General features: G+C 43.6%; 3 protein-coding genes across 5 annotated transcripts in view; 2 read left to right on the forward strand and 1 right to left on the reverse strand.

The window, feature by feature from the left end:
- Window positions 1-30,331: 30,331 nt before the first annotated feature.
- Window positions 30,332-71,423, forward strand: LOC139367854 (egl nine homolog 1-like). 3 transcript variants are annotated; one of them, XR_011626888.1, is made up of 6 exons: window positions 30,332-31,520; window positions 61,850-61,969; window positions 64,297-64,433; window positions 68,889-68,956; window positions 69,999-71,198; window positions 71,339-71,423. XR_011626888.1 is itself a non-coding variant. In XM_071106186.1 (5 exons), the coding sequence occupies exons 1-5, from the start codon at window positions 30,765-30,767 to the stop codon at window positions 70,052-70,054; spliced, it is 1,137 nt and encodes a 378-aa protein (XP_070962287.1). In that variant the 5' UTR covers window positions 30,332-30,764; the 3' UTR covers window positions 70,055-71,423. The 3 variants fall into 3 exon arrangements, 1 of the variants encoding a protein (XP_070962287.1); XR_011626889.1 differs by having other exon boundaries at window positions 71,374-71,423; XM_071106186.1 differs by having other exon boundaries at window positions 69,999-71,423.
- An 11,589-nt stretch (window positions 71,424-83,012) lies between these two features.
- LOC139367399 (G protein-coupled receptor 137Ba) lies at window positions 83,013-104,903 on the reverse strand. Its single transcript, XM_071105597.1, has 7 exons — window positions 103,942-104,903; window positions 98,066-98,115; window positions 95,973-96,195; window positions 94,927-95,076; window positions 90,503-90,631; window positions 89,054-89,175; window positions 83,013-85,292 (listed from the first exon to the last, which is right to left on the reverse strand). Exons 1-7 carry the CDS (start codon window positions 104,329-104,331, stop codon window positions 85,223-85,225), a joined length of 1,134 nt encoding a protein of 377 aa, XP_070961698.1. The 5' UTR covers window positions 104,332-104,903; the 3' UTR covers window positions 83,013-85,222.
- A 24,904-nt stretch (window positions 104,904-129,807) lies between these two features.
- The window catches only part of LOC139367855 (nidogen 1a), a 74,705-nt gene continuing 60,333 nt past the window's right edge, over window positions 129,808-144,179 (forward strand). The window contains exons 1-4 of the mRNA XM_071106188.1: window positions 129,808-130,156; window positions 141,939-142,154; window positions 142,331-142,423; window positions 142,617-142,846. Of these exons, the coding sequence (XP_070962289.1) occupies window positions 129,950-130,156; window positions 141,939-142,154; window positions 142,331-142,423; window positions 142,617-142,846 (746 nt within the window). The 5' untranslated portion in view covers window positions 129,808-129,949. The remainder of the gene's footprint in view (window positions 130,157-141,938; window positions 142,155-142,330; window positions 142,424-142,616; window positions 142,847-144,179) is intronic.

Consider the following 144,179-nt stretch of genomic DNA (forward strand, 5'->3'; position numbering starts at 1 on the left):
GGGAGGTGGCAGGGTGGATTTAGTCTCCAGACCGGTAATGCGGAGGGAGGAGGGAGGGTGGATTTGAACATGTTTGACCAGGTGTGTTTGTAATATGTTTTTTCCAATTGTGTAGAGGTGCAGTTTGAGGCGTGTCAAGACTGTGACCGGTTTCTCCTATATAAATGTTGAGGCATAATGTGCATGTTATGGCATAGACAATATTGGTGCTTTGAATGGTCATGAGTTGTGAGATAGGACTAGAGGTTGTGGGTTTTGAATGTGTGAAAGTTGTCTATAATATCGTTGTTCAATGGGTAGTTTAGGAGTGGGTTTATTGGAAAATTTAGCAAAAATTAAGAGATCCCTTAAGCTGATATGGGTCTGAATTCCTGAAGTGGGGGGAATGCTGATATGGGTCTGAATTCCTGAAGTGGGGGGAAAGCTGATATGGGTCTGAATTCCTGAAGTGGGGGGAAAGCTGATATGGGTCTGAATTCCTGAAGTGGGGGGAATGTGCGTTGTGTTTGGGTGAAAGAGACTTTGAGTCTGGAATGAAGGAGTCTGTTTATGTCTGAGAAGGTGCTGATAATGGGTATAATCTGGGGTTCTGTGTCTGTTGGGGGAATAGGAACAGGGGAAGGTCTGAGGGTTAGGATGGGGGGGATTGGGATACGGACACAGGATCGGGAAAGGGATAAGGATAGGTGTGGGCTGTTTGCCAAGGTCAGGAGTCAGTACCTGGTCCAGAGTTCTACCTGGAGAGTTATGGAGGTTAAGGTAAGGGTTAAGGTTAAGGTTAAGGTTAGGGTTAAGGTTAAGGTTAAGGTTACGATTAGGGTTAAGGTTAGGGTTAGGGTTAAGGTTAAGGTTAGGGTTAAGGTTAAGGTTAGGGTTAAGGTTAGGGTTAAGGTTAGGGTTATGTTTCTGTTTATGCTGGTATCAAACCTTGGGTTGCACAAGCCTATTGCAACTTCCTGCCCTGTTTTATGATAAGGAGCTAGGTTTAGGGTTAGAGATTAAAGTTAGATTAGTGGGTTATGGTTAGGGTTAAGTTTAGGGTTAGGAGTTAAGGAAAATAGGATTTTGAATGGGACTGAATTGTATGTCCCCACAAGGTTAGCTGCCCAAGACCGTGTGTTTGTGTGTGTGATTGTGTGTGTCTGTGTGTGTTTGTGTGTAGGACTTATACTAGCAGGGGACAAAGAGGACTTATACTAGCAGGGGACAAAGAGGACTTATACTAGCAGGGGACAAAGAGGACGTATACTAGCAGGGGACAAAGAGGACTTATACTAGCAGGGGACAAAGAGGACTTATACTAGCAGGGGACAAAGAGGACTTATACTAGCAGGGGACAAAGAGGACTTATACTAGCAGGGGACAAAGAGGACTTATACTAGCAGGGGACAAAGAGGATTTATACTAGCAGGGGACAAAGAGGACTTATACTAGCAGGGGACAAAGAAAATTTATACTAGCAGGGGACAAAGAGGACTTATACTAGCAGGGGACAAAGAGGACTTATACTAGCAGGGGACAAAGAGGACTTATACTAGCAGGGGACAAAGAGGATTTATACTAGCAGGGGACAAAGAGGACTTATACTAGCAGGGGACAAAGAGGACTTATACTAGCAGGGGACAAAGAGGACTTATACTAGCAGGGGACAAAGAGGACTTATACTAGCAGGGGACAAAGAGGACTTATACTAGCAGGGGACAAAGAGGACTTATACTAGCAGGGGACAAAGAGGATTTATACTAGCAGGGGACAAAGAGGACTTATACTAGCAGGGGACAAAGAGGATTTATACTAGCAGGGGACAAAGAGGATTTATATTAGCAGGGGACAAAGAGGATTTATACTAGCAGGGGACAAAGAGGACTTATACTCGCAGGGGACAAAGAGGATTTATACTAGCAGGGGACAAAGCCAACAACCTTGCTTTGTATTACAGTAGGTCCATGAGACTGTCACCATTATACTGAAGGCTTCTATTCTTCACAACGACTGCTCTGTCTTTGTAGTAACTAACTCAGTGACGACGCCTGTGTTTCCCAATGATCCCCTCCTGCCTTCTGTCTGTCTGTTTCTATCATCTATTATAAACTCCTGTCTGTCTGTTTCTATCATCTATTTTAAACTCCTGTCTGTCTATTAATATTATCTATTATTCAGCGTGGCATTTCAACAGAAAAGGACCATTTCTCCTTGTTCCATCAAAGCAGTGTGTTATATCAGAAGTCAGTACAGCAGCAGCAGCTTTCTCTGTCAGAACAGAGGCCATTAGACATGTGTGTGACCAGAGACGAAAGCACTATATGCTTCTACCAGAAGCCAGAATAGCAGCAGGATACCAGAGTGGGATTGGTTTTAAATGTCACTATTTGACAGTAGAAGAATGGGACTCTGAGTAAAAGGTTAAGAACACAACAGGTGTCTGTGGAAAGAGACTCCAAAGAGAGATTTAGTCCCAAATGGCACCCTATTCCATAGTAGTTCTCTACTTTAGACCAGGGCCTATAGGGTAGTAGTGCACTACTTTAGACCAGGGTTGTGATCAAGAGTCCACTTCATAGGGAATAGGGTGCCATTTGGGACCAGCCTAGTATTCCTGTAGAACCTCTGAGAAAGCGTTTGATAATAACCAGACTGAACCAAATCTAAACGAATCAGCCCATTTCACAAGCAAGAATACGTTTCTTCTTAAATAACTACTATAATACAAAACCTCTCTTTCACGTGTCATGTGCCCCGTGTGGTGACTGTGTACTGCAGCTGTCAGACAGAGAAGGCTCTCTAGCATCCCCATGTGGTGACTGTGTGTACTGCAGCTGTCAGACAGAGAAGGCTCTCTAGCATCCCCATGTGGTGACTGTGTGTACTGCAGCTGTCAGACAGAGAAGGCTCTCTAGCAGCCCCATGTGGTGACTGTGTGTACTGCAGCTGTCAGACAGAGAAGGCTCTCTAGCAGCCCCATGTGGTGACTGTGTGTACTGCAGCTGTCAGACAGAGAAGGGAGAAGGCAGTGGGCAGAAGAGGTGGAAATAGTGTATAGCAAAGCGTGGCGCAGAATCACTAAACTTCCTCATGCCTCCAGTTACACAGATACTGCTGTTAGAGCCAATTTGGACATATTTGTGTAAAAGACAGAACATACTGAGCTCCATGTACGTTTGTGTAAATATATTAAATATTAATGTATATGATGAAATATTAGGTACCTTTATGATTTATATTTATCTACCTCTACCAGGTAGGCCTGGTATCTCTACGCCCCTCTACCAGGTAGGCCTGGTATCTCTACGCCCCTCTACCAGGTAGGCCTGGTATCTCTACGCCCCTCTACCAGGTAGGCCTGGTATCTCTACGCCCCTCTACCAGGTAGGCCTGGTATCTCTACGCCCCTCTACCAGGTAGACCTGGTATCTCTACGCCCCTCTACCAGGTAGACCTGGTATTTCTACGCCCCTCTACCAGGTAGGCCTGGTATCTCTACGCCCCTCTACCAGGTAGACCTGGTATCTCTACGCCCCTCTACCAGGTAGGCCTGGTATCTCTACGCCCCTCTACCAGGTAGGCCTGGTATCTCTACGCCCCTCTACCAGGTAGGCCTGGTATCTCTACGCCCCTCTACCAGGTAGACCTGGTATCTCTACGCCCCTCTACCAGGTAGGCCTGGTATCTCTACGCCCCTCTACCAGGTAGACCTGGTATCTCTACGCCCCTCTACCAGGTAGACCTGGTATCTCTACGCCCCTCTACCAGGTAGACCTGGTATCTCTACGCCCCTCTACCAGGTAGACCTGGTATCTCTACGCCCTTCTACCAGGTAGACCTGGTATCTCTACGCCCCTCTACCAGGTAGACCTGGTATCTCTACGCCCCTCTACCAGGTAGACCTGGTATCTCTACGCCCCTCTACCAGGTAGACCTGGTATCTCTACGCCCCTCTACCAGGTAGACCTGGTATCTCTACGCCCTTCTACCAGGTAGACCTGGTATCTCTACGCCCCTCTACCAGGTAGACCTGGTATCTCTACGCCCCTCTACCAGGTAGACCTGGTATCTCTACGCCCCTCTACCAGGTAGACCTGGTATCTCTACGTAAGTTTCGCCTGCAGCAGACGCTCTTTCCTTTGCAGTGGACCTGGAAGGTTTCCTTCCCTCTGTCACTCTTCACAACATCCCTGTAACAGGACAAAAACATAAGATATAAAAGAGAATTATGTTATGTTAGGATCCTGGCAGCGCTGTTCAGTTATTCAGCTAAACTGTCATCCTGGCAGCGCTGTTCAGTTATTCAGCTAAACTGTCATCCTGGCAGCGCTGTTCAGTTATTCAGCTAAACTGTCATCCTGGCAGCGCTGTTCAGTTATTCAGCTAAACTGTCATCCTGGCAGCGCTGTTCAGTTATTCAGCTAAACTGTCATCCTGGCAGCGCTGTTCAGTTATTCAGCTAAACTGTCATCCTGGAGGTCTGTGTTATTCAGCTAAACTGTCATCCTGGCAGCGCTGTTCAGTTATTCAGCTAAACTGTCATCCTGGCAGCGCTGTTCAGTTATTCAGCTAAACTGTCATCCTGTAGGTCTGTGTTATTCAGCTAAACTGTCATCCTGGCAGCGCTGTTCAGTTATTCAGCTAAACTGTCATCCTGTAGGTCTGTGTTATTCAGCTAAACTGTCATCCTGGAGGTCTGCGTTATTCAGCTAAACTGTCATCCTGTAGGTCTGTGTTATTCAGCTAAACTGTCATCCTGGCAGCGCTGTTCAGTTATTCAGCTAAACTGTCATCCTGTAGGTCTGTGTTATTCAGCTAAACTGTCATCCTGGCAGCGCTGTTCAGTTATTCAGCTAAACTGTCATCCTGTAGGTCTGTGTTATTCAGCTAAACTGTCATCCTGGCAGCGCTGTTCAGTTATTCAGCTAAACTGTCATCCTGGCAGCGCTGTTCAGTTATTCAGCTAAACTGTCATCCTGGAGGTCTGCGTTATTCAGCTAAACTGTCATCCTGGAGGTCTGCGTTATTCAGCTAAACTGTCATCCTGGCAGCGCTGTTCAGTTATTCAGCTAAACTGTCATCCTGGAGGTCTGTGTTATTCAGCTAAACTGTCATCCTGCAGCGCTGTTCAGTTATTCAGCTAAACTGTCATCCTGGAGGTCTGCGTTATTCAGCTAAACTGTCATCCTGCAGGTCTGTGTTATTCAGCTAAACTGTTATCCTGGAGGTCTGTGTTATTCAGCTAAACTGTCATCCTGTAGGTCTGTGTTATTCAGCTAAACTGTCATCCTGGAGGTCTGTGTTATTCAGCTAAACTGTCATCCTGGAGGTCTGCGTTATTCAGCTAAACTGTTATCCTGGAGGTCTGTGTTATTCAGCAAAACTGTCATCCTGTAGGTCTGTGTTATTCAGCTAAACTGTCATCCTGGAGGTCTGTGTTATTCAGCTAAACTGTCATCCTGGAGGTCTGCGTTATTCAGCTAAACTGTCATCCTGCAGGTCTGTGTTATTCAGCTAAACTGTTATCCTGGAGGTCTGTGTTATTCAGCTAAACTGTCATCCTGCAGGTCTGTGTTATTCAGCTAAACTGTCATCCTGCAGGTCTGTGTTATTCAGCTAAACTGTTATCCTGGAGGTCTGTGTTATTCAGCTAAACTGTCATCCTGGAGGTCTGTGTTATTCAGCTAAACTGTCATCCTGGAGGTCTGTGTTATTCAACTAATCTGTCATCCTGGAGGTCTGCGTTATTCAGCTAAACTGTCACCCTGGAGGTCTGTGTTATTCAGCTAAACTGTCATCCTGGAGGTCTGTGTTATTCAGCTAAACTGTCATCCTGGATATCTGTGTTATTCAGCTAAACTGTCATCCCGGAGGTCTGTGTTATTCAGCTAAACTGTCATCCTGTAGGTCTGTGTTATTCAGCAAAACTGTCATCCTGTAGGTCTGTGTTATTCAGCTAAACTGTCATCCTGGAGGTCTGCGTTATTCAGCTAAACTGTCATCCTGGAGGTCTGCGTTATTCAGCTAAACTGTCCTCCTGGTGGTCTGTGTTATTCAGCTAAACTGTCATCCTGGAGGTCTGTGTTATTCAGCTAAACTGTCATCCTGGAGATCTGTGTTATTCAGCTAAACTGTCATCCTGGAGGTCTGTGTTATTCAGCTAAACTGTCATCCTGGAGGTCTGAGTTATTCAGCTAAACTGTCATCCTGGAGGTCTGCGTTATTCAGCTAAACTGTCATCCTGTAGGTCTGTGTTATTCAGCTAAACTGTCATCCTGGTGGTCTGTGTTATTCAGCTAAACTGTCATCCTGGAGGTCTGAGTTATTCAGCTAAACTGTCATCCTGGAGGTCTGCGTTATTCAGCTAAACCCTTCCAGTAGGAATACACAGGGTTTCAGCCCCACCTGACTAACTTCCTGTTATTACAACAAGATCTCAAGGTTTGACTTCAGTATTAAACATTTGGGGGGATAAACATCAAATTTTGGTAGTTAAGTTAAGACATTAATTCTGAATGGTTTAGGTAAGGGTTAAGTTAAGACATTAATTCTGAATGGTTTAGGTTAGGGTTAAGTTAAGACATTATTCTGAATAGGTTAGGTAAGGGTTAGGTTAGGGTTAAGTTAAGACATTATTCTGAATGGGTTAGGTAAGGGTTAAGTTAAGATATTAATTCTGAATGGTTTAGGTAAGGGTTAAGTTAAGACATTCATTCTGAATGGTTTAGGTAAGGGTTAAGTTAGTTAAGACATTCATTCTGAATGGTTTAGGTAAGGGTTAAGTTAGTTAAGACATTCATTCTGAATGGTTTAGGTAAGGGTTAAGTTAAGACATTCATTCTGAATGGTTTAGGTAAGGGTTATGTTAAGACATTAATTCTGAATGGTTAAGGTAAGGGTTAAGGTTTGGGATACGGTTTCAATAAAAACAACTTGACTACCTAGACTCTTTCCTCCTGCTAAGCACTACATGAGTCTGGATCGGAGTACCTTCCCAATCCTTTACCGAATGAGAACACATTCAGGGCCCTCTGATTGGTCCAGAAACCGATGGGTTAGTCCAGAGCCAGGACACACGTGGGTTAAAGCGGCGGTTTGAAAATGAATCATTGGCGTTGATTGGTTAGATGACGATCCAATCACTGACGACTTTGTTTTGTACAACAGCTCTCGTTCCCCTCGTCACCATAAACCACTTCAGTGATGGCAGTCTCAGACTGAAGTGTGTAGCGAAAGACAGAGCAGCTGCAGAATGTAGTGTGATTCGTCAGGCTATCTAGCACTGGGATTGAACATGTGACCCTCAGAGCCAGAGATTGCAGTTTTGAAGGCATCTCCCGGCTTGGAGTGAACTGGCTGGTTATTATGGCTATTTCTGACAGTAAGTACTATAGTATTCTACAGTAAACTGTGGTCTTTTTTTCATGTTGGAGGGCTATTCAAATCATACTCTGCGAGGCCCAGACTACTGCAATGTTTTTGTTCTACCTGATAATTAATTTCACGCACCTTGTTTTCCAGGTCTAAATCAGTCCCACATTTATGAATGTGTTATTCAGTGTGTTTCTATGGGCTACTATAGCAAAGGCCAAACTAAATATGTATCATAATAATATCTGATTCCTGGCCATGATTGAATCTGATGTATTTGCACTCAAGTGGTTTTTAGACTATTGGTTGACATATCTTGTTGCTTGATAGTTGACAGTTTGACTACCACAGGTGGTAGCCAACTATCTTGTTAATTGTTTACAACTGAGTGAATGTTCTAAAAAGATAAACAGCTACCTATCTAGCTAGTAGCCAACTGTACATGTAGGTAGGGTTGTCAAAGTGACTATGCATAGTTAATAACAGAAAGTAGCAGCTGTGTTCCAGAGGGGGGGGGGGGGGGGGGCAATGTATATAGTCTGGGTAGCCATTTGATTAGATGTTCAGGAGTCTTATGGCTTGGGGGTAGAAGCTGTTTAGAAGCCTCTTGGACCTAGACTTGGTGCTCCGGTACAGCTTGCCGTGTGGTAGCAGGGAGAACAGTCTATGACTAGGGTGGCTGGACAATTTTTAGGGCCTTCCTATAACAGCGCCTGGTATATAGGTACTGGAAGGCAGGAAGCTTGGCCCCGGTGAAGTACTGGGCGTACACACTACCCACTGTAGTGCCTTGCGGTCGGAGGCCGAGCAGTTGCCATACCAGGGAGTGATGCAACCCATCATGATGCTCTCGATGGTGCAGCTCTAAAACCTGTTGAGGAGTTGAGGACCCCCATGCCAAAACTTTTCATTCTCCTAAGGGGGAATAGCTTTTGTCACACCACTGACACGACTGTCTTGGTCTGGTTGGACCATGTTAGTTTGTTGGTGATGTGGACGCCAAGGAACTTGAAGCTGCTCCACTACAGCACCGTTGATGAGAATGGGGGCGTGCTCGGCCTCCCTTTTCCTGTAGTCCACAATCATATCCTTTGTCTTGATCACGTTGAGGGAGAGGTTGTTGTACTTGCACCACACAGTCAGGTCTCTGACCTCCTCCCTATAGGCTGTCTCGTCGTTGTTGGTGATCAGGCCTACCACTGTTGTGTCATCGGCAAACTTAATGATGGTGTTGGAGTCATGTCTGGCCGTGCAGTCATGAATGAACAGGGAGTACAGGAGGGGACTGAGCGTGCACCCCTGAGGGGCCCCCTTGTTGAGGACCAGCCTGACGGATGTGTTGTTACCTACCCTAGTCCCATGGTTCTTAGCTTATTGATGAGATTTGAGGGCACTATGGTGTTGAACGCTGAGCTGTAGTAAATGAATAGCATTCTCACATAGGTGTTCCTTTTGTCCAGGTGGGAAAGGGCAGTGTGGAGTGCAATAGAGCATCTGTTGTGGCGGTATGCAAATTGGAGTGGATCTGGGATTCTGGGATAATGGTGTTGATGTGAGCCATGACCAGTCTTTCAAAGCATTTCATGGCTATAGACGTGAGTGCTACGGGTTGGTAGTCATTCAGGCAGGCTACCTTAGTGTTCTTGGGCACAGGGACTATGGTGGTCTGCTTGAAACATGTTGGTATTACAGACACAGACAGGGAGAGGTTGAAAATGTCAGTGAAGACACTTGCTCGGAGTACATGTCCTGGTAATCCGTCTGGCCCTGCGGCCTTGTGAATGTTGACCTGTTTAAAGGTCTTACTCACATCGGCTTCCGAGAGCTTTATCCCACAGACTTCCGGAACAACTGTTGCTCTCATGCATGTTTCAGTGTCACTTGCCTCGAAGCGAGCACATTATTTAGCTCGTCTGGTAGGCTCTTGTCACTGGGCAGCTCTTAGCTGTGCTTCACTTTGTAGTCTGTAATTGTTTGCAAGCCCTGCCACATCCGACGAGTGTTGGAGCCGGTGTAGTACAATTCAATCTTAGTCCTGTATTGATGCTTTGCCTGTTTGATGGTTCATCGGAGGGCATAATGGGATGTCTTATAAGCTTCCGGGTCAGAGTAACGCTCCTTGAAAGCGGCAGCTCTACCCTTTAGCTTAGTGAGAATGTTGCCTGTAATCCATGGCTTCTGGTTGGGGTATCAGGAGGACATAATTATGTTCAGATTTGCCAAATGGAGGGGGAGAGGGAGAGCTTTATGCGTCTCTGTAGAGTGAAGGTGGTCTAGAGTTTTTTTCCTCTCTGGTTGCACATTTAACATGCTGGTAGAAATGAGGTAAAACTGATTTAAGTTTCCCTGCATTAAAGTCCCCGGCCACTAGGAGCGCCGCCTCTGGATGAGCATTTTCCTGTTTGCTTATTGCCTTATACAGCTCGTTGAGTGAGGTTTAGTGCCAGCATGTAGTGGCTGTGGTGGTATGTAGACAGCTACAAAAAATACAGATGAAAACTTTCTTGGTAGATAGTGTGGTCTACAGCTTATCATGAGATACTCTACCTCAGGTGAGCAAAACCTTGAGACTTAATTTGACATCATGCACTAGCTGTTGTTTAGAAATATACATAGACTGCCACCCCTTGTCTTACCAAGGCTGCTGTTCTATCCTGCCGATAGAGTGTATGTTATTAATGTCGTCGTTCAGTCCCGGTGAAACATAAGATATTACAGTTTTTAGTGTCCTGTTGGTAGGATATATGTGCTTTCAGTTCGTCCCATTTATTTTCCAGCGATTTGAGCGTTAAGTAACAGTACGGATGGCAAAAGCAGATTAGCCACTCGTCGCCTGATCCACACAAGGCAATCTCTTTCCGCGAAATTGCTGTTTGTTTCTCCAGCGAATGACGGGGATGAGGGCCTGTTCGGGTGTTTGGAGTATATCCTTCCCGTCCAACTCATTAAAGAAAAATGATTTGTCCAGTTCAATGTGAGTGATCACTGTTCTGATGTCCAGAAGCTCTTTCCGGTGAAAAGAGACAGTAGCAGCAACATTATGTACTAAATAAGTTACAAACAATGTGAAAAAAAATATCAAATAGCACAGTTGGTTAAGAGCCAATGAAACAGTGGCGATCCTCTCCGGTGCAATCTTCTAATGCCAAGAGTGTGCCAAGATGTTATCAAGGCAAACTTTGGCTACTTTAAAGAATCTCAAATAAAAATTGGATTTTGAGTTGTTTAACACTTCTTTGGTTACTACAGCCATACATCCACATCCATATGTGTTATTTCATAGTTTTGATGTCTTCACTATTATTCTACAATGTGGAAAATAGTAAAAAATAAAGAAAAACCCTGGAATGAGTAGGAGTATTTTTTCACCTTTATTTAACCAGGTAGGCCAGCTGACAACAAGTTCTCATTTACAACTGCGACCTGGCCAAGATAAAGCAAAGAGGTGCGACACAAACACAGAGTTACACATGGAGTAAACAAAAGTACAGTCAATAACAATAGAAACATCTATATACAGTGTGTGCAAATGGAGTAAGGAGGTAAGACAATAAATAGACCATAGAGGCAAAATAATTACAATTTAGCATTAACACTGGAGTGATAGATGTGCAGATGATGATGTGCAAGTAGAGATACTGGGGTGCAAAAGAGCAAGAAGATAAATAGCAGTATGGGGATGAGGTAGTTGGATGGGCTATTTACAGAAGAGCTATGTACAGCAGCAGAGAACTGTAAGGAAAGGCGGCCAAAGTGGGTGTTGGCTTTGGGAGTGACCAGTGAGATATACCTGCTGGAGCACGTGCTACGGGTGGGTGTTGTTATGGTGACCAGTGAACTGAGATAAGGCAGAGCTTTACCTAGCAAAGACTTATAGATGACCTGGAGCCAGTGGGTTTGGCGACGAGTATGAAGCGAGGGCCAGCCAACGAGAGCATACATGGGGCTTCGGTGACAAAACAGATGGCACTGTGATAGACTGGATCCAGTTTGTTGAGTAGAGGGTTGGAGGTTATTTTGTAAATGGCATCGCTGAAATCGAGGATAGGTAGGATAGTCAGTTTTACGAGGGTATGTTTGGCAGCATGAGTGAAGGAGGCTTTGTTGCGAAATAGGAAGCCGATTCAATTCAGATTTAATTTTGGATTGGAGATGCTTAATGTGAGTCTGGAAGGAAAGTTTACAGTCTAGCCAGACACCTAGGTATTTGTCGTTGTCCACATATTCTAAGTCAGAACCGACCAGAGTAGTGATGCTCGTCGGGCGGGCGGGTGTGGGCAGCGATTGATTGAGGAGCATGCATTTAGTTTTACCAGCATTTAAGAGCAGTTGGAGGCCACGGAATGGGTGTTGTATGGCATTGAAGCTCGTTTGGAGGTTAGTTAACACAGTGTCCAAAGAAGGGCCAGATGTATACAGAATGGTGTCGTCTGCATAGAGGTGGATCAAGGAATCACCCGCAGCAAGAGCGGCATCATTGATATAGTATATACAGAGAAAAAAGTCGGCCCGAGAATTGAACCCTGTGGTACCCCCATAGAGACTGCCAGAGTTCCGGACTGTTACTGTAGATCAGGGGTGTCAAAGTCAAATGGACGGAGGGCCAAATAAAAAAATCAGCTACAAGACGAGGGCCGGACTGTTCGAATGTTCATTGAAAAATTTTTAAATGACGCATATAGTCTAGTGAACCTAATTGAACCTACTGAAAACCTAACAAATATATTACAATATGATCAGATAAATAAAGCAATATTTTCTTATGGCTCTGTCAGTAATCTTTAATTTTCAACAGACACAAAAGACAAATTTCCTTTATATAAATATCCCCATAACATGAACATTAAATGAAAGAAACCGGTATTCAAGGCACCATCAGTAGACTATATTTTCTATTTTAGCAAAAGTGGGCTAAATTTACTTCAAAGAAAAAACAATAATAGCAATTTTCTATCATCCACTCAACTGAAATATTTTTAAAATATAATTGGATTGAAATACAAAAAAATAAAGTGCAAAAATCTATTAATCAAAAACAACACTTTGTTTAAGGAGAAGTAACATGCAGTGAAAACAAATATTAAATTTTAACTTTTAAACTTGAACTGAGTAAAAACTCTAAATATGTGATTGCACAGTAATGTTCACTTGTTTGAGGTTGAGGGTGATACTTGGTGGTGTCCCATCTTTTCCACAAGTTCATCAATGTTCGGGGTAAGGCTCTGAGCTGAAGAAATCCTCAGAATTGAGTGGAGGTGTTCAGCAGTAAGTCGACTTCTGTGTGATGTTTTGTTCAGGTTCATCAAAGAAAACAGTTGTTCACACAGGTATGTGCTGCCAAACATAGACAACGTTTGAGCAGCCTGGATGTGCAGCTGGGGCATTGTGCCGGGGAGGAAACGGGCGAACTCCGCAGCACCCACTGCCGCATATTTTGCCCTCAGTGCATCATTGCATTGGAGGTCAATCAACTCCATTTGGAGGTTTGGTGGTGAGCTTTCCACGTCAACAGCAAATGGGTTACCGAGCAGTTCCAACCTGCTTTTTTGTGCTTCAAAGTCAGCAAATCGGCGTCGAAAGTCAGCGGCAAGCATACCTATTTTATCAGCCAACTGTGTGCTCGGGAACGCACTGGTAGAGAGCTTCTCTTTCATGGTCTGGCAGCTGGGAAAGTGGCTCAAATTTTCTTTCCGCATCTGCGTCTCCCACAGAGTCAGTTTGGTTTTAAATGCCTTCACTGTACTGTACATATCAGAGATGACACGATCCCGACCCTGCAGCTGCAAGTTTATTGCATTCAGATGACTCGTAATGTCACACAGAAAAGCCATTTCACACAGAAACATTTCGTCTCGGAGTTGTGTTGTGTCTTTCCCTTTGCTGTCCAAGAACAGACAAATCTCCTCACGAAGCTCGAAACATCTTTGAAGCACCTTTCCCTGGCTTAGCCATCGCACCTCTGTGTGATAAGGCAAATCACCATGCTCCGTTTCTAACTCCGTCAGAAATGCCTTGAACTGGCGGTGATTCAAACCTTTGGCTCTGATAAAGTTAACTGTGCGCGTGATGATGCTCATTACATGCTCCATTTTCAAGGCTTTACCGCACAACGCTTCCTGGTGTATGATACAATGATAAGCTGTCAGCTCACCTGTCGCGTTTTCCTCTTGCATCTTTTCCCGTATCTTCGCCACCAGTCCGCTCCTGTGTCCACACATCGCAGGTGCTCCGTCGGTTGTCAAACCCACGAGTTTTTCCCAAGGCAGCTCCATCTCATTTACACATCTTGACACCTCTTCATACAAATCATGCCCCGTAGTTGTGCCATGCATAGGACGTAAAGCCAAAAACTCCTCTGTCACGCTTAGGTTGGAGTCCACTCCGCGGATGAAAATTGACAACTGGGCAATGTCAGAAATGTCGGTGCTCTCATCCACAGCCAAGGAATATGCAATAAAATCTTTTCCCTTTTTCACAAGCTGCTCTTTTAGATTGATGGACAACTGGTCTACTCTCTCGGCAATGGTGTTTCTGCTCAGACTCACATTTAAAAAGAGTTGCCTTTTTTCTGGGCAAACTTCGTCACAAACTTTAATCATGCAGTTTTTGATGAAATCCCCCTCCGTAAATGGCCGGGCTGATTTAGCGATCTCTTCTGCCAAAATAAAACTGGCCTTGACAGCAGCCTGGCCTTGTGATTTGGCTTTTTTGAACAGAGCCTGTCGAGATTTGAGGCCTCGTTTTAATTCCTCTGCCTTTTGTAGCCTTTGTTCCATGTCCATATTCTTGTTTTTGTCCGCGTGTTTCGTTTCATAATGTCGTCTCAGATTATACTCTTTCAGTACCGCCACACTTTCTCCACACAGAAGACACACAGGTTTTCCAGCTACCTTCGTGAACATATACTCCGACTCCCACCTTGTTTGAAACCCCCGGTTCTCAGTATCCACCTTCCGTTTTGCCATTTTTGATGGGTATCTGAAAGTTAATTTTACTGTGATGCTGACGACTGCTGTGCCAATAAATATTGAAATGAAGCAGCCTACTGCTCGGTGCGTCACCTTTGCATTGTGGGAAATGTAGTATTGGTGCGTGTAAAAGATCTGCGGGCTGCCGGCTTGCTGCGGGCCGGTTCTAATAATAAATCAAGATCATCCCAGGGGCCGTAAAAAACCTTCTTGCGGGCCGGATGTGGCCCGCGGGCCTTGACTCTGACATATGTGCTGTAGATGATATTTAACACTGCATTTGATTCAGTATGAAGTGAACGACTATTGTTTGAGATTACATTTCTCTGATACAGACTTTTACCTTTCTGCTGAGGACCCCCTAAGGACCCTGGCAGACCCATTTTGGTCATCCCTGGTCATTATTGTAGTTTATATAATTTACCTGGTGACTCTGTGCTGTAGATTGATGGTCCTCTTGCTTTCAATGGTGAAGTCTCTCCTGAGTTTGACCAGGTGCTCATGCTTGTCATGTTTGGTGTCTAGCTCCTGCTGGAACACTGGCATGGTAGAAATATCTGATTAGTAGGCTGCATCTCTCTCTCTACCTACCACAACTACAATGTTATGATTAGTAGGCTGCATCTCTCTCTCTACCTACCACAACTACAATGTCATGATTAGTAGGCTGCATCTCTCTCTCTCCTAATTGCGAAATTAGGAATCGTCTGCAGTTTATGCCCCGCATCAAATCCAAACCATAGCGAAATTACACATCATACTGTTAAGAATTCATGTGTTTACCTTCAAGCTCAGAACTTCTATATTATAATATTATCGGACAGGAATGTTGAACAAAAATAACATTGAGTTATTGAGTCATAAAATATATTTTCAGAAGCACAGAAGGCTACAAGAAGATTCCTCAATAACCTTATGTTACATTCCCCAGTTTCTGTGTTGTTGTGGGGTTTGTATGTGTGTATTTCAGGATAACTTCCTGGATTCTAAGCAGCTGATTGGTCAACCCCATCACTGATTGGCGCTCTGACCCCTCCCTCTCGTCAGGGGATACAGCTTGTCTCTGCAATTACTGTCACGCCCTGACCTTAGAGAGCTTTTTATGTCTCTATTTTGGTTTGGTCAGGGTGTGATTTGGGTGGGCATTCTATGTTAATTTTTCTATGTTTTGTATTTCTTTGTTTTGGCCGGGTACGGTTCTCAATCAGGGATCTATCGTTGTCTCTGATTGGGAACCATACTTAGGCAGCCCTTTTTCCACCTGTCTTGGTGGGTAGGTGACTTTGTTTATGGCACATAGCCCTTAGCTTCACGGTTGGTTTTGTAATGTTTATTGTTTTTGTTCGGCGTCTTTTCATTCTAATAAATAAAATGTACGCTCACCACGCTGCACCTTGGTCCAGTTCTTTCAACGGCCGTGACAATTACCAACTCCTTCTCCAGCTTGATAAAAGCCAGTGTTCCTTCCCCAGGCGAGAGAGCTTCCTGTTATGTCCTGTGTTGATTGTTGCGGCGGTCAGTAAAGTTTTGTGGAAATAATTTTGTAGCCGCTTCTTCAGAGGGAGGTGTATGCCCATAGGACTTAGTGTTTTGGGTTATTGAATTTGTTCATATAAGTATTGGTAAATTATTCTGTTTAATTTGTTCCCGGGGGGGGAATGCACCTTGGGAGTGTTTAGGCAAGTGGCCTGCGGGCATACATTACCCGTAGTATTTACTGTCTCTGCACACTAGGTAAGACCTGGGCGGACCACCCCCTGTATTTTGGTTAGGGCGCCAGGTGGTGCTAAAGGTTAGGTAAGTAGTGGGAAGGTAGGAGAGGGTAGGTTAGGTAAGTAGTGGGAAGGTAGGAGAGGGTAGGTTAGGTAAGTAGTGGGAAGGTAGGAGAGGGTAGGTTAGGTAAGTAGTGGGAAGGTAGGAGAGGGTAGGTTAGATAAGTAGTGGGAAGGTAGGAGAGGGTAGGTTAGGTAAGTAGTGGGAAGGCAGGAAAGGGTAGGTTAGGTAAGTAGTGGGAAGGTCGGAGAGGGTAGGTTAGGTAAGTAGTGGGAAGGTAGGAGAGGGTAGGTTAGGTAAGTAGTGGGAAGGTAGGAGAGGGTAGGTTAGGTAAGTAGTGGGAAGGTAGGAGAGGGTAGGTTAGGTAAGTAGTGGGAAGGTAGGAGAGGGTAGGTTAGGTAAGTAGTGGGAAGGTAGGAGAGGGTAGGTTAGGTAAGTAGTGGGAAGGTAGGAGAAGGTAGGTTAGGTAAGTAGTGGGAAGGTAGGAGAGGGTAGGTTAGGTAAGTAGTGGGAAGGTAGGAGAGGGTAGTTTAGGTAAGTAGTGGGAAGGTAGGAGAGGGTAGGTTAGGTAAGTAGTGGGAAGGTAGGAGAGGGTAGGTTAGGTAAGTAGTGGGAAGGTAGGAGAGGGTAGGTTAGGTAAGTAGTGGGAAGGTAGGAGAGGGTAGGTTAGATAAGTAGTGGGAAGGTAGGAGAGGGTAGGTTAGGTAAGTAGTGGGAAGGCAGGAAAGGGTAGGTTAGGTAAGTAGTGGGAAGGTCGGAGAGGGTAGGTTAGGTAAGTAGTGGGAAGGTAGGAGAGGGTAGGTTAGGTAAGTAGTGGGAAGGTAGGAGAGGGTAGGTTAGGTAAGTAGTGGGAAGGTAGGAGAGGGTAGGTTAGGTAAGTAGTGGGAAGGTAGGAGAGGGTAGGTTAGGTAAGTAGTGGGAAGGTAGGAGAGGGTAGGTTAGGTAAGTAGTGGGAAGGTAGGAGAAGGTAGGTTAGGTAAGTAGTGGGAAGGTAGGAGAGGGTAGGTTAGGTAAGTAGTGGGAAGGTAGGAGAGGGTAGTTTAGGTAAGTAGTGGGAAGGTAGGAGAGGGTAGGTTAGGTAAGTAGTGGGAAGGTAGGAAAGGGTAGATTAGGTAAGTAGTGGAAAGGCAGGAGAGGGTAGGTTAGGTAAGTAGTGGGAAGGTAGGAGAGGGTAGGTTAGGTAAGTAGTGGGAAGGCAGGAGAGGGTAGGTTAGGTAAGTAGTGGGAAGGTAGGAGAGGGTAGGTTAGGTAAGTAGTGGGAAGGTAGGAGAGGGTAGATTAGGTAAGTAGTGGAAAGGCAGGAGAGGGTAGGTTAGGTAAGTAGTGGGAAGGTAGGAGAGGGTAGGTTAGGTAAGTAGTGGGAAGGTAGGAGAGGGTAGGTTAGGTAAGTAGTGGGAAGGTAGGAGAGGGTAGGTTAGGTAAGTAGTGGGAAGGTAGGAGAGGGTAGGTTAGGTAAGTAGTGGGAAGGTAGGAGAGGGTAGGTTAGGTAAGTAGTGGGAAGGTAGGAGAGGGTAGGTTAGGTAAGTAGTGGGAAGGTAGGAGAGGGTAGGTTAGGTAAGTAGTGGGAAGGTAGGAGAGGGTAGGTTAGGTAAGTAGTGGGAAGGTAGGAGAGGGTAGGTTAGGTAAGTAGTGGGAAGGTAGGAGAGGGTAGGTTAGGTAAGTAGTGGGAAGGTAGGAGAGGGTAGGTTAGGTAAGTAGTGGGAAGGTAGGAGAGGGTAGGTTAGGTAAGTAGTGGGAAGGTAGGAGAGGGTAGGTTAGGTAAGTAGTGGGAAGGTAGGAGAGGGTAGGTTAGGTAAGTAGTGGGAAGGTAGGAGAGGGTAGGTTAGGTAAGTAGTGGGAAGGTAGGAGAGGGTAGGTTAGGTAAGTAGTGGGAAGGTAGGAGATGGTAGGTTAGGTAAGTAGTGGGAAGGTAGGAGAGAGTAGGTTAGGTAAGTAGTGGGACGACAGGAGAAGGTAGGTTAGGTAAGTAGTGGGAAGGTAGGAGAGGGTAGGTTAGGTAAGTAGTGGGAAGGTAGGAAAGGGTAGATTAGGTAAGTAGTGGAAAGGCAGGAGAGGGTAGGTTAGGTAAGTAGTGGGAAGGTAGGAGAGGGTAGGTTAGGTAAGTAGTGGGAAGGCAGGAGAGGGTAGGTTAGGTAAGTAGTGGGAAGGTAGGAGAGGGTAGGTTAGGTAAGTAGTGGGAAGGTAGGAGAGGGTAGGTTAGGTAAGTAGTGGGAAGGTAGGAGAGGGTAGGTTAGGTAAGTAGTGGGAAGGTAGGAGAGGGTAGGTTAGGTAAGTAGTGGGAAGGTAGGAGAGGGTAGGTTAGGTAAGTAGTGGGAAGGTAGGAGAGGGTAGGTTAGGTAAGTAGTGGGAAGGTAGGAGAGGGTAGGTTAGGTAAGTAGTGGGAAGGTAGGAGAGGGTAGGTTAGGTAAGTAGTGGGAAGGTAGGAGAGGGTAGGTTAGGTAAGTAGTGGGAAGGTAGGAGAGGGTAGGTTAGGTAAGTAGTGGGAAGGTAGGAGAGGGTAGGTTAGGTAAGTAGTGGGAAGGTAGGAGAGGGTAGTTTAGGTAAGTAGTGGGAAGGTAGGAGAGGGTAGGTTAGGTAAGTAGTGGGAAGGTAGGAAAGGGTAGATTAGGTAAGTAGTGGAAAGGCAGGAGAGGGTAGGTTAGGTAAGTAGTGGGAAGGTAGGAGAGGGTAGGTTAGGTAAGTAGTGGGAAGGTAGGAGAGGGTAGGTTAGGTAAGTAGTGGGAAGGTAGGAGAGGGTAGGTTAGGTAAGTAGTGGGAAGGTAGGAGAGGGGACTCTAACTTTTACTTTCTTTGCTTTGGTTCCGTCCAGCCCCTTTTACCTTACCTGCGTGTAGGAATAATAAATTCCCTGTAAAAGGTATTTTTCTTTGCTTCTGTCGTCCTTCCCCGCACCTACGATCACATACCTTTTTTCACTCCACGGGGAGTTGAGCAATGTAGCTAACTCCTCAGTAAGGAAAGTAGCTATTGGCTGTCCTAAAAGTCGCTACATGACGGCATCACCTAATTTGCATAATTGGCCATGTGCATGTAATTGTGATGGACGCTGTTGGAGAGAGGAATAACGTCGTGGGAGAGACAAAAAGTGAGGAAAAAAAACACCATAGATATGTTTAGAACTACAAATGAACTTTCTGTCGATTCTTGGTTTTTTTTACCTCACAATTCCAACCCTCCTCATTTATCCGGGCTTGGGTCCGGCAAAAGTGACCCAAAAGAGACACTCGGGCAGAGCTACTTCGTTTTTTATTTAATTTTTTAGTTTTTACATTTTCATCCTGCCTTGAATGTAAGCCAGGGCGGGATCAGCCAGCGGTGGCTTCCCGCATGCGCGATTCATTTGCAGTCTGGACACGGAGGGGTGAAGATCTCCTGCTCTGACTGCTGTGTGAGGACTTGGTCGCCTGTGAGTGCTTTGGGACGGGCTGCTCGTTGAGAAGAGTAAAAACGATACGTGCTTTCACGTCAGAGTCTCCAATAACACCAGAAAAGGTCGCTAGTCGCTTTTTTAAAAAATGTGTTAATAGAGGGGTCTAAATACTCGCTAAATATAGCGACAAAGTCGCTAAATTGGCAACACTGAAGTTGAGATGTAGTGGGGTGGGGCGTTCCCCCCTCCAAGAGGCGTATGTAACACCTTCATACAATGTGTATAGTATTGCAATGAAACAGGCAGGGAGCAGGTCTCGAACCCTCGACCTTCTAGCCCGGGGTCCGGAGCGCTATCGACTCTGCCGCATTTCGATTTCCACGCTGAACCCAGGGTCGTTACAGTATTATATAATATCGAATAGTAAACAAGAAGCTTTGGTGTATTCTAATTTTCCGGCATTCCTAGGGGCAACCCGTTCTTTTGGGGCTTTTGTACAACTTACATACATACATACATAGATGCATTTTGGGGAAAGTAGTTTTGGTACAATAGAAATTGTCAGGTTTGATAAGATTTATAATTGTGATAAACATTAAAATAATTAATTATATGTTTATAGTTGTTAAGTTTATGGTGTATATCCTGGTGTCCAATGAAAAATGTATCTGGCAACTTTTGGTGACTTTCAAAATAGATTACAAAAGTATCAGTGACTATATTTCACCTATATAATAAAATATCTGTTCACCTATATAACCTATATAATAAAACCTCTGTTCAGACGACTGAGCACCAACATTACAGGTTGACTACAGAGCACCAACATTACAGGTTGACTACAGAGCACCAACATTACAGGTTGACTACAGAGCACCAACATTACAGGTTGACTACAGAGCACCAACATTACAGATTGACTACAGAGCACCAACATTACAGGTTGACTACAGAGCACCAATATTACAGGTTGACTACAGAACACCAGCATTACAGGTTGACTACAGAGCACCAACATTACAGGTTGACTACAGAGCACCAACATTACAGGTTGACTACAGAACACCAACATTACAGGTTGACTACAGAGCACCAACATTACAGGTTGACTACAGAGCACCAACATTACAGGTTGACTACAGAGCACCAACATTAAAGGTTGACTACAGAACACCAACATTACAGGTTGACTACAGAGCACCAACATTACAGGTTGACTACAGAGCATTACAGGTTGACTACAGAACACCAACATTACAGGTTGACTACAGAACACCAACATTACAGGTTGACTACAGAACACCAACATTACAGGTTGACTACAGAACACCAACATTACAGGTTGACTACAGAGCACCAACATTACAGGTTGACTACAGAGCACCAACATTACAGGTTGACTACAGAACACCAACATTACAGGTTGACTACAGAACACCAACATTACAGGTTGACTACAGAGCACCGACATTACAGGTTGACTACAGAGCACCAACATTACAAGTTGACTACAGAGCACCAACATTACAGGTTGACTACAAAACACCAACATTACAGGTTGAGTACAGAACACCAACATTACAGGTTGACGACAGAGACCAACATTACAGGTTGACTACAGAGCATTACAGGTTGACTACAGAGCACCAACATTACAGGTTGACTACAGAGCACCAACATTACAGGTTGACTACAGAACACCAACATTAAAGGTTGACTACAGAGCATCAACATTACAGGTTGACTACAGAACACCAACATTACAGGTTGACTACAGAACACCAACATTACAGGTTGACTACAGAGCACCAACATTACAGGTTGACTACAGAGCACCAACATTACAGGTTGACTACAGAGCACCAACATTACAGGTTGACTACAGAGCACCAACATTACAGGTTGACTACCACACACCAACATTACAGATTGACTAGAGAGCACCAAAATTACAGGTTGACTACAGAGCATTACAGGTTGACTACAGAGCACCAACATTACAGGTTGACTACCTCACACCAACATTACAATTCTAATATATATATATTTTATTAACAACAAATCAATACAGAACACAAGTATATATAGATTATAAACAATGGACAATCGAGCTAGGGGGTACAATATCACATTACAATTACACAAGGACCTTTAGGGACATGACTTACAATTCTAACAGTTGTTTTGTTAGTAGAGTATTTAACTGTCTTAAAATACAGTTCAATTTCTTTTTGTAGGGTAAGAAAATGTATTTTTTTGTTTGTAAATTTACATTTGTGTATATGAAATTTGGCCAAAAGAATAATGAAATTAATTACATAATGTTTCAGCTTATTTATATCGTAGGTAAATAATCCAAGCAGTACATCTCTCCACAATTGTAACGGTTTTCTTCTGGGGAAAGAGGCGGACCAAAATGCAGCGTGGTTATTTTTGTACATCTTTAATAAAGATGAAAATACAACAATCTACAAAACAAGAACCGTGAAAAAAAACCAAAACAGTCCTATCTGGTGCCACAAACACAAAGACAGGAACAATCACCCACAAAACCACACACAAAACAGGCTACCTAAATATGGTTCCCAATCAGAGACAATGACTAACACCTGCCTCTGATTGAGAACCATATCAGGCCAAACATAGAAATAGACAAACCAGACACACAACATAGAATGCCCACCCAGCTCACGTCCTGACCAACACTAAAACAAGGAAAACACACACGAACGATGGTCAGAACGTGACAACAATAGTGTAAATCTTCATAAATGTGTTCAATTATAAATCTGATATCTTGTCACAGTTTTCTTACATGAATACGTTGTCAAAAAAGACAGTTTCTGGCTGGTCATTACAAAAGGAGCAATTTGAGTTGATGTTTTCCTTAAACTTCTTCATATAGTGGTTGGCAGGATAATATTGATGAATAATTTTAAAGGGAACTTCCTTAATTTTGTTAACAAGTAGGTATGTGTGTGGCAACATCCAAACTTCTTTCCAACATATATTGTCAATAAATCCATTCCAATAAGGCATGACATAAGGTATAGATTCAACATCCTGCTGAAACAAGGTTCGTATCGCTCTGTTGTTGAATGGACCAAAAGAGAAACAAATCTTTCCTACTGATGAGTCAACAGGGTCAATGGAAGGTAGGCTCTGAGGGTCAGGTCTTGACCCGTTCCAGAATAACAGAGCAACACCTGAGGGAATGGCATCTAAAACAATGGCAACATCTTTAGGTGTTACAGGGACCTTGTAAAGGGATAAGAATTCTTTATAACTGAGTAAAAGACCCTCTGCATTTACCAGTTGGCACCAATAGGATATTATTTCGGAACCAATATTCTAAAAACATAGAAGTATTTTTATACAATATGTCCCGATTATTCCATTCATAATATCTGTGTGGAGAAAAATTGTGTTTATAAATTAAGGTCCATGACAAGAAAACCTACTGATGAAAAGCAGAAAGTTTCACTGGAACATTGTCAATATTCAATATATCTGTAGCCATTGATTTAGCTTCTTCTGGGTATTTTTAATAAGAGGGTTAAAATGTAGTAAGCCTCTAGACTTTTGATCCTTTGTAATGGTTATGCCTAAATATGTAAGTTCTTCTTTTACTGGGATACCATAATATGAAGGTGTCACACAATCTTTGACAGCTATGAGTTCACATTTATTAATGCTAAGATACAGACCAGACACTTTGGAAAAGGATTGTATCACATTGATTGATATGGGAATTTGGTTAGCGTCTTTCAGAAAAAGTGTAGTATCATCAGCCAGCTGGCTTATAATAATTTCTCTACCAGCTATGAAAATACCTTGTACAGGACTATTATTTAAAGAATTTGCAAGAAGTTGGGTGATTAATAAAAACAGGTAAGGAGAGATAGGACAACCTTGCCTAATTCCTCTCTTTTACTCAAATCTAGGTGAGCTGCCATATTTCAATTTGATAGACCATTTGCATAGAGAGTCTTAATTGCCTTACAGACAAAATCCCCAAAGCCAAGTCTCTCAAGGGAGTGGAAGAGAAACTGATGCTCTACTGTGTCAAATGCTTTATAAAAATCTAAAAATAATATGAAGCTATCCTCAGTCCTAGGTCTGAGTAGTCAAGTACGTCTAATACTAGTCTGACATTGTTAGAAATATGTCTGTTCCTCATGAAGCCAGACTGCGTTTCATCAATGATTTCATCCAGGACTTCTTTAATTATTTTTGCAAGTATTAAGGTTAATATCTTATAGTCATTATTAAGAAGACAAATTGGACACCAGTTATCGATGAGCAGCACTTCTTTTTTAGGCTTAGGTATCAGTGTTATTAACCCCTGGGTCATTGTCGGAGGGAGAACATTGTTTTTAATACTCTCTAAAAAAAAGACTTAAAATAGGAAAGGAGCTACTTGTTCAGAAAATAATTTGTAAAATTCTGATGTAATTCCATCAACACCTGGTGATTTATTGTTATTTAGATATTTGATAGACTCTAAAATCTCTTCAACTTTGATGGGTTCATCACACTGTTTAGATTCTGTATCACTGATAGTGAACATTATTCAGGGAGTTCAGTGAGTTAAAAAACATATCTGTGGATTCTGACAGTACGTTGAGCTATACAATTTTCTTTAAAAATTGCTACAGTATTTAGTGATTAATTTTTGGTCATCTGTAATAACACCATCAATGTTTAACTTATGGATAGTGTTATTTGTAGAGTGGAATTTCTCAAGTCTAAAGAAATAGGATGAATTCTGTTCTCCCTCCTCAATCCATTTTTTCCCAAATCTAATAAAGGCTCCTTCTGCTTTTAATTTATATATATTATCCAGTTTATTTTGTAACTCAATTAGTTCCATCTTCTCCTCCCCCGAGAGGTCGGCTGGGGACCTCTGAGAAAGGGAAGTTATCTTAATGATCACCTTTTCCTCCTCAGCTCTTCTGGTCTTAGCAAGATTACTACCATATTTTCTAAGGTATTTGGACACCTCAAATTTCAATATTTAATAATGAGCTATTTAGCTTCCAGTAGGATGCTCTACCAAGGTTAGTATCAGGGGTAAATATTTTGATATCAATGTAAATGGCCCTAATATGTGTAGTAACACACTCACTATCAAGACATTTGGATATGAGCCCAATATCTATTCTCGATTGTCTGGAACCTGTTTTGTTACTCCAAGTGAATGATCTGTTGGCCAGAAACCTCTCTCTCCATATATCAAGCTTTTCCATGAAAAGTATTAAACCCAAATTCTGATTGGTTGGCCTACCTGGGGGCCATCTATCAGTTGAATTATCTATAGTGATGTTCAAGTCCCCTCCTATCAATAATAACTAATTCAGAAATGTAGATAACCAGATTCAAGCAACTCATCATTCACATCATTCTCCCCTACCCTGGGGTGGCAGGGTAGCCTAGTGGTTAGAGTGTAGGGGTGACAGGGTAGCCTAGTGGTTAGAGTGTAGGGGTGGCAGGGTAGCCTAGTGGTTAGAGTGTTGGGGTGGCAGGGTAGCCTAGTGGTTAGAGCGTTGGACTAGTAACCGGAAGTTTGCAAGTTCCCGAGCTGACAAGGTACAATTCTGTCATTCTGCCCCTGAACAGGCAGTTAACCCACTGTTCCTAGGCCGTCATTGAAAATAAGATTTTTTTTAACTTAACTTAACTGACTTGCCTGGTTAAATAAAGGTCAAATAAAATACATAAAAAATGTTTGGTATTGTACCTGTAGAAGTTTACAGTAATGAGTGTAATATCATTGTAACTGATCATTCTCATGTTTGGTATTGTACCCGTAGAAGTTTACAGTAATGAGTGTAATATCATTGTAACTGATCATTCTCATGTTTGGTATTGTACCCGTAGAAGTTTACAGTAATGAGTGTAATATCATTGTAACTGATCATTCTCATGTTTGGTATTGTACCTGTAGAAGTTTACAGTAATGAGTGTAATATCATTGTAACTGATCATTCTCATGTTTGGTATTGTACCCGTAGAAGTTTACAGTAATGAGTGTAATGTCATTGTAACTGATCATTCTCATGTTTGGTATTGTACCTGTAGAAGTTTACAGTAATGAGTGTAATGTCATTGTAGCTGATCATTCTCATGTTTGGTATTGTACCCGTAGAAGTTTACAGTAATGAGTGTAATGTCATTGTAACTGATCATTCTCATGTTTGGTATTGTACCCGTAGAAGTTTACAGTAATGAGTGTAATGTCATTGTAGCTGATCATTCTCATGTTTGGTATTGTACCCGTAGAAGTTTACAGTAATGAGTGTAATATTATTGTAACTGATCATTCTCATGTTTGGTGTTGTACCTGTAGAAGTTTACAGTAATGAGTGTAATGTCATTGTAACTGATCACAAGACAAATAAAGTGACCAAAGGGGTCACATTATGAGTGTAGAAAATTACCACCAAAGGGGTCACAGAGTGTAGAATATTACCACCAAAGGGGTCACAGAGTGTAGACTATTACCACCAAAGGGGTCACAGAGTGTAGAATATTACCACCAAAGGGGTCACAGAGTGTAGAATATTACCACCAAAGGGGTCACAGAGTGTAGAATATTACCACCAAAGGGGTCACAGAGTGTAGAATATTACCACCAAAGGGGTCACAGAGTGTAGAATATTACCACCAAAGGGGTCACAGAGTGTAGAATATTACCACCAAAGGGGTCACAGAGTGTAGAATATTACCACCAAAGGGGTCACAGAGTGTAGAATATTACCACCAGAGGGGTCACAGAGTGTAGAATATAAGCACCAAAGGGGTCACAGAGTGTAGAATATTACCACCAAAGGGGTCACAGTGTAGAATATTACCACCAAAGGGGTCACAGAGTGTAGAATATTACCACCAAAGGGGTCACAGAGTGTAGAATATTACCACCAAAGGGGTCACAGAGTGTAGAATATTACCACCAAAGGGGTCACAGAGTGTAGAATATTACCACCAAAGGGGTCACAGAATGTAGAATATTACCACCAAAGGGATCACAGAGTGTATAATATTACCACCAAAGGGGTCACAGAGTGTAGAATATTACCACCAAAGGGGTCACAGAGTGTAGAATATTACCACCAAAGGGGTCACAGAGTGTAGAATATTACCACCAAAGGGGTCACATTCCGAATGTAGAATATTACCACCAAAGGGGTCACATTCCGAGTGTAGAATATTACCACCAAAGGGGTCACATTCCGAGTGTAGAATATTACCACCAAAGGGGTCACAGAGTGTAGAATATTACCACCAAAGGGGTCACAGAGTGTAGAATATTACCACAAAAGGGGTCACAGAGTGTAGAATATTACCACCAAAGGGGTCACAGAGTGTAGAATATTACCACAAAAGGGGTCACAGAGTGTAGAATATTACCACCAAAGGGGTCACAGAGTGTAGAATATTACCACCAAAGGGGTCACAGAGTGTAGAATATTACCACCAGAGGGGTCACAGAGTGTAGAATATTACCACCAATGATGATGATACAGAGTGGTCTTGAATCGTTTTGTTGTTGCTTCTTGCCGAGGCGATGCACAACGTCGATGGTATCACCAACTTTGTTCTTCTCTGCAGGCAAAACTTCTTGGCAGAAACGGATAGCCTCTCCTCGCACATCTTCATTCTCCACCTCTGGCAAGCCGTAGAGTCTCAGGTTCCATCTTCATTCTCCACCTCTGGCAAGCCGTAGTCTCAGGTTCCATCTTCATTCTCCACCTCTGGCAAGCCGTAGAGTCTCAGGTTCCATCTTCATTCTCCACCTCTGGCAAGCCGTAGAGTCTCAGGTTCCATCTTCATTCTCCACCTCTGGCAAGCCGTAGAGTCTCAGGTTCCATCTTCATTCTCCACCTCTGGCAAGCCGTAGAGCCTCAGGTTCCATCTTCATTCTCCACCTCTGGCAAGCCGTAGAGTCTCAGGTTCCATCTTCATTCTCCACCTCTGGCAAGCCGTAGAGTCTCAGGTTCCATCTTCATTCTCCACCTCTGGCAAGCCGTAGAGTCTCAGGTTCCATCTTCATTCTCCACCTCTGGCAAGCCGTAGAGTCTCAGGTTCCATCTTCATTCTCCACCTCTGGCAAGCCGTAGAGTCTCAGGTTCCATCTTCATTCTCCACCTCTGGCAAGCCGTAGAGCCTCAGGTTCCATCTTCATTCTCCACCTCTGGCAAGCCGTAGAGTCTCAGGTTCCATCTTCATTCTCCACCTCTGGCAAGCCGTAGAGTCTCAGGTTCCATCTTCATTCTCCACCTCTGGCAAGCCGTAGAGTCTCAGGTTCCATCTTCATTCTCCACCTCTGGCAAGCCGTAGAGTCTCAGGTTCCATCTTCATTCTCCACCTCTGGCAAGCCGTAGTCTCAGGTTCCATCTTCATTCTCCACCTCTGGCAAGCCGTAGAGTCTCAGGTTCCATCTTCATTCTCCACCTCTGGCAAGCCGTAGTCTCAGGTTCCATCTTCATTCTCCACCTCTGGCAAGCCGTAGAGTCTCAGGTTCCATCTTCATTCTCCACCTCTGGCAAGCCATAGTCTCAGGTTCCATCTTCATTCTCCACCTCTGGCAAGCCGTAGAGTCTCAGGTTCCATCTTCATTCTCCACCTCTGGCAAGCCGTAGAGTCTCAGGTTCCATCTTCATTCTCCACCTCTGGCAAGCCGTAGAGTCTCAGGTTCCATCTTCATTCTCCAACTCTGGCAAGCCGTAGAGTCTCAGGTTCCATCTTCATTCTCCACCTCTGGCAAGCCGTAGAGTCTCAGGTTCCATCTTCATTCTCCACCTCTGGCAAGCCGTAGAGTCTCAGGTTCCATCTTCATTCTCCACCTCTGGCAAGCCGTAGTCTCAGGTTCCATCTTCATTCTCCACCTCTGGCAAGCCGTAGAGTCTCAGGTTCCATCTTCATTCTCCACCTCTGGCAAGCCGTAGAGTCTCAGGTTCCATCTTCATTCTCCACCTCTGGCAAGCCATAGAGTCTCAGGTTCCATCTTCATTCTCCACCTTTGGCAAGCCGTAGAGTCTCAGGTTCCATCTTCATTCTCCACCTCTGGCAAGCCGTAGTCTCAGGTTCCATCTTCATTCTCCACCTCTGGCAAGCCGTAGAGTCTCAGGTTCCATCTTCATTCTCCACCTCTGGCAAGCCGTAGAGTCTCAGGTTCCATCTTCATTCTCCACCTCTGGCAAGCCGTAGAGTCTCAGGTTCCATCTTCATTCTCCACCTCTGGCAAGCCGTAGGGTCTCAGGTTCCATCTTCATTCTCCACCTCTGGCAAGCCGTAGAGTCTCAGGTTCCATCTTCATTCTCCACCTCTGGCAAGCCGTAGTCTCAGGTTCCATCTTCATTCTCCACCTCTGGCAAGCCGTAGAGTCTCAGGTTCCATCTTCATTCTCCACCTCTGGCAAGCCATAGTCTCAGGTTCCATCTTCATTCTCCACCTCTGGCAAGCCGTAGTCTCAGGTTCCATCTTCATTCTCCACCTCTGGCATGCCGTAGAGTCTCAGGTTCCATCTTCATTCTCCACCTCTGGCAAGCCGTAGAGTCTCAGGTTCCATCTTCATTCTCCATCTCTGGCAAGCCGTAGAGTCTCAGGTTCCATCTTCATTCTCCACCTCTGGCAAGCCGTAGAGTCTCAGGTTCCATCTTCATTCTACAACTCTGGCAAGCCGTAGAGTCTCAGGTTCCATCTTCATTCTCCACCTCTGGCAAGCCGTAGAGTCTCAGGTTCCATCTTCATTCTCCACCTCTGGCAAGCCGTAGCGTCTCAGGTTCCATTTTCTTGTGTATTGTTCCAGATCAGTGAGACGTCTATGGTAGACATTGTCATTCTTTTCCACCTTTTCCACACTTTTTTCAACTTTTGCCACTCTCGTTTTCACATCCTTGATTTCACCACATGCAAACTCCACAGTCTTTTTCAAGCCTTCGATAACCATGGTGTTCGCGCCTACCATTTTCTCAATGGCGTCACACCTGGAGTTGATGAGTAAGGAGAGGGTAGCCACTATGTCAGAGTTCATGTTGGGTTTTTTGGAGGGTGGAGGTTTGCACGGAGTAACCGGTAAAGAGGGGAATTCGTCATCTTCAGCATTCGAAAGCATGCTATTATCCATAGGCCAAGCGTAGTTATGGCAGTTGTCTATAAGCACGTTTCTCTCGTTGATTAGCAATAGAACGGCTAACTTCTTCCTTTCTTCTTTTGTCATGACTTTGCATAGACATGCTGAAATAAATGATCCAATTATTATTCCAGTAACAGGAAAGGTCTTATATCTTGAACAAATAAAAATAGTAATGACTGTAAACTTGTTTTATTCACAATCTTTCTGAAGTTTGGTAAACTATGCAAAAACGAAACTTAAGAAATGGAATTATAGAAATAGAGCACATAGAACAAATACACCGCTTCTTAGACTTGCTTTCATTGAATGACACATCTGTAACTCCCATTTCTATGTGAATTTGGTCGTCTCCCAAAAAGTTCCACATTGCGGTTTTAAATGGGGGAGGACCAGCTACTGACATTGGACCAGCGGGCAGGTTTCGTTGTTGACATCATGGGTGTGTTCAGTTCGCTTGAACGTTTGCTACGTTGTGCAACTGTTTGTATTTAACAACGTTTCTCCAAAACGTTCTTGTACGTTCTTGAACATACTTTGAGGTAGGTTTGCTGCCATTTGGTGGGTGTGGCGAGGCGTGACTTGAAGCAAGGAGTAACGTATTTAAAGGGAAGTGGCGATGTCGACTGTGTTCCCCGACCCTTTTTTCAACTGGTCGTTCAGTACAGCACCGTTTCAGAACGTAAAAACATACGAAACGCAGCCCAGAGGCGTAATCGTTATCATTCGGATTTGCAACTAAAACTAGAGTTTCTATTGGACAAATGCCGGTATATCCCGCCCCGTTTTGTTCGCTTCCGTTTAAGAAAGGTTTTGTAACAGAATCTGCGTAAATAATACGCTCCGAGAGAGATAAGGCGTCGTAACACTGACGGCGTTATGCGACACAGTCTGGTCGATGGCTCCGTGCTACAAAACGTCCCGAACACTGGAATTATCCAAATGTTGGGCTCGAACGCACCTAAACTCTTATTACCGTGTAAAATAAAGTAAACAACGGAATACGTGTGATGAAATTATCCGTTTCACTCGGTGTGGCGTGGCAGGCTGGGCTCGATCTGTGTGTGGATCACTTCCAAACTAAATCAGTAACAGGACGCGTGTAAATGATTGGATTTAAAGACTGTAACACACAGGTTAGCTAACGTTACTTCTAACTGCAAACATGGAGACTAAACTTAAGACTGCAGCTCAGACTGCTCTGGACTTGGAGCGAGAAAGACAGTATTGTGAACTTTGTGGGAAAATGGAGAATCTCCTGAAGTGCGGCCGGTGTCGAAACTCGTTTTACTGCAGCAAGGAGCACCAGAAGCAGCACTGGAAAATGCACAAGGTGAATTGTAAAGAATCCGAGGTAAAACCACAGGTTTCAAAACAGAAGTCTGCTGAACCTCAGGCACCGTCCGGGGGGATAGAGGGACAGACACTACCGTCACCACAACTAAAGACACGCGTCCAACCCGACAACACCGCATCTCCGAGCGGAGAGACAAGAATGAAAGGTTTTATAACTAACGCAGAGTGCGCTGGCTCCTCGGTCGGGAAACCGGGCGGGTCGAACACCAAACCCAACGGACAGACCACCACCCGGTCCACGCCTCAGAATCTCGCCATTGAGTACATCGTCCCGTGTATGATAAAGCATGGGATATGTGTTGTTGACAACTTCCTCGGCGGTGAAACGGGGCTGGCCATCTTGGAAGACGTCAAATTGTTGCATAAAACCGGGAAGTTTACCGACGGTCAATTGGTCAGTCAGAAAACGGACTCCACTAAAGACATTAGGGGAGATAAGATCACATGGATCGAGGGCCGAGAGACCGGATGTGAGAAGATCTGCTTCCTCATGAGCCGGATGGATGATCTGGTCAGACATTGTAATGGTCAGCTGGGAACCTTTACAATAAATGGAAGGACTAAAGTAAGTAGCCAGGTTAAGTTAAAGCTGCACTATGAAACGTTTTGTCAAACCCGATCAAATTCACATTGACAGATCTATAGCTTACAAGTCTTTCTCATTGAAAGCAAGTTTAAGATGCTGTAGCTCTGTTTATGTGTGTGTAATTTCTATGCACACCATTACGTGTAGTTTTTGTGTCTTCTACTTTCAGTTTTGTACCCCACCGACAAAACAGCTGAAAATATGTTTTTGCATATGTTCAATTTATTTCACAGTGGTTTTGTTTAGATGGTACAATGATTATCTTCCCTATACTTGCTTGTTTTGTCACACAAACTGAAATTAGTCGAAATATTAGAATTTTAACAACCAGGAAATGGCAGAGTGATTTCAAACCTGGGTATTTATAATCGTTATCTTGGCCCATATGTCATGCAATAGTCGAGGCTGTTTCCCAAATGGCACTCTGGCCCTTTACATTATAATGGTTATCGTTAGCAGATGCTCTTATCCATTACCAATTAGGTTTAGGTACCTTGGTCATGGGCACATCGGCAGATTTTTCACCTAGTCCAGTAAGGGATTCGAACCATCAACTGGCCCAACGCTCTTACCTGCTATGCTCCCTGCCGCCGTAGAGCCCTATAGACCCTGGTCAAATGTAATCCACAATATGGGGTGCCGTTTGGTATGCACAAACGGTGTGGTTACAATAGAATGACCATTTGGTATGCACACAGTGTGGTTACAATAGCAGATATGACCTGGTCTATTAAACCGCTCAGTGAATATGACCTGGTCTATTAAACCCCTCAGTGGATATGACCTGGTCTATTAAACCCCTCAGTGGATATGAATATGACCTGGTCTATTAAACCACTCAGTGAATATGACCTGGTCTATTAAACCACTCAGTGGATATGACCTGGTCTATTAAACCACTCAGTGGATATGACCTGGTCTATTAAACCGCTCAGTGGATATGACCTGGTCTATTAAACCCCTCAGTGGATATGACCTGGTCTATTAAACCCCTCAGTGGATATGAATATGACCTGGTCTATTAAACCCCTCAGTGGATATGACTATGACCTGGTCTATTAAACCACTCAGTGGATATGAATATGACCTGGTCTATTAAACCACTCAGTGAATATGACCTGGTCTATTAAACCCCTCAGTGGATATGACCTGGTCTATTAAACCCCTCAGTGGATATGAATATGACCTGGTCTATTAAACCACTCAGTGGATATGACCTGGTCTATTAAACCCCTCAGTGGATATGACCTGGTCTATTAAACCACTCAGTGGATATGAATATGACCTGGTCTATTAAACCCCTCAGTGGATATGAATATGACCTGGTCTATTAAACCACTCAGTGGATATGAATATGACCTGGTCTATTAAACCCCTCAGTGGATATGAATATGACCTGGTCTATTAAACCCCTCAGTGGATATGACCTGGTCTATTAAACCCCTCAGTGGATATGACCTGGTCTATTAAACCCCTCAGTGGATATGAATATGACCTGGTCTATTAAACCCCTCAGTGGATATGAATATGACCTGCCTGGTCTATTAAACCCCTCAGTGGATATGACCTGGTCTATTAAACCCCTCAGTGAATATGACCTGGTCTATTAAACCACTCAGTGAATATGACCTGGTCTATTAAACCCCTCAGTGAATATGACCTGGTCTATTAAACCCCTCAGTGGATATGACCTGGTCTATTAAACCCCTCAGTGGATATGACCTGGTCTATTAAACCCCTCAGTGAATATGAATATGACCTGGTCTATTAAACCACTCAGTGAATATGACCTGGTCTATTAAACCCCTCAGTGAATATGACCTGGTCTATTAAACCACTCAGTGGATATGACCTGGTCTATTAAACCACTCAGTGGATATGACCTGGTCTATTAAACCCCTCAGTGGATATGACCTGGTCTATTAAACCACTCAGTGGATATGACCTGGTCTATTAAACCCCTCAGTGAATATGAATATGACCTGGTCTATTAAACCACTCAGTGGATATGACATGGTCTATTATACCACTCAGTGGATATGACCTGGTCTATTAAACCACTCAGTGGATATGACCTGGTCTATTAAACCCCTCAGTGAATATGAATATGACCTGGTCTATTAAACCACTCAGTGAATATGACCTGGTCTATTAAACCACTCAGTGAATATGACCTGGTCTATTAAACCACTCAGTGAATATGAATATGACCTGGTCTATTAAACCACTCAGTGAATATGACCTGGTCTATTAAACCACTCAGTGAATATGACCTGGTCTATTAAACCCCTCAGTGAATATGAATATGACCTGGTCTATTAAACCCCTCAGTGGATATGAACATGACCTGGTCTATTAAACCACTCAGTGAATATGAATATGACCTGGTCTATTAAACCACTCAGTGAATATGAATATGACCTGGTCTATTAAACCACTCAGTGAATATGAATATGACCTGGTCTATTAAACCCCTCAGTGAATATGAATATGACCTGGTCTATTAAACCACTCAGTGAATATGACCTGGTCTATTAAACCACTCAGTGAATATGAATATGACCTGGTCTATTAAACCACTCAGTGGATATGACCTGGTCTATTAAACCCCTCAGTGGATATGAATATGACCTGGTCTATTAAACCCCTCAGTGAATATGAATATGACCTGGTCTATTAAACCACTCAGTGAATATGACCTGGTCTATTAAACCACTCAGTGAATATGAATATGACCTGGTCTATTAAACCCCTCAGTGGATATGACCTGGTCTATTAAACCACTCAGTGGATATGACCTGGTCTATTAAACCACTCAGTGGATATGAATATGACCTGGTCTATTAAACCACTCAGTGGATATGACCTGGTCTATTAAACCCCTCAGTGGATATGAATATGACCTGGTCTATTAAACCACTCAGTGAATATGACCTGGTCTATTAAACCCCTCAGTGAATATGACCTGGTCTATTAAACCACTCAGTGAATATGACCTGGTCTATTAAACCCCTCAGTGGATATGACCTGGTCTATTAAACCCCTCAGTGGATATGAATATGACCTGGTCTATTAAACCACTCAGTGGATATGACCTGGTCTATTAAACCCCTCAGTGAATATGACCTGGTCTATTAAACCCCTCAGTGGATATGAATATGACCTGGTCTATTAAACCCCTCAGTGAATATGACCTGGTCTATTAAACCACTCAGTGGGTATGAATATGACCTGGTCTATTAAACCACTCAGTGGATATGAATATGACCTGGTCTATTAAACCCCTCAGTGGATATGAATATGACCTGGTCTATTAAACCCCTCAGTGAATATGACCTGGTCTATTAAACCACTCAGTGAATATGACCTGGTCTATTAAACCACTCAGTGGATATGAATATGACCTGGTCTATTAAACCACTCAGTGAATATGACCTGGTCTATTAAACCCCTCAGTGGATATGACCTGGTCTATTAAACCCCTCAGTGAAGATGAATATGACCTGGTCTATTAAACCACTCAGTGAATATGACCTGGTCTATTAAACCACTCATTGGATATGACCTGGTCTATTAAACCCCTCAGTGGATATGACCTGGTCTATTAAACCACTCAGTGGATATGAATATGACCTGGTCTATTAAACCACTCAGTGGATATGAATATGACCTGGTCTATTAAACCCCTCAGTGAATATGACCTGGTCTATTAAACCCCTCAGTGAATATGAATATGACCTGGTCTATTAAACCACTCAGTGGATATGACCTGGTCTATTAAACCACTCAGTGAATATGACCTGGTCTATTAAACCACTCAGTGGATATGAATATGACCTGGTCTATTAAACCACTCAGTGAATATGACCTGGTCTATTAAACCCCTCAGTGGATATGACCTGGTCTATTAAACCCCTCAGTGAAGATGAATATGACCTGGTCTATTAAACCACTCAGTGAATATGACCTGGTCTATTAAACCACTCAGTGGATATGACCTGGTCTATTAAACCCCTCAGTGGATATGACCTGGTCTATTAAACCACTCAGTGGATATGAATATGACCTGGTCTATTAAACCACTCAGTGGATATGAATATGACCTGGTCTATTAAACCCCTCAGTGAATATGACCTGGTCTATTAAACCCCTCAGTGAATATGAATATGACCTGGTCTATTAAACCACTCAGTGGATATGACCTGGTCTATTAAACCACTCAGTGAATATGACCTGGTCTATTAAACCCCTCAGTGAATATGACCTGGTCTATTAAACCCCTCAGTGGATATGACCTGGTCTATTAAACCCCTCAGTGAAGATGAATATGACCTGGTCTATTAAACCACTCAGTGAATATGACCTGGTCTATTAAACCACTCAGTGGATATGACCTGGTCTATTAAACCCCTCAGTGGATATGACCTGGTCTATTAAACCACTCAGTGGATATGAATATGACCTGGTCTATTAAACCACTCAGTGGATATGAATATGACCTGGTCTATTAAACCACTCAGTGGATATGACCTGGTCTATTAAACCCCTCAGTGAATATGACCTGGTCTATTAAACCCCTCAGTGAATATGACCTGGTCTATTAAACCACTCAGTGGATATGACCTGGTCTATTAAACCACTCAGTGGATATGAATATGACCTGGTCTATTAAACCACTCAGTTAATATGACCTGGTCTATTAAACCCCTCAGTGGATATGAATATGACCTGGTCTATTAAACCACTCAGTGGATATGACCTGGTCTATTAAACCCCTCAGTGGATATGAATATGACCTGGTCTATTAAACCCCTCAGTGGATATGAATATGACCTGGTCTATTAAACCCCTCAGTGAATATGAATATGACCTGGTCTATTAAACCACTCAGTGAATATGAATATGACCTGGTCTATTAAACCCCTCAGTGGATATGAATATGACCTGGTCTATTAAACCCCTCAGTGAATATGAATATGACCTGGTCTATTAAACCACTCAGTGGATATGACCTGGTCTATTAAACCCCTCAGTGGATATGACCTGGTCTATTAAACCCCTCAGTGAATATGAATATGACCTGGTCTATTAAACCCCTCATTGGATATGACCTGGTCTATTAAACCCCTCAGTGGATATGACCTGGTCTATTAAACCACTCAGTGGATATGACCTGGTCTATTAAACCCCTCAGTGAATATGACCTGGTCTATTAAACCCCTCAGTGAATATGACCTGGTCTATTAAACCACTCAGTGAATATGAATATGACCTGGTCTATTAAACCCCTCAGTGAATATGACCTGGTCTATTAAACCACTCAGTGGATATGAATATGACCTGGTCTATTAAACCCCTCAGTGGATATGACCTGGTCTATTAAACCACTCAGTGGATATGAATATGACCTGGTCTATTAAACCACTCAGTGAATATGACCTGGTCTATTAAACCCCTCAGTGAATATGACCTGGTCTATTAAACCCCTCAGTGGATATGACCTGGTCTATTAAACCACTCAGTGAATATGAATATGACCTGGTCTATTAAACCCCTCAGTGGATATGAATATGACCTGGTCTATTAAACCCCTCAGTGAATATGACCTGGTCTATTAAACCCCTCAGTGAGTATGACCTGGTCTATTAAACCCCTCAGTGGATATGACCTGGTCTATTAAACCCCTCAGTGGATATGAATATGACCTGGTCTATTAAACCCCTCAGTGAATATGACCTGGTCTATTAAACCCCTCAGTGGATATGAATATGACCTGGTCTATTAAACCACTCAGTGAATATGACCTGGTCTATTAAACCCCTCAGTGGATATGACCTGGTCTATTAAACCCCTCAGTGGATATGACCTGGTCTATTAAACCCCTCAGTGGATATGACCTGGTCTATTAAACCACTCAGTGGATATGACCTGGTCTATTAAACCCCTCAGTGAATATGAATATGACCTGGTCTATTAAACCCCTCAGTGGATATGACCTGGTCTATTAAACCCCTCAGTGGATATGACCTGGTCTATTAAACCCCTCAGTGGATATGACCTGGTCTATTAAACCCCTCAGTGAATATGAATATGACCTGGTCTATTAAACCCCTCAGTGGATATGAATATGACCTGGTCTATTAAACCACTCAGTGAATATGAATATGACCTGGTCTATTAAACCCCTCAGTGAATATGAATATGACCTGGTCTATTAAACCACTCAGTGAATATGACCTGGTCTATTAAACCACTCAGTGAATATGAATATGACCTGGTCTATTAAACCACTCAGTGGATATGACCTGGTCTATTAAACCCCTCAGTGGATATGAATATGACCTGGTCTATTAAACCACTCAGTGAATATGACCTGGTCTATTAAACCACTCAGTGAATATGAATATGACCTGGTCTATTAAACCCCTCAGTGAATATGAATATGACCTGGTCTATTAAACCCCTCAGTGAATATGAATATGACCTGGTCTATTAAACCACTCAGTGAATATGACCTGGTCTATTAAACCACTCAGTGGATATGACCTGGTCTATTAAACCCCTCAGTGGATATGAATATGACCTGGTCTATTAAACCACTCAGTGGATATGACCTGGTCTATTAAACCCCTCAGTGGATATGACCTGGTCTATTAAACCCCTCAGTGAATATGAATATGACCTGGTCTATTAAACCCCTCAGTGGATATGAATATGACCTGGTCTATTAAACCACTCAGTGGATATGACCTGGTCTATTAAACCACTCAGTGAATATGAATATGACTTGGTCTATTAAACCCCTCAGTGGATATGAATATGACCTGGTCTATTAAACCACTCAGTGAATATGAATATGACCTGGTCTATTAAACCCCTCAGTGGATATGAATATGACCTGGTCTATTAAACCCCTCAGTGGATATGAATATGACCTGGTCTATTAAACCACTCAGTGGATATGAATATGACCTGGTCTATTAAACCCCTCAGTGGATATGACCTGGTCTATTAAACCACTCAGTGAATATGACCTGGTCTATTAAACCACTCAGTGGATATGACCTGGTCTATTAAACCACTCAGTGAATATGAATATGACCTGGTCTATTAAACCCCTCAGTGAATATGACCTGGTCTATTAAACCCCTCAGTGGATATGAATATGACCTGGTCTATTAAACCCCTCAGTGAATATGACCTGGTCTATTAAACCCCTCAGTGAATATGACCTGGTCTATTAAACCACTCAGTGAATATGAATATGACCTGGTCTATTAAATCCCTCAGTGGATATGACCTGGTCTATTAAACCCCTCAGTGAATATGAATATGACCTGGTCTATTAAACCACTCAGTGGATATGACCTGGTCTATTAAACCCCTCAGTGGATATGACCTGGTCTATTAAACCCCTCAGTGGATATGAATATGACCTGGTCTATTAAACCACTCAGTGAATATGAATATGACCTGGTCTATTAAACCCCTCAGTGGATATGACCTGGTCTATTAAACCACTCAGTGAATATGACCTGGTCTATTAAACCACTCAGTGGATATGACCTGGTCTATTAAACCACTCAGTGAATATGAATATGACCTGGTCTATTAAACCCCTCAGTGGATATGAATATGACCTGGTCTATTAAACCACTCAGTGGATATGAATATGACCTGGTCTATTAAACCACTCAGTGGATATGACCTGGTCTATTAAACCACTCAGTGGATATGACCTGGTCTATTAAACCACTCAGTGGATATGACCTGGTCTATTAAACCCCTCAGTGAATATGAATATGACCTGGTCTATTAAACCCCTCAGTGAATATGACCTGGTCTATTAAACCCCTCAGTGGATATGAATATGACCTGGTCTATTAAACCCCTCAGTGAATATGACCTGGTCTGTTAAACCCCTCAGTGGATATGACCTGGTCTATTAAACCACTCAGTGGATATGACCTGGTCTATTAAACCCCTCAGTGAATATGACCTGGTCTATTAAACCACTCAGTGGATATGAATATGACCTGGTCTATTAAACCCCTCAGTGGATATGAATATGACCTGGTCTATTAAACCCCTCAGTGAATATGACCTGGTCTATTAAACCCCTCAGTGGATATGAATATGACCTGGTCTATTAAACCCCTCAGTGGATATGACCTGGTCTATTAAACCACTCAGTGGATATGACCTGGTCTATTAAACCCCTCAGTGAATATGACCTGGTCTATTAAACCCCTCAGTGGATATGAATATGACCTGGTCTATTAAACCACTCAGTGGATATGACCTGGTCTATTAAACCCCTCAGTGGATATGACCTGGTCTATTAAACCACTCAGTGGATATGAATATGACCTGGTCTATTAAACCACTCAGTGGATATGAATATGACCTGGTCTATTAAACCACTCAGTGGATATGAATATGACCTGGTCTATTAAACCACTCAGTGGATATGACCTGGTCTATTAAACCCCTCAGTGGATATGACCTGGTCTATTAAACCCCTCAGTGAATATGACCTGGTCTATTAAACCCCTCAGTGGATATGACCTGGTCTATTAAACCCCTCAGTGGATATGACCTGGTCTATTAAACCCCTCAGTGAATATGACCTGGTCTATTAAACCCCTCAGTGGATATGACCTGGTCTATTAAACCCCTCAGTGGATATGACCTGGTCTATTAAACCCCTCAGTGAATATGACCTGGTCTATTAAACCACTCAGTGAATATGACCTGGTCTATTAAACCCCTCAGTGGATATGACCTGGTCTATTAAACCACTCAGTGGATATGAATATGACCTGGTCTATTAAACCCCTCAGTGAATATGAATATGACCTGGTCTATTAAACCCCTCAGTGAATATGAATATGACCTGGTCTATTAAACCACTCAGTGAATATGACCTGGTCTATTAAACCACTCAGTGGATATGACCTGGTCTATTAAACCCCTCAGTGGATATGAATATGACCTGGTCTATTAAACCACTCAGTGGATATGACCTGGTCTATTAAACCCCTCAGTGGATATGACCTGGTCTATTAAACCCCTCAGTGAATATGAATATGACCTGGTCTATTAAACCCCTCAGTGGATATGAATATGACCTGGTCTATTAAACCACTCAGTGGATATGACCTGGTCTATTAAACCACTCAGTGAATATGAATATGACTTGGTCTATTAAACCCCTCAGTGGATATGAATATGACCTGGTCTATTAAACCACTCAGTGAATATGAATATGACCTGGTCTATTAAACCACTCAGTGAATATGAATATGACCTGGTCTATTAAACCCCTCAGTGGATATGAATATGACCTGGTCTATTAAACCCCTCAGTGGATATGAATATGACCTGGTCTATTAAACCACTCAGTGGATATGAATATGACCTGGTCTATTAAACCCCTCAGTGGATATGACCTGGTCTATTAAACCACTCAGTGAATATGACCTGGTCTATTAAACCACTCAGTGGATATGACCTGGTCTATTAAACCACTCAGTGAATATGAATATGACCTGGTCTATTAAACCCCTCAGTGAATATGACCTGGTCTATTAAACCCCTCAGTGGATATGAATATGACCTGGTCTATTAAACCCCTCAGTGAATATGACCTGGTCTATTAAACCCCTCAGTGAATATGACCTGGTCTATTAAACCACTCAGTGAATATGAATATGACCTGGTCTATTAAATCCCTCAGTGGATATGACCTGGTCTATTAAACCCCTCAGTGAATATGAATATGACCTGGTCTATTAAACCACTCAGTGGATATGACCTGGTCTATTAAACCCCTCAGTGGATATGACCTGGTCTATTAAACCCCTCAGTGGATATGAATATGACCTGGTCTATTAAACCACTCAGTGAATATGAATATGACCTGGTCTATTAAACCCCTCAGTGGATATGACCTGGTCTATTAAACCACTCAGTGAATATGACCTGGTCTATTAAACCACTCAGTGGATATGACCTGGTCTATTAAACCACTCAGTGAATATGAATATGACCTGGTCTATTAAACCCCTCAGTGGATATGAATATGACCTGGTCTATTAAACCACTCAGTGGATATGAATATGACCTGGTCTATTAAACCACTCAGTGGATATGACCTGGTCTATTAAACCACTCAGTGGATATGACCTGGTCTATTAAACCACTCAGTGGATATGACCTGGTCTATTAAACCCCTCAGTGAATATGAATATGACCTGGTCTATTAAACCCCTCAGTGAATATGACCTGGTCTATTAAACCCCTCAGTGGATATGAATATGACCTGGTCTATTAAACCCCTCAGTGAATATGACCTGGTCTGTTAAACCCCTCAGTGGATATGACCTGGTCTATTAAACCACTCAGTGGATATGACCTGGTCTATTAAACCCCTCAGTGAATATGACCTGGTCTATTAAACCACTCAGTGGATATGAATATGACCTGGTCTATTAAACCCCTCAGTGGATATGAATATGACCTGGTCTATTAAACCACTCAGTGGATATGAATATGACCTGGTCTATTAAACCCCTCAGTGAATATGACCTGGTCTATTAAACCCCTCAGTGGATATGAATATGACCTGGTCTATTAAACCCCTCAGTGGATATGACCTGGTCTATTAAACCACTCAGTGGATATGACCTGGTCTATTAAACCCCTCAGTGAATATGACCTGGTCTATTAAACCCCTCAGTGGATATGAATATGACCTGGTCTATTAAACCACTCAGTGGATATGACCTGGTCTATTAAACCCCTCAGTGGATATGACCTGGTCTATTAAACCACTCAGTGGATATGAATATGACCTGGTCTATTAAACCACTCAGTGGATATGAATATGACCTGGTCTATTAAACCACTCAGTGGATATGAATATGACCTGGTCTATTAAACCACTCAGTGGATATGACCTGGTCTATTAAACCCCTCAGTGGATATGACCTGGTCTATTAAACCCCTCAGTGAATATGACCTGGTCTATTAAACCCCTCAGTGGATATGACCTGGTCTATTAAACCCCTCAGTGGATATGACCTGGTCTATTAAACCCCTCAGTGAATATGACCTGGTCTATTAAACCCCTCAGTGGATATGACCTGGTCTATTAAACCCCTCAGTGGATATGACCTGGTCTATTAAACCCCTCAGTGAATATGACCTGGTCTATTAAACCACTCAGTGAATATGACCTGGTCTATTAAACCCCTCAGTGGATATGACCTGGTCTATTAAACCACTCAGTGGATATGAATATGACCTGGTCTATTAAACCCCTCAGTGGATATGAATATGACCTGGTCTATTAAACCCCTCAGTGAATATGACCTGGTCTATTAAACCCCTCAGTGAATATGACCTGGTCTATTAAACCCCTCAGTGAATATGACCTGGTCTATTAAACCCCTCAGTGAATATGACCTGGTCTATTAAACAACTCAGTGAATATGACCTGGTCTATTAAACAACTCAGTGGATATGACCTGGTCTATTAAACCACTCAGTGGATATGAATATGACCTGGTCTATTAAACCACTCAGTGGATATGAATATGACCTGGTCTATTAAACCCCTCAGTGGATATGAATATGACCTGGTCTATTAAACCCCTCAGTGGATATGAATATGACCTGGTCTATTAAACCCCTCAGTGGATATGAATATGACCTGGTCTATTAAACCCCTCAGTGGATATGACCTGGTCTATTAAACCACTCAGTGGATATGACCTGGTCTATTAAACCCCTCAGTGTATATGAATATGACCTGGTCTATTAAACCACTCAGTGGATATGAATATGACCTGGTCTATTAAACCACTCAGTGAATATGACCTGGTCTATTAAACCCCTCAGTGGATATGAATATGACCTGGTCTATTAAACCACTCAGTGTATATGAATATGACCTGGTCTATTAAACCACTCAGTGGATATGAATATGACCTGGTCTATTAAACCACTCAGTGAATATGACCTGGTCTATTAAACCCCTCAGTGGATATGAATATGACCTGGTCTATTAAACCACTCAGTGGATATGAATATGACCTGGTCTATTAAACCCCTCAGTGGATATGACCTGGTCTATTAAACCACTCAGTGAATATGACCTGGTCTATTAAACCCCTCAGTGGATATGACCTGGTCTATTAAACCACTCAGTGAATATGACCTGGTCTATTAAACCACTCAGTGAATATGACCTGGTCTATTAAACCCCTCAGTGGATATGAATATGACCTGGTCTATTAAACCCCTCAGTGGATATGAATATGACCTGGTCTATTAAACCACTCAGTGGATATGAATATGACCTGGTCTATTAAACCACTCAGTGGATATGAATATGACCTGGTCTATTAAACCCCTCAGTGGATATGACCTGGTCTATTAAACCCCTCAGTGAATATGACCTGGTCTATTAAACCCCTCAGTGGATATGACCTGGTCTATTAAACCCCTCAGTGGATATGACCTGGTCTATTAAACCACTCAGTGGATATGACCTGGTCTATTAAACCACTCAGTGAATATGAATATGACCTGGTCTATTAAACCCCTCAGTGGATATGACCTGGTCTATTAAACCCCTCAGTGGATATGACCTGGTCTATTAAACCACTCAGTGGATATGAATATGACCTGGTCTATTAAACCACTCAGTGAATATGAATATGACCTGGTCTATTAAACCCCTCAGTGAATATGAATATGACCTGGTCTATTAAACCCCTCAGTGAATATGAATATGACCTGGTCTATTAAACCCCTCAGTGAATATGAATATGACCTGGTCTATTAAACCCCTCAGTGGATATGACCTGGTCTATTAAACCACTCAGTGGATATGACCTGGTCTATTAAACCCCTCAGTGGATATGACCTGGTCTATTAAACCCCTCAGTGGATATGACCTGGTCTATTAAACCCCTCAGTGGATATGACCTGGTCTATTAAACCCCTCAGTGGATATGAATATGACCTGGTCTATTAAACCCCTCAGTGAATATGAATATGACCTGGTCTATTAAACCCCTCAGTGAATATGAATATGACCTGGTCTATTAAACCCCTCAGTGGATATGAATATGACCTGGTCTATTAAACCCCTCAGTGGATATGACCTGGTCTATTAAACCACTCAGTGGATATGAATATGACCTGGTCTATTAAACCACTCAGTGGATATGACCTGGTCTATTAAACCCCTCAGTGGATATGACCTGGTCTATTAAACCCCTCAGTGGATATGACCTGGTCTATTAAACCCCTCAGTGAATATGAATATGACCTGGTCTATTAAACCCCTCAGTGGATATGACCTGGTCTATTAAACCCCTCAGTGAATATGACCTGGTCTATTAAACCCCTCAGTGGATATGAATATGACCTGGTCTATTAAACCACTCAGTGAATATGAATATGACCTGGTCTATTAAACCACTCAGTGAATATGAATATGACCTGGTCTATTAAACCACTCAGTGAATATGAATATGACCTGGTCTATTAAACCCCTCAGTGGATATGACCTGGTCTATTAAACCCCTCAGTGGATATGACCTGGTCTATTAAACCACTCAGTGGATATGAATATGACCTGGTCTATTAAACCACTCAGTGAATATGAATATGACCTGGTCTATTAAACCCCTCAGTGAATATGAATATGACCTGGTCTATTAAACCCCTCAGTGAATATGAATATGACCTGGTCTATTAAACCCCTCAGTGAATATGACCTGGTCTATTAAACCCCTCAGTGGATATGACCTGGTCTATTAAACCACTCAGTGGATATGACCTGGTCTATTAAACCCCTCAGTGGATATGACCTGGTCTATTAAACCCCTCAGTGGATATGACCTGGTCTATTAAACCCCTCAGTGGATATGAATATGACCTGGTCTATTAAACCCCTCAGTGAATATGAATATGACCTGGTCTATTAAACCCCTCAGTGAATATGAATATGACCTGGTCTATTAAACCCCTCAGTGGATATGAATATGACCTGGTCTATTAAACCCCTCAGTGGATATGACCTGGTCTATTAAACCACTCAGTGGATATGAATATGACCTGGTCTATTAAACCACTCAGTGGATATGACCTGGTCTATTAAACCCCTCAGTGGATATGACCTGGTCTATTAAACCCCTCAGTGGATATGACCTGGTCTATTAAACCACTCAGTGAATATGACCTGGTCTATTAAACCCCTCAGTGGATATGAATATGACCTGGTCTATTAAACCCCTCAGTGGATATGACCTGGTCTATTAAACCCCTCAGTGGATATGACCTGGTCTATTAAACCCCTCAGTGGATATGAATATGACCTGGTCTATTAAACCCCTCAGTGGATATGACCTGGTCTATTAAACCCCTCAGTGGATATGAATATGACCTGGTCTATTAAACCCCTCAGTGGATATGAATATGACCTGGTCTATTAAACCCCTCAGTGAATATGACCTGGTCTATTAAACCACTCAGTGGATATGACCTGGTCTATTAAACCCCTCAGTGGATATGACCTGGTCTATTAAACCCCTCAGTGGATATGACCTGGTCTATTAAACCCCTCAGTGAATATGACCTGGTCTATTAAACCACTCAGTGGATATGAATATGACCTGGTCTATTAAACCCCTCAGTGAATATGACCTGGTCTATTAAACCACTCAGTGAATATGAATATGACCTGGTCTATTAAACCACTCAGTGAATATGACCTGGTCTATTAAACCCCTCAGTGGATATGACCTGGTCTATTAAACCACTCAGTGAATATGACCTGGTCTATTAAACCACTCAGTGAATATGACCTGGTCTATTAAACCCCTCAGTGGATATGAATATGACCTGGTCTATTAAACCCCTCAGTGGATATGAATATGACCTGGTCTATTAAACCACTCAGTGGATATGAATATGACCTGGTCTATTAAACCACTCAGTGGATATGAATATGACCTGGTCTATTAAACCCCTCAGTGGATATGACCTGGTCTATTAAACCCCTCAGTGAATATGACCTGGTCTATTAAACCCCTCAGTGGATATGACCTGGTCTATTAAACCCCTCAGTGGATATGACCTGGTCTATTAAACCACTCAGTGGATATGACCTGGTCTATTAAACCACTCAGTGGATATGACCTGGTCTATTAAACCACTCAGTGGATATGACCTGGTCTATTAAACCACTCAGTGGATATGACCTGGTCTATTAAACCCCTCAGTGGATATGACCTGGTCTATTAAACCCCTCAGTGAATATGACCTGGTCTATTAAACCCCTCAGTGGATATGAATATGACCTGGTCTATTAAACCACTCAGTGAATATGAATATGACCTGGTCTATTAAACCACTCAGTGAATATGAATATGACCTGGTCTATTAAACCACTCAGTGAATATGAATATGACCTGGTCTATTAAACCCCTCAGTGGATATGACCTGGTCTATTAAACCACTCAGTCGATATGAATATGACCTGGTCTATTAAACCACTCAGTGAATATGAATATGACCTGGTCTATTAAACCCCTCAGTGAATATGAATATGACCTGGTCTATTAAACCCCTCAGTGAATATGAATATGACCTGGTCTATTAAACCCCTCAGTGAATATAAATATGACCTGGTCTATTAAACCCCTCAGTGGATATGACCTGGTCTATTAAACCACTCAGTGGATATGACCTGGTCTATTAAACCCCTCAGTGGATATGACCTGGTCTATTAAACCCCTCAGTGGATATGACCTGGTCTATTAAACCCCTCAGTGGATATGACCTGGTCTATTAAACCCCTCAGTCGATATGAATATGACCTGGTCTATTAAACCCCTCAGTGAATATGAATATGACCTGGTCTATTAAACCCCTCAGTGAATATGAATATGACCTGGTCTATTAAACCACTCAGTGGATATGACCTGGTCTATTAAACCACTCAGTGGATATGAATATGACCTGGTCTATTAAACCCCTCAGTGGATATGACCTGGTCTATTAAACCACTCAGTGGATATGAATATGACCTGGTCTATTAAACCCCTCAGTGGATATGACCTGGTCTATTAAACCACTCAGTGGATATGAATATGACCTGGTCTATTAAACCACTCAGTGAATATGACCTGGTCTATTAAACCCCTCAGTGGATATGAATATGACCTGGTCTATTAAACCCCTCAGTGGATATGACCTGGTCTATTAAACCACTGAGTGGATATGACCTGGTCTATTAAACCCCTCAGTGGATATGACCTGGTCTATTAAACCCCTCAGTGGATATGACCTGGTCTATTAAACCCCTCAGTGAATATGACCTGGTCTATTAAACCACTCAGTGGATATGAATATGACCTGGTCTATTAAACCCCTCAGTGAATATGACCTGGTCTATTAAACCACTCAGTGAATATGAATATGACCTGGTCTATTAAACCACTCAGTGAATATGACCTGGTCTATTAAACCCCTCAGTGGATATGACCTGGTCTATTAAACCACTCAGTGAATATGACCTGGTCTATTAAACCACTCAGTGAATATGACCTGGTCTATTAAACCCCTCAGTGGATATGAATATGACCTGGTCTATTAAACCCCTCAGTGGATATGAATATGACCTGGTCTATTAAACCACTCAGTGGATATGAATATGACCTGGTCTATTAAACCACTCAGTGGATATGAATATGACCTGGTCTATTAAACCCCTCAGTGGATATGACCTGGTCTATTAAACCCCTCAGTGAATATGACCTGGTCTATTAAACCCCTCAGTGGATATGACCTGGTCTATTAAACCCCTCAGTGGATATGACCTGGTCTATTAAACCACTCAGTGGATATGACCTGGTCTATTAAACCACTCAGTGGATATGACCTGGTCTATTAAACCACTCAGTGGATATGACCTGGTCTATTAAACCCCTCAGTGAATATGAATATGACCTGGTCTATTAAACCCCTCAGTGGATATGACCTGGTCTATTAAACCCCTCAGTGAATATGACCTGGTCTATTAAACCCCTCAGTGGATATGAATATGACCTGGTCTATTAAACCACTCAGTGAATATGAATATGACCTGGTCTATTAAACCACTCAGTGAATATGAATATGACCTGGTCTATTAAACCACTCAGTGAATATGAATATGACCTGGTCTATTAAACCCCTCAGTGGATATGACCTGGTCTATTAAACCCCTCAGTGGATATGACCTGGTCTATTAAACCACTCAGTGGATATGAATATGACCTGGTCTATTAAACCACTCAGTGAATATGAATATGACCTGGTCTATTAAACCCCTCAGTGAATATGAATATGACCTGGTCTATTAAACCCCTCAGTGGATATGAATATGACCTGGTCTATTAAACCCCTCAGTGAATATAAATATGACCTGGTCTATTAAACCCCTCAGTGGATATGACCTGGTCTATTAAACCACTCAGTGGATATGACCTGGTCTATTAAACCCCTCAGTGGATATGACCTGGTCTATTAAACCCCTCAGTGGATATGACCTGGTCTATTAAACCCCTCAGTGGATATGACCTGGTCTATTAAACCCCTCAGTGGATATGAATATGACCTGGTCTATTAAACCCCTCAGTGAATATGAATATGACCTGGTCTATTAAACCCCTCAGTGAATATGAATATGACCTGGTCTATTAAACCACTCAGTGGATATGACCTGGTCTATTAAACCACTCAGTGGATATGAATATGACCTGGTCTATTAAACCCCTCAGTGGATATGACCTGGTCTATTAAACCACTCAGTGGATATGAATATGACCTGGTCTATTAAACCCCTCAGTGGATATGACCTGGTCTATTAAACCACTCAGTGGATATGAATATGACCTGGTCTATTAAACCACTCAGTGGATATGACCTGGTCTATTAAACCCCTCAGTGGATATGACCTGGTCTATTAAACCCCTCAGTGGATATGACCTGGTCTATTAAACCACTCAGTGAATATGACCTGGTCTATTAAACCCCTCATATGAATATGACCTGGTCTATTAAACCCCTCAGTGGATATGACCTGGTCTATTAAACCCCTCAGTGGATATGACCTGGTCTATTAAACCCCTCAGTGGATATGAATATGACCTGGTCTATTAAACCCCTCAGTGGATATGACCTGGTCTATTAAACCCCTCAGTGGATATGAATATGACCTGGTCTATTAAACCCCTCAGTGGATATGAATATGACCTGGTCTATTAAACCCCTCAGTGAATATGACCTGGTCTATTAAACCACTCAGTGGATATGACCTGGTCTATTAAACCCCTCAGTGGATATGACCTGGTCTATTAAACCCCTCAGTGGATATGACCTGGTCTATTAAACCCCTCAGTGAATATGACCTGGTCTATTAAACCACTCAGTGGATATGAATATGACCTGGTCTATTAAACCCCTCAGTGAATATGACCTGGTCTATTAAACCACTCAGTGAATATGAATATGACCTGGTCTATTAAACCACTCAGTGGATATGAATATGACCTGGTCTATTAAACCCCTCAGTGGATATGAATATGACCTGGTCTATTAAACCCCTTATTGAATATGACCTGGTCTATTAAACCCCTCAGTGGATATGACCTGGTCTATTAAACCACTCAGTGAATATGAATATGACCTGGTCTATTAAACCACTCAGTGGATATGAATATGACCTGGTCTATTAAACCACTCAGTGAATATGAATATGACCTGGTCTATTAAACCACTCAGTGAATATGAATATGACCTGGTCTATTAAACCACTCAGTGAATATGACCTGGTCTATTAAACCACTCAGTGAATATGAATATGACCTGGTCTATTAAACCACTCAGTGAATATGAATATGACCTGGTCTATTAAACCACTCAGTGAATATGAATATGACCTGGTCTATTAAACCACTCAGTGAATATGAATATGACCTGGTCTATTAAACCACTCAGTGAATATGACCTGGTCTATTAAACCCCTCAGTGGATATGACCTGGTCTATTAAACCCCTCAGTGAATATGACCTGGTCTATTAAACCCCTCAGTGGATATGACCTGGTCTATTAAGCCCCTCAGTGGATATGACCTGGTCTATTAAACCACTCAGTGAATATGACCTGGTCTATTAAACCCCTCAGTGGATATGAATATGACCTGGTCTATTAAACCCCTCAGTGGATATGACCTGGTCTATTAAACCACTGAGTGGATATGACCTGGTCTATTAAACCCCTCAGTGGATATGACCTGGTCTATTAAACCCCTCAGTGGATATGACCTGGTCTATTAAACCCCTCAGTGTATATGACCTGGTCTATTAAACCACTCAGTGAATATGACCTGGTCTATTAAACCACTCAGTGGATATGAATATGACCTGGTCTATTAAACCCCTCAGTGGATATGAATATGACCTGGTCTATTAAACCCCTCAGTGAATATGACCTGGTCTATTAAACCCCTCAGTGGATATGAATATGACCTGGTCTATTAAACCCCTCAGTGCATATGACCTGGTCTATTAAACCACTCAGTGGATATGACCTGGTCTATTAAACCACTCAGTGGATATGAATATGACCTGGTCTATTAAACCACTCAGTGGATATGACCTGGTCTATTAAACCACTCAGTGGATATGAATATGACCTGGTCTATTAAACCACTCAGTGGATATGAATATGACCTGGTCTATTAAACCCCTCAGTGAATATGACCTGGTCTATTAAACCCCTCAGTGAATATGACCTGGTCTATTAAACCACTCAGTGGATATGACCTGGTCTATTAAACCACTCAGTGGATATGAATATGACCTGGTCTATTAAACCCCTCAGTGGATATGACCTGGTCTATTAAACCACTCAGTGGATATGACCTGGTCTATTAAACCACTCAGTGGATATGACCTGGTCTATTAAACCACTCAGTGAATATGACCTGGTCTATTAAACCCCTCAGTGGATATGAATATGACCTGGTCTATTAAACCCCTCAGTGGATATGAATATGACCTGGTCTATTAAACCCCTCAGTGGATATGAATATGACCTGGTCTATTAAACCCCTCAGTGGATATGACCTGGTCTATTAAACCACTGAGTGGATATGACCTGGTCTATTAAACCCCTCAGTGGATATGACCTGGTCTATTAAACCACTCAGTGAATATGACCTGGTCTATTAAACCACTCAGTGGATATGAATATAACCTGGTCTATTAAACCCCTCAGTGGATATGAATATGACCTGGTCTATTAAACCCCTCAGTGAATATGACCTGGTCTATTAAACCCCTCAGTGGATATGAATATGACCTGGTCTATTAAACCCCTCAGTGGATATGACCTGGTCTATTAAACCACTCAGTGGATATGACCTGGTCTATTAAACCCCTCAGTGGATATGAATATGACCTGGTCTATTAAACCCCTCAGTGGATATGACCTGGTCTATTAAACCCCTCAGTGGATATGACCTGGTCTATTAAACCCCTCAGTGAATATGACCTGGTCTATTAAACCACTCAGTGGATATGAATATGACCTGGTCTATTAAACCACTCAGTGGATATGACCTGGTCTATTAAACCCCTCAGTGAATATGACCTGGTCTATTAAACCCCTCAGTGAATATGACCTGGTCTATTAAACCACTCAGTGGATATGACCTGGTCTATTAAACCCCTCAGTGAATATGACCTGGTCTATTAAACCACTCAGTGGATATGAATATGACCTGGTCTATTAAACCCCTCAGTGGATATGACCTGGTCTATTAAACCCCTCAGTGAATATGACCTGGTCTATTAAACCCCTCAGTGAATATGACCTGGTCTATTAAACCCCTCAGTGGATATGACCTGGTCTATTAAACCCCTCAGTGGATATGACCTGGTCTATTAAACCACTCAGTGGATATGACCTGGTCTATTAAACCCCTCAGTGAATATGACCTGGTCTATTAAACCCCTCAGTGGATATGACCTGGTCTATTAAACCCCTCAGTGGATATGAATATGACCTGGTCTATTAAACCCCTCAGTGAATATGACCTGGTCTATTAAACCCCTCAGTGGATATGACCTGGTCTATTAAACCCCTCAGTGGATATGACCTGGTCTATTAAACCCCTCAGTGGATATGAATATGACCTGGTCTATTAAACCCCTCAGTGAATATGACCTGGTCTATTAAACCCCTCAGTGGATATGACCTGGTCTATTAAACCCCTCAGTGGATATGAATATGACCTGGTCTATTAAACCCCTCAGTGAATATGACCTGGTCTATTAAACCCCTCAGTGGATATGACCTGGTCTATTAAACCCCTCAGTGGATATGACCTGGTCTATTAAACCCCTCAGTGGATATGAATATGACCTGGTCTATTAAACCACTCAGTGGATATGAATATGACCTGGTCTATTAAACCACTCAGTGGATATGACCTGGTCTATTAAACCCCTCAGTGGATATGAATATGACCTGGTCTATTAAACCCCTCAGTGAATATGAATATGACCTGGTCTATTAAACCCCTCAGTGAATATGAATATGACCTGGTCTATTAAACCCCTCAGTGGATATGACCTGGTCTATTAAAACCTTTTTCTTTTAACAAATCATTTTTTTTTTACAGTTTTGGAAACTTTAGAGTGTTTTCTCTCCTAAGCTGTCAATTATATGCATATTCTAGCATCTTGTCCTGACAAAATATCCCGTTAACTACGGGAACGTTTATTTTTCAAAAATGAAAATACTGATGATGATAAATACAATCCACCTGTGTGTAATCAAGTCTCCGTATAAATGCACCTGCACTGTGATAGTCTCAGAGGTCCGTTAAAAGCGCAGAGAGCATCATGAAGAACAAGGAACACACCAGGCAGGTCCGAGATACTGTTGTGAAGAAGTTTAAAGCTGGATTTGGATACAAAAAGATTTCCCAAGCTTTAAACATCCCAAGGAGCACTGTGCAAGCGATAATATTGAAATGGAAGGAGTATCAGACCACTGCAAATCTACCAAGACCTGGCCGTCCCTCTAAACTTTCAGCTCATACAAGGAGAAGACTGATCAGAGATGCAGCCAAGAGGCCAGTGATCACTCTGGATGAACTGCAGAGATCTACAGCTGAGGTGGGAGACTCTGTCCATAGGATGACAATCAGTCGTATATTGCACAAATCTGGCCTTTATGGAAGAGTGGCAAGAAGAAAGCCATTTCTTAAAGATATCCATAAAAAGTGTTGTTTAAAGTTTGCCACAAGCCACCTGGGAGACACACCAAACATGTGGAAGAAGGTGCTCTGGTCAGATGAAACCAAAATTGAACTTTTTGGCAACAATGCAAGACGTTATGTTTGGCGTAAAAGCAACACAGCTGAACACACCATCCCCACTGTCAAACATGGTGGTGGCAGCATCATGGTTTGGGCCTGCTTTTCTTCAGCAGGGACAGGGAAGATGGTTAAAATTGATGGGAAGATGATGGAGTCAAATACAGGACCATTCTGGAAGAAAACCTGATGGAGTCTGCAAAAGACCTGAGACTGGGACGGAGATTTGTCTTCCAACAAGACAATGATCCAAAACATAAAGCAAAATCTACAATGGAATGGTTCAAAAATAAACATATCCAGGTGTTAGAATGGCCAAGTCAAAGTCCAGACCTGAATCCAATCGAGAATCTGTGGAAAGAACTGAAAACTGCTGTTCACAAATGCTCTCCATCCAACCTCTCTGAGCTCGAGCTGTTTTGCAAGGAGGAATGGGAAAAAATGTCAGTCTCTCGATGTGCAAAACTGATAGAGACATACCCCAAGCGACTTACAGCTAGCTGTAATCGGAGCAAAAGGTGGCGCTACAAAGTATTAACTTAAGGGGGCTGAATAATTTTGCACGCCCAATTTTTCAGTTTTTGATTTGTTAAAAAAGTTGAAATATCCAATAAATGTCGTTCCACTTCATGATTGTGTCCCACTTGTTGTTGATTCTTCACAAAAAAATACAGTTTTATATCTTTATGTTTGAAGCCTGAAATGTGGCAAAAGGTCTCAAAGTTCAAGGGGGCCGAATACTTTCGCAAGGCACTGTAACTCTGACACAGAGCTACTAATCAATAAACACATATAACTCTGACACAGAGCTACTAACCATTAGACATATAACTCTGACACAGAGCTACTAACCATTAAACACAAATAACTCTGACACAGCGCTACTAACCATTAAAGACATTTAACTCTGACACAGAGCTACTAACCATTAAAGACATTTAACTCTGACACAGAGCTACTAACCATTAGACATATAACTCTGACACAGAGCTACTAACCATTAGACATTTAACTCTGACACAGAGCTACTAACCATTAAACACATATAACTCTGACACAGAGCTACTAACCATTAGACATATAACTCTGACACAGAGCTACTAGCCATTAGACATATAACTCTGACACAGAGCTACTAACCATTAAACACATTTAACTCTGACACAGAGCTACTAATCATTAAAGACATTTAACTCTGAGACAGAGCTACAAACCATTAGACATATAACTCTGACACAGAGCTACTAACCATTAAACACATTTAACTCTGACACAGAGCTACTAATCATTAAAGACATTTAACTCTGAGACAGAGCTACTAACCATTAGACATTTAACTCTGAGACAGAGCTACAGAGCTACGATGTCATGCTGAAAGAGGCCTAGCCCGAACCATTAAAAACAGACCCAGACCATTATTGCTCCTCCACCAAACTTTACAGTTGGCACAATGCATTTCGGATAGGTAGTTCTCCTGGCATCCGCCAATCCCAGATTTGTCTATGGAGATTGCATGGTTCTGTGCTCGATATTATACACCTGTCAGCAACGGCTGTGGCTGATGTAGTGTGGCTCCACTCGTGTGAAGGGGTCTTCACATACTGCTGTAGATATAGTGTATCTTTAGTACAACATTGGTTACGTTTAGAGAGCAACTGCAGTGTGTTTCAAAACAAACACGATATTGTAGGATTTGGATGTGACTTCACCCATAAATCTTGGAGGTTTGTATGATATTGTATATGCACCTAGTTTAACCCAGAAGAAGCCACATGCACAACGCAGACAGAGGAGCTCAGGATGTTCCTGGAACAGAGACTTGTTCAGGTTCAGTCGTCATGAAGCACCTCGCCTGTCTGCGTGTTAGTCCATGTTCCTCTATCCGGTTACACCAACATCATAGAAACAGTATTATTACCATGGCATTATAGCAGACTAGCCTCCCTGGGCTCGTAACACACCGAGACTAATCATGTCAAATCTTTCTGTTCCGTATATGTAAAGCGTTCCGATCTGTTGATGTAGCCTAGGACATTTCACAAGGCTCATATCTTGTGTAAAAATACTGGTTTAAGTGTTTAAAAGAAGGTTAAAACATCATATTTATGCATACATGTCTCAAAGTTAGCATTTACGGAGGTTTAGAATATGTTTTATTTAAATTTTTGTCGATCTGGCAAAGGGACTGAAGGTATTGATGCTGGAACCGCCTGTGCTCCTAACCCTGGGTGTGTGTTTGTCACCACTCTTTTGTAATCTACAGGACTACCGGGTAACCAAGACAACCAGTTATCCATGTAAACAACGTCTCTCTGCACGTCTCACATGTACAACTCGTTGTGCTGTAGGGTTTCTACAGGGCCACTGAGCGGGAGAGGGATGAGGAGGAGGAGAAAGAGTGTGTGGGAGGGAGATAATAAACTGGGTTCAACTCTGACTCCTGGCCCCTCTCCAGAGGGAGTATGTTTTAATGGTTGTGCTACGTGCCGTGCGGAGCGTGCTGCAGCGTGAGGGAGGCTGGCCTAGCCACTAGTCATTGGATGTTCCTCCCAGATAGAGAATAACTTACACTGATATAGCCATGCGTGTATATGAGCAATTTCTTAGAACGGTCAACCTGAGCATCTTTAAATAAAGTGTAGTTTCCAAATGAAACCATGTCCATAATTGTACTTTAGGTCTACATGTTGGAGTTCAGACTTTATTTTAAAAAGTCTATGTAAGAAATGGTATGAATTCTGACCATTACAGAGTAGGATACACAGTCTCAAAGGCTTTTCAGTCAATCATGTTTCATTTATTTAAGAAAGGGTTCACAGAGCTTGTTTTTCGGCTCACAGCAGCCCCCCAATATTACTTCTGAAGACGTTAAATGAACAATACAGACCAAATGGATGGGTCCTGTTTTGTTTACAGTCTAGTAAAGATATGGGGGACAGGCCATGTAACTTTGGTGAGGTTTTTTTTTTCAGGAAAACTTTTTTGTAGAACATACATTGGATTATCATGAAACGTTCTCGTTCGTCAATGTTTATGTGGTCTGTAATTGGTTTCTCTCTTTTCACTGTCAGTATGTGTTTTTTCCAGTTATGATATCCGTAACAGTTGTGGATATTGATGTGTCATATCGTAGCTTCAGAATCACCTCATCTTCTGTGCTGTGTTTATTAGGTAGGTGCTGTGTTTATTAGGCACGGTGCTGTGTTTATTAGGCACGGTGCTGTGTTTATTAGGCACGGTGCTGTGTTTATTAGGCACGGTGCTGTGTTTATTAGGCACGGTGCTGTGTTTATTAGGCACGGTGCTGTGTTTATTAGGCACGGTGCTGTGTTTATTGGGCACGGTGCTGTGTTTATTAGGCACGGTGCTGTGTTTATTAGGCACGGTGCTGTGTTTATTAGGCACGGTGCTGTGTTTATTAGGTACGGTGCTGTGTTTATTAGGCACGGTGCTGTGTTTATTAGGCACGGTGCTGTGTTTATTGGGCACGGTGCTGTGTTTATTAGGCACGGTGCTGTGTTTATTAGGCACGGTGCTGTGTTTATTAGGCACGGTGCTGTGTTTATTAGGCACGGTGCTGTGTTTATTGGGCACGGTGCTGTGTTTATTGGGCACGGTGCTGTGTTTATTGGGCACGGTGCTGTGTTTATTAGGCACGGTGCTGTGTTTATTAGGTACGGTGCTGTGTTTATTAGGTACGGTGCTGTGTTTATTAGGCACGGTGCTGTGTTTATTAGGCACGGTGCTGTGTTTATTAGGCACGGTGCTGTGTTTATTAGGCACGGTGCTGTGTTTATTAGGCACGGTGCTGTGTTTATTAGGCACGGTGCTGTGTTTATTAGGCACGGTGCTGTGTTTATTAGGCACGGTGCTGTGTTTATTAGGCACGGTGCTGTGTTTATTGGGCACGGTGCTGTGTTTATTGGGCACGGTGCTGTGTTTATTGGGCACGGTGCTGTGTTTATTGGGCACGGTGCTGTGTTTATTGGGCACGGTGCTGTGTTTATTAGGCACGGTGCTGTGTTTATTAGATACGGTGCTGTGTTTATTAGGCACGGTGCTGTGTTTATTGGGCACGGTGCTGTGTTTATTGGGCACGGTGCTGTGTTTATTGGGCACGGTGCTGTGTTTATTGGGCACGGTGCTGTGTTTATTGGGCACGGTGCTGTGTTTATTAGGTACGGTGCTGTGTTTATTGGGCACGGTGCTGTGTTTATTGGGCACGGTGCTTTCAGAAAGTATTCAGACCCATTGACTTTCCACATTACGGACTTATTTTAAAATAAAACCCCATAATGACAAAGCAAAAAGAATATAAGTATTCAGACCCTTTACTCAGTACTTTGTTGAAGCACCTTTGGCAGTAGTTACAGCCTTGAGTCTTCTTGGGTATGACTCTACAAGCTTGGCACACCTGTATTTGGGGAGTTCCTCCCATTCTTCTCTGCAGATCCTCTCAAGCTCAAGTCAGGTTGGATGGGGAGCGACGCAGCACAGCTATTTTCAGGTCTCTCCAGAGATGTTCGATCTGGTTCAAGTCCAGGCTCTGGCTGGGCCACTCAAGGACATTCAGAGACTTGTCCCGAAGCCACTCCTGCTTTGTCTTGGCTGTGTGTTTAGGGTCATTGTCCTGTTGGAAGGTGAATCTTCGTCCCATGTATATGTATATTGTATAATTTGTGAAAGGGGCAGTGCAGTCAAAAACGTGATTTCTATGTATTTATTTTCCACACTATGAGGTTGAAATAACACCAAAATTGTGAATATTTTGATAATGCCCTTTTAGTGTAAGAGGTTTTAAAAAAATAAAGAATGCCTGGAATTTCAGCCTGTTTTCAGCACACAGCATGACATCACAATCGGATTATTCTGACCAATGACCAGTTATCTTTTATTTGCATATGTATCCTCCTACTCTTACCCTACGACAGTGTTTTTTTGACTAGGGGTCGCCTGATTTGAAAATGGGGATTGATTGCCCTCGGTTCATAGAACCGGGGGTTAAGTCCGTAACCTCCAGTAGCCGCTAGATGCGGTTGTCATGAACAAAGACATTTCTGTCTTCTTCCTACATATGTGGCTCTATCTTTTATGAAAGGTTTAAGTTACAAAATATTATGAGCCCATCACTGAAAGATCAGACTCTAAGAAACATGTATGTGTCTGTTTCCCTCTACGAGCCACACGGGACTCATTAGAACAGAGGACAAGACCTACATCAGACTGGGAGGGAAGTAGAATCATCTTCCCAACACCGTTCTGGTTCATTTCAGTCACTTAGTTCAAACCATACTTCCTTCAGTTTGAAATACTGTCAATAGTACTGTCGGTCGGATTTGTAATAGACTGTCATAGCTGTTGAGCACATCACTCTTTTACATGGTGGGGGTTGCGAATTATATTACAATTGGGATCGCAAGTGTAACGGATGTGAAACGAGGGCCGCGGCTTTTGTGGAGCGATGGGTAACGATGCTTCGTGGGTGACTGTTGTTGATGTGTGCAGAGGGTCCCTGGTTCGCGCCCGGGTATGGGCGAGGGGACGGTCTAAAGTTATACTGTTACACAGGCATCAACGTACAGAGTTGAGTTTCTGGGCACTAGAGTCTAGACCTCCAAACCAGTTCCGCTGTGTGTTTTCATTGTTCTCTTATCAGGGACTCATTTAGACCTGGGACACCAGGTAGGTGATTCCCCTTTAATCAGGGACTCATTTAGACCTGGGACACCAGGTAGGTGATTCCCCTTTAATCGGGGACTCATTTAGACCTGGGACACCAGGTAGGTGATTCCCCTTTAATCGGGGACTCATTTAGACCTGGGACACCAGGTAGGTGATTCCCCTTTAATCGGGGACTCATTTAGACCTGGGACACCAGGTAGGTGATTCCCCTTTAATCGGGGACTCATTTAGACCTGGGACACCAGGTAGGTGATTCCCCTTTAATCAGGGACTCATTTAGACCTGGGACACCAGGTAGGTGATTCCCCTTTAATCGGGGACTCATTTAGACCTGGGACACCAGGTAGGTGATTCCCCTTTAATCGGGGACTCATTTACACCATGGGACACCAGGTAGGTGATTCCCCTTTAATCAGGGACTCATTTAGACCTGGGACACCAGGTAGGTGATTCCCCTTTAATCAGGGACTCATTTAGACCTGGGACACCAGGTAGGTGATTCCCCTTTAATCGGGGACTCATTTAGACCTGGGACACCAGGTAGGTGATTCCCCTTTAATCAGGGACTCATTTAGACCTGGGACACCAGGTAGGTGATTCCCCTTTAATCGGGGACTCATTTAGACCTGGGACACCAGGTAGGTGATTCCCCTTTAATCGGGGACTCATTTAGACCTGGGACACCAGGTAGGTGATTCCCCTTTAATCGGGGACTCATTTAGACCTGGGACACCAGGTAGGTGATTCCCCTTTAATCGGGGACTCATTTAGACCTGGGACACCAGGTAGGTGATTCCCCTTTAATCAGGGACTCATTTAGACCTGGGACACCAGGTAGGTGATTCCCCTTTAATCAGGGACTCATTTGCACCTGGGACACCAGGTAGGTGATTCCCCTTTAATCAGGGACTCATTTAGACCTGGGACACCAGGTAGGTGCAATGAATTACCAGGTAGAACAGAAGAGCAGCAGGCTCTGGACCCCTGGTTTAGATGATCCTATCTGCCATCAGGGCTGTGTATGTAAATATATTTAAATGTGTATCATCAAGCCCACATGATCAGACTGAGCATGGCCAAAGGAGGCTCAGGGAAAATAAATGATAAAACATATATTTGGAGTTATTTTCACACAGTGAGCTTTTAAATCTACAATTAAAAGACTGCATGGGGGCATGTACTAGAAAAACATATTTGTGCATCAATAGGTTCATTTAGGGTGTGGTGTCTGGCTTGTCTACTATTCAGGCTTCCTGTCAGGGGGTGGTGTCTACCTGTCAGGGGGTAGTGTCTACCTGTCAGGGGGTGGTGTCTACCTGTCAGGGGGTGGTGTCTACCTGTCAGGGGGTGGTGTCTGGCTTGTCTACTATTCAGGCTTCCTGTTAGGGTGTGGTGTCTACCTGTCAGGGTGTGGTGTCTACCTGTCAGGGTGTGGTGTCTACCTGTCAGGGTGTGGTGTCTGGCTTGTCTACTATTCAGGCTTCCTGTTAGGGTGTGGTGTCTACCTGTCAGGGTGTGGTGTCTACCTGTCAGGGTTTGGTGTCTACCTGTCAGGGGATGGTGTCTACCTGTCAGGGTGTGGTGTCTGGCTTGTCTACTATTCGGGCTTCCTGTCAGGGGGTGGTGTCTACCTGTCAGGGGGTGGTGTCTACCTGTCAGGGTGTGGTGTCTGGCTTGTCTACTATTCAGGCTTCCTGTCAGGGTGTGGTGTCTACCTGTCAGGGGATGGTGTCTACCTGTCAGGGTGTGGTGTCTGGCTTGTCTACTATTCAGGCTTCCTGTCAGGGGGTGGTGTCTACCTGTCAGGGGATGGTGTCTACCTGTCAGGGGGTGGTGTCTACCTGTCAGGGGGTGGTTTTCTACCTGTCAGGGGGTGGTGTCTACCTGTCAGGGGGTGGTGTCTACCTATAATTATGCAATTCTAAGGTTCTGCAACTTCTGTTGACATTTTTTTTTAAACATTCCAAATTATTTTTATTTGAATGTCTATTTTAGACTGTAACATCAATAACGGAGGGTGTAACATTCATAGCGGGAGTGTGTGTGGGTCACCTTCCTAGGTCTAATCGTGAGGGACAGTTAATGTTGGCATGAGTAATGGTATCACGTTCTTAAGAGTGTCAGGACTAATCATCTCCTTCCAAGGCAATCATCATAATGTTTCTGTTCTGTTGTCTAGGCGATGGTGGCGTGTTACCCAGGCAACGGGACCGGATACGTACGCCATGTGGACAATCCGAACGGAGACGGGCGATGTGTCACCTGTATATACTACCTAAATAAAGACTGGGACACCAAGGTATATTACTGTCTACCGTTATACTGAACTGAACCCTCTAGCACAGAGACTGAGATACCAAGGTATTAAGTATTACTGTCTACATTTATACTGAAATGAACCCTCTAGCACAGAGACTGGGACACCAAGGTATATTACTGTCTCCAGTTATACTGAAATGAACCCTCTAGCACAGAGACTGAGATACCAAGGTATTAAATATTACTGTCTACATTTATACTGAAATGAACCCTCTAGCACAGAGACTGAGATACCAAGGTATTAAATATTACTGTCTACATTTATACTGAAATGAACCCTCTAGCACAGAGACTGAGATACCAAGGTATTAAATATTACTGTCTACCATTATACTGAAATGAACCCTCTAGCACAGAGACTGGGACACCAAGGTATATTACTGTCTACCATTATACTGAAATGAACCCTCTAGCACAGAGACTGAGATACCAAGGTATTAAATATTACTGTCTACATTTATACTGAAATGAACCCTCTAGCACAGAGACTGAGATACCAAGGTATTAAATATTACTGTCTACATTTATACTGAAATGAACCCTCTAGCACAGAGACTGAGATACCAAGGTATTAAATATTACTGTCTACCATTATACTGAAATGAACCCTCTAGCACAGAGACTGAGATACCAAGGTATTAAATATTACTGTCTACCATTATACTGAAATGAACCCTCTAGCACAGAGACTGAGATACCAAGGTATTAAATATTACTGTCTACCATTATACTGAAATGAACCCTCTAGCACAGAGACTGGGACACCAAGGTATATTACTGTCTCCAGTTATACTGAAATGAACCCTCTAGCACAGAGACTGAGATACCAAGGTATTAAATATTACTGTACATTTATACTGAAATGAACCCTCTAGCACAGAGACTGGGACACCAAGGTATATTACTGTATACAGTTATACTGAAATGAACCCTCTAGCACAGAGGGTGAACAAGATCCTTTGGGTTTGACCATAGCCAAGTAGGGAATAGGGTGAGTTAGGACACATGCCCGGCATCCTGAATGGGACTGTCTGGTGTTTATTGATCTGTAGTTTGTGGTCAGGTGTCTGGTGTTTAAACTCTATTTTGTGGTCAGGTGTCTGGTGTTTATTGATCTCTAGTTTGTGGTCAGGTGTCTGGTGTTTAATGATCTCTAGTTTGTGGTCAGGTGTCTGGTGTTTATTGATCTCTAGTTTGTGGTCAGGTGTCTGGTGTTTATTGATCTGTAGTTTGTGGTCAGGTGTCTGGTGTTTATTGATCTGTAGTTTGTGGTCAGGTGTCTGGTGTTTATTGATCTGTAGTTTGTGGTCAGGTGTCTGGTGTTTATTGAGCTGCAGTTTGTGGTCAGGTGTCTGTTTCTGGATCTGTAGTTTGTGGTCTGTTTCTGGATCTGTAGTTTGTGGTCAGGTGTCTGGTGTTTATTGATCTCTAGTTTGTGGCCAGGTGTCTGGTGTTTAATGATCTCTAGTTTGTGGTCAGGTGTCTGGTGTTTATTGATCTCTAGTTTGTGGTCAGGTGTCTGGTGTTTATTGATCTCTAGTTTGTGGTCAGGTGTCTGGTGTTTATTGATCTCTAGATGTGTGAAGAGAACAGCCTATCATATTGTAGTATTAACGTGTGTAGAGAACAGCCTATCATATCGTAGTATTAACATGTGTGTAGAGAACAGCCTATCATATCGTAGTATTAACATGTGTGTAGAGAACAGCCTATCATATCGTAGATGTGAAAGGTTGACTGCGAGTCTCCGGGTTCTTTTATCCAAACCAACTCTTTTCCTGTTAGATTATTCTTCTGATTGCTCAGCAGGAAAGACCGTTCCCACGCCGCTTCCTATCCACAGCTCTCCTCCCTAAGTCCTCCTCCACCTGAGTGTCCCAAATGGCACCCTATTCCCTAGACTGTCACTTCCTGGTCAACAGTAGTTCATTCTTAAGGGACTAGGGAGCCATTTGGAACACAGACCCAAAAGGTGGAACGGTCTTTTTCTTCTCTTTTCTAGTTCCATGTTTGTAACTGATTCAGCCGTAGGTCCTTTAAATGGCCTTCTCATCCTTTCAAACAGTTTGTTGCTCTTAGTGCTGCTATGATCTGTCTGTTGACCTTGTAGTCAAACCCATTTCTTTCTATAGCAGAGTACTAAATACATGTGTCATCTGTCATTCTTTTGTTGTGGTCTGTTCTCACATCTGTTCTGTTCTTGGAACATGGGGGTGTTCTGATTGATTATTTGATTGATTGATATGTTCTGTTCCAGGAACATGGGGGTGTTCTGATTGATTATTTGATTGATATGTTCTGTTCCAGGAACATGGGGGTGTTCTGCGTATCTTCCCAGAGGGTAAAGCTCAGTTCGCCGACATCGAGCCTAAGTTTGACCGGTTGCTGTTTTTCTGGTCAGACAGACGGAACCCACACGAGGTCCAGCCCGCCCACGCTATCAGGTTAGTACCTTACCTGGTCAAGTTAAACTAACTAAAATAACAACCTGGTCAAGTTAAACTGACTCATCTTATAACACACCTTTAACACACCTTATAACACACCTTTAACTCATCTTATAACACACCTTTATAACTCATCTTATAACACACCTTTAACTCATCTTATAACACACCTTTATAACACATCTTATAAAACACCTTTAACTCATCTTATAACACACCTTTAACTCATCTTATAACACACCTTTATAACACATCTTATAACACACCTTTATAACACATCTTATATCACACCTTTAACTCATCTTATAACACACCTTTAACTCATCTTATAACACACCTTTATAACACATCTTATAACACACCTTTATAACTCATCTTATAACACACCTTTATCTCATCTTATAACACACCTTTAACTCATCTTATAACACACCTTTATAACACATCTTATAACACATCTTATAACACATCTTATAACACACCTTTATAACTCATCTTATAACACACCTTTAACTCATCTTATAACACACCTTTATAACACATCTTATAACACACCTTTATAACTCATCTTATAACACACCTTTATCTCATCTTATAACACACCTTTAACTCATCTTATAACACACCTTTATAACACATCTTATAACACATCTTATAACACACCTTTAACTCATCTTATAACACACCTTTATAACACATCTTATAACACACCTTTATAACTCATCTTATAACACACCTTTATAACTCATCTTATAACACACCTTTATCTCATCTTATAACACACCTTTAACTCATCTTATAACACACCTTTATAACACATCTTATAACACACCTTTATAACTCATCTTATAACACACCTTTATAACTCATCTTATAACACACCTTTATCTCATCTTATAACACACCTTTATCTCATCTTATAACACACCTTTATAACACATCTTATAACACACCTTTATAACACATCTTATATCACACCTTTAACTCATCTTATAACACACCTTTATAACACATCTTATAACACATCTTATAACACATCTTATAACACACCTTTATAACTCATCTTATAACACACCTTTAACTCATCTTATAACACACCTTTATAACACATCTTATAACACACCTTTATAACTCATCTTATAACACACCTTTATCTCATCTTATAACACACCTTTAACTCATCTTATAACACACCTTTATAACACATCTTATAACACATCTTATAACACACCTTTAACTCATCTTATAACACACCTTTATAACACATCTTATAACACACCTTTATAACTCATCTTATAACACACCTTTATAACTCATCTTATAACACACCTTTATCTCATCTTATAACACACCTTTATCTCATCTTATAACACACCTTTATAACACATCTTATAACACACCTTTATAACACATCTTATATCACACCTTTAACTCATCTTATAACACACCTTTAACTCATCTTATAACACACCTTTATAACACATCTTATAACACACCTTTATAACTCATCTTATAACACACCTTTATCTCATCTTATAACACACCTTTAACTCATCTTATAACACACCTTTATAACACATCTTATAACACATCTTATAACACATCTTATAACACACCTTTATAACTCATCTTATAACACACCTTTATCTCATCTTATAACACACCTTTATCTCATCTTATAACACACCTTTAACTCATCTTATAACACACCTTTATAACACATCTTATAACACATCTTATAACACATCTTATAACACACCTTTATAACTCATCTTATAACACACCTTTATCTCATCTTATAACACACCTTTATCTCATCTTATAACACACCTTTATAACACATCTTATAACACACCTTTATAACACATCTTATATCACACCTTTAACTCATCTTATAACACACCTTTAACTCATCTTATAACACACCTTTATAACACATCTTATAACACACCTTTATAACTCATCTTATAACACACCTTTATCTCATCTTATAACACACCTTTAACTCATCTTATAACACACCTTTATAACACATCTTATAACACATCTTATAACACATCTTATAACACACCTTTATAACTCATCTTATAACACACCTTTATCTCATCTTATAACACACCTTTATCTCATCTTATAACACACCTTTAACTCATCTTATAACACACCTTTATAACACATCTTATAACACATCTTATAACACATCTTATAACACACCTTTATAACTCATCTTATAACACACCTTTAACTCATCTTATAACACACCTTTATAACACATCTTATAACACACCTTTATAACTCATCTTATAACACACCTTTATCTCATCTTATAACACACCTTTAACTCATCTTATAACACACCTTTATAACACATCTTATAACACATCTTATAACACACCTTTAACTCATCTTATAACACACCTTTATAACACATCTTATAACACACCTTTATAACTCATCTTATAACACACCTTTATAACTCATCTTATAACACACCTTTATCTCATCTTATAACACACCTTTAACTCATCTTATAACACACCTTTATAACACATCTTATAACACACCTTTATAACTCATCTTATAACACACCTTTAACTCATCTTATAACACACCTTTATAACACATCTTATAACACACCTTTATAACTCATCTTATAACACACCTTTATCTCATCTTATAACACACCTTTAACTCATCTTATAACACACCTTTATAACACATCTTATAACACACCTTTATAACTCATCTTATAACACACCTTTATCTCATCTTATAACACACCTTTATCTCATCTTATAACACACCTTTAACTCATCTTATAACACACCTTTATAACTCATCTTATAACACACCTTTATAACTCATCTTATAACACACCTTTATCTCATCTTATAACACACCTTTAACTCATCTTATAACACACCTTTAACTCATCTTATAACACACCTTTAACTTTTCTTAACACATCTTTATAACTCATCTTATAACACACCTTTATAACGCACCTGTATAACTCACCTGTATAACTAACCTTTATAACACCCGTATAACTCATCTTATAACACACCTTATAACACACCATTAATTTTTCTAATAACACACCTTTAACTTTTTTTAACACACCTTTATAACACACCTTATAACACACCGTTAACTTTTCTTATAACACACCTTTATAACACACCTTTATAACACACCTTTAACTTTTCTAATAACACACCTTTATAACACACCTTTATAACACCCGTATAACGCATCTTATAACATCTTATAATACACCTTTAATTTTTCTAATAACACACCTTTAACTTTTCTTAACACACCTTTATAACACACCTTATAACACACCGTTAACTTTTCTTATAACACACCTTTATAACACACCTTTATAACACACCTTTATAACACACCTTTAACTTTTCTAATAACACACCTTTATAAAGCACCTTTATAACTCACCTGTATAACTAACCTTTATAACACCCGTATAACTCATCTTATAACACACCTTATAACACACCTTTAACTCATCTTATAACACACCTTTAACTTTTCTTAACACATCTTTATAACTCATCTTATAACACACCTTTATAACGCACCTGTATAACTCACCTGTATAACTAACCTTTATAACACCCGTATAACTCATCTTATAACACACCTTATAACACACCATAAATTTTTCTAATAACACACCTTTAACTTTTTTTAACACACCTTTATAACACACCTTATAACACACCGTTAACTTTTCTTATAACACACCTTTATAACACACCTTTATAACACACCTTTAACTTTTCTAATAACACACCTTTAACTTTTCTTAACACACCTTTATAACGCACCTTAATAACACCCGTATAACGCATCTTATAACATCTTATAATACACCTTTAATTTTTCTAATAACACACCTTTAACTTTTCTTAACACACCTTTATAACACACCTTATAACACACCGTTAACTTTTCTTATAACACACCTTTATAACACACCTTTATAACACACCTTTATAACACACCTTTAACTTTTCTAATAACACACCTTTATAAAGCACCTTTATAACTCACCTGTATAACTAACCTTTATAACACCCGTATAACTCATCTTATAACACACCTTATAACACACCTTTAACTTTTCTAATAACACACCTTTATAACACACCTTTATAACGCACCTTTATAACACACCTTTATAACACACCTTTATAACACACCTTATAACACACCTTTAACTTTTCTTATAACACACCTTTATAACTCACCTTTATAACTTTTCTTAAAACACACCTGTATAACACACCTTTAACTTTTCTTAAAACACCTTTATAACACACCCTCACCTGTATAACCTATATCACCTGTCTCACCTGTCCAGAACTTGGTCTATTATCTCTGGTGTCTCCCTCCCAGAGATGTAAATTCTGACCTCTTCCTCTCCAGGTATGCCATCACAGTGTGGTATTTTGATGCTGATGAGCGAGCCAGGGCTAAAGAGAAATACTTAACAGGTAAACCTCTTACTATGAGGATATCACTGTATGTACTGTAAAACTTTCATTAATTGCCCAGGCATTTATTTAAGTCAATGATTGAACACAACAGGCGCTTATTTGAGACAGGCTTCTATTTAGAGACAGGCTTCTATTTAGAGACGGGCTTCTATTTGAGACGGGCTTCTATTTGAGACGGGCTTCTATTTAGAGACGGGCTTCTATTTAGAGACGGGCTTCTATTTAGAGACGGGCTTCTATTTAGAGACGGGCTTCTATTTAGAGACGGGCTTCTATTTAGAGACGGGCTTCTATTTAGAGACGGGCTTCTATTTAGAGACGGGCTTCTATTTGAGACGGGCTTCTATTTGAGACGGGCTTCTATTTGAGACGGGCTTCTATTTAGAGACGGGCTTCTATTTAGAGACGGGCTTCTATTTAGAGACGGGCTTCTATTTAGAGACGGGCTTCTATTTAGAGACGGGCTTCTATTTAGAGACGGGCTTCTATTTAGAGACGGGCTTCTATTTAGAGACGGGCTTCTATTTAGAGACGGGCTTCTATTTAGAGACGGCCTTCTATTTCCTTAATGCGCACAACTTTTTCTCAATAAAATGTTGAAAAGACCAACCCACTGTTTATTGTTACCAGTATAAACATTATAATCTATCGCAGATCAGACTTACAAAGACTAGGCTGTCTATCATACACCCATGAATTTGATGTTGTGTTTTGTTTTTGGTGGCGCCATGGCTAGCAACAACCACAGAATTTTTTTTACAAATGTTTTTAATGCACATGCCTGTGGAAATATAATAGTTGTGTCCATGGTAACCTGGTAAACACGTTACTTCGACCCGGTGTTTATTTTAAACAGTTGTTTATTGCTGAAATCTGTGCCGATGCCCAGCTTTTAAAAGGGACAGGCGGCTGTTTGAGACTCTGCGTTTAATTCAAGTTTTATGTTAAACACCTTTCCACAAACCTAGGAGAATCATCTCACTGTCAGCCTCTGACTCTGTGTCTGTCTGTCTGTCTGTCTGTCTGTGTGTGTTTCCAGGAGCTGGAGAGAAAGGAGTGAAGGTGGAACTGAACAAACCATCAGACCCCAGCTAGTGAGAGAGGAGAGCGGAGAAAAAGAGAGAAGGGGAGGGGAGGAGGGAGGGGAGAGAGAGGAGGAGACCGGAGCGGAGCAGAGAGGGGAGAGGAGACACCCAATCTACCAGCCAAGACCCCCCCCCCCCCCTCCAGCCATGAAGTGCTAATCCATGAGAAAGGGAGAGGCATAAACCAAGAGAGAGGGTGTAAGCGTAAGAGAGAGAGAGAGTATTTCTTTAAGTTTTCTGGAGCTCTACGGGTGGACTGATTCCACAACTGACCTTGAATGTCATGATGTCACAGTACTGCAAGGAGAGACTGTCCCTTCTCTGCTTGTGGCCCAAAAGGGACCCTATTTCCTACATAGTGCACTAGTGACCAAAAAATAGATGCTCAATGGAGAATATCCATTGAACTAGCTTTTTATTCCAGGACTAAGCTATGGGCCCTGGTCAAATGTAGTGCACTCTGTAGGGAAAACGGTTCCATTTGGGACAAAGTCTGTGGCTTTTTGGTGAAGACAATGCTGAGAAAAAAGAAGCTGCCATTTAGAGAAAGCTTTGAGCTTCAGGAACCAACCGACCCCTGAGATACTCATTCTGTAGTCTTTACCATGTCCTGGTATTGAGCTTCAGGAACCAACCGACCCCTGAGAGACTGTCATTCTGTTGTATTTTACCATGTTCTGGTATTGAGCTTCGGGATCCAACCGACCCCTGAGAGACTGTCATTCTGTAGTCTTTACCATGTCCTGGTATTGAGCTTCAGGAACCAACCGACCCCTGAGAGACTGTCATTCTGTAGTCTTTACCATGTCCTGGTATTGAGCTTCAGGAACCAACCGACCCCTGAGAGACTGTCATTCTGTTGTATTTTACCATGTTCTGGTTTTGTGGTTGATTCCTTAAAGGTACAGAGTCCATACTGACGAACTCTGAGTTAACCGTATTGCGAGTGCGTCTCGGAAGCAAGGCTTCTAATTGGGACAGCTAACTTAGTTTATAAAAAGGTTTAAGGGTTCATTCAGAGTTCGTAAGTATGGACCCACGGTGTTTTGCTTGTTGTGTTGATGCTGTTTACAAGGAATAAGCTGTTTTAAGCTTTTTGTTCAAAGAGCTTGTGGAGGTTTTTAATTAAATGAGGAGAGATCTCAATTAAACTAGTTTTTGATAACATGAGGGATCTCAATTAAACTAGTTTTTGATAACATGAGGAGAGATCTCAATTAAACTAGTTTTTGATAACATGAGGGATCTCAATTAAACTAGTTTTTGATAACATGAAGAGATCCTATTTTTAAAGGTTTTTGATAACATGAAGAGATCCTATTTTTAAAGGTTTTTGATAACATGAGAAGAGACCTCAATAAAAAAACATTTGGACCGTATTTTTGTCTCATGTTTTATGTATCTTCAGTCACTGCACAGTGAAGTTCCTCTCTCCCTCCTCTCTCGCTCTCTCCCTCCTCTCTCGCTCTCTCCCTCCTCTCTCGCTCTACCCCCCTCCTCTCTCGCTCTCTCCCTTCTCTCCCTCCTCTCTCGCTCTCTCCCTCCTCTCTCGCTCTCTCCCTCCTCTCTCGCTCTCTCCCTCCTCTCTCCCTCCTCTCTCGCTCTCCCCCTCCTCTCGCGCTCGCCCTCCTCTCTCGCTCTCTCCTCTCTCGCTCTCTTTCTCTCTTTTGATATGCAACAAATGATGCTTGGTTGATGACATACTGTACCAGTAGGAGTTCCTTTAGTTGTCCCATTCTGCCAACTAAAGGTAGAATCAAGACTTGAGCTCACTGACTTTCTGGGAACATACTGTAGTCAGCTCCATCACAATCATGGAATGAAAGATGTCATTTGTTTAGAGGAATGAAATTATGATTGTGTTCATGTGAACTAATCGAGTTCACCAATACCAACTAACAGTTTTAATGTACTGAGGATAATAGCGGATGATATTGCCACTCCTATTTGCCATATTTTCAATTTAAGCCTACCAAAAAGTGTGTCCCCTCAGGCCTGGAGGGAAGCAAAATTAATTCTGCTACCTGAGAATAGTAAAGCCCCCTTTACTGGCTCAAATAGCCAACCAATCAGCCTGTTACCAACCCTTAGTAAACTTTTGGAAAAAATAGTGTTTGACCAGATACAATGCTATTTTACAGTAAACAAATTAACAAACTTTCAGCACGCTTATAGGGAAGGACACTCAACAAGTACCTACACAAATTACTTCAGTGCAGCTTCTTTTTTTTTTTATCTTTATTTAACCATGCAAGTCAGTTAGAAAAAAAATCTTATTTACAATGACGGCCGACCTCAGCCAAACCATAACCATGCTGTGCCCTCCTATGGGACTCCCAATCACGGACGGTTGTGATACAGCCTGGAATCGAACCAGGATCTGTAGTGACGCTGCGCCACTCAGGAGCCCCTTTTGACAATTATTGTGGGGGCTGTCTTGTTAGACTTCAGTGCGGCTTTTGACATTATTAATCAGTCTACTGCTGGAAAAACGTGTGTGTTATGGCTTTACACCCCCCGCTATAATGTGGATAAAGAGTTACCTGTCTAACAGAACACAGAGGGTGTTCTTTAATGGAAGCCTCCAACATAACCAGTAAAATCAGGAATTCCCCAGGGCAGCTGTCTAGGCCCCTTCCTTTTTTCCCATCTTTAGGAGAGATTGACTTCATAACTACTGGTATTTGTGAGAGGTATTGACATGTTGAATGAACCAAGCTGCCTGTTTAAACTACTAGCACACAGCTCGGACACCCATGCATACCCCACAAGACATGCCACCAGAGGTCTCTTCACAGTCCCCAAGTCCAGAAGAGACGATGGGAGGCACACAGTACTACATAGAGCCATGACTACATGGAACTCTATTCCACAGTACTACATAGAGCCATGACTACATGGAACTCTATTCCACAGTACTACATAGAGCCATGACCACATGGAACTCTATTCCACAGTACTACATAGAGCCATGACTACATGGAACTCTATTCCACATCAGGTAACTGAAGCAGCAGTAGAATCAGATTAAAAAAACATAAAAATACACCTTATGGAACAGCGGGGACTGTGAAGAGACACAAACATAGGCACAGACACATGCATACACACATGATAACATACACACTATACACATACGTACACATGGATTTTGTGTTGTAGATATGTGGTAGTGGAGTAGGGACATCAGGGCACAAATTTAGTATGTTGTGAAATCTGTTATGAATGTTTTTTAAATTGTGTACCTGACTTAATTTTGTCGGACCCCTGGAAGAGAAGCTACTGCCTCGGCAGGAACTAATGGGGATCCATAATAAACCCCAGGAAGAGTAGCCGCTGCCTTGGCAGGAACAAATGGGGATCCATAATAAACCCCAGGAAGAGTAGCTGCTGCCTTGGCAGGAACTAATGGGGATCCATAATAAACCCCAGAAAGATTAGCTGCTGCCTTGGCAGAAACTAATGGGGATCCATAATAAACCCCAGGAAGAGCAGCTTCTGCCTTGACAGGAACTAATGGGGATCCATAATAAACCCCAGAAAGATTAGCTGCTGCCTTGGCAGAAACTAATGGGGATCCATAATAAACCCCAGGAAGAGCAGCTTCTGCCTTGGCAGGAACTAATGGGGATCCATAATAAACCCCAGGAAGAGAAGCTGCTGCCTTGGCAGGAACTAATGGGGATCTTAATAAATACAATTACAAAGTATATATTAATTACAAATGTGAAACCATTTTGAGTTCCAGAGACGCACAGTCAAATAGTGTAAAATAAGTACTTTAATATTATACAATACATTTTACATCAAATTACTCAACAACAACAAAAACTATATTTTTATAAAGCACAAAAAGTGATTTTTAAAGTCAAAAAGAAGCACTTAATATAAGACATGTTCTGTCCATATCTCATTTCTAGTATAGTTAATACAGTATGTTACGTTCCCCAGTTTATGTGTTGTAGTTTGTGTATTTGCATGTGTTTTATTTCAGGAAATGGCTTCCTGAAATCCCTCAAGCAGCTGATTGGTCGACTCCAGGGCTAATTGGAGAGCTGACCCCGCCCCCTCGTCAAGACACAGCTGTCTCCAGTTACATTCATTCTGAAGCTATATAAAAGCCAGTGGTCTGTTCAGGAGAGAGGGATTTTGGAGGTAGGGATTGCTGAGAGAGATTTGCTGGGAGGTCATTGCATAGAGAGATTTTGCTAGAGAGATTTTGGAGGTAGGGATTGCTGAGAGAGATTTGCTGGGAGGTCATTGCATAGAGAGATTTTGCTAGAGATATTTTGGAGGTAGGGATTGCAGTGAGATTTGCTGGTAGGTCATTGCAGTGCGATTTGCTGGGAGGTCATTGCAGAGCGATTGATTGTGATAGAGAGATTTTGCTAGAGGTTAATTTTGATGGGAGTTCATTGCTGGGAAGTTGGTATGTTCTGTGAGTTTGTTGCTCAGGTAGAGCTTATTTGATGTCCTTTGTTTTTTAGTTTGTTTGTGAAATTGTTTAATATTCTGTTTCATTTGTTCCCAGAGGGGAAGGGGAAGGCACCTTGGGAGTGCTTAGGCAAGAGGCCCGCGGACATACATATACCCGTACGTAGTATATTCACTGTCTAGGCACACTAGGTAAGACCTGGGCGGACCACCCCCTGTATTTTGGTTAGGGCACCAGGTGGTGCTAAATTAGGTAAGTAGTGGGTAGGCAGGTAAGATAAGGAGAGGGGGGGCTTTGAGATTTACTTTCTTTGCTTTGGTTCCGTCCAGCCCCTTTTCCCCATATTACCGTGTAAAGGAATAAAGTCCTTGTAAACGGTACCACATTCTGCCTGTTGTCATCCTTACTCGCACCTACAGTCCATGTTGCGTTCCCTCTTCATAGAGGCGTGCGTAACACAGTATAATTATAACTGCACAGGGCGGGACCCAGATACAGACATGGAAGGTAGATGGTTCGAGTCTCTGATATTTATTATAATCCAAGGGGCAGGCAAGAGATTGGTCGTGGACAGGCAAAATTATCATAACAAGGTCAGAGTCCAGGAGATACAGAGTGGCAGGCAGGCTCGAGGTCAGGGCAGGCAGTATGGTCAGGCAGGTGGTTTCAGTGTCAAGGCAGGCAAGGGTCAAAACTGGGAGAACTAGCAAAAGAGATAAGAAAAAGCAGGAGCACGGACATCACACGCTGGTTGACTTGACAAAACTAGACAGACAAACAGGGAACACAGGAATAAATACCCAGGGGCTAATGAGGAAACAGGTGACACCTGGAGGTGGGTTGAGACAATCACGAAGACTGGTGAAATAGATCAGGGTGTCGGGTGTCGGTGGTGAAAATCAGCTATGAGGTCCGGGTCCAGGATGTCTTTAGCGGGAACCCAGCACCTCTCCTTCGGGCCATAACACTCCCAGTCAACCAGGTACTGGAAACCACTGCCCTGTGGTCGAACCCTCAGGAGGCATCTCACCGTGTACGCTGGCTGGCCATCAATGACACCGGGGGAGGGATGGGCCTAGAAACAGAAGACACATGAATGTGAGACAAGAACTTAATCCTGGACACGTGAAAAGTAGGGTGAACACAGAGGGTACAGTATAACAGCAGTGGGACTAAGGACTCTAGAAATGGGGAAGGTCCCGAGTGGACAACCATACCCTCTGCCCGATACGATAGCAGGGAGCCGAAGTCCGGTGGTCATCCGCTTGTCGAAGAGCCGACCGAGCTCTTTTCCAGGTACGCCGACAGCGGCGGACGAACATATGGGCTGAAGGTATGTTGACCTCAACTTCTTGCTCTGGGAAGAGCGGAGGCTAATACCCCATGGGGCATACGAAGGGGGAGAGTCCAGTAGCTGAGCAGGGGAGAGTGTATATTCCAACCAGACCAGTTGCTGACTCCAGGTGGTGGAATTACTGGAAACCAGACACCGGAGTGCCGTCTCCATATCTTGATTGGCTCGCTCCTTCTGGCTGTTGGATTAAGGACAGGCTGGCAGAACCCCCTGATTACTGAATGTAACAATAGTGGTCCTAAAACGGAACCTTCAGGAGCACCTACATTTACAGTTGATTTGTCAAAGGACAAACCATTCACAGAGACAAACTGAGATCTTTCCGGCAGAAGCTTTTTTTCTCTTAAAGGGGCAGTGTTGTATTTTGAGACAGGCTTGAGTAAGATAAGTAGCTAATAGGCAGAGGGTAGCATAATTTGTCTGATTTTCTGTAATAATGGTATGGGAATAATAATGCATTTTATTTTGTAAAGTGGTTTCTTGCATCAAACACATTTTAAGTCACCTCCTTACAAGTGGATAAACAGGTTAATGTCAAGCCATGCATGTTTTTTCCAAAAGTCTCATGGAATGTTGAACACCACACATTGGCTGCTGATGTAGGCTGAATGATAGAACAGCTATTACCATGTTAAAATTACCATGTTATGTAATGCATTTTCTCCATTGTTTTTGATGGTAGGCATTATGATCAAATAGTCACAGTAGCCTACTTGGCCACAGTTAAAACTGTAATTTAAAGTGGGTACAGCCTCAGCGTTCACAGTAAATGCTGGAAACAACGTTCAACTTTGTGCTCAGCAGACCTGAAATTTGCTCAGTGACGGAAAACAATTTGAGGGAACAATGGTTAAGGGTAGCTGAAGGCTGGGACTAAAAACAAACAACAGATAACTCATGTAAAACTATCTGTAAAATGTATATAGTATGTATAAACTGGAAGTAGAAACCTAAGTATTGTTGTCCGTTAGTTTAACCCAATTAAGGGATGGGTGGTAGAATAGGGGTGGTAGGGCTAGGGGTGGTGGGATAGGGGTGGTGGGATAGGGGTGGTAGGTTAGGGGTGGTAGGTTAGGGGTGGTAGGATACCTTAGTTGTAATGTAATGACTGATATGTGGTTGTCTATCCTACCTTAGTTGTAATGTAATGACTGATATGTGGTTGTCTATCCTACCTTAGTTATAATGTAATGACTGATATGTGGTTGTCTATCCTACCTTAGTTATAATGTAATGACTGATATGTGGTTGTCTATCCTACCTTAGTTATAATGTAATGACTGATATGTGGTTGTCTATCCTACCTTAGTTGTAATGTAATGACTGATATGTGGTTGTCTATCCTACCTTAGTTGAATATAATGACTGTGATACGCTCTGGATAAGAGCGTCTGCCAAATGACCAGAATGTAAATGTATTTCTCTATCCACATGTCTTACTGCATCCTCCGTTATTCTACCTCTTTGGGGTCTTCTGCTGCCCCTGTATTGTTAATGATCACGTGTGCCCATGGACTTCTTACCTTCTTGGTGACTGGGGGGCTGTATTGTTAATGATCACGTGTCGTCATGGACTTCTTACCTTCTTGGTGACTGGGGGGCTGTATTGAGTAGCTTCGATGAATAAGGTGCCCAGAGTAAACTGCCTGCTACTCAGCCGTTAAATCTGGAATATGCATCTAAACCTGTTTGAATGATGTCTGTGAGTAAAACAGAACTCATATGGCAAGCGAAAACCTGAGAAAAAATCCAACCAGGAAAATCTGAGGTTGGTCGTTTTTCAACTCATTCCCTATTGAAGATACAGTGGGATATTGGTCATGTTGCACTTCCTAAGGCTTCCACTAGATGTCAACAGTCTTTAGAAACTTGTTTGAGGCTTCTACTGTAAAGGAGGGGCTCATAAGGGCTCTTTGAGTCAGTTATTGTGGAACTGGGATTCCTGGGAGTGCATTCTGATGAAGATCATCAAAGGTAAGTGAATATTTATAATGCTATTTCTGACTAATGATTGATGATACACAACATGGCGGATATTTCTTTGGCTGGTTTGGGCTCTGAGCGCCGTACTCAGATTGTTGCATGGTTTGCTTTTTCCATAAAGTTTTTTCAAATCTGACACAGCGGTTGCATTAAGGAGAAGTTTATCTAAAGTTCCATGTATAATAGTTGTATCTTTCATCAACATTTATAATGAGTATTTCTGTGAATTCATGTGGCTCTCTGCAATATCACTGCATGTTTTGGAACTACTGAACATAACACGCCAATGTAAAATTCGATTTTTGGATATAAATATGCACTTTATCGAACAAAACATACATGTATTGTGTAACATGAAGTCCTATGAGTGTCATCTGATGAAGATCATCAAAGGTTAGTGATTAATTGTATCTATATTTCTGCTTTTTGTGACTCCTCTCTTTGGCTGGAAAAATGGCTGTGTTTTTCTATGACTTGGTGGTGACCTAACATAATCGTTTGAGGTGCTTTCGCTGGAAAGCCTTTTTGAAATCAGGTACTGTGGCTGGATTAACGAGAATTGTATCTTTAAAATGGTGTAAAATACTTGTATGCTTGAGGAATTTTAAATATGAGATTTTTGTTGTTTTGAATTTGGCGCCCTGCACTTTCACTGGCTGTTGCCGTGGTGGGACGCGTGGTGGGACGCGTGGTGGGACGCGTGGTGGGACGCTACCGTACGTTAACATACTTATCTTAATATGTACTAGAGGTCACCTCTTCCTTTCAGTTTATCTTAATATGTACTAGAAGGCAACTCTTCCGTCTCTCTCTCTATCCCTCCCCCTCCCTCTCCCTATCCCTCCCTCTCTCCCTCCCTCCCTCCCCCTCCTTCCCTCTCTCTCTCCCTCCCTCCCCCTCCTTCCCTCTCTCTCTCCCTCCCTCCCCCTCCTTCCCTCTCTCTCTCCCTCCCTCTCCCTTCTTCCCTCTCTCTCTCCCTCCCTCCCCCTTCTTCCCTCTCTCTCTCCCTCCCTCCCCCTTCTTCCCTCTCTCTATCCCTCCCTTTCTCTATCCCTCCTCCTCTTTCCCTCTCTCTATCCCTCCCCCTCCCTCTCTCTATCCCTCCCTCCCTCTCTCTATCCCTCCCCCTCTCTCTCTCTATCCCTCCCTCTCTCTATCCCTCCTCCTCCTTCCCTCTCTCTATCCCTCCCTTCTTGCCAGGATTTACAATAATTGTTTGTACAAAATCAAAGTACAATAAATATTAAATGATTATGAGACATTTTATGAAACATATTTTGAATTTGACTGATAGACTCTAGCCTGCAGATGGCAGCACTGCTCTGGGCTGACATAGTCATCTTTAACTGACTGATGGACTCCAGCCTGCAGACGGCAGCACTGCTCTGGGCTGACATAGTCATCTTTAACTGACTGATGGACTCCAGCCTGCAGATGGCAGCACTGCTCTGGGCTGACATAGTCATCTTCAACTGACTGATAGACTCTGGGCTGACATAGTCATCTTTAACTGACTGATGGACTCCAGCCTGCAGATGGCAGCACTGCTCTGGGCTGACATAGTAATCTTTAACTGACTGATAGACTCTGGGCTGACATAGTCATCTTTAACTGACTGATAGACTCTGGGCTGACTAAGTCATCTTTAACTGACTGATCGACTCTGGGCTGACATAGTCATCTTTAACTGACTGATGGACTCCAGCCTGCAGATGGCAGCACTGCTCTGGGCTGACATAGTCATCTTTAACTGACTGATAGACTCTGGGCTAACATAGTCATCTTTAACTGACTGATAGACTCCAGCCTGCAGATGGCAGCACTGCTCTGGGCTGACATAGTCATCTTTAACTGACTGATGGACTCTGGGCTGACATAGTCATAGTCACTGACTGATCGACTCCAGCCTGCAAATGGCAGCACTGCTCTGGGCTGACGTAGTCATCTTTAACTGACTGATAGACTCTAGCCTGCAGATGGCAGCACTGCTCTGGGCTGACATAGTCATCTTTAACTGACTGATAGACTCTGGGCTGACATAGTCATCTTTAACTGACTGGTGGGCTCTGGGCTGACATAGTCATCTTTAACTGACTGATAGACTCTGGGCTGACATAGTCATCTTTAACTGACTGATAGACTCTGGGCTGACATAGTCATCTTTAACTGACTGATAGACCACAGCCTGCATATGGCAGCACTGCTCTGGGCTGACACAGTCATCTTTAACTGACTGATGGACTCTGGGCTGACATAGTCATCTTTAACTGACTGATGGACTCTGGGCTGACATAGTCATCTTTAACTGACTGATAGACTCTGGGCTGACATAGTCATCTTTAACTGACTGATAGACTCTGGGCTGACATAGTCATCTTTAACTGACTGATGGACTCTGGGCTGACATAGTCATCTTTAACTGACTGATAGACTACAGCCTGCATATGGCAGCACTGCTCTGGGCTGACACAGTCATCTTTAACTGACTGATGGACTCTGGGCTGACATAGTCATCTTTAACTGACTGATGGACTCTGGGCTGACATAGTCATAGTCACTGACTGATCGACTCCAGCCTGCAGATGGCAGCACTGCTCTGGGCTGACGTAGTCATCTTTAACTGACTGATAGACTCTAGCCTGCAGATGGCAGCACTGCTGTGGGCTGACATAGTCATCTTTAACTGACTGATAGACTCTGGGCTGACATAGTCATCTTTAACTGACTGATGGGCTCTGGGCTGACATAGTCATCTTTAACTGACTGATAGACTCTGGGCTGACATAGTCATCTTTAACTGACTGATAGACTACAGCCTGCATATGGCAGCACTGCTCTGGGCTGACACAGTCATCTTTAACTGACTGATGGACTCTGGGCTGACATAGTCATCTTTAACTGACTGATGGACTCTGGGCTGACATAGTCATAGTCACTGACTGATCGACTCCAGCCTGCAGATGGCAGCACTGCTCTGGGCTGACGTAGTCATCTTTAACTGACTGATAGACTCTAGCCTGCAGATGGCAGCACTGCTGTGGGCTGACATAGTCATCTTTAACTGACTGATAGACTCTGGGCTGACATAGTCATCTTTAACTGACTGATGGGCTCTGGGCTGACATAGTCATCTTTAACTGACTGATAGACTCTGGGCTGACATAGTCATCTTTAACTGACTGATAGACTCTGGGCTGACATAGTCATCTTTAACTGACTGATAGACTCTGGGCTGACATAGTCATCTTTAACTGACTGATAGACTCTGGGCTGACATAGTCATCTTTAACTGACTGATAGACTCTGGGCTGACATAGTCATCTTTAACTGACTGATGGACTCTGGGCTGACATAGTCATCTTTAACTGACTGATGGATTCCAGCCTGCAGATGGCAGCACTGCTCTGGGCTGACATAGTCATCTTTAACTGACTGATGGACTCTGGGCTGACATAGTCATCTTTAACTGACTGATATACTCTGGGCTGACATAGTCATCTTTAACTGACTGATGGACTCTGGGCTGACATGGTCATCTTTAGCTGACTTATGGGCTCTGGGCTGACATAGTCATCTTTAACTGACTGATAGACTCTGGGCTGACATAGTCATATTTAACTGACTGATAGACTCTGGGCTGACATAGTCATCTTTAACTGACTGATGGATTCCAGCCTGCAGATGGCAGCACTGCTCTGGGCTGACATAGTCATCTTTAACTGACTGATGGACTCTGGGCTGACATAGTCATCTTTAACTGACTGATATACTCTGGGCTGACATAGTCATCTTTAACTGACTGATGGACTCTGGGCTGACATAGTCATCTTTAACTGACTGATGGACTCTGGGCTGACATAGTCATCTTTAACTGACTGATCGACTCCAGCCTGCAGATTGCAGCACTGCTCTGGGCTAACTTAGTCAACAGGGAGCTGTTGTATACTGTTACTGTTGTTATCTGTGTGCAGCCAGTCCTCTGTGTTGGTCTGTCATCTAACTGCAGGCTCTTCACAGTGGAGACATGTGCTGTCGTATTCCACATCAGGATTGTTGTTCAGGGTTGTTGCTAGGTGAAACAATAATACTCTATTTATCCACCAGACTTAACAGTTAACCATCTCACATATTACGGTCAAGGTCATTACTGCAAGCACTATTTACTACAACCATTCAAATTATTCTCAATCTGAACTTTTCATGTATTGTTAATGCCAATTACATCTGGATTGTTAATGCCAATTACATCTGGATTGTTAATGCCAATTACATCTGGATTGTTAATGCCAATTACATCTGGATTGTTAATGCCAATTACATCTGGATTGTTAATGCCAATTACATCTGGATTGTTAATGCCAATTACATCTGGATTGTTAATGCCAATTACATCTGGATTGTTAATGCCAATTACATCTGGATTGTTAATGCCAATTACATCTGGATTGTTAATGCCAATTACATCTGGATTGTTAATGCCAATTACATCTGGATTGTTAATGCCAATCACAATTCCAGACTAGTATGAATGTTGTACTTCTGTAAAGGACTTGATGGATTGATTGTCCGTTACACTTGATCCATGTTTCTGTTGATTCATTGCTCAGACATCAAGCAGAAATGTGGCGACAGTATGCTGACTCTGTCAGAACTAAATGTCTTTTTAAACAGACTATGATCCTTGGGAAAGGGCTGAAGAGACAGATTCCTGTCTGACCACATGTATGGACTGTATTCAGTGGTTGTCTTTACGAGTGGTTCTCAGAGTGCAGGTTCCCAGCAGTGACTATCACAGACTGTTGCTGGTAGGGTCTTGAAGACAGACAAAAACATCTTCAACCTATAGATTTAGAATGTGTTCCACCTATAGATTTAGAATGTGTTCCACCTATAGATTTAAAATGTGTTCCATCTATAGAATCAGAATTTGTTCCACCCATGTAATGTGTTCCATCTATAGAATCAGAATTTGTTCCACCCATGTAATGTGTTCCATCTATAGAATCAGAATTTGTTCCACCCATGTAATGTGTTCCATCTATAGAATCGGAATTTGTTCCACCCATGTAATGTGTTCCATCTATAGAATCGGAATTTGTTCCACCCATGTAATGTGTTCCATCTATAGAATCAGAATTTGTTCCACCCATGTAATGTGTTCCATCTATAGAATCAGAATTTGTTCCACCCATGTAATGTGTTCCATTTTTAGAACCTTTATTTAACTAGGCAAGTCAGTTAAGAACAAATTCTTATTTACAATGATGGCATACCCGGGCCAAACCCGGACGATGCAGGGCCTATTGTGCGGCGCCCTAAGGGACTCCCAATCACGGCTGGATGTGGTGCAGCACTGGGTTTGAAACAGGAACTGCAGTGACACCTCTTGCACTGAGAGGCAGTGCCTTAGGAGTCCCACCTATAGAATTAGAATGTGTTGCACCTATAGAATTAGAATGTTCTGCACCTATAGAATTAGAATGTTCCGCACCTATAGAATTAGAATGTTCCACCTATAGAATTAGAATGTTTTCCACCTATAGAATTACAATGTGTTCCACCTATAGAATTAGAATGTGTTCCACCTATAGAATTAGAATGTGTTGCACCTATAGAATTAGAATGTTCCGCACCTATAGAATTAGAATGTTCCACCTATAGAATTAGGATGTGTTCCACCTATAGAATTAGAATGTGTTCCACCTATAGAATTAGAATGTTCCACCTATAGAATTAGAATGTGTTGCACCTATAGAATTAGAATGTGTTGCACCTATAGAATTAGAATGTTCCGCACCTATAGAATTAGAATGTTCCACCTATAGAATTAGAATGTTTTCCACCTATCGAATTACAATGTGTTCCACCTATAGAATTAGAATGTTCCACCTATAGAATTAGGATGTGTTCCACCTATAGAATTAGAATGTTTTCCACCTATAGAATTAGAATGTTCCACCTATAGAATTAGAATGCGTTCCACCTACAGAATTAGAATGTTCCACCTATAGAATTAGAATGTTCCACCTATAGAATTAGAATGTGTTCCACCTATATAATTAGAATGTTTTCCACCTATAGAATTAGAATGTGTTCCACCTGTAGAATTAGAATGTTCCACCTGTAGAATTAGAATGTGTTCCACCTATAGAATTAGAATGTTCCACCTATAGAATTAGAATGTTCCACCTATAGAATTAGAATGTGTTCCACCTATAGAATTAGAACGCTCCACCTATAGAATTAGATTGTTCCACCTATAACCTATAGAATTAGATTGTTCCACGTTCCACCTATAACCTATAGAATTAGATTGTTCCACCTATAGAATTAGAATGTGTTCCACCTCTAGAATTAGAATGTGTTCCACCTCTAGAATTAGAATGTGTTCCACCTCTAGAATTAGAATGTGTTCCACCTATATAATTAGAATGTTCCACCTATATAATTAGATTGTTCCACCTATAACCTATAGAATTAGATTGTTCCACCTATAGAATTAGAATGTGTTCCACCTATAGAATTAGAATGTGTTCCACTTATAGAATTAGAATGTTTCCGCACCTATAGAATTAGATTGTTCCACCTATAACCTATAGAATTAGATTGTTCCACCTCTAGAATTAGAATGTGTTCCACCTCTAGAATTAGAATGTTCCACCTATAGAATTAGAATGTGTTCCACCTATAGAATTAGAATGTTCCACCACACTGTCCTAAAGCACAATCAAGGTGTTTTATAAAATAGTTGTTTTATTATGGAGACTCCAATGTGAGAGAGGATTGTAAAGACCAGAACACATGTACAGTACATCTCCTCCCTCAACAAAGATAACTAATGCCTATGAACCATTTTAGCTGCTTGTGTTAAAAACATGAAAAGGAGACATTGAGAATATAAATGGATACATTTTACATACACGATTAGGAAATACCTGTAAATGAATTATTGCATACATCATGTTGGCTTCTAAACAGTAAACATGTTTTTAAAATAGTGAATTCAGGTAATGCATATTCAGATGGACTGTACAGTGCAATTCAGCTCATAGCTGCCAATGTTGTACACCTTGATTATAAATCTTTTTACGTATTCATATTTGTTTGTGCAAGTTATGTATGCCCCCCCTAAGACCATCATCTCAATACTTACTGCCCTTTAGAAAATATGTTGACTTTATTTGTCAAAATAGTAGAAAATAGAATGAATAAAGTCCTTGATGATATTCACCCCCGTGTCTCGATCCGAGGCCCTCGGGTGTGAGGTCATCAGTGTAGGCGTGTGCAAAAAAAGAGACAGGGCCAACAGGAAGACTTCAAAAAGAGCTCCGGACCAATAGGAGCTCTTGTAAAAGTTCCGGACCAATCAGAGCTCTTAAATAAGGTTCAGGGCCAATAGAAAGTCTTCAATAAGGGTTGAGCTCCTCTGGGGGCAGGGCTGTGCTGCTGCTGCAATCATAGCTGTCTGCTGTCAAACTGAGGACAAAGACAAAACAAACATTACATTCCTGGGCCCATATTCACAAAGTCTCACGGTAGGAGTTCTGATCTAGGATCAGTTTTGCCCTGTAAGATGAAAAAGATGGACGGGGGAGATCTGATCCTAGATCAGAACTTCTACTAATTGAGATGCGGTGTCAGTATGTATCTAAGCTCTATTGGAAAGCCCGGTCCTTGCTTCTCCACAGGCATGTGACGGTCCTCACTTCGATATTAAAACGTGTAATACCTGACAGCAGCATGTGTGTTTACCTGGTTGTCTGTGTTTTTATGTCCCTGGTGTGTGACTGTGTGATCACGCGCTCCATAGCCAATGTGAGTAAGACCTTTAAACATTCACTAGGCCACAGAGTCAGACGGATTACCAGGATGTGTACTCAGAGCATGTGCTGATCAACTGGCTGACCGAGTCTGTAATTCCTACATGTTTCAAGCAGACCACCATAGTCCCTGTGCCCAAGAACACTAAGGTAACCTGCCTAAATGACTACCGACCGGTAGCACTCACATCTGTAGCCATGAAGTCCTTTGAAAGGCTGGTCATGGCTCATGGCATTATCCCAGAAACCCCAGTCTCACTCCCAACACTCTAACCACTAGGCTACCTGCCGCCCAACGCTCTAACCACTAGGCTACCTGCTGCCCAACGCTCTAACCACTAGGCTACCTGCCGCCCAACGCTCTAACCACTGTAGGCTACAGTCCAAGCTATGTCTTCCAATGGTGCGACTGCTGTCGGCATCCATTTTTGGACTAACAAATTAGAAAGTGTCAATATTTTGTGTGGCCACCATCATTTTCCAGCACTGCCTTAACCCTCTTGGGCATGGAGTTCACCAGAGCTTCACAGGTTGCTACTGGAGTCCTCTTCCACTCCTCCATGACGACATCACGGAGCTGGTGGATGTTAGAGACCTTGCACTCCTCCACCTTCCGTTTGAGGATGCCCCACAGATGCTCAATAGGGTTTAGGTATGGAGATATGCTTGGCCAGTCCATCACCTTTACCCTCAGCTTCTTTAGCAAGGCAGTGGTCATCTTGGAGGTGTGTTTGGGGTCGTTATCATGTTGGAATACTGCCCTGCGGCCCAGTCTCCGAAGGGAGGGGATCATGCTCTGCTTCAGTATGTCACAGTACATGTTGGCATTCATGGTTCCCTCAATGAACTGTAGCTCCCCAGTGCCGGCAGCACGCATGCAGCCCCAGAGCATGACACTCCCATCACCATGCTTGACTGTAGGCAAGACACACTTGTCTTTGTACTCCTCACCTGGTTGCCGCCACACACTCGACACCATCTGAACCAAATACGTTTATCTTGGTCTCATCAGACCACATGACATGGTTCCAGGAATCCATGTCCTTAGCTTGCTTGTCTTTAGCAAACTGCTTGCAGGCTTTCTTGTGCATCATCTTTAGAAGAGGCTTCCTTCTGGGACGACAGCCATGCAGACCAATTTGATGCAGTGTACGGCGTATGGTCTGAGCACTGACAGGCTGACCTCCTCACCCCTTCAACCTCTGCAGTAATGCTGGCAGCACTCATACGTCTATTTCCCAAAGACAACCTCTGGATATGACGCTGAGCACGTGCACTCAACTTCTTTGGTCGACCATGGCGAGGACTGTTCTGAGTGGAACCTGTCCAGTTAAACCGCTGTATGGTCTTGGCCACCGTGCTGCAGCTCAGTTTCAGGGTCTTGGCAATCTTCTTATAGCCCAGGCCATCTTTATGTAGAGCAACAATTATTTTTTTCAGATCCTCAGAGAGTTCTTTGCCATGAGGTGCCATGTTGAACTTCCAGTGACCAGTCAGCATGAGAGAGTGTGAGAGCGATGACACCAAATTTAACACACCTGCTCCCCATTCACACCTGAGACCTTGTAACACTAACGAGTCACATGACACCGGGGGGGGGGAAATGGCTAATTGGGCCCAATTTGGGGTGTACTCACTGTTGATGCCAGCAGGTTTAGACATTAATGGCTGTGTGTTGAGTTATTTTGAGGGGACAGCAAATTTACACTGTTATACAAGCTGAACACTCACTACTTTACATTGTAGCAAAGTGTCATTTCTTCACTGTTGTCACATGACAAGATATACTCAAATATTTGCAAAAATTTGAGGGGTGTACTCACTTTTGTGATATACTATATATAATCTACCAGTCAACAGTTTGGACACACCTACTCATTCCAGGGTTCTAGAACACCTACTCATTCCAGGGTTCTAGAACACCTACTCATTCCAGGGTTCTAGAACACCTACTCATTCCAGGGTTCTAGAACACCTACTCATTCCAGGGTTCTAGAACACCTACTCATTCCAGGGTTCTAGAACACCTACTCATTCAAGTTTTTCTCTTTATTATTACTATGTTCTACATTGTAGAATAATAGTGAAGACATCAACACTATGAAATAACACATATGGAGTCATGTAGGAACCAAAAACGTGTTAAACAAATCACAATATATTTTATGTTTGAGATTCTTCCACCCTTTTAATTAGAGTTTATTTTGATTTTTTTTGTTTTTGTTAATCTTATTTGTCTTAAAACTGCATTGTTGGTTAACGAGTCGTAAGTCAGCATTTCACTGTGAGGTCTACTATACCTGTTGTATTCAGCATTTCACTGTGAGATCTACACCTGTTGTATTCAGCATTTCACTGTGAGGTCTACTACACCTGTTGTATTCAGCATTTCACTGTGAGATCTACACCTGTTGTATTCAGCATTTCACTGTGAGGTCTACTACACCTGTTGTATTCAGCATTTCACTGTAAGGTCTACTACACCTGTTGTATTCAGCATTTCACTGTGAGGTCTACTACACCTGTTGTATTCAGCATTTCACTGTGAGGTCTACTACACCTGTTGTATTCAGCATTTCACTGTGAGGTCTACTACACCTGTTGTATTCAGCATTTCACTGTGAGGTCTACTACACCTGTTGTATTCAGCATTTCACTGTGAGGTCTACTACACCTGTTGTATTCAGCATTTCACTGTGAGGTCTACTACACCTGTTGTATTCAGCATTTCACTGTAAGGTCTACTACACCTGTTGTATTCAGCATTTCACTGTGAGGTCTACTACACCTGTTGTATTCAGCATTTCACTGTAAGGTCTACTACACCTGTTGTATTCAGCATTTCACTGTGAGGTCTACTACACCTGTTGTATTCAGCATTTCACTGTGAGGTCTACTACACCTGTTGTATTCAGCATTTCACTGTAAGGTCTACTACACCTGTTGTATTCAGCATTTCACTGTAAGGTCTACTACACCTGTTGTATTCAGCATTTCACTGTGAGGTCTACTACACCTGTTGTATTCAGCATTTCACTGTGAGGTCTACTACATCTGTTGTATTCAGCATTTCACTGTAAGGTCTACTACACCTGTTGTATTCAGCATTTCACTGTGAGGTCTACTACACCTGTTGTATTCAGCATTTCACTGTAAGGTCTACTACACCTGTTGTATTCATCATTTCACTGTGAGGTCTACTACACCTGTTGTATTCATCATTTCACTGTGAGGTATACTACACCTGTTGTATTCAGCATTTCACTGTGAGGTCTACTACACCTGTTGTATTCATCATTTCACTGTAAGGTCTACCCTACACCTGTTGTATTCAGCATTTCACAATAAGGTCTACCCTACACCTGTTGTATTCAGTGCATGTGACAAATACAATTTGATTGTCTGTTGTTCATGTACCTGGCCTGTACGTCCTGAGGGATGATGCTCCATACCAGGTCGTCATCACTGTCATAACGTCGAGGGTTGTCAAAGAAATAGGCCCTGGATGAGAAGACGTGTCCTGGGAGTCCCGTCCCACTCTGGAGAACAACAAAACCAGATATCCGTCAAATTCCTATCATACTAAACCCACTCTGTCCCAGACACAAATCACACCTTGTCACGCCCTGACCAATGAGAGCCCTTGGTTCTCTATGGTGTCGTAGGTCAGGGTGTGGCTAGGGGGTGTTCTAGTTCAAGATTTCTATGATACTAAACCCACTCTGTCCCAGACACAAATCACACCTAGTATTAGACTAAAATCACACTAAATGAAGAATTTACATTGAACATGCTTTTTAGTCTAACTAGGATTAATCTGTGTCCAGGAAACCAGCCTTTTAGGGTCAGTGGATAGTACCAGGGTTAGGGGTCAAGTAAACCTATTCCAATTCCACATTTCCCTTATCTGTGTCCAGGAAACCAGCCTTTAGGGTCAGTGGATAGTACCAGGGTTAGGGGTCAAGTAAACCTATTTCAATTCCACGTTTCCCTTATTGAAAAGCATTGAAGAACATTGGAAGGAGAGTTTCAGTGTGCTTCCTGACTGGCATTCAGCTGTACTTGACCCTGTATAGAACAGTTCACAGTAAACCCTCTCCTGCCATCGTGCCCTTGAGCAAAGCAGTTGCAAGGAGATCAAGAAAATTGCTGTCCATCCAGGGGCCTTACACTGCTGCTTATCCTGGTCCTCTGTGTGTGTGTGTGTGTGTGTGTGTGTGTGTGTGTGTGTGTGTGTGTATGTGTGTGTGTGTGTATGTGTGTGTGTGTGTGTGTGTGTGTGTGTATTGGGAAAGACAGAACACGTTTTAACCAATGAACAGTACAGTGTATTGGGAAAGACAGAACACGTTTTAACCAATGAACAGTACAGTGTATTGGGAAAGACGTTTTAACCAATGAACAGTACAGTGTATTGGGAAAGACGTTTTAACCAATGAACAGTACAGTGTATTGGGAAAGACGTTTTAACCAATGAACAGTACAGTGTATTAGGAAAGACGTTTTAACCAATGAACAGTACAGTGTATTGGGAAAGACAGAACACGTTTTAACCAATGAACAGTACAGTGTATTGGGAAAGACAGAACACGTTTTAACCAATGAACAGTACAGTGTATTGGGAAAGACTTTTTAACCAATGAACAGTACAGTGTATTGGGAAAGACGTTTTAACCAATGAACAGTACAGTGTATTGGGAAATACGTTTTAACCAATGAACAGTACAGTGTATTGGGAAAGGGGAAACCTACTCAGTTGAACCCATACGTGTCTTCCACATTTAACCCAACGGGGATCTGCCTAATCAACGTCCATGTCATTGGCACGCACACACACACACACACAAACACACACACACTCCTCACCTTGTCCTGGTGAGGCTGTCGGACCCTGAAGAAGTAGACGACCAGAGAGGTTGGCAGCAGCTCCCAGACAAACAGAATCACCCCAAACACAATGTACCCCGCGTCTCCCAGGGTCGACTGCAGGTCTGCCTGAGACACCACACAGACAGGATGTAATGTTAGAGTCTGAAGTCAGATAAGCTCAGTATAAACACAGTCAACCACAACATCCTGTATAAACTAAGGGCTTCCTCTATTCAGTCTGGATCCTGTATAAACTAAGGGCTTCCTCTATTCAGTCTGGATCCTATATAAACTAAGGGCTTCCCTCTATTCAGTCTGGATCCTGTATAAACTAAGGGCTTCCCTCTATTCAGTCTGGATCCTGTATAAACTAAGGGCTTCCCTCTATTCAGTCTGGATCCTATATAAACTAAGGGCTTCCTCTATTCAGTCTGGATCCTGTATAAACTAAGGGCTTCCTCTTTTCAGTCTGGATTCTGTATAAACTAAGGGCTTCCCTCTATTCAGTCTGGATCCTATATAAACTAAGGGCTTCCTCTATTCAGTCTGGATCCTGTATAAACTAAGGGCTTCCTCTATTCAGTCTGGATCCTGTATAAACTAAGGGCTTCCTCTATTCAGTCTGGATCCTGTATAAACTAAGGGCTTCCTCTATTCAGTCTGGATCCTATATAAACTAAGGGCTTCCTCTATTCAGTCTGGATCCTGTATAAACTAAGGGCTTCCCTCTATTCAGTCTGGATCCTATATAAACTAAGGGCTTCCTCTATTCAGTCTGGATCCTGTATAAACTAAGGGCTTCCTCTATTCAGTCTGGATCCTGTATAAACTAAGGGCTTCCTCTATTCAGTCTGGATCCTGTATAAACTAAGGGCTTCCTCTATTCAGTCTGGATCCTGTATAAACTAAGGGCTTCCCTCTATTCAGTCTGGATCCTATATAAACTAAGGGCTTCCTCTATTCAGTCTGGATCCTGTATAAACTAAGGGCTTCCTCTATTCAGTCTGGATCCTGTATAAACTAAGGGCTTCCTCTATTCAGTCTGGATCCTGTATAAACTAAGGGCTTCCTCTATTCAGTCTGGATCCTGTATAAACTAAGGGCTTCCTCTATTCAGTCTGGATCCTGTATAAACTAAGGGCTTCCTCTATTCAGTCTGGATCCTATATAAACTAAGGGCTTCCTCTATTCAGTCTGGATCCTGTATAAACTAAGGGCTTCCTCTATTCAGTCTGGATCCTGTATAAACTAAGGGCTTCCTCTATTCAGTCTGGATCCTGTATAAACTAAGGGCTTCCTCTATTCAGTCTGGATCCTGTATAAACTAAGGGCTTCCTCTATTCAGTCTGGATCCTATATAAACTAAGGGCTTCCTCTATTCAGTCTGGATCCTGTATAAACTAAGGGCTTCCTCTATTCAGTCTGGATCCTGTATAAACTAAGGGCTTGAATTACATATGCAGTGTTTAACATGAATTACGTATGCAGCGTTTAATATATTCAGTGTTTAACATGAATTACGTATGCAGCGTTTAACATGAATCCAGTCACCGCTGATGCTGGGAACACTGCCTTTACATTTCAATCAGACTGTAATGCTGAACGTCCGAAATACGGATTGAATTGAGCTTCAGAATATAGGAGTGCTGATCTAGGACCAGTTTTCCCTTTTAGATCATAATGAATAGGATTATGGCCAGGGAAGACCTGATCCTAGACCAGTACCCCTACACTGAGAGGCTTTAAGACCTGATCCTAGACCAGCACTCCTACTCAGAGAGGCTTTTAGACCTGATCCTAGACCAGCACTCCTACTCAGAGAGGCTTTAAGACGTGATCCTAGACCAGCACTCCTACTCAGAGAGGCTTTTAGACCTGATCCTAGACCAGCACTCCTACTCAGAGAGGCTTTAAGACCTGATCCTAGACCAGCACTCCTACTCAGAGAGGCTTTTAGACCTGATCCTAGACCAGCACTCCTACTCAGAGAGGCTTTTAGACCTGATCCTAGACCAGCACTCCTACTCAGAGAGGCTTTTAGACCTGATCCTAGACCAGCACTCCTACTCAGAGAGGCTTTTAGACCTGATCCTAGACCAGCACTCATACTCAGAGAGGCTTTAAGACCTGATCCTAGACCAGCACTCCTACTCAGAGGCTTTAAGACCTGATCCTAGACCAGCAGTCCTACTCTAAGAGGCTTTAAGACGTTTGGTCTAGGTTGTTGAGTAAGGTATGTGGTCAGTTACCTTCCCTTTATTGGGTACAAGAATAATGGTGGCCATCTTGAAACATGTGGGGACAGCAGACTGGGACAGGGAGAGATGTTGAAGGATGTTGAAGGATGAGGGGACAGGGAGAGATGTTGAAGGATGTGGGGACAGGGAGAGACGGTGAAGGATGAGGGGACAGGGAGACATGTTGAAGGATGTGGGAACAGGGAGAGATGTTGAAGGATGTGGGAACAGGGAGAGCTGTTGAAGGATGTGGGGACAGGGAGAGATGTTGAAGGATGTTGAAGGATGTGTGGACAGGGAGAGATGTTGAAGGTTGAGGGGAGAGGGAGAGATGTTGAAGGATGTGGGAACAGGGAGAGATGTTGAAGGATGTGGGAACAGGGAGAGCTGTTGAAGGATGTGGGGACAGGGAGAGATGTTGAAGGATGTGGGGACAGGGAGAGCTGTTGAAGGATGTGGGAACAGGGAGAGATGTTGAAGGATGTGGGGACAGCAGACTGGGACAGAGAGAGATGTTGAAGGATGTGGGGACAGCAGACTGGGACAGGGAGAGATGTTGAAGGATGTGGGGACAACAGACTAGGACAGGGAGAGATGTTGAAGGATGTGGGGACAGCAGTTGGGACAGGGAGAGATGTTGAAGGATGTGGGGACAACAGACTAGGACAGGGAGAGATGTTGAAGGATGTGGGGAGAGCAGACTGGGAGGGAGAGATGTTGAAGGATGTGGGGACAGCAGACTGGGACAGGGAGAGATGTTGAAGGATGTGGGGAGAGCAGACTGGGACAGGGAGAGACGGTGAAGGATGTGGGGACAGCAGACTGGGACAGGGAGAGATGTTGAAGGATGTGTGGAGAGCAGACTGGGACAGGGAGAGATGTTGAAGGATGTGGGGACAGCAGACTGGGACAGGGAGAGATGTTGAAGGATGTGGGGACAGCAGACTGGGACAGGGAGAGATGTTGAAGGATGTGGGGACAGCAGTTGGGACAGGGAGAGATGTTGAAGGATGTGGGGAGAGCAGACTGGGACAGGGAGAGATGTTGAAGGATGTGGGGACAGCAGACTGGGACAGGGAGAGATGTTGAAGGATGTGGGGAGAGCAGACTGGGACAGGGAGAGATGTTGAAGGATGTGGGGAGAGCAGACTGGGACAGGGAGAGATGTTGAAGGATGTGGGGACAGGGAGAGATGTTGAAGGATGTGGGGACAGGGAGAGATGTTGAAGGATGTGGGGAGAGCAGACTGGGACAGGGAGAGATGTTGAAGGATGTGGGGACAGCAGACTGGGACAGGGAAGATGTTGAAGGATGTGGGGACAGGGAGAGATGTTGAAGGATGTGAGGACAGCAGACTGGGACAGGGAGAGATGTTGAAGGATGTGGGGACAGGGAGAGATGTTGAAGGATGTGGGGAGAGCAGACTGGGACAATGAGAGATGTTGAAGGATGTGGGGACAGCAGACTGGGACAGGGAGAGATGTTGAAGGATGTGGGGAGAGCAGACTGGGACAGGGAGAGATGTTGAAGGATGTGGGGACAGCAGACTGGGACAGGTAGAGATGTTGAAGGATGTGGGGAGAGCAGACTGGGACAGGGAGAGATGTTGAAGGATGTGGGAAGAGCAGACTGGGACAGGGAGAGATGTTGAAGGATGTGGGGACAGGGAGAGATGTTGAAGGATGTGGGGACAGGGAGAGATATTGAAGGATGTGGGGAGAGCAGACTGGGACAGGGAGAGATGTTGAAGGATGTGGGGACAGGGAGAGATGTTGAAGGATGTGGGGAGAGCAGACTGGGACAGGGAGAGATGTTGAAGGATGTGGGGACAGGGAGAGATGTTGAAGGATGTGGGGAGAGCAGACTGGGACAGGGAGAGATGTAAATCTGTCCGTAAAGCTGCTCTGCACCTCTTCTGAGGACGATACTGGGCCGGCACGCTTAAATGACTTAGTCACCTCTTATCCAGAGCGACTTACATGAGCAACTAGGGTTAAGTGCCTTGCTCAAGGGCACATCAACAGATTTTTCATGTAGTCTGCTCGCGGATTCAAACCAACGTCCTTTCAGTTATTAACCACTAGACTTCCTTCAACCTTGATTAGAGGAATTATGTGTGTCGTGACAAAAATGTGCATCTTTTTGGTCCCCAGGACCAGGAAAGACACTGTCGTACAGTATTACCTGGTCAGATACATTGTACCAGTCGTAGTCGAAGGAGTTGATGCTCTTAACGTTGGTGAGGGCCAGAACCAGCAGGTTGTAACAGGCTCTGGATGTGTACAGCAGGGTGACTGTGGCTCCTATAGCTGTCACCTGGCACAATGAGGTTCCCTGGGAAATAAAACACACTGTCTCAGATAGCAATAGTTTTAGCTTTGTGTGAATCATAGAACCTGGTCCCAGATCTGTTTGTCCTGACATCTCCTATGGTCCTCAACGAGTAGGCCAGACAGTACCAACGAATTTGGGACCAGGTTAGAGAAGCTGGTACACGTCAACTACCCAACTGTGCCATTTGGTTCTCGATGCTCACACAGCCGTGCCTACAGCAGCACACTCAGCAGGGCGCAGGGCAGGCTCTCGTCATGTGTAAGCAAGTGCACTCACTCAATTCAACTCAAGGGGCTTTATTGACATGGGAAACATGTGTTAACATTGCCAAAGCAAGTGAGGTAGATGATATACAAAAGTGAAATGAACAATAAAAATTGACAGTAAACATGACACGTACAGAAGTTTCAAAACAATAAAGACATTAGAAATGTCATAACGATGTACAAATGCTTAAAGTACAAAGATACTCAAATACACACTAAACAAGTACTATGATTACCAGATACTCAAATACACACTAAACAAGTATTATGATTACCAGATACTCAAATACACACTAAACAAGTATCATGATAACCAGATACTCAAATATACACTAAACAAGTGTTATGATTACCAGATACTCAAATACACACTAAACAAGTATTATGATTACCAGATACTCAAATACACACTAAACAAGTATTATGATAACCAGATACTCAAATACACACTAAACAAGTATTATGATTACCAGATACTCAAATACACACTAAACAAGTATTATGATTACCAGATACACACTAAACAAGTATTATGATTACCAGATACACACTAAACAAGTATTATGATTACCAGATACTCAAATCCACATGCATTTCAACCAAGAATTGGTGTGTGTGTACATCTCTTACCTTGGACTCCAGGTAGATATTAGCCAGGGACATCTTGGCGATCTTGTAGAGGCAGAGGGAGAGGGAGATGGCACACAGGACAAACAGTGTATCGTTGATGGCTACTCTGATCAGTACAATGGTCTGGGTCTCTGTGGTGCTCATCCTCACTAGCAGGGCACAGGTCAGGTTTACTACCAGGAAGACCATACTGATGGACAGGAAGAGGAGGTACAGGGGTAACCTGGGGGACAGGAAGTAACATTGTTAGAGGTCTGAGGTCAAAGCTGAACGACACTCCAAAGAGGAAGCAGAGCAGAAGACAGAGGACAGAGGGACTATTGAGTATAGAACAGTAAGGTTCAGAAGACAGAGGGACTATAGAGTATAGAACAGTAAGGTTCAGAAGACAGAGAACAAAGGGACTATAGAATATAGAACAGTAAGGTTCAGAAGACAGAGGACAGAGGGACTATAGAGTATAGAACAGTAAGGTTCAGAGGACAAAGGGACTATAGAGTATAGAACAGTAAGGTTCAGAAGACAGAGGGACTATATAGTATAGAACAGTAAGGTTCAGAGGACAGAGGGACTATAGAGTATAGAACAGTAAGGTTCAGAAGACAGAGGGACTATAGAGTATAGAACAGTACACTACATGACCAAAAGTATGTGGACACCTGCCTGTCGAACGTCTCATTCCAAAATCATGGGCATTAATATGGAGTTGGCTGCCCCCCATGGCTGCTATAACAGCCTCCACACTTCTGGGAAGACTTTCCACTAGATGTAGGAACATTGCTGCTATAACAGCCTCCACTCTTCTGGGAAGGCTTTCCACTAGATGTAGGAACATTGCTGCTATAACAGCCTCCACACTTCTGGGAAGACTTTCCACTAGATGTAGGAACATTGCTGCTATAACAGCCTCCACTCTTCTGGGAAGGCTTTCCACTAGATGTAGGAACATTGCTGCTATAACAGCCTCCACTCTTCTGGGAAGGCTTTCCACTAGATGTTGGAAAATTGCTGCGGGGACTTGCTTCGTTTCAGCCACAAGAGCATTAGTGCACAAGAATATTAGGGCACTGATGTTGGGCGATTAGGTCTGGCTTGCAGTCAGCGTTCCAATTCTTACCAAAGGTGTTCGATAGGGTTGAGGTCAGGGCTCTGTGCAGGCCAGTCAAGTTCTTCCACACTGATATCAACTAACCATTTCCTTATAGACCTCGCTTTGTGCACGGGGGGCATTGTCATGCTGAAACAGGAAAGGGCCTTCCTCAAACTGTTGCAACAGAATCATCTAGAATGTCATTGTATGCTGTAGCGTTAAGATTTCCTTCACTGGAATTAAGGGGCCTGAACCATTAAAAACAGACCCAGACCATTATTCCTCCTCCAACAAATTTTACAGTTGGTACTTGCATTGGGGCAGGTAGCGTTCTCCTGGCATCTGCTAAACCCAGATTTGTCTGGCTGACTGCCAGAGGGTGAAGCGTGATTCATCACTCCAGAGAACCCGTTTCCTCTGCTCCAGAGTCCAATGGCGGTGAGCTTTACACCACTCCAGCTAATGCTTGGTATTGCACACGGTGATCTTAGGCTTGTGTGCGGCTGCTCGGCCATGAAAAACCATTTCATGAAGCTTCCAGAGGCAGTTTGGAACTCAGTAGTGAGTGTTGCAACCGAGGACAGACGATTTTTACGGGCTACGTACTTCAGCACTCGGTGGTCCCGTTCTGTGAGCTTGTATGGCCTACAATTTCGCGGCTGAGCCGTTGTTGCTCCTAGATGTTTCCACTTCACAAAGCAGCACTTACAGCACTAGCAGGGTATAAATTTTACAAGCTGACTTGTTGGAAAGGTGGCATCCTATGATGGTGCCATGTTGAAAGTCACTGAGCTCTTCAGTAAGGCCACTATACTGCCAATGTTTGTCTATGGAGATTGCATGGCTGGGTGCTCGATATTATACACCTGTGAGCAACTGGTGTGGCTGAAATAGCCGAATCCAGTAATTTAGAGGGGGTGTCCACATATTTTGGTATATATAGTGTCGGTAGGATGGAACATTATTGTATGTTGAATGGTGCTTAGTGTTTATTAAATCGTACCTGTATTTCAGAAGCTCTGGTGCATGTTTCGATTTTGCCTTGAACACAACCTGTAGAAAGACAAATGTCCTTTAAACCTCATATATATTCTACTGTATCGCATGTTCTGTGTTTCTCTGTTGAAAGGGACGAAAAAAACAAGGCTTTCTCACTTCTGCTTTCTCTCTGTCCTAAAGACACAAAACATTCCTTTGAAACCTCTGGGTTCAGAATAGCTGAGTTCAAAGAAGTAGAACGGCCTTAAGCTACAGTTGCTCAATTACAGTTGCTAGGCATCACAGCAGTACCAGTTGGAGTGTCTCTTGACCCTGCTAGAGCCACTAACATCTGCTAGAGCCACTGACATCTGCTAGAGCCACTAACATCTGCTAGAGCCACTAACATCTGCTAGAGCCACTGACTGATACAAGTAATGCTTCTGTTGTAAGAGTGAGACATGTTCCTAGTCTTCAAACTAACTCTCTTTCTCTCCTACCAAACATCTCATCCCAACTCTCTTTCTCTCCCACAAAACATCTCATCCCAACTCTCTTTCTCTCCCACCAAACATCTCATCCCAACTCTTTTTCTCTCCCACCAAACATCTCATCCCAACTCTCTTTCTCTCCCACCAAACATCTCATCCCAACTCTCTTTCTCTCCCACCAAACATCTCATCCCAACTCTCTTTCTCTCCCACCAAACATCTCATCCCAACTCTCTTTCTCTCCTACGAAACATCTCATCCCAACTCTCTTTCTCTCCCACCAAACATCTCATCCCAACTCTCTGTCTCTCCCACCAAACATCTCATCCCAACTCTCTTTCTCTCCCACCAAACATCTCATCCCAACTCTCTTTCTCTCCCACCAAACATCTCATCCCAACTCTCTTTCTCTCCCACCAAACATCTCATCCCAACTCTTTCTCTCCCACCAAACGTCTCCAGTCTGAGCAGGTCCTTTAGCCACAATAGGACTCCAGTCTGAGCAGGTCCTTTAGCCACAATAGAACTCCAGTCTGAGCAGGTCCTTTAGCCACAAAAGGGCTCCAGTCTGAGCAGGTCCTTTAGCCACAATAGGACTCCAGTCTGAGCAGGTCCTTTAGCCACAATAGGACTCCAGTCTGAGCAGGTCCTTTAGCCACAATAGGTCTCCAGTCTGAGCAGGTCCTTTAGCCACAATAGGACTCCAGTCTGAGCAGGTCCTTTAGCCACAATATGACTCCAGTCTGAGCAGGTCATTTAGCCATCATAGGACTCCAGTCTGAGCAGGTCCTTTAGCCACAATAGGTCTCCAGTCTGAGCAGGTCCTTTAGCCACAATAGGACTCCAGTCTGAGCAGCACAATGATGAGTCGTAAAGTGTTCTGTAGTCTAATTCAGTTTATGGAGCGTTTCACAAGCCAAGCTTTGAACAAATCCTAAACTAGACAAAACTATGTTGCAGCTCTTTGCTCCAGCGTCTGTGTCAAATGGTGGCCTTCATCCCCTGACCTCTGACCCCTTACCTCTCAGAGAGACATGAGCTGTGTTCAAATACGCATAGTAACGCACTAACCCTACTATTTGTGATGTAAAATGAGTATGTACTATGTCGTATGCTTATTAGTCATAGTATGGATATAATTAGTATGCTAAAGGTTTCCGGATGTTGTACTACATCTGCCAAAATACGAAGTATTGGACACATTTCCTTGCTTTTATGGCCCATAATGCAATTCTTCAGAAAATGGGTGTGGCTTCACAACATTTTCAGATTTGAAGAAAATGGCGGAAAATATGCAACGAGAGCTAATTATTACAAATGTTAACAAAATGTTGAGTAATGTAATACTGTAATGACTTTTCAAACAAGTTACACATTATTTTGTTGGCTGACAGTTTGTTAGCTACGCTGTCCTTATGAACTGCAAAGCATATCATTACAGCAGTAATCAGTATGTATATTACTGGTATGTTAGCTAGCTACCTAACGCTAGTTGGCTACTAATACATTGAACTTGCCAGTATATTAACTATATGCTATCTAACTAACTACCCAACGTTTATTGACATGATTATTTACGTCATTCTTAGCTAAGTGGTATAGTTTGTTGTGCGTTCTCAATGGGCATTCGGGTGCGTTTGTAAATTCACTCTGGCTATCTACTCTGATTTCAGAGCACTCTTGTCTGAGTGTGCCAGAGCGCAGAATAACGGATGAATTCATGAACGCTCAACACCGGATGAATATGGCCGGTGTCAGTAAAGGTCTGCAAAAAATATTAATTCAAATCTTGCCAGCATTACAGTTACAGTCACCAACGCTCTGGATAACATGAAAACATCCTAGCCAGCTCTGCTAGGGCGAGTAAAATGGTCAGAGTGAAGTGTTCTCTCATTTGTGTCTGGAAGTAGTTAGCAGGTTAGCCAGTTAGCTTGGGTGCTTGACTGCAGTTGTGAGGTCAGAATGCTCAGATCAACCCTACTCCTTGGCCAGAGTGTCCAGTGTGCGTTCTGAACGCTCTGAATTTACCTAAGGGCAATCTGACAACGCTTTGAATTTACAAACGCCCAGAGCGCATTCTGGCAATCCAGAGTGAATTTACGAACATACCCCAAGTCGTAAAAAGTCTAGCTAGTAATTTGTTATGCTAACAAGCTAGCAAGAGGTTGCTTAGCAACAGCATCAACTTCAGGTAGACAGGTGAAGCTAGTACGCTCAGCTGAAAGAATACCGTTCATTTACAGTATACTAAAATTAACTAATAGTCAGGGGACGATTTTAGCATGTAAATCTTGGTGAGGCAAACACTTTATTTGTATTTTTATGCCAACAAAGCCACTACACAACACAACACTAAACAATACATTAATTGCACTATAACGGTGACAAACGGTGCCCACAAACTGTTAGGACCTACATAAAGCTGTCCCAACAGCAGAGTCCCAACAGCAGAGTCCCAACGCCTTACCACTGCTACACCTGGCTATCAGCAGAGTCCCAACACCTTACCACTGCTACACTATCAGCGGAACCTTGTCTGGCAGCGAAACAGTTCATTCAGCCTCATTTACTGCCTTCAAAAAAACATAGTTGATATGGCTGACTTGCTTAAACAAATGTGGTTTCTACTGACAATTGAGATGTACAAACTATGGCATAAGGGAACGGCAAGCGGATAAGAGGCAATCCGTAATTTAGATTAAGACATTAATGAGCGAGCTAGGACGGACGTAGTCAATATAACTATTTGTTCAGCACTTTTGAAATGTACAGCGACATAGTTCAGAACCTGGGCCGTTCTTACAGTATTCTTCCTGTACACCAAGTCAGAACCATAGGATAAATAAAGGGGGCATATAAACAGACAATGAAAGCTCTTACAATATTCAATGATTACATTTCTCTATAACAGGCTATAGGCTACATGTGCACAACCAAGTCAGAACAGTAGGTGAAACTATGAGGGGGAAAAGGGACCGAATTATTAGGGTGAGGCACATGGGCTTACTACACAACATACACTTAGTATTACTTTCTTAGCTACAGACAGTATACATATATCCCTGGCATATTACATCATTTATGCAGCAGCTTACAATACATTTTTGGACTCACTTTGTACAGGAAGGTGGCGCAGCGGTCCTTTGTGGGCAAAGTTTGTAATCAAACTTTGTTGTCAAAGTCTGTCATTCTCTGGATTTATGGTGCTTTCAAGACAACTGGGAACTGAAGAAAACAAGGTCGAATCATGACTTCAATGATCTTAAGGTCAGCACTCTAGAAAGAGGCTTGAGTCCCCTACTTGCAATTCCGAGTTGGATGACTGTTCAAAATGAATTTTCCCAGTCGGAGCTGTTTTTCTTTCAAAGTTCCCAGTTGTCTTGAACTCACCGAAGTCTTATTTTCCAGTTCTGAGTTTCCAGTTGTTTGATCGCGGCAGAAGTCATGCTGGATTGACAGCAAGGCCAATGTTGAATGTTTATCTTCTTTAACCTTGGAAAAGAGACCCTTAAACCCAGACTTGGGACCACACACCCACTCCACTGAATAGCAGGCTAGTGATTGCTTTGCAATGCTTGCAGTAAGCCACTGATTCCTTCCAAACCACTCATTGTTGCGATTTCCAACTTGTTGTGTAATGTTTATGTCCAATAGTTGATGAGCACCAATATGTTTTATCTATAATTTCTCTTAATTATTTATCTTCATATGACAAGGATTTTCCAGCAGATTGTTGACTTGATTCATGATGATGACTGCTAGCTTACTAGCTAAGATTTTGAAAGTATGGTGTTGACATGATCAGTCCAATCAAAGCTGCTGTAGATGTGATTTGATGTAATTTTATCTGTGGCCAATGACCTTGAGCCTTCGTGGATGGGCACTTCTAATGTAACTCTATGGCAGCACCCAAGGGGCTTGAATTTTCGAGCTCTACCCTTAGATTTTGCGGTGACATGGTGTCCCCATGAGTGACAGAACGCTGAGCCAATCACAGCGCAACTAGAGAACATTACCAACCCCTACGCTCAGTATTTTCCACTGGCTGTCCCACCACCACAGAAAGCAGATCTAGGCTGAAACACCTGCATTTTGGAGCTGCCTCGGTCAAGAAAGCACAGATCTAGGCTGAAACACCTGCATTTTGGAGCTGCCTCCGTCAGGAAAGCACTGATCTAGGCTGAAACACCTGCATTTTGGAGCTGCCTCAGTCAGGAAAGCACTGAGCTAGGCTGAAACACCTGCATTTTGTAGCTGCCTCAGTCAGGAAAGCACTGATCTAGGCTGAAACACCTGCATTTTGGAGCTGCCTCAGTCAGGAAAGCACTGAGCTAGGCTGAAACACCTGCATTTTGGAGCTGCCTCAGTCAGGAAACAGCATTTTGTAGCTGCCTCTCAGGAAAGCAGCTAGGCTGAAACACCTGCATTTTGGAGCTGCCTCAGTCAGGAAAGCACTGAGCTAGGCTGAAACACCTGCATTTTGGAGCTGCCTCAGTCAGGAAAGCACTGAGCTAGGCTGAAACACCTGCATTTTGGAGCTGCCTCAGTCAGGAAAGCACTGATCTAGGCTGAAACACCTGCATTTTGGAGCTGCCTCAGTCAGGAAAGCACTGAGCTAGGCTGAAACACCTGCATTTTGGAGCTGCCTCAGTCAGGAAAGCACTGAGCTAGGCTGAAACACCTGCATTTTGGAGCTGCCTCAGTCAGGAAAGCACTGAGCTAGGCTGAAACACCTGCATTTTGGAGCTGCCTCAGTCAGGAAAGCACTGATCTAGGCTGAAACACCTGCATTTTGGAGCTGCCTCTGACTGAGCTAGGCTGAAACACCTGCATTTTGGAGCTGCCTCAGTCAGGAAAGCACTGAGCTAGGCTGAAACACCTGCATTTTGGAGCTGCCTCAGTCAGGAAAGCAAAGAAGAGACCAAGTCTGCAGGTGGCTTTATTGACTCAATTATGTTGATGATTTTTTTTACATTATTTGCAAACTGATATGTGACACGTATTAATGCCAAAATAACATGCAAAACTGTGGGTCACCACTGCTAATAGTATATAGTATGTCGTATACAGTATGTTGATATGGGTTTTGGAACACAGCTATGGTCTCATCTCTAGCCTCAACAACCTACAACTTGACTGGTCTCATACATGTGGATCTGCTCCACTTGTAACAGTGTTGCTTCCTGTCTGCCCAGAGCTGGGCCGAAAACAGAGACCTTCGGCACACAACAACACTCACCACCCATTCTTGAGTCACAGTTGACGTCACTGCACGATATCGATAGATTTGCTACCAGTGCGCAATAGTTAACTAGCTAGCTATTTCACATGGACTACATTCACATGTGCTAAAACAGAGGCAGGATCTACACAGAGACAGGGTGTACTGACTCAACTGTGCTAAACTCACCTGTGCGAAATAGAGGTTCATGAGGCTGAGGGTGAAGAACTGCAGGCATACAGGGTAACAGTAAAGCAGCCAGAAGGGGAATGGTCCCAGTGTGTTGGCTGTCACAAAGTTTCTGAAGTAGAAGGAGAAGAGGACGGCCCTCAACGCAGCCCACAGCAGACACAGGAAGAGAAACACTGTCTGGTAGCTGAACCTCTTGTGTTTGTAGCGCAGCACCATCCACAGCTGTACATAGATGAAGAGGAACAGCAGGGAGTAGAAGACAGTGTAGACCACAGTGAGACCTAGCTTCACGTAAGGGGGTACAGCCGGGGTCAAGGTGGGGGGAGGGAGGGACTCGTTGGTACCCAGGGGAGACAGGAGGGATAGATCCCTCACCTGGGCCTCCATGACCACCTGGTCTGGCTGGTTCTCACTTGGCTGCCCCTGGATCTCCTAGGTACAGTGGGAGCCTCTTCTTCTCTCCCTGGCTGGTTTTACCAGGGTTTTCCCTGGATCTCCTAGGTACAGTGGGGGCCTCTTCTTCCCTCCCTGGCTGGTTCTCACTTGGCTGCCCCTGGATCTCCTAGCCACAGTGGGGGCCTCTCCTTTCCTCCTCTTCTTTCTTCCTTCTCTTCCTCTCCTTCGGTGCACTGTAGTGACGGTTCCTCCTCTCAAGAGCCGTCCTCTGTCTCTCTCTTTCAGCCTGGGCTACAGCACGACAACACAGACACAGCTCTCTCTCTTTCGCCTAACAGAGCAGGAGGCAGAGAGAGCGAATGCGCAGAGAGAAATGGTGTGAGTGAATGGGGGTGTCAGGCTCTAAGAGGAAAGAAAAGAATGGAGGGCGAATGGAGGAGAAGAGGAGAGGTGGAGGAGGGGGTATAAAGAATAACAAGCTAGACTTCCTGCAGCAGGGAGAGGAGAGCCAAGCCAGTGGCTGAACGCTGAGGCACATGATCTGTGTCGAGAATGAGGTGTTTGTCAGGCGACAGGCTGGAGGCTGGGTCTGTGGGCAGGAAGCTACAGTTACAGTACAGTAGGCTGTGCTGGACTTTGAGTTTAGAGAGAGAAGAGAAGTGGGGAGAGAGGAAGAGGGCAATCCATTCCCTGGTTCATTACGCTATACGCTACGTACTCAGCTGACGCAGGCTACTGTACCTTTAACCCTGGACTGGAGCTTCCCACCACTAACCGACTGAACTCCCCTGGGACTGGAGCTTCCCACCACTAACCGACTGAACTCCCCTGGGACTGGAGCTTCCCACCACTAATCGACTAAACTCCCCTGGGACTGGAGCTTCCCACCACTGACTGACTGAACCCCTCTGGGACTGGAGCTTCCCACCACTGACTGACTGAACTCCCCTGGGACTGGAGCTTCCCACCACTGACTGACTGAACTCCCCTGGGACTGGAGCTTCCCACTACTGACTGAACTCCTCTTGGACTGGAGCTTCCCACCACTAACCGACTGAACTCCCCTGGGACTGGAGCTTCCGACCACTGACTGACTGAACTCCCCTGGGACTGGAGCTTCCCACCACTGACTGCCTGAACTCCCCTGGGACTGGAGCTTCCCACCACTGACTGACTGAAGTCCCCTGGGACTGGAGCTTCCCACCACTGACTGACTGATCTCCCCTGGGACTGGAGCTTCCCACCACTGACTGCCTGAACTCCCCTGGGACTGGAGCTTCCCACCACTGACTGACTGAAGTCCCCTGGGACTGGAGCTTCCCACCACTGACTGACTGAACTCCCCTGGGACTGGAGCTTCCTGCCACTGACTGAACTCCCCTGGGATTGGAGCTTCCCACCACTGACTGACTGAACTCCCCTGGGACTGGAGCTTCCCACCACTGACTGACTGAACACCCCTGGGACTGGAGCTTCCCACCACTGACTGACTGAACTCCCCTGGGACTGGAGCTTCCCACCACTGACTGACTGAACTCCCCTGGGACTGGAGCTTCCCACCACTGACTGACTGAACTCCCCTGGGACTGGAGCTTCCCACCACTGACTGACTGAACTCCCCTGGGACTGGAGCTTCCCACCACTGACTGAACTCCTCTGGGACTGGAGCTCCCACCACTGACTGACTGAACTCCCCTGGGACTGGAGCTTCCCACCACTGACTGACTGAACTCCCCTGGGACTGGAGCTTCCCACCACTGACTGACTGAACTCCCCTGGGACTGGAGCTTCCCACCACTGACTGACTGAACTCCCCTGGGACTGGAGCTTCCCACCACTGACTGAACTCCCCTGGGACTGGAGCTTCCCACTACTGACTGACTGAACTCGGAGCCGCCCCAGATCGGATGGCTTTATTATCATGAAGATAATATTTTGTTTCACAAAGCCAACCAAACATGTATTTGTTGTGCTCTTATGTCTCTCTCTTTGTGTGATTCCGGTTCTATTGTGGTTGCAGTAGAACATTCATTACATAGAACCTACTTTGCTTTCAGGGTTCTGTACTGACTCAGTCTAAGCTACTCTCCAGGACTAGACTTAATGTGTCCGGGAAACCGGCCAGATGAATTCCAGAGGCATGACCAGGAGCGGGGGAACTCGGACCAGGGGACTGTGTTAGCGGGAGGGTCTCTCTCCAACCCAGAGTGCTTTGGGCTGCCCAGAGAGTACAGAACGCTAGCAGGAGCAGGGTTTGTTATGGTTGGTATATTTTCGTGTCACAGGACGACAGGGGCATGTGAATGTCAGGACAGTCATGGTCTACAGGTCAGTTCAAATGACCTTTGACTCGGTCAGTAAATGTTTACTGTCTCAGAAACGTTCATTGCTCAGACGACAGACAGCAGGAATGAGGCCCTGGTCATTCATTTTCCTGCGCTCGTATAGACACTCAAGGTGTCCCTACCAATTGGCACTTTCTTCCCTTCGTATTTTTTGTAATTGGATTTATTATGGATCCCCATTAGTTCCTGCCAAGGCAGCAGCTACTCTTCCTGGGGTTTATTATGGATCCCCGTTAGTTCCTGCCAAGGCAGCAGCTACTCTTCCTGGGGTTTATTATGGATCCCAATTAGTTCCTGCCAAGGCAGCAGCTACTCTTCCTGGGGTTCATTATGGATCCCCGTTAGTTCCTGCCAAGGCAGCAGCTACTCTTCCTGGGGTTTGTTATGTATCCCCATTAGTTCCTGCCAAGGCAGCAGCTACTCTTCCTGTGGTTTATTATGGCAGTTCCTGCCAAGGCAGCAGCTACACTTCCTGGGGTTTATTATGGATCCCCGTTAGTTCCTGCCAAGGCAGCAGCTACTCTTCCTGGGGTTTGTTATGGATCCCCGTTAGTTCCTGCCAAGGCAGCAGCTACTCGTTCTGGGGTTTATTATGGATCCCCGTTAGTTCCTGCCAAGGCAGCAGCTACTCTTCCTGGGGTTTGTTATGTATCCCCATTAGTTCCTGCCAAGGCAGCAGCTACTCTTCCTGTGGTTTATTATGGATCCCCGTTAGTTCCTGCCAAGGCAGCAGCTACACTTCCTGGGGTTTATTATGGATCCCCGTTAGTTCCTGCCAAGGCAGCAGCTACTCTTCCTGGGGTTTGTTATGGATCCCCGTTAGTTCCTGCCAAGGCAGCAGCTACTCTTTCTGGGGTTTATTATGGATCCCCGTTAGTTCCTGCCAAGGCAGCAGCTACTCTTACTGGGGTTTGTTATGTATCCCCATTAGTTCCTGCCAAGGCAGCAGCTACTCTTTCTGGGGTTTGTTATGTATCCCCATTAGTTCCTGCCAAGGCAGCAGCTACTCTTCCTGGGGTTTATTATGTATCCCCATTAGTTCCTGCCAAGGCAGCAGCTATTCTTCCTGGGGTTTATTATGGATCCCCATTAGTTCCTGCCAAGGCAGCAGCTATTCTTCCTGGGGTTTATTATGGATCCCCATTAGTTCCTGCCAAGGCAGCAGCTACTCTTCCTGGGGTTTATTATGGATCCCCATTAGTTTCTGCCAAGGCAGCAGCTACTCTTCCTGGGGTTTATTATGGATCCCCATTAGTTCCTGCCAAGGCAGCAGCTACTCTTCCCAGGGTTTATTATGGATCCCCATTAGTTCCTGCCAAGGCAGCAGCTACTATTCCTGGGGTTTATTATGTATCCCCATTAGTTCCTGCCAAGGCAGCAGCTACTCTTCCTGGGGTTTATTATGGATTCCCATTAGTTCCTATCAAGGCAGCAGCTGCTCTTCCTGGGGTTTATTATGGATCCCCATTAGTTCCTGCCAAGGCAGCAGCTACTCTTCCTGGAGTTTATTATGTATCCCCATTAGTTCCTGCCAAGGCAGCAGCTACTCTTCCTGGGGTTTATTATGGATCCCCGTTAGTTCCTGCCAAGGCAGCAGCTACTCTTTCTGGGGTTTGTTATGTATCCCCATTAGTTCCTGCCAAGGCAGCAGCTACTCTTCCTGGGGTTTATTAGTTCCTGTCAAGACAGCAGCTACTCTTCCGCATTAGTTCCTGCCAAGGCAGCAGCTACTCTTCCTGGGGTTTGGGTTTTTATTATGGATCCCCATTAGTTCCTGCCAAGGCAGCAGCTACTCTTCCTGGGGTTTATTATGGATCCCCATTAGTTCCTGCCAAGGCAGCAGCTACTCTTCCTGGGGTCCGGAAAAATTAAATCTGTTATACAATTTTAAAAAACTTTACAATACATTCACAACATATTTATCAACACATTAAGTGTGTGCCCTCAGGCCCCTACTCTACATATCTACAACACATAATCCATGTGTATGTGTGTGTATAGTGCGTATGTTATCATGTGTGTATGCATGTGCAGTACTACAAAAGGGCCCTATGCACAGCCTAAAACAAACTGTTTAGTATACCAGCTACTGGGGCAGTTAGATTAAAAAATATATACCAGCCACTGGGGCAGTTAGATTAAAACATATATACCAGCCACTGGGGCAGTTAGATTAAAAAACATATACCAGCCACTGGGGCAGTTAGATTAAAAAACATATACCAGCCACTGGGGCAGTTAGATTAAAAAACATATACCAGCCACTGGGGCAGTTAGATTAAAAAACATATACCAGCCACTGGGGCAGTTAGATATAAGATACCAGCCACTGGGGCAGTTAGATATAAGATATATACCAGCCACTGGGGCAGTTAGATATAAGATATACAGTGCCTTGCGAAAGTATTCGGCCCCCTTGAACTTTGCGACCTTTTGCCACATTTCAGGCTTCAAACATAAAGATATAAAACTGTATTTTTTTGTGAAGAATCAACAACAAGTGGGACACAATCATGAAGTGGAACGACATTTATTGGATATTTCAAACTTTTTTAACAAATCAAAAACTGAAAAATTGGGCGTGCAAAATTATTCAGCCCCTTTACTTTCAGTGCAGCAAACTCTCTCCAGAAGTTCAGTGAGGATCTCTGAATGATCCAATGTTGACCTAAATGACTAATGATGATAAATACAATCCACCTGTGTGTAATCTAGTCTCCGTATAAATGCACCTGCACTGTTATAGTCTCAGAGGTCCGTTAAAAGCGCAGAGAGCATCATGAAGAACAAGGAACACACCAGGCAGGTCCGAGATACTGTTGTGAAGAAGTTTAAAGCCGGATTTGGATACAAAAAGATTTCCCAAGCTTTAAACATCCCAAGGAGCACTGTGCAAGCAATAATATTGAAATGGAAGGAGTATCAGACCACTGCAAATCTACCAAGACCTGGCCGTCCCTCTAAACTTTCAGCTCATACAAGGAGAAGACTGATCAGAGATGCAGCCAAGAGGCCCATGATCACTCTGGATGAACTGCAGAGATCTACAGCTGAGGTGGGAGACTCTGTCCATAGGACAACAATCAGTCGTATAGTGCACAAATCTGGCCTTTATGGAAGAGTGGCAAGAAGAAAGCCATTTCTTAAAGATATCCATAAAAAGTGTAGTTTAAAGTTTGCCAAAAGCCACCTGGGAGACACACCAAACATGTGGAAGAAGGTGCTCTGGTCAGATGAAACCAAAATTGAACTTTTTGGCAACAATGCAAAACGTTATGTTTGGCGTAAAAGCAACACAGCTGAACACACCATCCCCACTGTCAAACATGGTGGTGGCAGCATCATGGTTTGGGCCTGCTTTTCTTCAGCAGGGACAGGGAAGATGGTTAAAATTGATGGGAAGATGGATGGAGCCAAATACAGGACCATTCTGGAAGAAAACCTGATGGAGTCTGCAAAAGACCTGAGACTGGGACGGAGATTTGTCTTCCAACAAGGCAATGATCCAAAACATAAAGCAAAATCTACAATGGAATGGTTCAAAAATAAACATATCCAGGTGTTAGAATGGCCAAGTCAAAGTCCAGACCTGAATCCAATCGAGAATCTGTGGAAAGAACTGAAAACTGCTGTTCACAAATGCTCTCCATCCAACCTCACTGAGCTCGGGCTGTTTTGCAAGGAGGAATGGGAAAAAATTTCAGTCTCTCGATGTGCAAAACTGATAGAGACATACCCCAAGGTACTTACAGCTGTAATCACAGCAAAAGGTGGCGCTACAAAGTATTAACTTAAGGGGGCTGAATAATTTTGCACGCCCAATTTTTCAGTTTTTGATTTGTTAATTAAAAAAAGTTTAAAATATCCAATAAATGTCATTCCACTTCATGATTGTGTCCCACTTGTTGTTGATTCTTCACAAAAAAATACAGATTTATATCTTTATGTTTGAAGCCTGAAATGTGGCAAAAGGTTGCAAAGTTCAAGGGGGCCGAATACTTTCGCAAGGCACTGTATACCAGCCACTGGGGCAGTTAGATATAAGATATATACCAGCCACTGGGGCAGTTAGATATAAGATATATACCAGCCATGTTTTTACCAGCCAAAATATATATTTCGCTGTAATTACACAAAGAAATACAAATAAACAGATGTATTTATTTTTATTTTATTTCACCTTTATTTAACCAGGTAGGCTAGTTGAGAACACCTTTATTTAACCAGGTAGGCTAGTTGAGAACACCTTTATTTAACCAGGTAGGCTAGTTGAGAACAAGTTCTCATTTACAACTGCGACCTGGCCAAGATAAAGCAAAGCAGTTCGACAGATACAACTACACAGAGTTACACATGGAGTAAAACAAACATACAGTCAATAATACAGTAGAAACAAGTCTATATACAATGTGAGCAAATGAGGTGAGATAAGGGAGGTAAAGGCAAAAAAAGGCCATGGTGGCAAAGTAAATACAATATAGCAAGTAAAACACTGGAATGGTAGATTTGCAGTGGAAGAATGTGCAAAGTAGAAATAAAAATAATGGGGTGCAAAGGAGCAAAATTGCTTCTAAAAACGAGTCTTTCAACACGTAACTCACAGTGTTGCTGCGCGATGCGGGATATCTATAACGTTAGGATTCACATTCTTTGTTCGTTACCAGCATGAAACAAAACGACACAAATACTGAGAAAACAGCTAATGCAGCATTTATTTACCTATAAATCACAACGCGTACATGTGGCCATACTTGACTTGACTATTGTATGAAACGCTCACACTGTAGAAGCCAATGCCAAGACCTACTACACACATTTGGAAGGTGGCAGGCGTTCATTTTAGGTGCTGGCCCTTTGGGCTTTGGTCAAAAGTAGTGCACTATATAGGGAATAGCATTTGGCATCGATAGTTTCTGTTAAGAGGGATTACCCATTTTATTTACATACTGTTAGGACATCCAGAACTGTAAAGAGAGCAGTTCTGTTCTGATTGGCTCTATGCAGGTTAATAAAGAATCACATAAACTATATTTATCAAGTATTTTCCAGTTGTTCACTGAAGAATTGCAACATATCTTAGATTTACACAGCGGATGTGACTCATACTGTACAAAATCATGTGTCTCTACTGTCTACTAACTGTTGACAGGAAGATGTGTTTTGAAACCATGTGTCCCAAATGGCACCATATTCCCTATCTAGTGCACTACTTTGACCAGGGCCCTCACCATATTCCCTATCTAGTGCACTACTTCAGACCAGGGCCCTCACCATATTCCTTATCTAAAGCACTACTTTAGACCAGGGCCCAAAAGGACTATATAGGGAATAGGTTGCCATTTGGGACAATGAGGGGGTGTTTATCTGCACCCTTCCTCTTTAATGTTGCATTTATAAACAAGACAACGGCTGTGGTCCAACAAAAACATGAGGGGAGACAGAGAGAACGGGAGAGAGGAGAGAGAGAGACAGAGAGAACGGGAGAGAGAGGAGAGAGAGAGACAGAGAGAACGGGAGAGAGAAGGAGAGAGAGACAGAGAGCGGAGAGAGAGAGGGAGAGAGAGAGTGAGACAGAGAGAACGGGAGAGAGGAGAGAGAACGGGAGAGAGAGGAGAGAGAGAGAGTGAGACAGAGAGGGAGGGAGAGATTTTGCCCTTGTGTCCACAGTTTTCTATCCATTTTTTGAAAATCCTATCAGTTTTCCACGTTTACGTCATCACATAGATTTTTGTTGTTGTTGAAATGACGTGGAAACAACGTTGATTCACCAACAAAAAATTGCCCAGTGGGAGTGGACTGGTTCCCAGGCAACATGGCAGCCCTGTGGTGCCTTGGCGACTCATAAATAACAGGCTGACCGTTACAGGACATTACTGACCTCAGAATGATGTCAACTCAATCAGAGGGGTTCCAACGTCACCATAACGTTTCAGTGTAACTTCACTATTTAGCCACAGTGATCGTAAACAATCTCAGCATCTTGGCTTTGATTGACGTTATTTACAAAAATATCCCACAAAGCATCTCGGAAAAGGCTCTAGGAATCCTGTTAAAACCTGCTTTAAAACAACAACAAAGGCTTCCCAGCTCAGAGTAGGTTGATGTTAAAACACTGTCCAGACGAAGTCTGCGCCAGGAGTGAAATCAGCTCCTGAAAGTTTATCTCAGCTGGTAGTCGAGACAGTTTGAGGTACCACAAAGGAAAGATGATGACGCTCATTGACAATGTTGAAAATGATAGGGAATAACCAATCATGATGAGACATCAGCAGCTGTGAACTCTATCACACTTCCAAACCACAGTGAAAGTGACTGTACATCAAATGGTGCAATGGTAAAACGCTGGATATAATTATTGCCAAATATGTTAGCATGCATAATATATACAATACCAGTCAAAAGTTTGGACAAACCTACTCATTCAAGGGTTTTACTTTATTTTGACTATTTTCTACATTGTAGAATAATAGTGACGACATCAAAACAATGAAATAACAAATATGGAATCATGTAGTAACCAAAAAACGGTTAAACAAATAAAAATATATTTTATATTTATTATTATTTCTTCACCTCGTCAGTCTGACACCTGTTCGGGGCGTGGCACAATTTATAAGAGATAGATTATCTTATACCTCCTAAAATCACATTCCTATCTTTAAAAAAGTATGTCAGAATTCTTCATATTATATGCACAACGTTAAGGATGGAGACTTCATACCTGTAGTGTAAATACTTTTCAAGTTACAGTATTTCCTTGATAACCTTTTTAATGACATCACAAAATAAAACCCAGCATAACATTAGCTCCCCACTGACAATACCCCACATTCTTATGTTAGAATTATTGTTCCGGTATTCACGTTTGACCGTTAGAGCTTTGCTGGGAAAACTGTCTGTGAAACAAAGAACATTCCTTGAGTCAAATACTGGAGGGGGAGATAAAGTCTCCTTCTGTAATTTATGACAGGGTGTGAAGTGTGAAGTGTCAACCCCCCCCCCCTTAGTTAAATAGTTAGCTAAATAGTTAGTTAAATAGTTAGTTAAATAGTTAGTTAAATCGTTAGTTAAATCGTTAGTTAAATAGTTAGTTAAATAGTTAGTTAAATCATTAGTTAAATCATTAGTTAAATAGTTAGTTAAATAGTTAGTTAAATAGTTAGTTAAATCATTAGTTAAATCATTAGTTAAATAGTTAGTTAAATAGTTAGTTAAATCGGTAGTTAAATAGTTAGTTAAATAGTTAGTTAAATTGTTAGTTAAATTGTTAGTTAAATCGTTAGTTAAATAGTTAGTTAAATAGTTAGTTAAATAGTTAGTTAAATCATTAGTTAAATCGTTAGTTAAATCGTTAGTTAAATCGTTAGTTAAATAGTTAGTTAAATAGTTAGTTAAATCATTAGTTAAATAGTTAGTTAAATAGTTAGTTAAATAGTTAGTTAAATAGTTAGTTAAATAGTTAGTTAAATAGTTAGTTAAATTGTTAGTTAAATAGTTAGTTAAATAGTTAGTTAAATAGTTAGTTAAATCATTAGTTAAATCGTTAGTTAAATCGTTAGTTAAATCGTTAGTTAAATAGTTAGTTAAATCATTAGTTAAATCGTTAGTTAAATAGTTAGTTAAATAGTTAGTTAAATAGTTAGTTAAATCGGTAGTTAAATAGTTAGTTAAATAGTTAGTTAAATTGTTAGTTAAATAGTTAGTTAAATCGTTAGTTAAATTGTTAGTTAAATCATTAGTTAAATCGTTAGTTAAATAGTTAGTTAAATAGTTAGATAAACCGGTAGTTAAATAGTTAGTTAAATAGTTAGTTAAATCGTTAGTTAAATCATTAGTTAAATCGTTAGTTAAATCGTTAGTTAAATCGTTAGTTAAATAGTTAGTTAAATCGTTAACCAAATAGCTATCCGGATGATCTGTATTCATCCTATTTGCACTAACTTTGAACCACATTCACATACGCTGATGCTACTGTTACCTGTCTGTCACTTTATTCATAGTTATCAATTACCTCGTGACCCTGCACATTGACTCTGTACTGATAACCCCTTGTATATAGCCTGGTTATCAATTACCTCGTGACCCTGCACATTGACTCTGTACTGATAACCCCTTGTATATAGCCTAGTTATCAATACTCATTGACTCTGTACTGATAACCCCTTGTATATAGCCTGGTTATCAATTGACTCTGTACTGATAACCCCTTGTATATACCCTGCACATTGACTCTGTACTGATAACCCCTTGTACATAGCCTGGTTATCAATTACCTTGTGACCCTGCACATTGACTCTGTACTGATAACCCCTTGCATATAGCCTGGTTATCAATTACCTCGTGACCCTGCACATTGACTCTGTACTGATAACCCCTTGTATATAGCCTGGTTATTATTCATTACCCTCATTGACTCTGTACTGATAACCCCTTGTATATAGCTTGGTTACATTACTCATTGACCCTAGCCTGGTTATCGTTACTAATTGACTCTGTACTGATAACCCCTTGTATATAGCCTGGTTATCATGACTAATTAACTAGTTGCTAATAACCCCTTGTATATAGCCTGGTTATCATGACTAATTAACTAGTTGCTAATAACCCCTTGTATATAGCCTGGTTATCATGACTAATTAACTAGTTGCTAATACATAGCCTGGTTATCATTACTAATTGACTAGATGCTGATAACCCCGTGACCCTGCTGGTTACATTGACTCTGTACTGATAACCCCTTGTATATAGCCTGGTTATCAATTACCTCGTGACCCTGCACGTTGACACATTGACCCCCCTGTATATAGCCTAGTTATCATGACTAATTAACTAGTTGCTAATAACCCCTTGTATATAGCCTGGTTATCATTACTAATTGACTAGATGCTGATAACCCCTTGTATATAGCCTGGTTATCATTACTAATTGACTCTGTACTGATAACCCCTTGTATATAGCCTGGTTATCATGACTCATTAACTAGTTGCTAATAACCCCTTGTATATAGATAGCCTGGTTATCGTTACTCATCATGTATTTATTTATACTTTTATTATTGTGTGTCATTACTTTTCTATTAGTTCTCTATTTTCTTTATTTCTTAGTTGTTGGGAAGGACCCATAAGTCAGCATTTCACTGTTAGTCTACACCTGTTGTTTATGAAGCATGTGACAAATACATATTTTTTAAATTGTTTTTCGTAAATGTGTAATTTTCATAATATTACGCATACTGATATACCAACACACTCGTCACTCCCGTTCAACAAGTCATATAAAATCATAATGTAGGTCTGGTTTATTTCAGGGTTGATCATATAGAAGTATTTTAACATTATTTCAAATCCAAAGCAGTTGCCTGTCTATGGCGCAGAACCACTGACTGTATTTACATTCTCACAGTACTATGAATATTAGCTCATATCCCGGTTAAGGTCTTATTCAGAATAAACTGATTTCATGCACCTTTGATATCCCACTCACAACTATCTGTCACACCCTGATCTGTTTCACCTGTCTTTGTGCTTGTCTCCACCCCCCCTCCAGGTGTCTTCCCCATTATCCCCAGTGTATTTACTCCTGTGTTCTCTGTTTGTCTGTTGCCAGTTCGTCTTGTCAAACTTACCAGCATGTTTGTCAAGGCTCCTGTTTTTTTCCCTAGTCTCTGTTCTTCTAGTCCTCCCGTTTCTGACCTCTTGCCTTATTTGACACTAAGCCCGCCTGCCTGACCTGGAGCCTGCCTGACCTGGAGCCTGCCTGACCTGGAGCCTGCCTGACCTTGAGCCTGCCTGACCTCGAGCCTGCCTAACCTCGAGCCTGCCTGACCATTCAGCCTGTCCTGACCTCGAGCCTGCCTGACCTTGAGCCTGCCTGACCATTCAGCCTGCCTGACCTCGAGCCTGCCTGACCATTCAGCCTGCCTGACCTCGAGACTGTCTGACCATTCAGCCTGCCTGACCTTGAGCCTGCCTGACCATTCAGCCTGCCAGACCTCGAGCCTGCCTGACCTCGAGCCTGCCTGACCTGCCTATCCTGACCATTCAACCTTTCCTGAGCCTGCCTGACCATTCAGCCTGCCTGCCTGAGCCTGAGCCTCGAGCCTGCCTGACCATTCAGCCTGCCTGACCTGCCTGCCTGACCATTCAGCCTGCCTGACCTCGAGCCTGCCTGACCAGCTTGCCTGACCTCAGCCTGCCTGACCTTGAGTCTGCCTGACCTTGAGCCTGCCTGACCATTCAGCCTGCCTGACCTCCTGACCTCGAGACTGTCTGACCGTTCAGCCTGCCTGACCTCGAGCCTGCCTGACCATTCAGCCTGCCTGACCATTCAGCCTGCCTGACCTCGAGCCTGCCTGACCTCTGACCTGACCATTCAGCCTGCCTGACCTCAAGCCTGCCAGCCTCTGAGCCTGCCTGACCATTCAGCCTGTCCTGACCTCGAGCCTGCCTGACCATTGCCATGACCTCGAGCCTGCCTGACCTCGAGCCTGCCTGAGCATTCAGCCTGCCTGACCATTCAGCCTGCCTGACCTCGAGCCTGCCTGCCTCAGTGACCTCGAGCCTGACCTTCAGCCTGCCTGACCTCGAGCCTGCCTGACCATTCAGCCTGCCTGACCTCGAGCCTGCCTGACCATGAGTCTGCCTGACCTCGAGCCTGCCTGACCATTCAGCCTGCCTGACCTCGAGCCTGCCTGACCTCGAGCCTGCCTGAGCATTCAGCCGGCCTGACCTTGAGCCTGCCTGACCATTCAGCCTGCCTGACCTCAAGCCTGCCTGACCATTCAGCCTGCCAGACCTCGAGCCTGCCTGACCATTCAGCCTGTCCTGACCTCGAGCTTGCCTGACCTCGAGCCTGCCTGACCTCGAGCCTGCCTGACCTGTAGCCTGCCTGACCTCAAGCCTGCCTGACCTCAAGCCTGCCTGACCATTCAGCCTGTCCTGACCTCGAGCCTGCCTGACCTCGAGCCTGCCTGACCTCGAGCCTGCCTGACCTCGAGCCTGCCTGACCATTCAGCCTGCCTGACCTCAAGCCTGCCTGACCATTCAGCCTGCCTGACCATTCAGCCTGCCTGACCATTCAGCCTGCCTGACCTCGAGCCTGCCTGACCTGCCTGACCATTCAGCCTGCCTGACCTCGAGCCTGCCTGACCATTCAGCCTGCCTGACCATTCAGCCTGCCTGACCTCGAGCCTGCCTGACCATTCAGCCTGCCTGACCATTCAGCCTGCCTGACCATTCAACCTGCCTCCCTGTACCGTTTGGAACTCTGACCTGTTTTACGAACTTTTGCCAGTCCACGACCTGCCTCCTGCCTGCCCCTTGTTGTTCAATAAATATCAGAGATTCTAGCCATCTGCCTCCTGTGTCTGCATCTGGGTCTCACCCTGTGTCGTTATACCCATTAATAAACAGAATATTACTAATTTGCCAAGGAACTGAATAAATTTTAAAGTTTAAAATATTTTCAACATTTTGGTAGGCTATTTGTGAGTCAACTTGTCATCTTTTGTCTTGTCTTCTGTCATTATATGTTGCCCTAGAAGACTAAATCAACCCTTGCTCACCAGAATAATGTCATCATTCGACAGAAGGAATGAATCATCTGTAGGTTTTGTCTTTCATTTCTACTTCTCTCTCGGAGGGAAGACGTTTAGGGTGCGGGGAGATTTCCAGTGCATCATTTACAAACGACATCAGCTGTTGACCGATTTTAAGTCAATTGAAAGCTGTGAAAATGATCCAACATGTTTCTGATAGTATTTCAGTTTGTCTTGGTGTGGCAGGTAGCCTAGTGGTTAGAGTGTAGGGGCGGCAGGTAGCCTAGTGGTTAGAGTGTAGGGGGGGCAGGTAGCCTAGTGGTTAGAGTGTAGGGGCGGCAGGTAGTGTAGGGGCGGCAGGTAGCCTAGTGGTTAGAGTGTAGGGGCGGCAGGTAGCCTAGTGGTTAGAGTGTAGGGACAGCAGGTAGCCTAGTGGTTAGAGTGTAGGGGCGGCAGGTAGCCTAGTGGTTTAGAGTGTAGGGGCGGCAGGTAGCCTAGTGGTTAGAGTGTAGGGTAGCCTAGTGGTTAGAGTGTAGAGGAGGCAGGTAGCAGGTAGCCTAGTGGTACTCTAGTGGTTAGAGTGGTTAGAGTGTAGGGGCGGCAGGTAGCCTAGTGGTTAGAGTGTAGAGGAGGCAGGTAGCCTAGTGGTTAGAGTGTTGAACTTGTAACCGAAAGGTTAAGATCGAATCCCCGAGCTGACAAGGTAAAAATCTGTTGTTCTGCCCCTGAACAGGCAGTTAAACCACTGTTCCTAGGCCATCATTGTAAATAAGAATTTGTTCTTAACTGACTTGCCTAGTTAAATAAAGGTAAACAATTAAATATAAATTATATGGTTGAAAGCCTAATATTATAATAGACTGAGGACTACAGTCAGTGTCCAGACTTCAGTTACTATTCCAACTATTACTGTTCCCATCTGAACTTAAAAGGTGCGAAACTGAGCCTGGCAGACTGCAAAAACCAGCAGTAAATGGGATAGGTAGTTTTACATGCCACAGTATCCCATCTAAGATAAGCATATCCCATTCGGCTTTCTCAAAACCGGGATAGGAACATATTCAGGTTATTGTAAAACGGTATATGATGTTTATATACGTCAACTCAAAAACAGAGTACTGGAGTATCCCTAATTATAATGGGATATTGGTGTGCATGTAAACGTGGTCACTGCCTGGCTGTTTCTTTCTATTACCATGACACCTGCTGGCTAAAACCGCTCATCTTAGATATCTGTCGACGAGGCGGGACTGATGACTACAGAGGATTCATGCATAGCTTTCATTTTTACTCATAAGAGCAGGAGTAAAATATCTCTATTCTCAGCACTTATGACCAAATGTTCTACTCTGAGACACTTTGTGGATATGGGCCCTGGTTTCAAGAAACAGCATTTTGTAACTTTTTTTTTTTAACTTTAGTTTATTTTGCATTTTGTTACTCTGCATTGTTGGTGAAGGGCTTGTCAGCATTTCAACGTCTACACCTGTCGGAGCATGTGACACATTCTTTTTTTTTACTATTTTTTTATTTGCTGTACAAGTTCTGTGACTGACCAGTTGATGGCAACGCTGAACTATGCAACCCAAAGCCACGTGAGACAGGAAGTACATCAGACGCTGGAATGGAATGTTGTGGTTTCTGTCAAACTCAGATGTTATTAGAGCTGAAACATATTTGTATTGTCCAACTGAGACAATAATAGTTTAGATTAGTTTCAGTTTGACGTTTTGTTAGTCGTATGTACGGGATAAGCATGCTATACATCGTACAACGAAACGCAGGTTCCTTCTCGACGATGAGAAACAGTAAAAACTAGAAGAGTACAATCATAAAGTAAAATGGCAGTCGAATAAACATTTTATTCAACCCTGATTTTACCAGGTAAGTTGACTGAGAACACGTTCTCATTGACAGCATAGTTAATGAGATGAATGAGCCGACAGGATGATGGGGATGATTAGGTGACCATGATGGTATGAGGGCAAGATTTGGAATTTAGTCAGGACACCGGGGTTGACATCTCTACTATTACAATAAGTGCCAAGGGATCTTTAGTGACCACAGAGAGTCAGGACACCCAGTCAACATCTCTACTATTACAATAAGTGTTTTTCCTCATAATCCTGCGTCTTGTGAAAAACATTAAGATCCACAACATTGATTCCATGGGACAAAACTAGGTCCAGAGTATGACTGTGACAGTGAGTAGGTCCGGAGACATGTTGGACAAAACCCACTGAGTCGATGATGGCTCCGAAAGCCTTTTGGAGTGGGTCTGTGGACTTTTCCATGTGAATATTAAAACCTCCCAAAATTAGAATATTATCTGCTATGACTACAAGGTCCGATAGGAATTCAGGGAACTCAGTGAGGAACGCTGTATATGGCCCAGGAGGCCTGTAAACAGTAGCTATAAAAAGCGATTGAGTTGAGCTGCATAGATTTCATGACTAGAAGCTCAAAAGACGAAAATGCAGTCATTTAAAAAATATATATATTGTAAATGTTAGCAACACCTCCGCCTTTGCGGGATGCACGGGGGATATGGTCACTAGTGTAGCCAGGAGGAGAGGCCTCATTTAACACAGTAAATTCATCAGGCTTAAGCCATGTTTCAGTCAGGCCAATCACATCAAGGTTATGATCAGTGATTAGTTCATTGACTATAACTGCCTTGGAAGTGAAGGATGTAACATTAAATAGTTTCCTATTTTGAGATGTGAGATATCACAATCTCTTTCAATAATGACCGGAATGAAGGAGGTCTTTATCCTAGTGAGATTGCGAAGGCGTACACCGTCATGTTTAGTTTTGCCCAACCTAGATCGAGGCACAGACACGGTCTCAATGGGGATAGCTGAGCTGACTACACTGACTGTGCTAGTGGCAGACTCCACTAAGCTGGCAGGCTGGCTAATATCAGATAGCTTTTCAGATGTTTCTAGTGTTTCTTTCTGACAATGAAATCCATAAAAAAGGAGACGTCAAAGCCCTCTTTAGAAAGTTAACTACCAACTTGATGCACTGGAATGTAAGAGTACGAGAAGGTGTGAGTACTATGAAACTCATAATCACCTTTGTTGGCTATTGTGTGATCTCTCCACTTGTACAAAGCATCATTTGGGTTAGTAAACAGAGAAATGCCTGTTCCAGCGCCAATTAAAGGCCCACTCTGTAATATAAAGATCCACTTCTCGATAGAAGGTCTGCCACACGCTAAACCCACCCATTAGGCCCCAACAAGGGTCAATGAGGCTCAAGTTCAACCAATCAGAAGACTCATTATCCCAGCAGGGTAGAGGTTGATACCCACTGCAGTGATTAGCGTATGGCTCGCCTGCAAGCTACAGTGACACAGCTGGTCAGCGGCAAGCCTCAAATGATCAGAGTACGCTACACTGAATTGGGTTGTGCCAAATGGCACCCTATTCAATATATAGTGCACTACTTTAGACCAGAGCCCTATTCCCTCTATAGTGCACTACTTTTGACCAGAGCCATATGGCACCCTATTCCCTACATAGTGCACTACTTTAGACCAGAGCCCTATGGCACCCTATTCCCTACATAGTGCACTACTTTAGACCAGAGCCCTATGGTAGTGCACTACAGAGGGAATTGGATGCAATTTGGGACACATGGTTACCGTCATATTGTCCTCAGAGGTTGTATAGTTCCTGTGGCAGTAAATGCTCCATGCTCAGATGGCCCCCTGGCGTTAGTCCAGGTAGATCCCCAACAAAAGACACATCTCCAGTGTTTGGTGCCCTCGTGAAGGCATTGTGGAGACAGTTGGTTTCAGGCCACACACTGGCCTATATTTACCAGAATTATTGTCTAGCCTACAACACCACACTACAACATTCTACTCTAGGCTGTAAACTGCTGTCTAGCCTTTATACAACATTCTACTCTAGGCTGTAAACTGCTGTCTAGCCTTTATACTACATTCTACTCTAGGCTGTAAACTGCTGTCTAGCCTTTGTACAACATTCTACTCTAGGCTGTAAACTGCTGTCTAGCCTTTATACAACATTCTACTCTAGGCTGTAAACTGCTGTCTAGGCTGTAAACTGCTGTCTAGCCTTTATACTACATTCTACTCTAGGCTGTAAACTGCTGTCTAGCCTTTATACTACATTCTACTATAGGCTGTAAACTGCTGTCTAGCCTTTATACTACATTCTACTCTAGGCTGTAAACTGCTGTCTAGCCTTTATACTACATTCTACTATAGGCTGTAAACTGCTGTCTAGCCTTTATACTACATTCTACTATAGGCTGTAAACTGCTGTCTAGCCTTTATACTACATTCTACTCTAGGCTGTAAACTGCTGTGAACATGTCAATTGAATAACGGAGCAGAAAAGCCCCGTGATTTGAATGTTTCGTTCCATTTGGATCAGTTGTGGCTCTACTCTGGACGGTTTATGAGGTGTAGAAAGGGCACAGTAGCAGGCCAGTCTGGCTGTATTCTTACTTCTGATACTGAAAGCGCTGCCTGTTGCAGATCATCATTCTCCCAAATCATCCTATAACAATGTGTCCACATATACTCCCAGCAGGCCGGGTTAATCAGGAAAGCCTAACACGCACCCTGCGTGAGGTATTACCTTTTATGTGTGGCATAACACAACCAGTTACAGGACCCTATAATATCTGCAATGCGGAGAGCGCGGACTAAATCACAGAATCCACATTCGGAAAATTGTCAAGCCAAGCTTTCGATACTGGATTGGGAAGAATGTATTTTCTGTTTGTCCAGATTTACATATTCTATTTGATTGTGGTGTTGAAAACACAAACCAATATATTGAAGTGCCCTAAGTGGGTAATCAGTACGCAGTTATGCTTTCATTATTGGTTGTGTTGTGCGTTGGCATAGTAACCTGTCGGTGGACAATTCATTGCATATATTTGATATAATTCAAATCTGATTTCTCCCTAGCTGATCAGGGTCTGCAGCCGGCTCTGATCAGGGTCTGCAGCCGGCTCTGATCAGGGTCTGCAGCCGGCTCTGATCAGGGTCTGCAGCCGGCTCTGATCAGGGTCTGCAGCCGGCTCTGATCAGGGTCTGCAGCCGGCTCTGATCAGGGTCTGCAGCCGGCTCTGATCAGGGTCTGCAGCCGGCTCTGATCAGGGTCTGCAGCCGGCTCTGATCAGGGTCTGCAGCCGGCTCTGATCAGGGTCTGCAGCCGGCTCTGATCAGGGTCTGCAGCCGGCTCTGATCAGGGTCTGCAGCCGGCTCTGATCAGGGTCTGCAGCCGGCTCTGATCAGGGTCTGCAGCCGGCTCTGATCAGGGTCTGCAGCCGGCTCTGATCAGGGTCTGCAGCCGGCTCTGATCAGTGTCTGCAGCCGGCTCTGATCAGTGTCTGCAGCCGGCTCTGATCAGGGTCTGCAGCCGGCTCTGATCAGGGTCTGCAGCCGGCTCTGATCAGGGTCTGCAGCCGGCTCTGATCAGGGTCTGCAGCCGGCTCTGATCAGTGTCTGCAGCCGGCTCTGATCAGTGTCTGCAGCCGGCTCTGATCAGTGTCTGCAGCCGGCTCTGATCAGGGTCTGCAGCCGGCTCTGATCAGGGTCTGCAGCCGGCTCTGATCAGTGTCTGCAGCCGGCTCTGATCAGGGTCTGCAGCCGGCTCTGATCAGGGTCTGCAGCCGGCTCTGATCAGGGTCTGCAGCCGGCTCTGATCAGGGTCTGCAGCCGGCTCTGATCAGTGTCTGCAGCCGGCTCTGATCAGGGTCTGCAGCCGGCTCTGATCAGTGTCTGCAGCCGGCTCTGATCAGGGTCTGCAGCCGGCTCTGATCAGGGTCTGCAGCCGGCTCTGATCAGGGTCTGCAGCCGGCTCTGATCAGGGTCTGCAGCCGGCTCTGATCAGTGTCTGCAGCCGGCTCTGATCAGTGTCTGCAGCCGGCTCTGATCAGGGTCTGCAGCCGGCTCTGATCAGTGTCTGCAGCCGGCTCTGATCAGTGTCTGCAGCCGGCTCTGATCAGGGTCTGCAGCCGGCTCTGATCAGTGTCTGCAGCCGGCTCTGATCAGTGTCTGCAGCCGGCTCTGATCAGGGTCTGCAGCCGGCTCTGATCAGGGTCTGCAGCCGGCTCTGATCAGGGTCTGCAGCCGGCTCTGATCAGGGTCTGCAGCCGGCTCTGATCAGGGTCTGCAGCCGGCTCTGATCAGTGTCTGCAGCCGGCTCTGATCAGTGTCTGCAGCCGGCTCTGATCAGTGTCTGCAGCCGGCTCTGATCAGGGTCTGCAGCCGGCTCTGATCAGGCTCTGATCAGGGTCTGCAGCCGGCTCTGATCAGGTCTGCAGCCGGCTCTGATCAGGGTCTGCAGCCGGCTCTGATCAGGGTCTGCAGCCGGCTCTGAGTGTCTGCAGCCGGCTCTGATCAGGGTCTGCAGCCGGCTCTGATCAGTGTCTGCAGCCGGCTCTGATCAGGGTCTGCAGCCGGCTCTGGGTCTGCAGCCGGCTCTGATCAGGGTCTGCAGCCGGCTCTGATCAGGGTCTGCAGCCGGCTCTGATCAGTGTCTGCAGCCGGCTCTGATCAGTGTCTGCAGCCGGCTCTGATCAGGGTCTGCAGCCGGCTCTGATCAGTGTCTGCAGCCGGCTCTGATCAGTGTCTGCAGCCGGCTCTGATCAGGGTCTGCAGCCGGCTCTGATGCAGCCGGCTCTGATCAGTGTCTGCAGCCGGCTCTGATCAGTGTCTGCAGCCGGCTCTGATCAGGGTCTGCAGCCGGCTCTGATCAGGGTCTGCAGCCGGCTCTGATCAGGGTCTGCAGCCGGCTCTGATCAGGGTCTGCAGCCGGCTCTGATCAGCCGGCTCTGATCAGTGTCTGCAGTGTCTGCAGCCGGCTCTGTGTCTGCAGCCGGCTCTGATCAGTGTCTGCAGCCGGCTCTGATCAGGGTCTGCAGCCGGCTCTGATCAGGGTCTGCAGCCGGCTCTGATCAGGGTCTGCAGCCGGCTCTGATCAGGGTCTGCAGCCGGCTCTGATCAGTGTCTGCAGCCGGCTCTGATCAGTGTCTGCAGCCGGCTCTGATCAGAGTGTAATTATACAGGCAGGGAGAGTGAGATGGTCTGCGGCCAGCGGACCCTCAGGCTTCTAGCCCATAGGCCTGCGTAGCATAAACTGGGTCACAAAACCATGCTGAAGTTGCAAAATCGATATCCTGGTTCATAGACAAAAGGATCGCTACAGTTATTGTTATTTGTGGTCGTACCCATTCTTTTTGAGTTACTTCAATGAGTGGGGATGGTGATCATTATTGTTTACAGAACAAGGGGAATATCCAGTCCTACACTGTCCCCCGTCCTACCCTGTCATCTCTGACAGTCACAACCAGGTTTGGTCCTACACTGTCCCACTGTCCTACCCTGTCAACTCTGACAGTCACTACCAGGGCCGGTCCTACACTGTCCCACTGTCCTACCCTGTCAACTCTGACAGTCACTACCAGGGCCGGTCCTACACTGCCCCACTGTCCTACCCTGTCAACTCTGACAGTCACTACCAGGGCCGGTCCTACACTGTCCCACTGTCCTACCCTGTCAACTCTGACAGTCACTACCAGGGCCGGTCCTACACTGTCCCACTGTCCTACCCTGTCAACTCTGACAGTCACAACCAGGGCCGGTCCTACACTGCCCCACTGTCCTACCCTGTCAACTCTGACAGTTACTACCAGGGCCGGTCCTACACTGTCCCACTGTCCTACCCTGTCAACTCTGACAGTCACTACCAGGGCCGGTCCTACACTGTCCCACTGTCCTACCCTGTCAACTCTGACAGTCACTACCAGGGCCGGTCCTACACTGTCCCACTGTCCTACCCTGTCAACTCTGACAGTCACTACCAGGGCCGGTCCTACACTGTCCCACTGTCCTGCCCTGTCAACTCTGACAGTCACTACCAGGGCCGGTCCTACACTGTCCCACTGTCCTACCCTGTCAACTCTGACAGTCACAACCAGGGCCGGTTCTATGCATACCGTATGCAACATAAGAGGTTCTTAGGGCCCCCGGCCGCTAGGGGGACCCAAGAAAAACGTTTTCTGGTGTGTTTTTTGGGGAACTCAGTCAGGTCTCAAATGACTATTGAGAGAAAGAATAGTACAATACACCAGGTGTAATTTCGACATTTCGTTTTGCATCATCAGTTTTTCTCTTGTCAAGTTGATCCTAACTGTTATAGGCCAATTTCTACTTTGCCCTGTTTATCGAAAGTGTTAGAAAAACTTTCTTGACGTCTATATTATTCTCTCTGGTTTGCAATCTGGTTTCCTCTCAGGTTATGGATGTGTCACTGCAACCTTAAAGGTCCTCAATGATGTCACCACTGCCCTTGATTCTAAGCAATGTTGTGCTGCTATTTTTATTGACTTGGCCAATGCTTTTGATATGGTGGACCATTCCATTCTTGTGGGCCGACTAAGGACTATTGGTGTCACTGAGGGCCTAGTTTGCTAACTACCTCTCTCAAAGAGTGCAGTGTATAAAGTCAGCACATCTGCTGTCTCAGCCACTGCCTGTCACCAAGGGTGAACCCAGAGCTCTGCTCTTAACCTTGTTCTGATCACCTCCAAAACAAAGGTCATGTGGTTTGGTTAGAAGAGTTCCCCTCTTCCCACAGGTGTTATTACTACCTCTGAGGGTTTAGAGCTTGAGGTACTCACCTCATATAAGTACTTGGGAGTATGGCTAGACGGTGCACTGTCCTTCTCTCAGCACACAAACTAACCCTGATTCAGATGACCATCCTACCCATGCTAGATTACGGAGACATAATTTATAGATCGGCAGGTAAGGGTGCTCTCGAGCGGCTAGATGCTCTTTACCATTCAGCCATCAGATTTGCCACCAATGCTCCTTATAGGACACATCACTGCACTCTATACTCCTCTGTAAACTGGTCATCTCTGTATACCCGTCGCAAGACCTACTGGTTGATGCTTATTTATAAAACCCTCTTAGGCCTCACTCCACCCTATCTGAGATATCTACTGCAGCCCTCATCATCCACAAACAACACCTGTTCGTTCTGCCAGGCACATTCTGTTAAAGGTCCCCAAAGCACACACATCCCTGGGTCGCTCCTCTTTTCAGTTCGCTGCAGCTAGTGACTGGAACGTTTTTGCCCAACATTGTCATGACAATGTCATTTTTGCCCAATAATGTTTACACCATTTTGTGTTCCTACCATGTTGTGTTGCAACCATGTTGTTGTCATGTTGTGTTGCTACCATGCTGTGTTGCTACCATGTTGTGTTGCTACCATGTTGTTATCATGTTGTGTTGCTACCATGTGTTGCTACCATGTTGTTATCATGTTGTGTTGCTGCCATGTTGTTATCATGTTGTGTTGCTACCATGTTGTTATCATGTTGTGTTGCTGCCATGTTGTTATCATGTTGTGTTGCTACCATGTTGTTATCATGTTGTGTTGCTACCATGTTGTTATCATGTTGTGTTGCTACCATGTTGTTATCATATTGTGTTGCTACCATGTTGTGTTGCTACCATGTTGTTATCATGTTGTGTTGCTACCATGTTGTGTTGCTACCATGTTGTTATCATGTTGTGTTGCTACCATGTTGTTAGCATGCTGTGTTGCTACCATGTTGTGTTGCTACCATGTTGTTATCATGTTGTGTTGCTACCATGTTGTGTTGCTACCATGTTGTTATCATGTTGTGTTGCTGCCATGTTGTTATCATGTTGTGTTGCTACCATGTTGTTATCATGTTGTGTTCCTGCCATGTTGTTATCATGTTTTGTTGTTACCATGTTGTTATCATGTTGTGTTGCTACCATGTTGTGTTGCAACCATGTTGTGTTGCTACCATGTTGTTGTCATGCTGTGTTTCTACCATGCTGTGTTTCTACCATGTTGTGATGCTACCATGTTTTTCTGCTACCATGTTGTTATCATGTTGTGTTTCTACCATGTTGTGTTGCTACCATGTTGTTATCATGTTGTGTTGCTACTATGCTGCGTTGTCATGTTGTGTTGTTACCATGCTGTGTTGCTACCATGTTGTTATCATGTTGTGATGCTACCATGTTGTGTTTCTACCATGTTGTGTTGCTACCATGTTGTGTTGCTACCATGTTGTTATCATGTTGTGTTGCTACCATGTGTTGCTACCATGTTGTTATCATGTTGTGTTGCTGCCATGTTGTTATCATGTTGTGTTGCTACCATGTTGTTATCATGTTGTGTTGCTGCCATGTTGTTATCATGTTGTGTTGCTACCATGTTGTTATCATGTTGTGTTGCTACCATGTTGTTATCATGTTGTGTTGCTACCATGTTGTTATCATATTGTGTTGCTACCATGTTGTGTTGCTACCATGTTGTTATCATGTTGTGTTGCTACCATGTTGTGTTGCTACCATGTTGTTATCATGTTGTGTTGCTACCATGTTGTTAGCATGCTGTGTTGCTACCATGTTGTGTTGCTACCATGTTGTTATCATGTTGTGTTGCTACCATGTTGTGTTGCTACCATGTTGTTATCATGTTGTGTTGCTGCCATGTTGTTATCATGTTGTGTTGCTACCATGTTGTTATCATGTTGTGTTCCTGCCATGTTGTTATCATGTTTTGTTGTTACCATGTTGTTATCATGTTGTGTTGCTACCATGTTGTGTTGCAACCATGTTGTGTTGCTACCATGTTGTTGTCATGCTGTGTTTCTACCATGCTGTGTTTCTACCATGTTGTGATGCTACCATGTTTTTCTGCTACCATGTTGTTATCATGTTGTGTTTCTACCATGTTGTGTTGCTACCATGTTGTTATCATGTTGTGTTGCTACTATGCTGCGTTGTCATGTTGTGTTGTTACCATGCTGTGTTGCTACCATGTTGTTATCATGTTGTGATGCTACCATGTTGTGTTTCTACCATGTTGTGTTGCTACCATGTTGTGTTGCTACCATGTTGTGTTGCTACCATGTTGTTATCATGTTGTGTTGTTACCATGTTGTTATCATGTTGTGTTGTTATCATGTTGTTGTCATGTTGTGTTGTTATCATGTTGTGTTGTTACCATGTTGTTATCATGTTGTGTTGCTACCATGTTGTGTTGCTACCATGTTGTTATCATGTTGTGTTGCTACTATGCTGCGTTGTCATGTTGTGTTGTTACCATGCTGTGTGTTGTCATGTGTTGCTGCCATGCTATGTTGTTGTCTTAGGTCTCTCTTCATGTAGTGTTGTGGTCTCTCTCTTGTAGTGATGTGTGTTTTGTCTTGTCTTTTTAATCCCAGCCCCAGTCCCCGCAGGAGGCCTTTTTGCTAGGCCGTCATTGTAAATAAGAATTTGTTCTTAAACTGACTTGCCTAGTTAAATAAAGGTTAAATAAAAAATTAATTGTCAGTCACCAACAGCCACTTAATTAGTTATGCTCACTCAGATATTATATTGACATGCTGTAGTTCATTATAAAATGTGTGGAATTGCATGAAATTACCTGTAAAACAGCACATTTCTTCTCCACGCCCCATGGCAAAATGTGTAGAATTTGCAGGAAATTAACTTTTTTTCCCTCAACCTTCAAGAGGGGTGCCACTAAAATCTTGTTTAGGGCCCCAAAATAGGGGAGAACCGGCCCTGGACACAACTCTCTCTTTGTGCTTAATCTGCTGTGGGGCTAGTTCAGTGCAACAGTCTCTCTGCATCTGCGCTACCCTCTGACTGCTCCACTCCGCGGTCTGTGAAGCACTAATCATGGGACAGCAGGGGAAAGGATGGCTGTTCTACGCGACCCTTCTTCTGGGGTGGGCAGTGTCTGTGCATGGTCTGACCCGGGCAGAGTTCTTCCCGTTCGGCAAAAACACTGGAGACCACGTTCTGGAACAGGGGAATGACCTGTCGCAACAACTAGCGCTGGATAAACCCGTTTTATTCTACGATGGAAAGTTCGATAACATCTTTGTAAGTTCACCTTTATGTTACTATAATGTGTATGATTGAGTAGCCACCTAAACAGACTACAGAAAAAAGTTGCATGGAGAGAATTCGGTTATAAAATCTGCGCATTTATGAGTGTGTTGAGTATGCACCCACGGGATGAATGATTTCCATGGCACAGTTAACATGAGTTCAACATGCTGTCGGTTTGACCGATAGTATTCATTTTTTTACTTGTATAAATGAAATACCATGTTCTACCTGGATATTCATGAGGTATTTAAATAGGTCGAGGCATATAGATAGAAGTTTGGCAAGTAACACTTTGGCAAATCCTCATACAATATTAATTTGAACAGTTCCTTCAGGAAGTATGTATACCCCTGGATTTATTACACATTTTGTTGGGTTACAGCCTGAATTCAACATGGATTAGATATAATTTTTTTTCGCTGACCTACACACAAGACAAGGACAAAATTAAAACATGTTTTCCGACATTTTTTGCAAATGTATTGAACATTAAATACAGAAATATCTCAGTTACACAAGTAGTCACACCCATGAGTCAATAATTTGAAGAAGCACACATTTGGCAGCGATTACAGCTGTGAGTCTTTCTGTGAGTCTTTCTGTGAGTCTTTCTGTGAGTCTTTCTGGGTAAGGCTCTAAGAGCTGTGAGTCTTTCTGGGTAAGGCTCTAAGAGCTGTGAGTCTTTCTGGGTAAGGCGCTAAGAGCTGTGAGTCTTTCTGGGTAAGGCTCTAAGAGTTGTGAGTCTTTCTGGGTAAGGCTCTAAGAGTTGTGAGTCTTTCTGGGTAAGGCTCTAAGAGTTGTGAGTCTTTCTGGGTAAGGCGCTAAGAGCTGTGAGTCTTTCTGGGTAAGGCGCTAAGAGCTGTGAGTCTTTCTGTGAGTCTTTCTGGGTAAGGCTCTAAGAGCTGTGAGTCTTTCTGGGTAAGGCTCTAAGAGCTGTGAGTCTTTCTGGGTAAGGCGCTAAGAGCTGTGAGTCTTTCTGGGTAAGGCTCTAAGAGTTGTGAGTCTTTCTGGGTAAGGCTCTAAGAGTTGTGAGTCTTTCTGGGTAAGGCTCTAAGAGCTGTGAGTCTTTCTGGGTAAGGCTCTAAGAGCTGTGAGTTTTTCTGGGTAAGGCTCTAAGAGTTGTGAGTCTTTCTGGGTAAGGCTCTAAGAGTTGTGAGTCTTTCTGGGTAAGGCGCTAAGAGCTGTGAGTCTTTCTGGGTAAGGCGCTAAGAGCTGTGAGTCTTTCTGGGTAAGGCTCTAAGAGCTGTAAGTCTTTCTGGGTAAGGCTCTAAGAGCTGTGAGTCTTTCTGGGTAAGTCTCTAAGAGCTGTGAGTCTTTCTGGGTAAGTCTAATAGTGTTCCACACCTGAATTGTGCAACATTTGTCCATTATTCTTTTCAAAATTCTTCAAGCTCTGTCAAATTGATACTCAGTAATGTTTTAATCTTGAAAAACTCCCCAGTCCTTAACGATTACAAGCATACCCATAACATGATGCAGCCACCACTATGCTTGAAAATATGGAGAGTGGTACTCAGTAATGTGTTGTATTGGATTTACCTCAAACATAATACTTTGTATTCAGGACAAAAAGTGAATAGCTTTGCCACATTTGTTGCAGGTTTACTTTAGTGCCTTGTTGCAAACAGGATGCATGTTTTGGAGAAAAAATTATCCATCCTCAGTTTTCTCCTATCACATTAAACTCTAACGTTGGCCTCATGGTGAAAATCCCTGAGCAGTTTCCTTCCTCTCCGTCAACTGAGTTAGGAAGGAAGCCTGTAACTTTGTAGTGACTGGGTGTAATAACTTCACCACGTTCAAAGGGATATTCAATGTCAATGTTTTTTTTACCCATCTACCAATAGGTGCCCTTCTTTGTGAGGCATTAGAAAGCCTTCCTGGTCTTTGTGGTTGAATCTGTGTTTGAAATTCACGGCTTGACTGAAGGACCTTATTAGCTTGTCATAATAGTCCCATGTGGCTATTAGATCCAGTATGGAAATGCACTCATTTCTAAGTCACTCTGGATAAGACCGTCCGCTAAATGACTAAAATGTCAAAATAAATAAATAAAGGGATTGAATACTTATTGATTAATTAATAAATCATTGATTTAAGACATTTCAGCTTTTCATTTTTAATTCATTTGTATAAAAATTAATTATTATTACCCTTTGATGGAAATGTCATCCATTTTAAATTCAGGCTGTAATGTAGAATAAGCGAAGGAGTGTGAATACTTTCTGAAGGAGCATGAGGAGTTGATGCAGGTCGAGGGTTTACATTCTTTACATAGTCAATAAGTTGTATCAGTTGGATTGTGGAATGTGTGTGTGTGTGGGACCCCCAAAACATTCCTCTATGTTCCTCAGGGGCTGTTATTGGCCATAGAGCCAAAGTCCTGCAAGAATTTTGTTGTGAAATATCTGCCTGCAACCCCCCCCTCCACACACACACACACACACACACACACACACACACACACACACACACACACACACACACACACACACACACACACACACACACACACACACACACACACACACACTCTCTCTCTCAGCCATGAGACACCCCCTCCACACATACACACACACATACTCTCTCTCTCAGCCATGAGACACCCCCTCAGTGGAAATACAGAGTGTATCCAGCTCTATCTGAAGTCATTCTGGGTCAAAACACTGCCCTAATTTTAACACCATGTGCCCAGTGTGTGTGCAGGGCCGGCCCTAGGCATAAGCAACAGAAGCAGTCGCTTGGGGTCCTCGACCGCTAGGGGTCCTCGACCACTTGGGGTTCTCGAACGCTTGGGGTCCTCGACCGCTTGGGGTCCTCGACCGCTTGTGGTCCTCGGCCGCTAGGGGTCCTCGGCCGCTAGGGGTCCTCGACCGCTAGGGGTCCTCGGACGCTTGGGGTCCTCGGCCGCTAAGGGTCCTCGACCGCTAGGGGTCCTCGGACGCTTGGGGTCCTCGACCATTAGGGGTCCTCGACCGCTTGTGGTCCTCGGCCGCTAGGGGTCTTCGACCGCTAGGGGTCCTCGACGGCTTGGGGTCCTCGACCGCTTGTGGTCCTCGGCCGCTAGGGGTCCTCGGCCGCTAAGGGTCCTTGGTCCCTTGCAATACTTGCTATCAGTTGTATTGTGGAATGTGTGCGTGTGTGATTCCAAAACATTCCTCTATGTTCCTCAGGGGCTGTTATTGACCATAGAGCCAAAGTCCAGCAAGAATTTTGTTGCGAAATATCTGCCTGCAACCCCCCCCTCCACACACACACACACACACACACACACACACACACACACACACACACACACACACACACACACACACACACACTCTCTCTCTCTCTCACCCCCTCCACACATACACACACACACTCTCTCTCTCTCAGCCATGAGACACCCCCTCCACACACACTCTCTCAGCCATGAGACACCCCCTCCACACATACACACACACACTCTCTCTCTCAGCCATGAGACACCCCCTCCACACACACTCTCTCAGCCATGAGACACCCCCTCCACACATACACACACACACTCTCTCTCTTAGCCATGAGACACCCCCTCCACACACACTCTCTCTCTTAGCCATGAGACACCCCCTCCACACACACTCTCTCTCTTAGCCATGAGACACCCCCTCCACACTCTCTCTCTTAGCCATGAGACACCCCCTCAGTGGAAATACAGAGTGTATCCAGCGTATCTGAAGTCATTCTGGGTCAAAACACTGCTCTAATTTTAACACCATGTGCCCAGTGTGTGTGTGTGTGTGTGTGTGTGTGTGTGTGTGTGTGTGTGTGTGTGTGCAGGGCCGGCCCTAAGCATAAGCAACAGAAGCGGTCTCTAGGGGTCCTCGGTCTCGAGGGGTCCTCGGTCACTGGGGGTCTTCGGGCCGCTAGGGGTACTCGGCCTCTTTGGGGTCCTCGGTCGCTTGAGATCCTCGGTCTCTAGGGATACTCGGCCTCTAGGGGTCCTCGGCCGCTTGAGGTCCTCGGTCAGCGTAAAAAAAATGGGGTGGGAGGGGTCAATGCAAATAGTCCGTGTAGTCTTTAGCTGTTCAGCAGTCTTGTGGTGTTCAGCAGTCTTATGGTGTTCAGCAGTCTTATGGTGTTCAGCAGTCTTATGGTGTTCACCAGTCTTATGGTGTTCAGCAGTCTTATGGTGTTCAGCAGTCTTATGGTGTTCAGCAGTCTTATGGTGTTCACCAGTCTTATGGTGTTCACCAGTCTTATGGTGTTCACCAGTCTTATGGTGTTCAGCAGTCTTATGGTGTTCAGCAGTCTTATGGTGTTCAGCAGTCTTATGGTGTTCAGCAGTTTTATGGTGTTCAGCAGTCTTATGCTGTTCAGCAGTCTCATGGTGTTCAGCAGTCTTATGGTGTTCAGCAGTCTTATGGTGTTCAGCAGTCTTATGGTGTTCAGCAGTTTTATGGTGTTCAGCAGTCATATGCTGTTCAGCAGTCTTATGGTGTTCAGCAGTCTTATGGTGTTCAGCAGTCTTATGGTGTTCACCAGTCTTATGGTGTTCAGCAGTCTTATGCTGTTCAGCAGTCTTATGCTGTTCAGCAGTCTTATGGCTTGGGGGTAGAAGCTGTTAAGAAGCCTTTTAGACCTAGACTTGGCGCTCCGGTACCGATTTCTGTGCTGTAGCAGAGAGAACAGTCTATGACTGGGGTGGCTGGAGTCTTTGACAATTTTTAGGGCCTTCCTCTGACACTGCCTGGTGTAGAGTTCTTGGATGGCAGGAAGCTTATCCCCAGTGATGTACTGGGCCGTACGCACTACTCTCTGTAGTGCCTAGCGGTCAGAGGCCGAGCAATTGCCGTACCAAACAGTGATGCAACCAGTCAGGATGCTCTCGATGTTGCAGCTGTATAACTTTTTGAGGATCTGAGGAATTATGCCAAATCTTTTCCGTCGCCTGAGGGGGAACAGGCTTTTTCATGCCTCTTCACGACTGTGTTGGTGTGTTTGGACCATAATGGTTTGTTGTTGATGTGGACACCAAGGAATTTAAAGCTCTCAACCTGCTCCACTACAGCCCCATGGAAGTCATGGACGTCCCTTAAATGAACGTCACTGACTGTGGTATTGATATCAAAACAAGGAAACTATTAACTCATTATAATGTAACGTGAAAATACTCTGAACCATCTGGAATCTTCTTCTCCTCATGAACCATATATCAGATTGGCTCCAGATTCACTATTTAGACACATGATTGACATAAACAAAGATACAGTTGAAGTTGGAAGTTTACATACACTTAGGTTGGAGTCATTAAAACTAGTTTACATACACTTAGGTTGGAGTCATTAAAACTAGTTTACATACACTTAGGTTGGAGTCATTAAAACTAGTTTACATACACTTAGGTTGGAGTCATTAAAACTAGTTTACATACACTTAGGTTGGAGTCATTGAAACTAGTTTACATACACCTAGGTTGGAGTCATTAAAACTAGTTTACATACACTTAGGTTGGAGTCATTAAAACTAGTTTACATACACTTAGGTTGGAGTCATTAAAACTAGTTTACATACACTTAGGTTGGAGTCATTAAAACTAGTTTACATACACTTAGGTTGGAGTCATTAAAACTAGTTTACATACACTTAGGTTGGAGTCATTAAAACTAGTTTACATACACTTAGGTTGGAGTCATTAAAACTAGTTTACATACACTTAGGTTGGAGTCATTAAAACTAGTTTACATACACTTAGGTTGGAGTCATTTAAACTAGTTTACATACACTTAGGTTGGAGTCATTAAAACTAGTTTACATACACTTAAGTTGGAGTCATTAAAACTAGTTTACAGACACTTAGGTTGGAGTCATTAAAACTAGTTTACATACACTTAGGTTGGAGTCATTAAAACTAGTTTACATACACTTAGGTTGGAGTCATTAAAACTAGTTTACATACACTTAGGTTGGAGTCATTAAAACTTGTTTTTCAACCACTCCACACATTTCTTGTTAACAAACTATAGTTTTGGCAAGTCAGTTATCTAATTTGTGCATGACACAACTAATCTTTCCAACAATTGTTTACAGACAGATTATTTCACTTATAATTCACTGTATCACAATTCCAGTGGGTCAGAAGTTTACGTACACTAAGTTGACTGCCTTTAAACAGCTTGGAAAATTCCAGAAAATGATGTCATGATGGCTTAAGAAGCTTCTGATAGGCTAATTGACATAATTTGAGTCAATTGGAGATGTCCCTGTACAAACAATAGTACGCAAGTATAAACACCATGGGACCACACAGCTGTCATACCGCCATAGTAAAACAAGTCCTATATCGACATAACCTGAAAGGCCACTCAGCAAGGAAGAAGCCACTGCTCCAAAACCGCCATAAAAAAGCCAGACTACGGTTTGCAACTGCACATGGGGACAAAGATCGTACTTTTTAGAGACATGTCCTCTGGTCTGATGAAACAAAAAGAGAACTGTTTGGCCATAATGACCATCGTTATGTTTGGAGGAAAAAGGGGGAGGCTTGCATGCTGAAGAACACCATCCCAATCGTGAAGCACAGGGGTGGCAGCATCATGTTGTGGGGGTGCTTTGCTGCAGGAGGGACTGGTGCACTTCACAAAATAGATGGCATCATGAGGCAAGAAAATTATGTGGATATATTGTTGCAACATCTCAAGACATCAGTCAGGAAGTTAAAGCTTGGTTGCAAATGGGTCTTCCAAATGGACAATGACCCCAAGCATACTTCCAAAGTTGTGGCAAAATGGCTTAAGGACAACAAAGTCAAGGTATATGAGTGGCCCTCACAAAGCCCTGACCTCAATCCTATAGAACATGTGTGGGCAGAACTGAAAAAGTGTGTGCAAGCAAGGAGGCCTACAAACCTGATTCAGTTACACCAGCTCTGTCAGGAGGAGTGTGCCAAAATTCACCCAACTTATTGTGGGAAGCTTGTGGAAGGCTACCCAAAATCTTTGACCCAAGTTAAACAATTTAAAGGCAATTCTGCCAAATACTAATTGTGTGTATGTAAACTTCTGACCCACTGGGAATGTGATGAAAGAAATAAAAGCTGAAATAAATCATTCTCCCTACTATTATTCTGACATTTCACATTCTTAAAATAAAGTGGTGATCCTTACTAGGATTAAATGTCAGGAATTGTGAAAAACTGAGTTTAAATGTATTTGGCTAAGGTGTATGTAAACTTCTGACTTCAACTGTAGATTCCTTGCTTGTTCGCCAACTGATCTCATGTCCTTTCTGTGAGCTCCGTTGTTGTTGACCATTCTAATGTTAAACAGTCACAGTAAGGTACATATTGTTGCTCAGAAATATTGCATAAAATTTACAATAACAATAGCATTTAGCCTGCAAGGTGTGTGGGCCCCCCAACCAAATCTGCCTTACGGACCCCAAAAGGCTAGGGCCGGCCCTGTGTGTTATAACTGTCTCCACCCCCACCATGTCCTGCACCAGTATTAGAACTGTTGTCTCTCCTGTTCACTCTGGTCAAAGCTCCTGTTATTAGGACATAATAACCTCAGCTCCCCCAACCCTGGAGTGGACTCTGATAGCCCCTCCACATCAGAACCATGGTCCACACAGCCCCTCCACATCAGATCCATGGTCCACACAGCCCCTCCACATCAGAACCATGGTCCACATAGCCCCTCCACATCAGAACCATGGTCCACACAGCCCCTCCACATCAGAACCATGGTCCACACAGCCCCTCCACATCAGATCCATGGTCCACACAGCCCCTCCACATCAGATCCATGGTCCACACAGCCCCTCCACATCAGAACCATGGTCCACACAGCCCCCACATCAGAACCATGGTCCACACAGCCCCTCCACATCAGAACCATGGTCCACACAGCCCGTCCACATCAGAACCATGGTCCACACAGCCCCTCCACATCAGAACCATGGTCCACACAGCCCCTCCACATCAGAACCATGGTCCACACAGCCCCTCCACATCAGAACCATGGTCCACACAGCCCCTCCACATCAGAACCATGGTCCACACAGCCCGTCCACATCAGAACCATGGTCCACACAGCCCCTCCACATCAGAACCATGGTCCACACAGCCCGTCCACATCAGAACCATGCTCCACACAGCCCCTCCACATCAGAACTATGGTCCACATAGCCTGTACATATCAGAACCATGGTCCACACACCCCGTCTATATCAGAACCCTGGGAGAATAAAGAGCTGAACCCTGGGAGAATAAAGAGCTGAACCCTGGGAGAATAAAGAGCTGAACCCTGGGAGAATAAAGAGCTATAGAACAGAACCCTGGGAGAATAAAGAGCTGTAGAACAGAACCCTGGGAGAATAAAGAGCTGTAGAGCAGAACCCTGGGAGAATAAAGAGCTATAGAACAGAACCCTGGGAGAATAAAGAGCAGAACCCTGGGAGAATAAAGAGCTGTAGAGCAGAACCCTGGGAGAATAAAGAGCTGTAGAGCAGAACCCTGGGAGAATAAAGAGCTGTAGAGCAGAACCCTGGGAGAATAAAGAGCTGAACCCTGGGAGAATAAAGAGCTGTAGAACAGAACCCTGGGAGAATAAAGAGCTGAACCCTGGGAGAATAAAGAGCTGTAGAACAGAACCCTGGGAGAATAAAGAGCTGTAGAGCAGAACCCTGGGAGAATAAAGAGCTGTAGAGCAGAACCCTGGGAGAATAAAGAGCTGAACCCTGGGAGAATAAAGAGCAGAACCCTGGGAGAATAAAGAGCAGAACCCTGGGAGAATAAAGAGCAGAACCCTGGGAGAATAAAGAGCTATAGAACAGAACCCTGGGAGAATAAAGAGCAGAACCATGGGAGAATAAAGAGCAGAACCCTGGGAGAATAAAGAGCTGTAGAGCAGAACCCTGGGAGAATAAAGAGCTGAACCCTGGGAGAATAAAGAGCTGTAGAGCAGAACCCTGGGAGAATAAAGAGCTGTAGAACAGAACCCTGGGAGAATAAAGAGCTGAACCCTGGGAGAATAAAGAGCAGAACCCTGGGAGAATAAAGAGCTGAACTCTGGGAGAATAAAGAGCTGAACCCTGGGAGAATAAAGAGCAGAACCCTGGGAGAATAAAGAGCTGTAGAACAGAACCCTGGGAGAATAAAGAGCTGAACCCTGGGAGAATAAAGAGCAGAACCCTGGGAGAATAAAGAGCAGAACCCTGTGAGAATAAAGAGCTGAACCCTGGGAAAATAAAGAGCAGAACCCTGGGAGAATAAAGAGCAGAACCCTGGGAGAATAAAGAGCTGTAGAACAGAACCCTGGGAGAATAAAGAGCTTTAGAACAGAACCCTGGGAGAATAAAGAGCTGAACCCTGGGAGAATAAAGAGCTGAACCCTGGGAGAATAAAGAGCAGAACCCTGGGAGAATAAAGAGCTAAACCCTGGGAGAATAAAGAGCAGAACCCTGGGAGAATAAAGAGCAGAACCCTGGGAGAATAAAGAGCAGAACCTGGGAGAATAAAGAGCTGAACCCTGGGAGAATAAAGAGCTGAACCCTGGGAGAATAAAGAGCTGAACCCTGGGAGAATAAAGAGCTGAACCCTGGGAGAATAAAGAGCTGAACCCTGTGAGAATAAAGAGCAGAACCCTGGGAGAATAAAGAGCTGAACCCTGGGAGAATAAAGAGCTGAACCCTGAGAGAATAAAGAGCAGAACCCTGGGAGAATAAAGAGCTGAACCCTGGGAGAATAAAGAGCTGTAGAACAGAACCCTGGGAGAATAAAGAGCTGAACCCTGGGAGAATAAAGAGCAGAACCCTGGGAGAATAAAGAGCAGAACCCTGGGAGAATAATGAGCTGTAGAACAGAACCCTGGGAGAATAAAGAGCTGTAGAACAGAACCCTGGGAGAATAAAGAGCTGAACCCTGGGAGAATAAAGAGCTGAACCCTGGGAGAATAAAGAGCAGAACCCTGGGAGAATAAAGAGCAGAACCCTGGGAGAATAAAGAGCAGAACCCTGGGAGAATAAAGAGCTGTAGAACAGAACCCTGGGAGAATAAAGAGCAGAACCCTGGGAGAATAAAGAGCTGTAGAACAGAACCCTGGGAGAATAAAGAGCTGAACCCTGGGAGAATAAAGAGCTGAACCCTGGGAGAATAAAGAGCTGAACCCTGGGAGAATAAAGAGCAGAACCCTGGGAGAATAAAGAGCAGAACCCTGGGAGAATAAAGAGCTGTAGAACAGAACCCTGGGAGAATAAAGAGCAGAACCCTGGGAGAATAAAGAGCTGTAGAACAGAACCCTGGGAGAATAAAGAGCTGTAGAGCAGAACCCTGGGAGAATAAAGAGCTGTAGAACAGAACCCTGGGAGAATAAAGAGCTGTAGAACAGAACCCTGGGAGAATAAAGAGCTGTAGAACAGAACCCTGGGAGAATAAAGAGCTGTAGAACAGAACCCTGGGAGAATAGAGAGCTGTAGAGCAGAACCCTGGGAGAATAAAGAGCTGTAGAACAGAACCCTGGGAGAATAAAGAGCTGAACCCTGGGAGAATAAAGAGCAGAACCCTGGGAGAATAAAGAGCAGAACCGTGGGAGAATAAAGAGCAGAACCCTGGGAGAATAAAGAGCTGTATAGTATGACATGGGAGGGCATTCATAGTCTGATGGGGGGGGCATTCATAGTCTGATGGGGGGGGCATTCATAGTCTGATGAGGGGGCATTCATAGTCTGATGGGGGGGAATTCATAGTCTGACATGGGGGGGCATTCATAGTATGACATGGGGGGTATTCATAGTCCGAACCGGGGGGGGCATTCATAGTATGACATGGGGTGTATTCATAGTCCGAACCGGGGGGGGAATTCATAGTCTGACGGGGGGGGCATTCATAGTCTGACATGGGGGGGCATTCATAGTCTGACGGGGTTGGCATTCATAGTCTGACATGGGGGGGCATTCATAGTCTAACATGGGAGGGCATTCATAGTCTGACATGGGAGGGCATTCATAGTCTGACATGGGAGTGCATTCATAGTATGACATGGGAGTGCATTCATAGTATGACATGGGGGGTAATCATAGTCTGACGGGGGGGCATTCATAGTCTGACATGGGAGGGCATTCATAGTATGACATGGGAGGGCATTCATAGTATGACATGGGAGGGCATTCATAGTCTGACATGGGAGGGCATTCATAGTCTGACATGGGAGGGCATTCATAGTCTGACATGGGAGGGCATTCATAGTCTGACATGGGAGTGCATTCATAGTATGACATGGGAGTGCATTCATAGTATGACATGGGAGGGCATTCATAGTCTGACATGGGAGGGCATTCATAGTCTGACATGGGAGGGCATTCATAGTCTGACATGGGGGGGCATTCATAGTCTGACATGGGAGGGCATTCATAGTCTGACATGGGAGGGCATTCATAGTCTGACATGGGGGGGACAGTCATAGTATTATACTGTAGGCTGCACTGTTCTAGTTCAGCCAGGTCAAGGCCTGCTGCAGACCCTCTGCTGTTGTTAGCCTGGGTTATTGGCCTATCCTGTTGCATGTGGGCTGTTAGTCTCTCTGTGTCCTGATGCAGACCCTGTCTGACTATGTGGGCTGTTAGTCTCTCTATGTCCTGATGCAGACCCTGTCTGACTATGTAGGCTGTTAGTCTCTCTATGTCCTGATGCAGACCCTGTCTGACTATGTGGGCTGTTAGTCTCTCTGTGTCCTGATGCAGACCCTGTCTGACTATGTCAGTCAACCCGTGTTGTTGCTGATTATTGACAGTTTGTGTTTGTTCTACATTTCAGATCAACACCAATGGGTTTGTTGCCATGGCACAGCCCAGTGCTGAGTCCACATACCTTGGTAAGATGCCCGCCGGGTTCGGCATGATCGCGGCCCTGCACGGCGACCTGGATACTGGTGACGGCGTGGGTAAGGTGTACTACCGTCAGGATGCCAGCCCAGCCACCCTGCGGCAGGCTGCAGAGCAGATTAACAGGGCTTTTCCAGAGGACGATGAGGTGAGAGAGAGAGAGATGAAACATTTGTTTTACTTTAACCAAGACATTGTACAACCGGCAATAAGCTGCGAGTACAATTTACATTGGAAAAATATTTCACTAAAACGCTAAACAAAATACAAACTGTTAGTCTAAGCACTGAATGAATTAAAGTAGCTGTTACTTGTGTTGACTAGGTGGAGCCGGAACACGCGGTGGTCGTCACCTGGGTAGATGTGGCTTCCAGGCAACACCATGACCACAGCAGAGGAGACGGACTGGAGAAACAGGTGAGATCAGAAATACCAGTCAATCAATCAATCAAGTTAATGTATTAATGTGGAAAGAGAGGTTACAAAATGTTTTAGAGTAGCCCGACCTGGACACCAAAGAGCAGGCAGAAGCTGTGAGTGACATTCTTGTGTCTGAATCTTAACAATGTAACGGTGTTGTAACTCTCTCTTGTAACCTCTCTTTCAACAGAGGAATAGCTTCCAGCTGGTGATAGCGTCAGCTGAGACGACCTCCTATGCCATCCTGCTTTACCCCAGGAAGGGGATGCAGTTTGCCTCCACAGCTGTAGGAGGCAGTAGTCAGGCCATGCAGGCGGGCTTCAGTAAAGGGCTGGTCAACTACCTGGTGTTTAGCACCCGACAGGGACCGTACTACCGCATCACCACCGAGAGGGAGACCTCTGTCAGGGCGCTAGCAGAGTAAGTACTGGTCTTTTTATTTCAAAAATACCAGGGCAGACATATTGAGACCTACAGTGGCTTTCAAAATTGAATCACCCCTCTTGGCATTTTTCCTATTTTGTTGCCTTACAACCTGGAATTAAAATGGATTTTGGGGGGGTTGTATCATTTGATTTACACAACATGCCTACCACTTTGAAGATGCAACATATTTTTTATTGTGAAACAAATAAGACAAAAAAACAGAAAACTTAAGTGTACATAACTATTCCCCCCCCCCCCCCCCCCCTAAAGTCAATACTTTGTAGAGCCACCTTTTGTAGCAATTACAGCTGCAAGTCTCTTGGGGTATATCTCTATAAGCTTGACACATCTAGCCACTGGGATTTCTGCCCATTCTTCAAGTCAAAAATGATCCAGCTCCTTCAAGTTGGATGGGTTCCACTGGTGTACAGAAATGTTAAGTCATACCACAGATTCTCAATTGGATTGAGGTCTGACTAGGCCATTCCAAGAAATGTTTACCCTTAAACCACTCAAGTGTTGCTTTAGCAGTATGCTTAGGGTCATTGTTCTGCTGGAAGGTGAACCTCCGTCCCAGTCTCAAATCTCTGGAAGACAAACAGGTTTCCCTCAAGAATTTCCCTGTACTTAGTGCCATCCAAAATTCCTCCAATTCTGACAAGTTTCCCAGTCCCTGCCAATGAAAACATCCCCACAGCATGATGCTGCCACCACAATGCTTCACTGTGGGATGGTGTTCCCGGGGTGATGAGAGGTGTTGGGTTTGCACCAGACATAGCGTTTTCCTTGACGGGCAAAAAGCTCAATTTTAGTCTCATCTGACCAGAGTACCTTCTTCCATATATTTGGGGAGTCTCCCACATGCCTTTTGGTGAACACCAAACATGTTTACTTATTTTTCTCTGGCCACTCTTCGGTAAAGCCCAGCTCTGTGGAGTGTACGCCTTAAAGTGGTCCTACGGACAGATACTCCAATCTCCGCTGTGGAGCTTTGCAGCTCCTTCAGGGTTATCATTGGTCTCTTTGTTGCCTCTCTGATTTAATGCCCTCCTTGCCTGGGCCGTAGGTTTTGGCGGGTTTGTTGTGGTTCCATATTCTTTCCATTTTCTTTATAATGGATTTAATTGTGCTTTGTGGGATGTTCAAAGTTTCTGATGGTTGTTTATAACCCAACCCTGATCTGTACGTCTCCACAACTTTGTCCCTGACCTGTTTGGAGAGCTCCTTGGTCTTCATGGTGCCGCTTGCTTGGTGGTGCCCCTTGCTTAGTGGTGTTGCAGACTCTGGGGCCTTTCAGAACAGGTGTATATATACTGAGATCGTGTGA

Source organism: Oncorhynchus clarkii, chromosome 16 (genome assembly GCF_045791955.1).
Source record: "Oncorhynchus clarkii lewisi isolate Uvic-CL-2024 chromosome 16, UVic_Ocla_1.0, whole genome shotgun sequence".
Classification (NCBI taxonomy): Eukaryota; Metazoa; Chordata; class Actinopteri; order Salmoniformes; family Salmonidae; genus Oncorhynchus; species Oncorhynchus clarkii.

Excerpts from the sequence above, each read along its gene's own strand:
- LOC139367854 (XM_071106186.1), top strand. The coding sequence starts at position 30,765 with ATGGAGACTAAACTTAAGACTGCAGCTCAGACTGCTCTGGACTTGGAG. Across the intron at positions 61,970-64,296 it reads ATAAAGACTGGGACACCAAG|GAACATGGGGGTGTTCTGCG; the intron begins GTATATTACTGT and ends GTTCTGTTCCAG. Across the intron at positions 64,434-68,888 it reads CAGCCCGCCCACGCTATCAG|GTATGCCATCACAGTGTGGT; the intron begins GTTAGTACCTTA and ends CTTCCTCTCCAG.
- LOC139367399 (XM_071105597.1), bottom strand. The coding sequence starts at position 104,331 with ATGGAGGCCCAGGTGAGGGATCTATCCCTCCTGTCTCCCCTGGGTACC. Across the intron at positions 95,077-95,972 it reads ATATCTACCTGGAGTCCAAG|GGAACCTCATTGTGCCAGGT; the intron begins GTAAGAGATGTA and ends TTTATTTCCCAG. Across the intron at positions 89,176-90,502 it reads GACAGCCTCACCAGGACAAG|AGTGGGACGGGACTCCCAGG; the intron begins GTGAGGAGTGTG and ends GTTGTTCTCCAG.